At 44.7% G+C, this 144,179-nt stretch overlaps 1 protein-coding gene across 1 annotated transcript; it reads right to left on the bottom strand.

The window, feature by feature from the left end:
* Nucleotides 1-64,693: 64,693 nt before the first annotated feature.
* Nucleotides 64,694-128,264, bottom strand: DUSP9 (dual specificity phosphatase 9). Its single transcript, XM_073590912.1, has 5 exons — nt 128,081-128,264; nt 101,705-102,229; nt 86,570-87,049; nt 68,953-69,396; nt 64,694-65,916 (listed from the first exon to the last, which is right to left on the bottom strand). Exons 3-5 carry the CDS (start codon nt 86,925-86,927, stop codon nt 65,612-65,614), a joined length of 1,107 nt encoding a protein of 368 aa, XP_073447013.1. The 5' UTR covers nt 86,928-87,049; nt 101,705-102,229; nt 128,081-128,264; the 3' UTR covers nt 64,694-65,611.
* Between the last annotated feature and the right edge of the window lie 15,915 nt (nt 128,265-144,179).

Below are 144,179 nucleotides of genomic sequence, written 5' to 3'. Positions count from 1 at the left end.
CAGATTTTCAATTATGTTGAAATCAGGGGACTGTGAGGGCCATTGTACTGTTAGCACCACGGCGGTCCCTGCTCTGACAGGCAGGGTCTCCGGTGTCTCTGTTCACTCAACCGCACTGCAGTTGGTTCCTCTCTTCCTCATGCTCCACATGCTCCCAGCAGCGCTTCCAGACGGATCTCTAGCCATATCCTAAGGGCACGCACACACTCCCGCCCTCTTAAAGGGCCTGTGCGTGCACTTGCTGTTTCCTCCCCAGCCAATGGTTATGAGGAATTATGTATATATTGCTTCCTCTCCATGTGAAAGGTCACATACCAGTGCAAGTCCTGTTTACTGTGCTCTAAGTACAAATCCTGATTACTGCACAAAGATGCAAATCCTGCCTGCTGCACTATAAGTATTAATCCTGCTAGTTGCACTCAGATACAAATCCTATTTGCTGCACTCGGATGTAAGTCCTGCTTGCTGCACTCTAGTGTAATTCCTGCCTGCTGCACTCAGCTACAAACTTGGTCAGTTGCACTCGAATACAAGCTCTACCTGTTGCTCCGTCCAGTCGGTGCTTTTGGGTCAAGCTGCTGCGTGATCATTGGTCTGTCCTGGAGAGGCACCTGAAATGCATTGGGAGCCAAGTCTAACCTCACCATCAGAGGCTCTAGTGAACTGTCCGTTGGTCGCCTAGTCATGCCCCTCCAGGCTCTCCGTGGCACAGTGGTTCCACAAACCACGTCTGTGACATGCACAACCTTCAGCTTGCACCTTATGAGGTTGTCTATTGTGGACTTTGACGTGTATTTAGGATCATTATCCATTTGTAGAAGCCATCCTCTTTTCAACTTCAGCTCTTTTACAGATGGTGTTATGATTGCATCAAAAATTTGATGAAATTGCATTGAATCCATTCTTCCCTCTACCCGTGAAATGCTTTCCTCACCATTGGCTTCAACACAACCCCAAAGTATGATTGATCCACCCCTTGCTTAATGGTTGGCGAGATGTTTTTTTCCTGAAATTCTGTGCCCTTTTTTCCCTCCACACATACCTTTGATCATTGTTGCCAAAGACTTCTATTTTAACCTCATTGGTCCGCACAACTTTTTTCCACGCTTCACTCTTGTTTACATGTTCTTTTGCATACTTCTGATGTTGAATTTTATGCTGAGAATGCAGGAGAGGTTTTCTTCTGATGACCCTTCCATACGGCTGAAACCTTGGTCAAAGTTATCTAAGTATTCAACTCTCCAAAGGTGCCCAAACTTTTGCATCAGCCATTTTTCCTTTTTGTAATTAATTAAAAAGAAAAATTGACTAATATATCTATTATATATGTGTGTATTCGCCTAAAATACAAAGGAAATGTGTCATCTTTGACTTTAGGCCTTTTAGAGGTCATTTCATCTTAAACATGCTTAACGGTTCACAATAACAGAAATTTTGACCACGGGTGCCCAAACTTTTGAATGCCACTGTAGCAATGTTTCTTATTGCATAGTTTGCTTTCTTGTTGTACAGTGGGTACAGAAAGTATTCAGACCCCTTTAAATTTTTCACTGTTTCATTGCAGCCATTTGGTAAATTCAAAAAAGTTCATTTTTTGTCTCATTATTGTACACTCTGCACCCCATCTTGACTGAAAAAAACCAGAAATGTAGAAATTTGTGCAAATTTATTAAAAAAGAAAAACTGAAATATCACATGGTCATACGTATTCAGACCCTTTGCTCAGTATTGAGTAGAAACACCCTCCTTTTGAGCTAGTACAGCCATGAGTCATTTGGGAATGATGCAACAAGTTTTTCACACCTGGATTTGGGGATCCTCTGCCATTCTTCCTTGCAGATCCTCTCCAGTTCTGTCAGGTTGGATGGTGAACGTTGGTGGACAGCCATTTTCAGGTCTCTCCAGAGATGTTCAGTTGGGTTTAGGTCAGGCCTCTGGCTGGGCCAGTCAAGAATGGTCACATAGTTATTCTGAAGCCAATCATCTGTTATTTTAGCTGTGTGCTTAGGGTCATTGTCTTGTTGGATCGTGAACCTTTGGCCAAGTCTGAGGTCCAGAGCACTCTGGAAGAGGTTTTCATCCAGGATATCTCTGTACTTGGCCGCATTCATGTTTCCTTCAATTGCAACCAGTCGTCATGTCCCTGCAGCTGAAAAACCCCCATAGCATAATGCTGCCAACACCATGTTTCACTGTTGGGATTGCATTGGGTAGGTGATGATCAGTGCCTGGTTTTCTCCACACATACCGCTTAGAATTATCATTAAAAAGTTATATCTTTGTCTCATGAGACCAGAGAATCTTATTTCTCATAGTCTTGGAGTCCTCCATGTGTTTTTTAGCAAACTTTATGCGAGCTTTTATATGTCTCACACTGAGGAGAGGCTTCCTTCAGGCCACTCTGCCATAAAGACCCTACTGGTGAAGGGCTGCAGTGATAGTTTACTTTGTGGAACTTTCTGACATCTCCTTACTGCATCTGTGGAGCTCAGCCACAGTGATCTTGTGGTTCTTCAATCCTCTCTCACCAAGGCGATTCTCCCATGATTGCTCAGATAGGAACCTTGAATACTGCAGAAATTGTTTTGTAACCTTGGCCAGATCTGTGCCTTGCCACAATTCTGTCTCTGAGCTCCTTGGCCAGTTCCTTTGACCTCATGATTCTCACTTGATCTGACATGCACTGTGAGCTGTGAGGTCTTATATAGACAGGTGTGTGCCTTTACAAATCAAGTCCTATCAGATTAATTAAACACAGCTGGACTCCAATGAAGGAGTAGAACCATCTCAAGTAGGATCATAAGGAAATAGCATGTGACTTAAATATGAGTGTCTGAGCAAAGGGTCTGAATACTCATGACCATGTGATATTTCAGTTTTTCTTTTTGAATAAATTTGCAAAAATTTCTACATTTATGTGTTTTTCAGTCAAGATGGGGTGCAGAGAGTACATTAATGAGAAAAAATGAACTTTTTTGAATTTATCAAATGGCTGCAATGAAACAAAGAGTGAACAATTTAAATTGATCTGAATACTTTCCGTACCCACTGTATATAGGGCCATAACGTAGTTTACAGCATCCTCTCTTGTTAAACATAGCATCATTGTGTTATTACATAGTGTTGCCTCAACTATAGTGGCATTTTTATTACATGGTATCCTCTCTTGTTATGTATAGTACCTTCTCTTATTATATAGTGTTTTTTCTTGTTATATATAGCTATGTCCTGTTATTACATCATGTCCTCTCTTTTCTCTGTATACCACCATCAGTTATTACATAGCATCTTTTCTCATTAAGTATAGGTGTTGTGAGTTCATTTTCCCCTTCACCATTGAGGTCTGATGAACTCCCTCTTCTGGTGAAGGAAGGTAGTGAGGCTGATTACAAAGCACCTGGGTATGATGATGATGACTGGGTGACGGGAATTGCTGACTGGATATAAGCCAGCCGACGCCCTTCTATCTTGCTGGTGATCTCTCTGAAGGATTCTAGGAGACCAGTCTGATTCCTGCTCCTCAAAAGCTAAGTTTTTTTGCTCTGCTTTTTGCATTTGTGTTCTGTTTTGCTTTGCCTTGTTTTTTCTGGATTTCTGCCATTCCTTTTTGCTCTGTCTTCAGAAAATACCTGAGTGCTGATATAGTCTTTTTGAAGCCTAGCGTCTTCAGGGCCTTTTTCCCTATCAGCCTGTTGGTCCTTGTTTTGATAGGGTTTTTGGCGGATTGCAGACAGCAGCTTTTCTATCCTGTCCTATCTAGTTAGCTTGGGCCCCATCATTTGCTCAGCCTATCTTTCTATCTGTGTAAGTGTTTTTTCATCTTCCTTCACTGTCATTATATGTTGGGGGCTGCCTATTGCTTTGGGGTCTGCTCTGGGCAGTTTAGATTTCCCTTTCTGTCTTTAGGCTATGTAGTTCTCAGGCTGTGATCGAGGGGTCTAGGGAACCGTAGGAACCCCCCACGGCTACCGCTAGTTGTTGTTGATAGGTTCAGGGGTCTGCAATCCGATAGCTGCCAACTTCTCTTGTTTTCTGGACTTAGCTAGTATTTCTGTTTTTGCCTCCTACGGTGACTCATCCATAACAGAATCACCAGCCATACCGCAGATCCTAGGGTACTCAATAGCAGGAAAGAATTGTAAAAAAAAAAAAAAAAAAAAAGGTGTGTATATTTTTTCCTCTATATCTCTGAGGCCGTAGGGGGAATTTTTTTTTCTCTCATTGGAGATAAAGCAATTGTCTGATCGTGTGGAGTAGCTCGCTGCGGAAGTTTCCACCTGCCTTGCTCATTCACATGCTGCTGAGCCAAAGATCCCTACTCCTGATGTGTTTTTTGGGGATCGGTCTAAATTTTTGAATTTCAAAATAATTGTAAATTATTTTTTGCCTTGAAGCCTAACTCGTCAGGGAGCTCCGCGCAGCGGGTTAAAATTGTCATCTCTTTGCTGCGTGGCGATCCCCAGGATTGTGCGTTTTCTTTGAAACCAGATGATCCTATCTGACTAATGTGAACGCATTTTTTCAAGCCTTTGGGTTGTTGTATGACGAACCTAATGCTATTGATCAGGCTGAAAAGACCCTGTTGGCATTAAGCCAGGGTCGAGATTCTGCAGAATTGTACTGTCAAAAATTCCGAAAGTGGGCGGTCCTTACTACCTGGAATGATAATGCCTTGGCAGCTCTCTTTCGGAAGGGTTTGTCTGAAGCCGTAAAAGATACTATGGTGGGATTTCCTGTTCCCTCTGGTCTTGACGATTCTATGTCATTAGCCATTCAGGTTGATCGGCGTTTACGTGAACGCAGGACTGCACGAGAGGTGTGGCCACCTGTTGAACAAGTGTCTGAACCTATGCTGTTATGAATGAGTCACCATAGGAGGCAAAAGCAGAAATACAAGCTAAGTCCAGAAAATCAGCACTCAGGTATTTTCAGAAGACAGAGCTAAATGAATTCAGCACACCCCAGCAGGGAATGGCAGAAATCCAGAAAAACAAAGCAAAACAAAGTCAAAGCACCAAAGCAAAAGGCCGAGCAGCAAACTTAGCTTTAGAGGAGCAGGAATTCAGACTGGTCTCCAAGGATCCCACAGAGAAATCACCCGGAGGGTAGAAGGGCGTCGGCAGCCTTATATCCAGTCAGTAACTCCACTCAGCCAGTCATCATCATCAGCCTCAGGTGTTTGATAGTCAGGCTCACTACCTTTCTTTACCAGAAGAGGGAGTTCCTCGGGCCTCAGTAATGAAGGGGAAAATGAACTCACAACAGTACCTCCCCCTTGAGGAGGGGTCACCGAACCCTCAACTACGCCACCAGGGCGATCAGGGTGAGCCCGATGAAAGGCACGCACCAATCTTTTGGCATGAATATCAGAGGCAGAGACCCAGGAATTATCCTCCTGACCATAACCCTTCCATTTAACCAAATACTGGAGTCTCCGTCTAGCCAGACAGGAATCCAGTACTTTCTCTACCTCATATTCCATGTTACCTTCAACCAATACAGGGTCTGGAGGTGCCACCCCCGGAACAACAGGTTCAACAAACCTCTTCAACAAAGATTTATGGAACACATTATGGATTTTAAATGTGACAGGAAGAGCCAAACGAAAAGAGACCGGATTAATAATCTCCACAATCTTGTAAGGTCCAATAAATCTAGGCTTAAACTTAGGAGAAGCCACCTTCATAGCAATATTTTTTGATGATAACCACACCATATCACCAACCTTAAACTGGGGACCAATGGTCCTATGTCGGTTGGAAAACCGCTGGGCCTTTTCCTGGGAGAGAGATAACTTATCCACCACTTGGTCCCAGATCTGGTGCATTCTCTCCACCACAGTGTCAACACCTGGGCAGGCAGAGGGCTCCACCTGCCCTGAAGAAAATCGAGGATGAAACCCAAAGTTACAAAAAAAAGGTGACATCAAAGTGGCAGAACTAGCTATATTATTTAAAGCAAATTCGGCCAAGGGCAAAAATGAAACCCAATCATCCTGATCAGCAGAAATAAAACATCTCAAATATGACTCCAAGGTCTGGTTTGTTCTCTCTGTCTGCCCATTGGTCTGAGGGTGAAAAGCAGAGGAGAAGGACAACTGAATTCCCAGCCTGGAACAGAAAGTTCTCCAAAATCTAGACACAAACTGGACTCCTCTGTCAGATACAATGTTCTCAGGAATCCCGTGCAAACGAACCACCTGTTGTAAAAACAGGGGCACCAACTCAGAGGAAGACGGTAACTTAGGGAGTGGTACAAGATGAACCATCTTAGAAAACCTATCACAAATCACCCAAATAACAGTCATCCTCTGAGAGACAGGCATATCAGAGATGAAATCCATAGAAATATGGGTCCATGGCCTCTTGGGGACAGGCAAAGGCATCAACAACCCACTAGAGCGAGAACACGATTTAGACCGGGAGCACGTCCCACAGGACTGCACAAAATTCCTGACATCACGAGACAAGGAGGGACACCAAAAAAAACGACTCACCAGATCTCTAGTACCAAAAATACCTGGATGACCAGCCAAAGCAGAGCAATGAACTTCAGACATCACTCTCTTCTTCCACTGGTCAGGAACATACAACTTTCCACTGGGACAACGCTCAGGTTTGTCCTCCTGGAACTCTTCCAGAGCACGTCTCAAATCGGGCGAGATGGCAGAAAAAACTACCCCTTCGCCTAAGATGGTAGCAGGCTTGGTCACCACAGGAGAATCAGCAAAGAAGCTCCTAGAGAGGGCGTCTGCCTTGACATTCTTTGTTCCAGGAAGAAAAAAAACCACAAAATCAAAACGTGTAAAAAACAAGGCCCACCTAGCCTGTCTAGGGTTCAAGCGCTTAGCCGACTCTAGGTAAATCAAATTCTTGTGGTCAGTGAGGACCACGACTTGATGCTTAGCTCCCTCCAACCAATGTCTCCACTCCTCAAATGCCCATTTCATGGCCAACAGTTCCCTATTCCCCACATCATAGTTACGTTCAGATGGAGAGAACTTTCGGGAAAAGAAAGCACAGGGATTCATTTTAGATGTTACAGGATCCTTTTGGGACAAACCAGCTCCTGCACCAATCTCAGAAGCATCCACCTCTACCTGGAATGGAAGTGAGACATCAGGTTGCCGCAAAACCGGGGCGGAGGTGAATCTTCGCTTCAGCTCCTGAAAGGAAGAAACAGCCTCCGGAGACCAATTTAACACATCAGCACCCTTCTTAGTCAAATCAGTCAATGGCTTGGCAATACTAGAAAATTTTGCTATAAATTTCCGATAAAAATTAGCAAAACCCAAAAACTTCTGGAGGGCCTTCAAAGAAGTGGGCTGAACCCAATCGTGAATAGGCTGTACCTTGGCCGGGTCCATTTCAATAGTTGACGGGGACAAAATAAATCCCAAAAAAGAAATCCTCTGTACTCCAAAAAGGCATTTAGATCCTTTGACATACAGGGAATTCTCCCTCAAGATCCGGAACACAGTCCGAATATGTTTCACATGAGAATCCCAATCCTTGGAGAAGATCAAAATATCATCCAGATAGATAATCAAAAATTTATCGACAAAATCTCGGAAAATATCGTTCATGAAGCACTGGAAGACAGAAGGGGCATTAGTGAGCCCAAAAGGCATCACCAGGTACTCAAAATGTCCCTCCGGAGTATTAAACGCCGTCTTCCATTCATCCCCATGCTTAATGCGAATAAGATTATACGCCCCCTGAGGTCAAGCTTGGTAAACCAGCAAGCACCTTTAACTCTGGAGAATAGATCAGAAATCAGGGGTAACGGATACTGATATTTAACAGTAATTTTGCTGAGGGCACAATAATCAATACAAGGTCTTAATGATCCATCCTTTTTGGCTACAAAAAAAAACCCGGCACCTAAGGGTGATGAGGATGGTCTAATATGACCCTTCTCCAACGCCTCCTTAATATAGGATCGCATAGCCTCGTGCTCGGGTACAGATAAATTGAAGAGCCGACCCTTGGGAAATTTACACCCCGGGCTCAGTTCAATTGCACAGTCATAACTCCTATGAGGAGGCAGAGACGCAGACTCATTCTCACTAAATACATCATAAAAGTCCGCCAAATAATCAGGAACATCATGCGACTGAGGAGAGGTGGAAAACACCGGAGCCTCACTAAAGGCACACCGACAACCCCAACTCACCACAGACACAGATTTCCAATCCAAAACTGGATTATGAATCTGTAACCAGGGAAACCCCAGAACAATAGTATCATGCAGATTATGCAACACCAAAAATCTGCAATTTTCTTGATGGTCTGGGGCGACCCGCATTACCACCTGGGTCCAAAACTGGGGTTTATTTTTAGCCAAAGGAGTAGCATCAATCCCCCTCAAAGGGATAGGCGTCTGCAGAGGTGTCATCGGAAATCCACAACGTTTAGCAAAATCCAAGTCCATTAGGTTTAGGGCTGCTCCTGAATCCACAAAAGCCTTGGCGGAAAATGTGGACAGGGAGCAGATCAGAGTAATAGCCAGAAGAAACTTAGGTTGAACACCCCCAACAGAAAACGTGTGTGCAAAGCGTTTCTCTTGTTTAGGACAGACAGAAATAATATGCGAGGCATCTCCACAGAAAAAACACAACTTATTACGCCTTCTGAACTCCTGACGCTGCTCTCTGGAAAAAACTCTATCACATTGCATAGGTTCAGATATTTGTTCAACAGGTGGCAACACCTCTCGTGCAGCTTTGCGTTCGCGCAAACGCCGATCAACCTGAATGGCTAATGACATAGTCGTCAAGACCAGAGGGAACAGGAAATCCCACCATAGTATCTTTTACGGCTTCTGACAACCCCTTCCGAAAGAGAGCAGCCAAGGCATTATCATTCCAGGTAGTAAGTACTGCCCACTTTCGGAATTTTTGACAGTACAATTCTGCAGAATCACGACCCTGGCTCAATGCCAGCAGGGTCTTTACAGCCGGATCAATGGCATTAGGTTCGTCATACAACAACCCCAAAGCTTGAAAGAATGCGTTCACATTAGTCAGAATAGGATTATCTGGTTTCAAAGAAAACGCCCAATCCTGGGATCGCCACGCAGCAAAGAGATGACAATTTTAACCTGCTGCGCGGAGCTCCCTGATGAGTTAGGCTTCAAGGCAAAAAATAATTTACAATTATTTTTGAAATTCAAAAATTTAGACCGATCCCCAAAAAATACATCAGGTGTAGGAATTTTTGGTTCAGCAGCCTGTGAATGAGCAAGGTAGGCGGAAATTCCCCGCACTTCCGCAGCGAGCTGCTCCACACGATCAGACAATTGCTTTATCTCCATTGAGAGAAAAAAAATTCCCCCTACGGCCTCAGAGCTATAGAGGAAAAAATATACACATTTTTTTTTTTTTTTTTTTTACAATTCTTTCCTGCTATTGAGTACCCTAAGATCTGCGGTATGGCGGGTGATTCTGTTATGAATGAGTCACCGTAGGAGGCAAAAGCAGAAATACAAGCTAAGTCCAGAAAACCAGAGAAGTTGGCAACTATCAGATTGCAGACCCCTGAACCTATCAACACAACTAGCAGTAGCCGTGGGGGGTTCCTACGATGCCCTAGACCCCTCGATCACAGCCGGAGAATTACATAGGCCTAAAGAAAGAAAGGGGAAATCTAAACTGCCCCAGAGCAGACCCCAAAGCAATAGGCAGCCCCAACATATAATGACGGTGAAGCAAGATGAAAATACTAACACAGACAGAAAGATAGACTGAGCAAAGACGGGGCCCAAAACTACCTAGATAGGAAAGGACAGGAAGGCTGCTGTCTGCAATCTGCCAAAACCCTATCAAAAACATAAGCCAACAAGCTGATATGAAAAAGGCCCTGAAGCAGCTAGGCTTCAAAAACTAAATCAGCACTCAGGTATTTTCAGAAGACAGAGCTAAATGAATTCAGCACACCCCAGCAGGGAATGGCAGAAATCCAGAAAAACAAAGCAAAACAAAGTCAAAGCACCAAAGCAAAAGGCCGAGCAGCAAACTTAGCTTTAGAGGAGCAGGAATTCAGACTGGTCTCCAAGGATCCCACAGAGAAATCACCCACAGGGCAGAAGGGCGTCGGCAGCCTTATATCCAGTCAGTAACTCCACTTAGCCAGTCATCATCATCAGCCTCAGGTGTTTGATAATCAGGCTCACTACCTTTCTTTACCAGAAGAGGGAGTTCCTCGGGCCTCAGTAATGAAGGGGAAAATGAACTCACAACACTATGCAATGTGATAGAGTTTTGTCCAGGGAGCAACGTCAGGAGTTCAGAAGGCGTAATAAGCTGTGTTTTTTTTGTGGAGATGCCTCGCATATTATTTCTGTCTGTCCTAAACGAAACGTTTTGCACACACGTTTTCTGTGGGTGGTGTTCAACCTAAGTTTCTTCTGGCAATTACTCTGATCTGCTCCCTGTCCACATTTTCCGCCAAGGCTTTTGTGGATTCGGGAGCAGCCCTAAACCTAATGGACTTGGATTTTGCTAAACGTTGTGGATTTCCGATGACACCTCTGTGGACGCCTATCCCTTTGAGAGGGATTGATGCCACTCCTTTGGCGAAAAATAAACCTCAGTTTTGGATCCAGGTGGTAATGCGGGTCACCCCAGACCATCAAGAAAATTGCAGATTTTTGGTGTTGCATAATCTGCATGATACTATTGTTCTGGGGTTTCCCTGGTTACAGATTCATAATCCAGTTTTGGATTGGAAATCTGTGTCTGTGGTGAGTTGGGGTTGTCGGTGTGCCTTTAGTGAGGCTCCGGTGTTTTCCACCTCTCCTCAGTCGCATGATGTTCCTGATTATTTGGCGGACTTTTATGATGTATTTAGTGAGAATGAGTCTACGTCTCTGCCTCCTCATAGGAGTTATGACTGTGCAATTGAACTGAGCCCGGGGTGTAAATTTCCCAAGGGTCGGCTCTTCAATTTATCTGTACCCGAGCAGGAGGCTATGCGATCCTATATTAAGGAGGCGTTGGAGAAGGGTCATATTAGACCATCCTCTTCACCCTTAGGTGCTGGGTTTTTTTTCGTGGCCAAAAAGGATGGTTCATTAAGGCCTTGTATTGATTATCGTGCCCTCAACAAAATTACTATTAAATATCAGTATCTGTTACCCCTGATTTCGGATCTATTCTCCAGAGTTAAAGGTGCTTGCTGGTTTACCAAGCTTGACCTCAGGGGGGCGTATAATCTTATCCGCATTAAGCATGGGGGTGAATGGAAGACGGCGTTTAATACCCCGGAGGGACATTTTGAATACCTGGTGATGCCTTATAGAATCATAGAATCGTAGAGTTGGAAGGGACCTCCTGGGCCATCTGGTCCAACCCCCTGCTCAAAGCAGGATTCGCTAAATCATCCCAGTCAGATGTCTGTCCAGCCTCTGTTTGAAGACTTCCATTGAAGGAGAACTCACCACTTCTCGTGGCAGCCTGTTCCACTCATTGATCACTCTAACTGTCAAAAAGTTTTTTCTAATATCTAATCTGTGTCTCTTCCCATTCAGTTTCATCCCATTGCTTCTAGTCTTTCCTTGTGCAAATGAGAATAAAGTTGATCCTTCTACAATGTGACAGCCCTTTAGATATTTGTAGACAGCTATTAAGTCTTTTGGGCTCACTAATGCCCCTTCTGTCTTCCAGTGCTTCATGAACGACATTTTCCGAGACTTTGTGGATAATTTTTGATTATCTATCTGGATGATATTTTGATCTTCTCCAAGGATTGGGATTCTCATGTGGAACATGTTCGGACTGTGTTCCGGATCTTGAGGGAGAATTCCCTGTTTGTCAAAGGATCGAAATGCCTTTTTGGGGTACAGAGGATTTCTTTTTTGGGATTTATTTTGTCTCCGTCAACTATTGAAATGGACCCGGCCAAGGTACAGGCCATTTATGATTGGGTTTAGCCCACTTCTTTGAAGGCCCTCCAGAAGTTTTTGGGTTTTGCTAATTTTTATCGGAAATTTATAGCAAAATTTTCTAGTATTGCGAAGCCATTGACTGATTTGACTAAGAAGGGTGCTGATGTGTTAAATTGGTCTCCGGAGGCTGTTTCTTCCTTTCAGGAGCTGAAGCGAAGATTCACCTCCGCCCCGGTTTTGCGGCAACCTGATGTCTCACTTCCATTCCAGGTAGAGGTGGATGCTTCTGAGATTGGTGCAGGAGCTGTTTTGTCCCAAAAGGATCCTGTAACATCTAAAATGAATCCCTGTGCTTTCTTTTCCCGAAAGTTCTCTCCATCTGAACGTAACTATGATGTGGGGAATAGGGAACTGTTGGCCATGAAATGGGCATTTGAGGAGTGGAGACATTGGTTGGAGGGAGCTCTAGTGGGTTGTTGATGCCTTTGCCGGTCCCCAGGAGGCCATGGACCCATATTTCAATGGATTTCATCTCTGATATGCCTGTCTCTCAGACAATGACTGTTATTTGGGTGATTTGTGATAGGTTCTCTAAGATGGTTCATCTTGTACCACTCCCTAAGTTGCCTTCTTCCTCTGAGTTGGTGCCCCTGTTTTTGCAACAGGTGGTTCGCTTGCACGGGATTCCTGAGAACATTGTATCCGACAGAGGAGTTCAGTTTGTGTCTAGATTTTGGAGGACTTTCTGTTCCAAGCTGGGAATTCAGTTGTCCTTCTCCTCTGCTTTTCACCCTCAGACCAATGGGCAGACGGAGAGAACAATCCAGACCTTGGAGTCATATTTGAGATGTTTTATTTCCGCTGATCAGGATGATTGGGTTTCATTTTTGCCCTTGGCTGAATTTGCTTTAAATAATAGAGCTAGTTCTGCCACTTTGATGTCACCTTTTTTTTGTAACTTTGGGTTTCATCCTCGATTTTCTTCAGGGCAGGTGGAGCCTTCTGCCTGCCCAGGTGTTGACACTGTGGTGGAGAGAATGCACCAGATCTGGGACCAAGTGGTGGATAAGTTGTCTCTCTCCCAGGAAAAGGCCCAGCGGTTTTCCAACGGACATAGGACCATTGGTCCCCAGTTTAAGATTGGTGATATGGTTTGGTTATCATCAAAAAATATCGCTATGAAGGTGGCTTCTCCTAAGTTTAAGCCTAGATTTTTTGGACCTTACAATATTTTGGAGATTATTAATCCGGTCTCTTTTCGTTTGGCTCTTCCTGTCACATTTAAAATCCATAATGTGTTTCATAAGTCCTTGTTGAAGAGGTTTGTTGAACCAGTAGTTCCTGGGGTGGCACCTCCAGACCCTGTATTGGTTGAACGTAACATGGAATATGAGGTAGAGAAGATACTGGTTCCCGTCTGGCTAGACGGAGACTCCAGTATTTGGTTAAGTGGAAGGGTTATGGTCAGGAGGATAATTCCTGCGTCTCTGCCTCTGATATTCATGCCAAAAGATTGGTGCGTGCCTTTCATCGGGCTCACCCTGATCGCCCTGGTGGCGTGGATGAGGGTTCGGTGACCCCTCCTCAAGGGGGAGGTACTGTTGTGAGTTCATTTTTCCCTTCACCATTGAGGTCTGATGAACTCCCTCTTCTGGTGAAGGAAGGTAGTGAGGCTGATTACAAAGCACCTGGGTATGATGATGATGACTGGGTGACGGGAATTGCTGACTGGATATAAGCCAGCCGACGCCCTTCTGCCTTGCTGGTGATCTCTCTGAAGGATTCTAGGAGACCAGTCTGATTCCTGCTCCTCAAAAGCTAAGTTTTTCTGCTCTGCTTTTTGCATTTGTGTTCTGTTTTGCTTTGCCTTGTTTTTTCTGGATTTCTGCAATTCCCTGCTGGCGTGAGCTGAATTCCTTTTTGCTCTGTCTTCAGAAAATACCTGAGTGCTGATGTAGTCTTTTTGAAGCCTAGCGTCTTCAGGGCCTTTTTCCCCATCAGCCTGTTGGCCCTTGTTTTGATAGAGGTTTTGGCGGATTGCAGACAGCAGCTTTTCTATCCTGTCCTATCTAGTTAGCTTGGGCCCCATCATTTGCTCAGCCTATCTTTCTATCTGTGTAAGTGTTTTTTCATCTTGCTTCACCGTCATTATATGTTGGGGGCTGCCTATTGCTTTGGGGTCTGCTCTGGGGCAGTTTAGATTTCCCTTTCTGTCTTTAGGCTATGTAGTTCTCAGGCTGTGATCGAGGGGTCTAGGGAACCGTAGGAACCCCCCACGGCTACTGCTAGTTGTTGTTGATAGGTTCAGGGGTCTGCAATCTGATAGCTGCCAACTTCTCTTGTTTTCTGGACTTAGCTAGTATTTCTGTTTTTGCCTCCTACGGTGACTCATTCATAACATATAGCGATGTTTTAATACATAGTATTCTTTCTTGTTATGCACAGTGCCATCCCTTATTACTTAGTTTTTCTCTCCTGTTTTGTACAGCGCAGTCCGTTGCGTGGTTCACTGCCCAGTATAATCTGCCAAATGAGCACCAGAGAAACTTTTCAGTTTATCACATGATCTATCGCATGCCCCCCCACCCACTATCATCCTGTAAGATATCAAATAACACATCAGGTGACTTGGGGCCCTGACTACCCTTAATTCACCCGTTTACAACATTTCAAATTTTATCTGTGAAACTCTGAGCAACACTGAGCTACACCATAACGTTTCTGGCCAAGTGAACGCCTAGGACTTCCATTTGCACTAGGATTGCGTCAGACAACAGAGTAGTGCTGATCTCGTTTTTTTATATGGCACAAATAGGGGAAATTACTATTCTATGGGATCAAAAATGGTGGACATTACTGTTTGATGACACAATTGGCTGACATTATAGATAGGTACACCATTATGTAGGGCCCAAAGGGCATTACTGTATAGAGGCAGGAAAGGGGCACTATTAACTTGTGGAGGCACAGACTGGACACTATTACCATGTGGAGCCATAGAGGGCCCAGAGGGGGCACTATTATTGTGTGAAGGCACTGCTAAGTTTTACATTGTTGCCATCTCATACCTTGGCCCGGCCCTCTTGGCATGGCCACCTGTGTCCAGCTATACTTACCTGGGGATAGAGCTTGTCCTAACTATTTACATTAGTTCCTATGGGGAACCTATTTTAGCATCTATGGAGCTAAACGTTTTAATAGTTGAAAAACTCAATTCCCGACTGCTGCTGTAGAATTGCACCTGCGGGGGGCGATGTTTGCTTACAAATGCAGAACCCTGCGGATGGTATAAGTATATAGATCTCTATGGACAATAATATAACAATAAATACCCCAAATTTTCCCTGTGCAGTCGCAGTCACCTAGATCAGTCCTAAAAATTGAGTTACCAGAGTATATATTACATAGTCGGAGTACAGAGATTCCATTACCTAATGCTCATTAGTTGTCAGTTACCCAATCAATTGGGTTCTGGATTTTTTTGGAGGGGTGACCTGGGTAAGGAGAAATTACTGAGCAATGAGGAAGAATCATCAGGAACACAAATGCCAGTCTGGGGTATGAGAAGCACCTTAATTGGCTTTTGTATATTAAATCTCATTTTCCCTCTAATGCACGGAGATGATAATCTGGAACATTCACCAGCGTTGTGCACGTTCTTCTCCCAGGGGTGATGCTGGCTGGTGAGATCACCAGAACACATGCAGGATGGACTCATCTGAAACATGCATTTACAGTCATTCCCCGCACGCCCACTCACCCCCTCCTCAATAATCCCCCCCCATCCCCGCAGCCACAGTCACTGTTGCTCCTGCTGTTATGGGCTGGGTACTTGTTGGGAGCACTTAACAATGTACTTGCACCCACAAGGAAGCTATGTATAATCCAGCCCTCACACATCTATAACCCTGTGAGTGCCGGAAAGGAATGCCAAGATTTATGACTGATTATGTATAAACAGTGCCTTGAAAAAGTATTCATACTCTGTGAAATTTTTCACATTTTTTCACATTACCCCCACAAACTTAAATGTATTTTATTGGGATTTTATGTCATATACCAACACAAAGTAGAAAGTATTTGTGAAGTATAAAGTAAAAGATAGATGATTTTTCTAATTACTTTAAAAATATAAATCTGAGAATTTTGACGTGCATTTATATCACTCGCCGTGAGTCTTTTACCCGTAAATAAAATCTTAAGTGGCCAATCGCCTCCAGAAGTCACATAATGTCATGCTCGCCATGTCCGCCATGTCTATTTTGCCTCATGACCCCTGGAGCGGTGTGCATGCGCATCTCATGTCTGCTATCCTGCATGTTCCCTAGAGCAGTGTGCACACTCACCTCATGACTGTTTGGCTGCAAGATGCCTACGTTTCTGCTCTGCCTTCTGTGATCATCTCTGTGTTCCAAGAACTCCTGATCATGTGATCTTTCCTAGGTTCCAGCACTGGCTGGTTCTGAAATCATCTCTGCATGTCTGGAACCCCTGATCATGTGACCTTTCCTAGGATCCAGCACTGTCTGGTTCTGCAATCATCTCTGCATGTCTGGAATCCCTGATCATGTGACTGCTCTCTGTGATCCTGGAGGACTGAACTGGAAGTTCTCCCCTGGTCCTGACCCGGAAGTACTGGTGCTATGGTGCTATATCAGACCGCCCCTCCCTATGGTCAGGGCCTGAGTATCGTGTTGCTTCTCTGCATGGCTGCTTGGTCTGCTCGATCGCTCTCTGTATTCTGTGCCCCTGCACTTTGCTCTGTAGTGCGTCTCTGCACACGCTCTGTGCTTGTACTCTGCCTCTTGTCTCGTGCCATGTCTTGTGTTGTCTCTCGTGCCATGATTGTCCTTGCCTTGCTTTGCCTTGTAGTACTTCTGCTGTTCTCTGCCTTAGCCAGTTTTGCCATGTCTGGTCTTTGCTATTCTGAGCCTTGTAGTACTTCTCATGTTTCTTGTCTCTGCCTGGTTTTCCGTATCTTTGCTTGTTCTGCTTCGCTCTCTCCTATGGTGCTCTGTAGTGTTCTCTGGCACACGCACCATTCCTCCTCTCTTACTTTTGTGCTCTTTTCCATGTCTAGTCCCAAGGCTCTGCCTTGGCCTGGCTCTGGGCTTCGGCCTACGCTCCGCTACTAGACTCTGTCCTATCATGCTCTCTTGCACATTTCCACGCTAGTCCCAAGGCTCTGCTTTGGCCCGGCTCTGGGCTTCGGCCTACGCTCCGCTGCTAGCTCTGTTCTCTCTCTGACCTGGCTCTGTGTTTCTGTCTACTTTCCGCTCCGTGTTCCGTACCTAGTCTTGCCTTGTTTCTCGCCTAGCTTTGCCTTGATTCTTCGTGTGCCCTTTGCATGCGCCTGGCCTTCCTAGCCTCCTGCTTGTGCCTCAGCCGTGCCCGCCTGCTTGTGCCTCAGCCGTGCTCGTCAGTCAGTGACAGCTGTGTCGCCTGCTATGCCCCAGTCGGGTTCGCTGGAGTCTTACCCGCCTGTTTGTGCTGCAGCCCGTCCAGCTAGCCAGTGCCCCAGCCGTGCTCTCTGTGCTTCCTTGCACTCACGCTGTCTCTGCACTGTGCTCTCCGTGCTTCTCTTAGCACGCGCAGGCCCTCACCTGCCCCGTGGCATACCTCCCTGTGCTTCTGTAAAAGTACGCACAGGTCTTGCCATGCCCCCTGTCATGCCCTCTCGCACGCACAGGTCCTAGCCTGTACTCTGTCCCTGGCGTGTCCTCTGCACGCGCAGGACTCTGCTTTTAACCCTGACCCTGGTGTGTCTCTCTGCACACGCAGGGCTCTGCTTTGTACCCTGGCGTGTCTCTCTGCACGCGCAGGACCCTGCCTTGTACCTTGTGCCTTGGCATGTCTCTACACACGCACCCTGTATTGTTTGTTGAACGTTGAACCCTGACGTGTCCCCCACACACGCACCTTGCCTTGCACCTTGCTTTGAACCCTGGCGTGTCCCCTTCACACGCACCCTGCCTTGCACCTTGCCCTGGACCCTGGTGTGCCCCTAGCACGCACCCTGCCTGGAATCCTGCCTTGGACCTCGGCATGTTCCCTAACACGCACCATGCCTGGAGATCTGTCGTGCCTCCTTGCCTGAACCCTGGTTTGCCTGCCGGATGCCCGGAACCTGCCAGAGATCATAAGCCTGATGACTGTGGCCTGATGTCCGGAGCTGATGTCCGCAGCCTGATGCCCTGATCATGTCAATCGTTGCCAGCCGTCCGGAGTCCGATGCCATTGTGCCTTTACCTGTACCCAGGCGTGCCACCTGGCACGTACCATGCTATGGACCTTGGCGTGCCCATGCACGCACCTTGCCGTGTTTGCTTGTTATCACATTTTTGCACTGAGTGTTTTCCTGAAGTTGTCTTAATGAAGATACCTTGAACTTACGTTTTGTCTTGTCTTGCTTCTTGCTTGTCCCTGGTCATCAGACACTCACATAGTGTCCCCCTGGTGCCAGCAGTCGTGGTGGCTCACCCCCTTGGTCTGGCTCCTGACACTCCCTGTATAGGGGGTGGTTTCTCACAAGGTCAGCTCGCCCTAGGTGGGTGGGTGCCACGACCCAGAGGGTCCACTCTAAAGAAAAACGACTCAGCGTAAGCTGACGCTCGTCACACAAAATTATTAAATGGAGTCCACCTGTGTGTAATTCATTCTCAGTATAACTACAGCCTATCTGTGAAGATCACAGAGCTTTGTTTCAGAACATTAGGAATCAAACTGCATCATGAAAACCAAGGAACACACTAGACAGGTCAGGGATAATGTTGTCGAGAGGAGTAAAGCAGGGTTAGATTACAAAAACAATAGTTAAAGCTCTGAACATCTCCAAAAATGGAAGGGGTATGACACAAGTGCAAACCTACCAAAACATGGCCGTCCACCTAAACTGACATCCCAAGCAAGAAGAAGACTAATTAGAGAAGCAGCCAAGAGACTCATGGTCAGTTTGGAGGAGCTGCAGAGATCCACAGCTCAGGTGAGAGAATCTTTCCACAGGCAGGGCCAGTTTTAGACAAAGTAGTGCCCGGGGCAAAAGTTTACAGTGGGGCCACAAATGCTAGCATATTGCACCATCACATTGAAACATTTCAGTTGTATTTTCATACACTGAGTTCAGGCCATTAAACGAGCGTGATTGAAAATATTGAAGTCATTTGACGCTTGTTTCCCAGCCTCTTTACACTAGCTGAGGAACAATGATTTGCACGGAATGATCACTATTAGACCAATCTGTCTCCATTCAGTATCATGTTATCAGCAGTTTGCACTGGGTGATGTGCTGCTGGGAAAAATTATTTTTGTTACGCCATAAACAGCATTTTGCTTGTTTAGTATAGTGCACACCCCAGTCCTCCATATAGTATAATGTGCACCCATAGTCCTCCATATAGTATAATGTGCCCCTCAGTCCTCCATCTAGTATAATGTGCCCCCATAGTCCTCCATATAGTATAATGCACTCCTCATAGTCCTCCATATAGTATAATGCACATCCCATAGTCCTCCATACAGTATAATGCACCCCAAAGTCAAAGTCCGCCATATAGTATAATGTGCCCTCTGTCATGAACTCATTTTCTGCTCCACCAGTTGAGAGTTCCCCTTCTGTTCTCCCTCTGGTGGTGACAGGAGGTAGTGCGGTTGGTTTAAGTGGTAGTGATCTGCCACCTGATGAGGAAGATAACGATTGGATCTCTGGAGTATCAGACTGGATATAAGACAGCCGACACCCTATCTGGGTGCTGGTGATTCAGTCTGCTTCTCAGGTCCTGTACTTCAGCTCTCTTCCAGTCTTCTCAAGTTAAGTTTGTTTTTTGCTAATGTTCACACTTGCGCTTGTTGGTCAATTCAGTTTTTTGTGTATTCAGCCTGCCCCTGCTGGGGCTATGCTGAAATTCCACTCCTATTAATCAGTATTTGCCAGTCTGCTTTTTGTCCCTTATTAGATTGGCCTCTTTTTTGCTCTGTCTCAGAATATTTCAGAGTGCTGATATAGGTTTAGAAGTCTAGTGACTTCAGGGTTAATTTTGCTATCAGAAGTGTTGGACAATATTTTTGTAGGTTTTTTTGGCAGATGTGCCCTGCATAGGCCTCCATATAGTATAATGTGCCTCATAGTTCTACATATAGTATAATACAATCCCCATAGTCCTCCATATAGTATAATGCACACCCCATAGTCCTCCATACGGTATAATGCACCTCATAGTCCTGCATATAGTATAATGCATACCCCATAGTCCACCATACAGTATAATGCACCCCATAGTCCTCCATATAGTATAATGTGCCCCCATAGTCCTCCATATAGTATAATGCACACCCCATAGACCTCTATACAGTACAATGCACCCTGTAGTCCTCCATATAGTACAATACACTCCCCATAGTCCTCCACATAATATAATGCACATCCCATAGTCCTCCACGTACTCACTGATTTAAAAATAAATATAATACTCACCTCTTCCCGTTCCCTCGCTACTCCAGTCTCTGAAGCATGTCTCCTCAGCAGCTCCCCTGCTGGCACAATGTGGCTCATGATGAAGTGATGTAATCATGACCGCTGTGTAAGATGTCATACTCAAAGAGGGAATGATGGGAGAGGGCGCATCACCTGACACTCTCTCTAGCATCATTGCTTTCAACTGTCTTGGCATCTATAAGGGATCCTGGAGGATGAGGGCCCTAGGCAAATGCCAAGTTTGACTGTACCCTAATGATGGCCCTGTTCACAGGACAACTATTAGTTGTATACTCCACAAATCTGGCCTTTATGGAAGAGTGGTAAGAAAAAAGGCATTTTTGACAGCCATAAAAAGTCCTATTTGCAGTTTGTAAAAAGCCATGTAGGGAACACAGCAAGAATGTGGAAGAATGTGCTGTGGTCAGATGAGACCAGGAGAGAACTTTTTGAACTAAATGAAAAATACTATATATGGTAAAAAACTAACACTGCCCATTACCCTGAAAACACCATCCACGCCATCAAACATGGTGGTGGCAGCATCATGCTATGGAGAGGCTTTTCTTTAGCAGGGAAAGGGAAGCTGTTCAGAGTTTATGGGAAGATGGATGGAGCCAAATACAGGGAAATCATGGAGGAAAACCTGTTAGAGGATGCAAAACACTTGAAACTGCAGTGTAGGCAGGCTTGGACTGACCTACAGGAGAATCCTCAGGTGGGCCCCTGTGCAAAAGTGGGCCATAATGCTCTTATATGAGCAGTACTTGGCACAATATACATGAATCACTATGTACAAAGGCGGCATCTTATTCATTTAACAATCTACCCAGTTTATTGTGATATAAATTTGTGATTGAGGAAGTCACATACAGTATGTATGTAGCTGAAAAGTGGGGTCCTGGAGTTGGTTATTGGTGGGCCCTCGGCACCACAGTCTGACACTGGGCCAGGGCCGTCATTAGGGGCAGGCAGACCAGGCAGTTGCCTAAAGCCACCGCTTCCCCAGGGGCCCCCAGCTAGCGGCACATCATGCAGCCGCTGTGGGACCCCTGTGAGGCAGGGGGACCCGCCTGCCCCCAGCGCCGACTCCCCCACTGCCATATTGAACTGTACCGACGTCATAGACATGGGTAGAGTTCACAGCAATGATGGAGGAGAGAGCATCAGCTGACGCTCCCTCTCCCATCATTCCCCGCTCCGCCTCTGACAGCGCTCTGCCTCTGACCCTGTGTACCAGGCAGAGCAGGAGACAGGAGCCGGGAGCAGCGCGGGCACGAGGAGAAGGTGAGGAGTGTTTTTTTTAATGCAACAGTGAGTACTGTACCATAGTGCTGTGCTGGAGGAGAGGCTGTATGCCATGGTGCTGTGCTGGGGTGGGCTGTATACCATGGTTCTGTGCTGTGCTGGGGGGGAGGGGGGCTGTATACCATGGTGCTGTTCTGTGCTGGGGGGAGGGGGGCTGTATACCATGGTGCTGTGCTGGGGGGAGGGGGACTGTATACCATGGTGCTGTGCTGGGGGGGCTGTATACCATGGTGCTGTGCTGAGGGGGGCTGTATACCATTGTGCTGTGCAGTGCTGGGGGGGCTGTATACCATGGAATGGTGCTGCGCTGTCCTGGGGGCTGTATACCATGGTTTGGTGCGGTGCTGTTCTGGGGGAGGGGGACTGTATACCATGGTGCTGTGCTGGGCTGGGGGGCTGTATACATGGTGCGGTGCTGTGCTGGAGGGAGGGGGGCTGTATACCATGGTGCTGTGCTGTGCTGGGGGGCTGTATACCATGGTGCTGTGCTGGGGGGAGGGGTGGTTGTATACCATGGTGCTGTGCTGGGGGGAGTGGTGGCTGTATACCATGGTGTGGTGCTGGGGGGAGGGGGGCTCTATACCATGGTGCTGTGCTGGATGGGGGCTGTATACCATGGTGCTATGCTGGGGGGCTTTATACCATGGTGCTGTGCTGGGGGGCTGTGCTGGGGGGTTGTGCTGTATACCATGGTGCTGTGCTGTGGGGCTGTGCTGTATACCATGGTGCTGTGCTGTATACCATGGTGCTGTGCTGGGGGAGGGGGGCTGTGCTGTATACCATGTGGGGCTATGCTGGGGAAGAGGGTGAGTTGTGCTGTATACCATGTGGGGCTGTGCTGTATACCATGTGGGGTTGTGCTGTATACCATGTGGGGCTGTGCTGTATACCATGTGGGGCTGTGCTGTATACCATGTGGTGCTGTGCTATATACCATGTGATGCTGTGCTATATACCATGTGATGCTGTGCTATCTATCATGTGGTGCTGTGCTATATACTATGTGGCTGTGCTATATACTATGTGTGCTGTACAATATACTATGTGGCTGTGTTATATACCATGGGGGGTCTGTGCTGTATACCATGGTGCTGTGCTGTATACCATGGTGCTGTGCTGGGGGAGGGGGGCTGTGCTGTGTACCATGTGAGGCTGTGTGGTATACCATGGTGCTGTGCTGGGGGGGTGGCTGTGTTGTATACCATGTGGGGCTGTGCTGGGGGAGGGATGGGCTGTGCTGTATACCATGTGGGGCTGTGCTGTATACCATGTGGGGCTGTGCTTTATACCATGTGGGGTTGTGCTGTATACCATGTGGGGCTGTGCTGTATACCATGTGGGGCTGTGCTGTATACTATGTGGTACTGTGCTATATACCATGTGATGCTGTGCTATATACCATGTGATGCTGTGCTATCTACCATGTGGTGCTGTGCTATATACTATGCGGCTGTGCTATATACTATCCGGGCTGTACTGTATACTATGTGGCTGTGTTATATACCATGGGGGTACATTATATTCTATAGGGGAGGCTGTGTTATATAATATGGGGGGCTACATTATATTCTATGGGGAGGTGGGCTGTATTATATTCTATTTGGGGCTACATTATATTCAATGGGGACTGTATTATATTATATTCCATGGGGGGTTATTGCATCATACTCTATGAGGGGGCCACATTATGCTATATGAGGAGGCTACATTGTATTCTATGGGGGGCTAGATTATATTGTATGGGGGCTTCATTATACTTTGAGGGGGCTACATTATATTCTATTAGGGCTGCATTATACTATTTGAGGAGGGCTACATTTTATTCTATGGAGGGGCTACATAATACTATATAAGGGGCTGCATTATGTTCTATGGGGGGCTGCATTATACTCTGTGAGGGGGCTGCCATATATTCTATGGAGGGGCTGCATTATATTCTATGGGGGGATTACATTATATTCTGTGGGGTGGCTGCATTATGCTCTAAGGGGTGGCTGCATTATACTATAAGAGGGGGGCTGCATTATATTCTATGGGGGGGTTACATTATATTGTATGGCGGGGCTGCATTATACTCTGTGGGGTGGTTGCATTATGCTCTATGGGGAGGCTGCATTATACTATCTGTGGGCTGCATTATACTGTATTGAGGACTATGGGGAATACATTATACTTTGTGAAGAACTAGTGGGTGCATTATACTATGGGAAGTGAATTGTACTACATGGATGACTGATAGCGTATTATACTATATGGAGCACTATGAGGAGTGTATTATATTGTATTATATATGGAGGACTGAGCAGTGTATTTTAATATATGGAGGACTATGACGAGTGTATTATGCTATATGGAGCACTATGGGGAGTGTATTATACTATATGGAGGACTGAGGAGTGTATTATATTATATGGAGGACTATGGGGGATATTATATTATATGGAGGACTATGGGGTGTAAACTGCAGATATGCTGCTGCTAACATGATACTGTATGGTGACAGATTGATCCATTAGTGATAGTTCTGTCCCCATCATTCTTTCTCAGACCGTGGAACGAGGCCGGGAAACAAGTGTTGAACAACATAAATATTGTCGATCACACTCATTTAGCGGCCTGAACTCAGCGCATGTAAATACAATCGAAATGCTTCTGTGTGATGTGCAATATGTTAGCATTTGGGGCCCCATTTTAAACTTTGCCTAGGGCCCCACTTTGCCTAAAACCGGCCCTGAACTCGGCATGGTTTCACCTTCCAGCAGGACAACGACCCTACACATCCTGTCAGAGCTACAATGCATGGTTTAGATCAAAGAATATTGATGTGTGTGAACGGTCCAATCACCGTCATAGAATTGTTCATCACAGATGTCTCCGTCCAATCTCACTAAGCAAAAGTGGGTCGCCCTCCCAGGGCTGTGGGGTATTCGGTACCGGGCCGGTGTCAGGGGGATGCGTGTCACAGCGGCGGTGACCCGGTACGTGGCCCTGGGTGTCCAAATCAATGGTGGTTTGTGATATAGTTTATGTGATAGTTCGTGACGCCACCTGTGGTGTTTCGCAAACAAGATGTTAAGCCAACGCTGCGTGCAGATCCTCTGGGGCTGATGGTGTGTTGCAGCATAGATGGTCTAGCTCCCCACAGGTGAAGCTGTAACCCCAGGGCAGTGTAATGGCAATAGGTGAGAATAGGCGAAGGCGGTTTGAGGAATGCTGATACCCAGATGTAACGGTGCTGACGGTGTTAGCGCACAAATGAATGGAAGACACCAGGGCTCGCAGTTCCAAAGCTTTACTCACAGTCCGTGGTACACACTGGTGCCTGCCTCCATGCCATGTCCTCCTGGGTAGAGACTCAATCAACCTCCCGGGCAAGTCAGGATTCTCCTCTCTAACACTCCGCCAACATGTACCTCTCCTGAACGACTCCTCTATTGCGCCTTAAGGTGTGAAGAGCTCCAGTACTGTAGTACTTCTGGAGTTCCTCCTGTCAGATGTTCCTAACAACTCTACTTGTATGGCCAGCGTCGGACTGGAACACCTTGGGCCCACCAGAGAAAATCATTCTTGGGGCCCACTATGTAGCTGCATAGAGTTAAATACCAGACCACCAATTGTGCGGTAAAACACACTAATATCCGGGTATAATATAAGGTTGTACATGTCTTAATTATGTAGCAGGAGTTGGGGTAGCCCCCTCATAGACTATAAAGCAGCCCCCTCATAGAATATAATGTAGACCCCTCATAGAATATAATGCAGCCATCTCATAGAATATAATGCAGCCATCTCATAGAATATAATACTGCCCCCCTCATAGGGTATAATGATAGTGTATAATGCACCCCCTCATAGGGTATAATGCACCCCCTCATAGGGTATAATACTGCCCCCCTCATAGGGTATAATGATAGGGTATAATGCACCCCCTCATAGGGTATAATGCACCCCCTCATAGGGTATAATACTGCCCCCCTCATAGGGTATAATGATAGGGTATAATGCACCCCCTCATAAGGTATAATGCACCCCCTCATAGGGTATAATACTGCCCCCCTCATAGGGAATAATGCACCCCCTCATAGGGTATAATGCACCCCCTCATAGGGTATAATACTGCCCCCCTCATAGGGTATAATGATAGGGAATAATGCACCCCCTCATAGGGTATAATGCACCCCCTCATAGGGTATAATACTGCCCCCCTCATAGGGTATAATACTGCCCCCCTCATAGGGTATATTACTGCCCCCCTCATAGGGAATTATGCACCCCCTCATAGGGAATAATGCACCCCCTCATAGGGTATAATGCTGCCCCCCTCATAGGGTATAATACTGCCCCCCTCATAGGTAAAAAAAGAAAATTTTTTCAGCTCACCCCAAAGAAGACAGCTATAAGTCCGATCGGTGCACGGAATGTGGAAACAGGATCCCTCTGCAGCAGTATGTGGGAAATACTTCACGCACCTTGAGACGTCGTATTTCCGAGCACGTTTATGACGTAGGTCACACTACCACACGCAGTTTGTCTGCTGCTTCTCGACATTTTTTGCATATACATAAAGGAGATCTCAGCAACTTTAGGGTTAATGCCATAGAGAAGGTGCAGACAAAAAGGGTAGGTGGAAATTTAAATGATTTATTATTACGCCGAGAGGCAAAATGGATGTTATTGTTACAAAGCAGAGTTCCAACGGGTATGAATATTAGGAGTGAGATTTTGAGTGTTTTGTAAGTGTGATTTTGACTTACTACCTTCTATTAATCAGCTGGCTATGTTTAGTCTTGATTGTTCCTTGACTTCCTTTGTTTCCCTTTATAAGCATGTGTTCAGATGTATTATGTGTTGTCTTAGAATAAGGACTGTTTTTTTGTCCGAAACGCGTCCAACTACACGTCCTGATGCGTCTCTTATCATGATGGAGAATCTTATGATTTTTTTAAATTTTGGAATAAAGGAATAAAAAAATTTTTTTAATCTAATTACTGATCTGGATGCTGGAATTTTTTTCCATATTATGCCCCCCTCATAGGGTATAATGCACCCCGTCATAGGGAATAATGCACCCCCTCATAGGGTATAATGCTATATAGATATATAGATATAGAGTTAGATAGATATAGATAGAAAGATAGATGTAGAAATAGATAGATATAGAGATAGATAGTAGATAATGGATAGAAAGTAGATAATGGATAGATATAGATAGAAAGATTCATAGAGATAGATAGAGATAGATATAAAGATAGATATAGAAAGAAAGAAAGATAGATAGATAGATAGATAGATAGATAGGTAGATAGATATAGAGATAGATAGAAAATAGATAATGGATAGATAGATAGATAGATAGATAGATAGATAGCTATAGATAGAAAGATATAGAGATATATAGATAGAGATAGATAATAGATAGAGATAGATAATAGACAGAGATATACAGATATAATAATAATAATATAGACATATATAGATAGATATAGAGATAAATATATATAGATAGATGGCTATAAATAAAAATAGATATAGAGATATATATAGAGATAGATAGATATAGAGATAATAGATATAGAGATAGATAGATAGATATAGAGACAGATAGATATAGAAAGATAGATATAGAGATATATATAGAGATAATAGCTAGATATAGAGATATGTATAGAGATAGATAGATATAGTTAGAAAGATAGATAGATATAGAGAGATATAGAGATAGAGATAGCTAGATAGATAGATGGATAGATAGATATAGATAATAGAGATAATAGATAGATATAATAGATAGATATAGAGATAGATATAGAGATAGATGGATAGATCAATAGATAGATAAAGAGAGAGCGATAGAGATAGATAGATAATGAGATATATAGATAGATATAGAGATATGGTGTTAGATAGAAAGATAGATATAGAGATAGATAGATATAGAGATAGATATGGATATAGAGATAGATATGGATAGAGATAACAGATAGATATAGAGATAGATAGATATAGAGATAATATATAGATAGATAGATAGATAGATAGATAGATAGATATAGAGATAATATATAGATAGCTATAGAGAGAGATATAGAGATAGATATAGAGAGAAACAGATATAGAGATAGATATAGAGATAGATAGGTAGATAGATATAGAGATAATAGATAGATATAGAGATAGATAGATAGATATAGATATAAAGATAGATAGAGATAGAGAGAGCGGTAGATATAGAGAGAGATAGATATAGAGAGAGATAGATACAGAGATCGATAAATAGAGAGCTAGATATAGATATAGATAATAGATAGAGATAGATAGATAAAGATAGATAATAAATATAGAGATAACAGATAGATATAGAGATAGAGTAAGACAGAAAGATTTAGAGATAGGTAGATATAGATAACAGAGATAGCTAGATAGATAGACATAATAGATAGATATAGATATAGAGATAGATAGAAAGACAGATATAGAGATAGATGTAGAGATAGAAAGATAGATATAGAGATAGAGCGATAGATAGATAGATAGATAGAGATAGATATAGAGATAGATAGAGATATATAGATAGAGAAAGATAGATATAGAGATAGAAAGATAGATAGATATACAGAGAGATAGATATAGAGATAGAGATAAATAGATAGATAGATATAGAGAGAGATATAGAGAGAAATAGATATAGAGATAATAGATATATATAGAGATAGATAGATATAGATATGGAGAGAGATAGATACAGAGAAAAGATATAGAGATAAATAGATAGAGAAAGATAGATAGATAGATAGATATATAGATATAGAGATAGAGCGATAGATAGATATACAGAGAGATAGATATAGAGATAGATAGAGATATATAGATAGATAGCTATAGAGATAGATATAGAGAGAAATAGATATAGATATATAGAGATAGATATATAAAGATAGATATAGAGATAGATATAGAGATAGAGCGATAGATAGCGAGAGAAATAGATATAGAGATAGATAGATACAGAGAAAAGATATAGAGATAGATAACGGATAGATAAATAGATAGATAGGTATAGAGATAGATAGATATAGATATTAGATAGAGATATATATAGATAAAGATAGATAGATATAGATGGTAGCTAGATAGATAATAAATATAGAGATAATAGATATAGAGATAGATAGAGTAAGATAGATAGATATAGAGATGGATAGATAGATAGATAGATGTAGAGATAGAAAGATAGATATAAAGATAGAGCGATAGAGATAGATATAGAAATAGATAGATATAGATAATAGATAGAGATAGATAGATATAGATAGAGATAGAAAGATAGATATAAGAGAGATAGAGAGAGATATATAGAGATATAGAGATCGATAGATAGAGAGAGAGAGACAGATAGAGAGAGCGAGAGAGATATAAAAAACAAAACAAAACACAATACTCACCTCTCCTCCTGCTCCCACGCTGATCCCGGCTTCAGTGTCAGGAGCTGCCCCCTCTGCCAGACACACAGCGGGTGCGCGATGTAGTGACGTCATCGCCCACTGGCTGTGAGCCAGGAGCAGAGAGGACTGAGGGCGGCGCGGGCCCTGATGCAGAGCGGCTTACTGGGCTGGGGGCGGGGCCTCTGGGGGGTGGAACCCTGAAATGAGATTCACTGCTTCGCAGTGAATATTCATTTCTCTTTAGCAGCGGGGACAGGGGCTCCTGCCTCCTGACACCCGCTGCTGCTCCGCTGGCAGGGGCCCCCATAGCAGCTGCATGGTGTGCGACACACCACTGGCTGGGGGCCCCTGGAGCAGCGGGGGGCCCTAGGCAACTGCTGGCCCTGTATGCCTGCAGGTGCCAGGGCCCACCAGATGCCAGGGCCCACCGGAGAATCCACCGATTCTCCGGTGGGCCAGTCCGACGCTGTGTATGGCAGACAGCTGTAGCCTTTCTCGGGGACTCCCTTCTCTGGAGTCCTGGCTCTCTATTCAGTTGCTGTTGTGCCCCAAGTCTTAGATGGGAGTAGTGCATTTACAGCTTCCTACTCCACCGGCGTCTGCTGCAGAACCATAAGCATCCATACAACCTCGTGGACCGGGCCCCGGCCTTGCGCTGAGAACCTATAGGCAGGGTTCCTCTTCCGACCCACAACTCCTCTCTGTTCTCCTACTCCTTCATTCCGCACTGTTCCTTCTCTCTCTTATGGAAGCTTAGGTTGCAGTTCTACGTCTTTCTGCTTCTGTTCTTTTCCCATGCCAGCGGGCTCAGATCACTGAGGCAGCTGCAGCACTCCTTCCTCCATCCCTTCTTCCAGGGATCCTCACTCCTGTCTGAGTGACTTCCTACCCGAGTGACCTTCTGTCAGACTGACCTGTCATTCTAAACCTTCCCAACCTTTTATATGGATCTCAACTCCACCCACCTCCCAGCACATCCAGTGTTCCATGCAGGGAACCACCAGGGCACTCCTAATGTCTAGGAGGAACGAGAACCCTCACCGTGGTTGTGCTGAACTACCCTGTCGTGTGGGATGCGAGTGTTGGAGTGTGGAAAGGAGCCCCCAACTTACTCAGGTGGTGGGGCACTACACCTTAGGAGAAGGTGCAGTACCTCTGTGGCGACTGAGCCTCAGGGGCGCCACATACCTCCCCGTTAAACACAGCACGTCCGCGGACTGCAAGACAACAAAGTTGACAGTACAGAAACATACAAAAAAATTTTTTAATGCTGCATAAACAATTCTTATACTAAACTTCCTAGTATAGGAGGTACTTATTCTTGAACGTTACAAACAATTCTTAATTAACTATCTAAATGTCAAGTCAAAAAGTGCAATTTTTTAATTCTAAGTGCCATTATCTGTGACTCACTATCACTTCAGCATTGATCAGCTTTCCTTCCCTAGTACACGTTTCTTTATCATTTTTCTCTCTTCTAGATGCAAGACGCTGACCGCAAGTACCTGGTCCGTCACCTGTCTAACTTCAACTCTTTACTCTTAATTCTGTATCAAAACATTCTCAATTCTCTATCTAAAAGACATTTCTCAGTTACTAATACTCTTATAAAACACATTATCAAATACTTCACAGTAAAACATTCAACAATTATTCTTGTAAGTGCAGGACACCGCTCCCAGCCGGGATTTCTTGAAGTGTCCTTTGAGGTAGACATCATCTTCGAAAAGTGTCCATGCAAAACATCATCTTCGCAAAGTGTCTTTTATGTAAAACCAAGAGAGAGCACCTAAAGAGGTGCAAACTATTTACAAGAGAGTTTGTGATACACTCCAAGTTCATGATCACTGTAGTTCAAAATCGAAGAATGCTGCCACTGCAAAAACTAGGCAACAAAAGTGCTACCAAAAAAACAAAAACATGATGAACAAAAGGGCACAACTGGTGCAATCAAACCCTCCTGTGTAACAAGATTTGCAAATTTCTTAATGCTGGTCCCCTCCAGGGGTTCTGGAAGCCTGGGTACCACTACCAGATGTGGTATCTTCTTGGGGGTCTGCAGGGGTTGCAGCTGGTATTTCTGCCGTTAGTGATTCGGCCAGAGCGGCAGCGGGTACCGATAGGTGTTGTTCCGCACCTGAAGGGGGTATCACAGCAAATGATACTACGGCCGGCGGCTGCGGGTATAAGGCAATTTGGTGGCCACCCACGGATGTCGGCGCAATCACTGGACCGTTTATGTCTGCGGGCGCGGCTCCTAATACTAGGATCATGGTAGGGGCAGTCATCATACCTGCTACCTCCCAGTGATGTTCCGGCTCCTGCGGGGCACTGGATGGCGAATGATGGCAGTCGCAACCCCCTGTGATGTCTGTCATGCAGCCGGTAGCTGTATCCGTCCCAGCTCAGGACCAGGACAGGCAGGCAGGAGCCTGCGCGGCCGCGCTGGCTTCGGGCTGGGACTCCGCTCCCGTCCCACAATCTCCGGGACTCCCATGTATCTCCTCCTGGCAGGCCGCATCCAATGACAGCACCGGCCTGATGGCAGCGGCGGGCGCTGTAAAGGGTGTCGGAGCAGTGGTACGCTCCGCGAGCGCTGCCTGGGGAGGGTGGCTTCCCCCCGTCATTTTCTTTTGGCCTCCGCGCTCCTGCCATCATGGCGTTCTTCTTCCTGCCTCGGCCCCTTTCCCGCCACTGGCTTCTTCTGCCCCTCCTTCCGGGGGCGGCGTCTTCTTCCAGCGCCTCCATACCAAGCCAGTATACGAACCCCTCGGGGGGTGGGCCATGTATCTGTCACATAGTAATTCAGGAAGGGAAGGCCCAATACTCTTCGCGGTCTTTTCCTAGGACCTCCCATCTCTTCACGCCCTTTTTCTCCGCGCCAGCGGCCATTTCCAATATCCATTTTACAGTCCATCAAATCAGGTCCTCTGCACATTTTCAAAAGTATAAAGTCTCACAAATTTCAGGCGCTGAGAACCCAATGGTATCGGGTCTCGTCATCCTGTTTGTGACGCCAAAATTGGGTCGCCCTCCCAGGGCTGTGGGGTACTCGGTACCGGGCCGGTGTCAGGGGGATGCGTGTCACAGCGGCGGTGACCCGGTCCGTGGCCCTGGGCGCCCAAATCAATGGTGGTTTGTGATATAGTTTATGTGATAGTTCGTGATGCCACCTGTGGTGTTTGGCAAGCAAGATGTTAAGCCAACGCTGCGTGCAGATCCTCTGGGGCTGATGGTGTGTTGCAGCATAGATGGTCCAGCTCCCCACAGGTGAAGCTGTAACCCCAGGACAGTGTAATGGCAATAGGTGAGAATAGGCGCAGGCGGTGTGAGGAATGCTGGTACCCAGATGTAACGGTGCTGACGGTGTTAGAGCACAAATGAATGGAAGACACCAGGGCTTGCAGTTCCAAAGCTTTACTCACAGTCCGTGGTACACAGTGGTGCCTGCCTCCGTGCCGTGTCCTCGGGGGCAGAGACTCTATTAACCTCCCGAGCAAGTCAGGATTCTCCTCTCCAACACTCCGCCAACATGTACCTCTCCTGAACGACTCCTCTATTGCGCCTTAAGGTGTGAAGAGCTCCAGTACCGTAGTACTCTGGAGTTCCTCCTGTCAGATGTTCCTAACAACTCTACTTGTATGGCAGACAGCTGTAGCCTCTCTCGGGGACTCCCTTCTCCGGAGTCCTGGCTCTCTATTCAGTTGCTGTTGTGCCCCAAGTCTTAGATGGGAGTAGTGCATTTACAGCCTCCTACTCCACAGGTGTCTGCTGCAGAACCATAAGCATCCATACAACCTCGTGGACCGGACCCCGGCCTTGCGCTGAGAACCTATCGGCAGGGTTCCTCTTCCGACCCACAACTTCTCTCTGTTCTCCTACTCCTTCGTTCCGCACTGTTCCTTCTCTCTCTTATGGAAGCTTAGGATGCAGTTCTATGTCTTTCTCCTTTTGTTCCTTTCCCGTGCCAGCGGGCTCAGATCACTGAGACAGCTGCAGCACTCCTTCCTCCATCCCTTCTTCCAGGGATCCTCACTCCTGTCTGAGTGACTTCCTACCCGAGTGACCTTCTGTCAGACTGACCTGTCATTCTAAACCTTCCCAACCTTTTATATGGATCTCAACTCCACACACCTCCCAGCACATCCAGTGTTCCATGCAGGGAACCACCAGGGCACTCCTAATGTCTAGGAGGAGCGAGAACCCTCACCGTGGTTGTGCTGAACTACCCTGTCGTGTGGGATGCGAGTCTTGGAGTGTGGAAAGGAGCCCCCAATTTACCCAGATGGTGGGGAATTACACCTTAGGAGAAGGTGCAGTACCTCTGTGGCGACTGAGCCCAGGGGCGCCACAAAAGCGCACGTGCAAAGAAGAAGGGGCAAAATGTCACCTCTAGATGTGCAAATCTGGTAGAGACAGACCCTAAAAGACTGCAGCAGTAATACCAGTGAAAGGTGGGCCTACAGAGGAGGTTGAATACAAATGCACAGCACAATTTTCAGATTTATATTTGTAAAATAATTAGCAACCCATGTATCATTCCCTTAAACTTTACAAACATTTGCTATTTTATGTTGGCGTCTCATAAAATCCCAATAAACTATAATTAAGTTTGTGGGTATAATGTAAAAATGTGGAAAAGTTCATGGAATATGAATACTTTCAAGGAATTATGAAAATCACAGGATGGATAGACATTATTAACCTGCAAATGCAGAAAAAATTGAAACATTTTCATAACCTCTGGATTTTTTCATTTTGAAGTATGAGTGTCATGCACAGAAGTCCGGTGTGACAGATTCACTGGCATACTATGTGACGGGAAATACGTGTCGCTGCGCCCACTGCGGTCAGGTGATGTAAAACTAGAGTGTTTTTTTTCCTCCAGAACACTAAGTGCTGAGAGGGTTAATAGAAACGTTTGTTTTGGGTTTCTTTTAGTGGACCTTCATAGAGCTAAGGTAGAAAGAGTGCGAAGCTGCAGAGAGGCCCCTGCCCTCAGCGTGCAAGCAGCAGGGAAGACAGCGCAATCCGCACCCAACCCCCTGGCACTGTGACGGATTGCAGCAGACAGACCCAGTGGGGTGGCCTAGAGAGAGACTTGGCAGGAACAGACAGCACGCAGCAGGGACCAATGAGTGCTCCAGCCCCGAAACATCCGTACAGCGTAGGCCCATGCACAAGCACCGCCACCACTGACAGAGACTGTGAGGCGAGACGTATAGTCTGCCCGTTGGTCACCACGGAGCAAGGTGTTGAACATTGCGGGCTAGTGAGTACTGCCAGAGAGAGACTGGGCGCAGGACTACCATCTGTGCCCTAATTCACCGACCACTGCCACCAGAAGACAGACCACCGTTACCATCAGGACCTTCTTGAACAAGCACCGCGCCAGCTGTTGTCAGCACTACTGACTTTCAAGGAGCAGCTACAGCTGGAGAAACTTCTGACACGATAAGTGTACAACAGAACTGCCGCTACCTTGTTCATTATCTCTGCATATTAGTTACACCTGAACTGTTTATTCCTGCATTTAACCTTTTATCTTCTTATGAGGAGTAAAGCCCCTGTTTAATTAAAACTGTTAAAATTGTTAACCCTTGCTCTGCCTCCTGTCTGTCACTGCATCCCGCAACCTGATCACACTTGGCGTAGTCAGCAGGATGCAGTCCACAGGCACAGGGGTGGCCTGAAACTCCAGAGTTAGCTGCTCCATTGAACCCGGACATACGTCCTCTACGACCCAACCTGACTCTACGACTCAACCTGAATTTCTGAGTACTCCTAACGAGCAAATTCAAGAGGAGCCTCAAATTACTCAGTGTGACCACGCTGGTGTTCCACCTCTTCGGTATGTGCAGAACAATCTTCTTTTGGAAAATGTAGCGCAACAAATGCAGAAATGGGTGCAAAAATTGTGGGCATCTGACCCTCCTCTGAAGAACATAAAGGAGCACAAAGAGGTCTTGCCCATGGAATGGCGAGCTAAAGGAGAGGGGCAGTGTAAGGAGGAAGAGCGGGCAGTGGGTACCTGTGTGGAGCCGGGTCCGGAACTGTTGAGGCTGCATCCCTTGTTTCCTGGGGGAAGGTAAAAAGGACCAGACCGGAGCTCTGACCCGGAAACTAGGGCGCGTTTAGTGTTAGAACCTGGGCGGAAGCTGAGGTAGAAAGCTCCGCACCCAACCCACCGACGCTGCGACGGACTGCAGCAGACAGACCCGGTGGCATAGAGAGAGACTTGCCGGGAACAGACAGCGCACAGCAGGGACCAGTGAGTGCTCTGACCCCGGAACATCCGTACAGCGCAGGCCCGTGCACAAGGACCGCCACCGCTGACAGATACTGTGAGGAGACGTACAGTGTGCCCGTTCGTCACCACGGAGCGAGGTGTTGAACGTTGCAGGCTAGTGAGTACTGCATGCATGCTGCCAGAGAGAGATAGGGTGTAGGACTGCCATCTGCACCCTGATTCACCAGGGTATATCTGTAGGGCCACGTTGGGCTCAGACAGTGCCGTGGCCCATGCTCCTCCAGCGATATTAGTATATGGACTAGGGGCCCAATGGAAAGTACCGGACACCGACCACTGCCGCCAGAAGACAGACCACCATTACCAGGCAGGACCTTCTTGGACAAGCACTGCGCCAGCTGTTGTCGAAGCTACTGACTTCCAAGGAGCAGCTACAGTTGGAGAAACTTCTGACATGATAAGTGTACAACAGAACTGCCATTACCTTTTCCATTATCTCTGCATATTAGTTACACCTGAACTGTTTATTCCCGCGTTTAACCATTTATCTCCCTGCTAGGAGTAAATCCCCTGTTTAATTAAAACTTTTAAAATGGTTAACCCTTGCTCTGCCTCCTGTCTGTCACTGCATCCCACAACATGCTCACACTAGGACGTTTGCAAGATATTGGGCTATGAGTCAGACGGCTGGCTACAGGTTCCAGGCACCACCTCTCTGAAAGGCCAGGATAGTACAGAGCAAGATGGCAATGGATGCTGGAATTGTGATCTATCCCTTATCAGCTGTGTATAGAGGTGATGTCAGATCCTTTATTATCTACTGTATATAGAGATGTTATCAGTCATTGTATAGGAGGAGGTGAGCTATGAGATCACTTATTGTGAATGGTGGATCCTGTGTAATTTACTACAGTTGTGCTAAAAAATTTACATGCCCCGGCAGAATTTTTGTTTTCTTGGCCTTTTTTCAGAGACTATTAATGATAACATCAAAACTTTTTCTCCACTCATGGTTAGTGGTTGGGTGAAGCCATTTATTGTCAAATAACTGTGTTTTCTCTTCTTAAATCATAATGACAACCCAAAGCATCCAAATGACCCTGATCAAAAGTCCACATTCCCCATTTGTTAATACCATGTATACCATGTATTGCCCCCAATAACATAAATGAAGCTTGAGCTGTCACATCACCTATTGTGAAAGGTGGATCATGCGTTATGTACTGTATATATTGGTGTTATCAGTCATCGCACATGAGGTGGAGGAGGTGAGCTGTGACATCACCTATTGTGTATGGTGGATTTGGCGTTATCTACTGTGTATAGAGGTGTTATCAGTCATTGTACATGAGGAGGTGAGCTATGACATCACCTATTGTGAATGGTGGATCCTGTGTCATCTACTGTATATAGAGGTGTTATCAGTCATTGTACAGGTAGAGGAGGTGAGCTGTGACATCACCTGTTGTGAATGGTGGATCCTGTGTTAACTACTGTATATAGAGGTGCTATCAGTCATTGTACAGGTGGGGTAGGTGGTGAGCTGTGACATCTCCTATGGTGAATAGTGGATCCTGAGTTATATATTCTATACAGTGATGTTGCATGTTTTGTAATTCTGTCTGTGATAATGAGACTGCTGAAAAGTCTTCTGTACAGAACAGGAAGTATACCTGGTGGTCAGTGTTTAAACATATATTTTTAATTATTTTCCATATGTAACTTGAAAAAAATATTTAGGTCATTTTCTGATGAAACAATCATTGATTGTAGAAACAATGCTATATTTACCATTAGCATGTACAATATTTGAATTTACATAGGACTGCATGTACATAAAAGATTATTTAGTCTAGAAAATTATTTTGATGCCCGAAACAATGTATCTCTAAGGTGACATGATGACCCTGGCTCTGCTGCACCTCTCTGTATTCCATTTAATACATTGCGGCTTTATCTCCCTCATTCGTATTCTGCTGACAAGGGCTCCTGTGCCAAGTTTGGAAAGATTAATGCTTTGATAAGTGCATGTTTGCCAGTTAGCAGATTGACTGATGTCCAAAAGGAGATGACACAAATAAATGATCACATTTGGCTATGAATTTTGAGTCACAGAAATGGGAGCGCTAAAGCCTTTTTAAAGGGGTTTCCTTGCTGAGTAAATGAGGGCAGAGGATTTGGAATCATTTTATGGCAGATCCTTTAATGTTGAGTTTGAGCATATGGGTGTTATGTAAGATGGATGGATGCTATCCGCCCTCAGATTGAAAAGACTTGTGTTCTGTTCCCACTAATTGTTGCTGGATCTGTGTATATTATAATTGTATAGCTGTCAGTGTTTTTCTCTATTGGCTTTATGTGATCCTATGCATTAAACGCATGCTTGCAATATTAACTGCTGTCACTAGAGGCCTCTGTAGCACTTTAGCCCAGGTTATATAAAGAGCTGAAAGCAGGAAGTATGTTAGTGTGTGGCTGAGACCACATAGAGTCATGTTACTAAAAAAGACATTGAACGTGAGCAAAAAAAAGGACTCGACAGAGGGAAGATTTCAAAGGAGCCTAAAGAGGGAGATGTGTTATGAATGAGTCACTGTAGGAGGCAAAAGCAGAAATACAAGCTAAGTCCGGAAAACCAGAGAAGTTGGCAACTATCAGATTGCAGACCCCTGAACCTATCAACACAACTAGCAGTAGCCGTGGGGGGTTCCTACAATGCCCTAGACCCCTCGATCACAGCCGGAGAATTAAATAGGCCTAAAGAAAGAAAGGGGAAATCTAAACTGCCCCAGAGCAGACCCCAAAGCAATAGGCAGCCCCCAACATATAATGACGGTGAAGCAAGATGAAAATACTAACACAGACAGAAAGATAGACTGAGCAAAGACGGGGCCCAAAACTACCTAGATAGGAAAGGACAGGAAGGCTGCTGTCTGCAATCTGCCAAAACCCTATCAAAGACATAAGCCAACAAGCTGATATGAAAAAGGCCCTGAAGCAGCTAGGCTTCAAAAACTAAATCAGCACTCAGGTATTTTCAGAAGACAGAGCTAAATGAATTCAGCACACCCCAGCAGGGAATGGCAGAAATCCAGAAAAACAAAGCAAAACAAAGACAAAGCACAAAAGCAAAAGGCCGAGCAGCAAACTTAGCTTTAGAGGAGCAGGAATTCAGACTGGTCTCCAAGGATCCCACAGAGAAATCACCCGCAGGGCAGAAGGGCGTCGGCAGCCTTATATCCAGTCAGTAACTCCACTCAGCCAGTCATCATCATCAGCCTCAGGTGTTTGATAATCAGGCTCACTATCTTTCTTTACCAGAAGAGGGAGTTCCTCGGGCCTCAGTAATGAAGGGGAAAATGAACTCACAACAGAGATGCAGCTGCAATAAGATGTTATAGCAGTGGAGTAATTACAATCATCAGTTCCACCCCTGGTAGATGCATCTGAGAAGATTGCAAACTTGACCCAAGAGGACAAAGTGCAAAGCAAGCAGGCTGCAGTATGTGAGACTGTGAATGTAAGACTATGGTTCATAAACTATGACGACTTTTGGGTGGATTAGCAAGTATCTGTTTCTGGAGTCCCAGTTTCGGTAGAGTGTGCATTGGGTGAGTATATGTAGTGTCTGGGAAATTTGTGTAGTTCATGAAGTCAAGATACTGGAAGATCTACTATACATGATCAAGTAATGCAAGTCAGAGCCTTTTAGTGTGCAGTGAGGCCCCACAAGGTATCAGAGAAGTCTACATTAGTACTGTGTAAAGAGGAGGTCTGGAGTCCAACCCCTGAGGATCAAGTTGAATATTTGGCAGTGACCCTTCTACTACATGGAACATCAGATATCAAGTAATCTTCTGTAAGTAAGTCTTGTGAAGACAAATGGAGTTTCTGTGTCGAGTTAAGTAAATCACAGTGAAGGAGAGCTGTGCTAACCTCAAAGAAACTCAGTGTCACAGACGATTTGGACAAGAGATGGTTACTATTTTGGCTGGAACCTGATCCACTGGGAGATAAGTTGTAATTTTCACAGTCCTTTAGGTTCTGGTACAAGATTGCTGCATTCACAGCGAAGATGATGTTGTACAACTGCTCAAGTGCAAGATCCCATCAAGTGTAATAGTAACCACCAAGTATTAAAGCAACTGTACCCATCAAGCTAGCTTTACTTCTACCAAATAATTGATCAGCCTATTCATTAGACAAATCTATCAATCAATTGATGTCATTCTAGCTACATATCGATCTTTTTACCTGTCTGAGCATGCCACTTCTACTCCTGCATCTGCTGTATCTTCATGGCGAACGATGGCGGGGCGATACTAGTATAGTTCTGTCCAGAAAGCAGCTTCTGTGTTATTACCTGAGCATTGTTATCCTACTAGCTCCTTGCTGTGAGAATTTGGCAAGTAAATGCTCTATTTAAGATCCTTAGCAGTCTGTTTCCAGTTGCCTGTTACAGGTTACACTTACTCTGGTTCACTCCTGCTTCTCAGCTATGACTCAGCCTATTAAGAGCTGCCAGCTTTCCATTGACAGAGCTCTGTTACAATTCTTTAGAGTTAATTGGTCAATTAATGCCATTCAATACCCAGATAAGTACCAAAGAGTGTCCAGATAAATTGTCAGGAACACCACACTGCACTTGCTCACTGAGCCAGTGTGCGTGTCCTGAGTAGAACAAACTATGCTAAAAGATACCTATGGAGCTGGGCATCAGCGGTGGAGATGCGTGCTTCAGGCAAACAGGACCTGAAGCATGTGACTGCCAAGGGGCGGAGCCAGCTGCAGGTCTCCCAGAGGGAGCAGAAGCAGAGAGAGATGCCGGCCAGAAATAAAGATCCTACCAGCAGGTATAGCACAAACAGAAGCGCCGATGAGCGCTAGACAGGAGGGATGTCAGGTACAGGCTAAGGGTCATACCATATGGACAGCAGAAGTACCAGGGGCGTAGACAGGAGAATCACCAGAGACGTAGCCGAAGTCAGAAACCAGGAAAATAGACACACAGTACCGAATCAGCAGGCAGAACGGATAGTCAGGACTTAGCAAGAGATCAGTAAACCAGAACGGGCAATAAATGGTACAGAAATGGCAGGTAAGCGCACAACAGAGACAGACCGGGTCAGAAGCCAAGATATCAAACACAGAAGCATGCACACTGCACAAGGCACAAAGGCACAGGGGTCACTTAAACTAAGCCAAGGGCAAAAGTATAGCTGACCGAGAACCCTGGTAAAGAGTGAGTATAAATACCCCCCCCAGATCCAGAAAGAGGCCACATACACTTAACCCTGTGAGTGCAGGGCAAGAACCCTGTCCAAACCATGACATAAATGCAGCAATATCGTACCCAGATAAATAACATGATGACATCACACATGGGTTAAATTAACAATTCAAGAAGTGGCCAATTAAATGTCAAATCATCCTGATATACTGTATGTATTGCCTTACAGTGTCCATGAAAACAGTGTTATTTAGTGCTACAAATCAGTTCTTTAGTGCTGACCATTTGCTTACCTTTCGTCTACTATTTTCCATCTGGATAAGCAGGACCCCATTAAACTGCAGTTTGCACACTTTTCATACATAAAGAGCTTGGTCAGAAGACCTCATCATGCAAAATAAGTCACAAAAGACACCTTGTTTTTTGTATTTTTTGGAGGGGGGAGCCAGTTCATTTTTTCATTGCTTATAATACTGCCAGGAAAGGAAATCAGAGCAGGGTTCCCATATCTATCTTCTCCAGTACAGTAATAAGACTTTTCTAATAGATATAAGTGAGAACTATCTATTTATAACTTCTAGTTTCCGAGTTTCTTCTATACAGAGGTCTTTTTTATGGGTAGTCTTGTATTTTCCAAAACGCCCATTGCAAAATTTATGATGGTAATAACTAGTTCCCAGATTTCTATTTGGGTGGAGGTCATGGTGCACCAATGATGGCTGCTTCCCTATCCAATAAGTCAAAGTTCTCTTTGGCATCGAAAGGAGGAAAGGATGCAAGTCGGACTTGTCAATCTCATACCGGAAAGCTCCAAGTGCTGTTGCCATTGATACCATGTTCAACTATAGCAAAATAAATCATACAGGAGGATACGCCAGAGCTCGATGTACGGCAGGGTCAGCCAGTTATACTAGACTAGGAAACAATGATTGTTAACCCCAGTCATCTGGACACATGGCGTCAAGTGATGAGGGACCGTAATAATTGTGTTGCTTTCACTGCAAAAAATATATTGAGGGAAGGAAATGTGCATATCATTTCCCGTTAACCCATTTCAGTGTTTTAAGGACAACTAAACCATACTTTACAAGACCAAAATATTACATGATCATAGAAGATTTCTAAAGCCCCCCAACATTGACAAGCTCAGCTGGCATACTAATGTGTATGGGGGCCCACACAATTGATTGTCTAGGAGTTTAGGATCCAGCATGTCCGATTTCGTATTGTCTATCCCTTTGTTATCCCGGACATAAGCTGTTGGGCAGAGGCTCTCTCATAGAGAACATGTATATGTATGGGAGAGCTGACTGAGATGGCTGCCGGCAAATCGACTGGCCAAACCAATGTGTATGGCAGGCTTAAGTTTTAAGTCATCTGGAAATAAAACCAGCACATGGACAAAATTATATGACTTACTTTGCCCATCTCTGCACATTACAAACACATTGGGTCTTCAGACTTTAGAGGTTTCCTTCATTGGAAGGCATGATTTTAGCAAGTCAAGTTATTGATTCTCTGCCATGCTGGAGCCATTCTGATTAAGTAAGATTGCCATAAACAAAGGAAGGTCAACTATGATGATGGCTATTTTGCAGCACAGATTATGTCTTGAAGCATCATTAGTACAAGAATTAGACTTTGGAGTCTCATGGATTGGGTCTTCATGGTCAATAAGCCATACATAACCCTGGGGTCACCATGCACAAAGGCAGGCATTAGATTTATTGGTCTGAGCTTCACTGCCATGTTCATAAACCCCAACACAATACCCAGACTTGTCACCCCTCAGTAGCCAATTCCATTAATGCTCTTGTCTCTGAATGGGTGTAAATATCTGTCGCCATGTTATAAAATCTAATTGCAAGTCTTTACATTGGAGGCTCCTAGAGCAGCTAAGGGGAAGTAACATTATAATTACGGAAAGCAAACATGGATTCGCTTCAGAGCCATCAATAAATCTGTTTTGAATTTGCAATAAATAGTTGTTGTAGATGGTAGGGAATTGGACTGGCCACTTGGATAGTCCTCTTGAACTTTGGTCGGCCAGTCTGACCCAGTGAGACTCCAATACAAGAACAGTTCCTAACACAACAAGGTTCAGCAAAAGACAACAAACATTTGGAGCTGGCTTTGAATCAAGTAGGACATTTGTCTAATGTTGTTTTGCCTGAAAAGAGTTAATATTTCAGGTCCTGTCACTCAATATACTAGGAGCGGTTATCAGTATCATATCAGGAAGCTACACTTCCCCTTTATGTGCAGGAAAGCGCCTGCCCCGGAAGCAGCTTGCAGGATGCTGGTGAGGGCTGAGGGAAAGAAGACCATGGGAACGGAAGCCAAAAGAGCCTACAGCTCTGCTCCCTATGTGAAAGCTGAGATTTTGTTTCTCATGTTTACAGATATAGAAGGATGAAGTCATCCCACCCAGTTCCACAGACCTCATCACTCTACATTATGCCAGTATAATAATGCAGAAGACACTGGGTGAAGTCTCTTTCAATACGTCCTGTCTTGGCTGAGGTTTTCACATCATTTTGACTGAGCTTTCAAAAAGTATAGTTGGAAAAAGACATCGGTCCACCAAGTTCTACCTGTTGTATTGTATGGCTACATTGATAAGTAGTGGGTCACATCTACAGTAACATTATCGCCTACGATAACCCATTTCCTTTTAAAAAAAATGGCTACAGGGTACTGCAGCTGACATCTATCACGGCTGAGCAACCAAAATCAATCAAAATGGAATCATTTACATTTTGTGACTGGTCTTGTAAAGATGTCCCAAATCCATGGCTATGTGGATAGCACTGTTGTCTTGCATTAACGTCAGTCTGCCAACAGATCCATGTCTTGACGTAGAATCTCTATTGCTCCTTCTGCTGCTCTTCTATAATCTATTGTACATAAAAGTTAGACAACCTAATGCCAAAGTAAAATGAACCTCCATGTTTCATAAATTTCAGTGGTGCCTCTATCAGAATTAAGTGACATATTTGTTTTATGGTATTATGTTGTACATATTTGATTCTCGGGTTCAGTTCCGGTAATGCTTACAGTGTTCATGGAGAGGGTTATTAAACATTTGGACTACCTTTTTACATTGTTCACATCTCGGCGGGCAACAAAGGGCATTAGATACATTCAAATACAGAAATCGGATAAAATTGTAGGATTCAGGATACATACTTTGGTTTTGGCGTTCAGGATTGGTGGCTCAAGAACAAACGCCAGGATGATGACCAAGCAATCCACGTTCTAACATGTGGTCTCAGCAGGTTCGTAATGGAGCTCCAGGTAAAATCACAGAATGTGGTGTACAGGTTACATATCCAGATTCCAGGGTACAGTATCAGGATCAGATGTGGGGTTCAATGTACAAGTACAATTTAACAGGTTTATAACAAAATGGCCTCTTATCTGTAAAGCTAAACCCAAGCAGTTTAAGGGTCCAAATTCAGGTTTAGGCATAGTCCAGAGAAAGTGCCGTAGGTAAGTCTAGCACAGGTGGCTTAAAATCTCACACACACACACCTTCAATACTTGGACAAGGTCCATGGCATACATAGAATATGGGAACCTATTAGTCCAAATAAAATAAAGTCTAAACTCAGGTGCAACTTTGACGCTTTTGAGTCCTAACCATCAAGGTCTCTAGGAGCCCCCATCTTATTTTCAGGACTTTACTACTCGTGGAGACGACATGTATATATAAATTTTCAACACCAACTAAAATAGAGATGAGGCCATCTTTTTCTAGAGACCCCTTTCTCTGCTTTTGTGGGCATACACATTGAACAAGGCAATGCAAATAAAAATGTCTACAACGGATTAACCTGATCATTTTGAGGGTCAAGTAAATTAAGAAGGTCCAATAAATGAGAAGCATGAAGATCAAGTTGTAGGTTGATATATGCTGACAAATCGGTTCAATTTTTATCTTTCCTGGCTGATATCTGTTGTTCGCTGACTTATAGATATGACTACTTTTTGCCGACAGGTCTATTCTGTACTGTTGCTATTTTGGAGAAAGCAAGGATTGCTAATCATCCGGAGGTATAAATCAAGAAAATGCTAATGTGCTTTATCGTCAGAGATTAGAATCACATTAGAAACAGATGGAACTGAACTGAGGAAAAAATTAAACAGAACGCAAAATGTTTGCAAGTAGAAATGGTGTTGTTGGAAATGGAAAAAAAGAGAGCCGATTCCTTTTCTTATTGTTAAGAGCACAGTGACTGGTGGACCATGGTGTCACCATTTCTGAAAAGTTGACATTGACTATAAATATTATGATAGTGTAAGTCATATAAAACTAATTATCCTCCCCGTCAAAAAAACATTATGGTCGACTGTAGAAAATCAGTTCTGTTGGATATTTTAACAAAAAGTATGGGGGTATTTGTGCCCCTTTTATTCTTCCTAGTTCAGTCTTCCTTTGGTGCCCAGCCTATGCCAGGCATTTATAATCATTTGTAGTTTGTCCCAATAATGCTTGCACCTGGTGCTCACTTTATTGTTTTTCCTGGGTGATCCTACACCTAGTGTATTCCATCAGAGTCCTCCCGAGGCGGACTAGTAAGTATCTCTGATACTTCCTTTGGTGTATTCCCTGTGTATTTTACTTTAATGTCTTCTCAACATACTTCCTTCAACGTTTCCACCAGTTACCCCATTCAATGTCCTTGGCAAAGGTGTACCCTTTGATGCCTACACTTCATTGAACTTTTAGGTCCTCCTTTCAGAGTCTTCCCCATGTGACCCATTTAATATTTAATCTTTGAGTTTTGTAGTTCTTTTTATATCTTCCCTATGTGCTTTCTTCAGAATCTTTCTTCAGTATCTCTATTGGATGCATAATTAAGTTTATATGGCTCAGTTGCCCCCTTTCATGTCTATACTGTCTTTCCGAGGTCCTCCCTTGCAGAGTTCTCCCCAGGTGTGCAATTTGTCTTTGATCCATATACTTCCTTTTATGTCTTCCTCATGTATTTTGCTTCAATGTCTTCCCCAGGAGCTCTCTTCAGTGTCACCATAAGGTGTCCTAACTAGTGACTCTGGCTCAGGTGCCCTTTTGGTGCCTAAACTGCAATGTCTTCCCAAGGTCCTCCCTTCAGGATCTTCCCAGGTGCTCCTGTCAATGCCTATACCAGGTGTTTCCTCTAGTGTTCCCCAGGTCCTCTCATCGGTCTCTTCACCAGCTGCCCTAATATTTGTCTCTGGCTCAGGAGTCCCCTTTACTTTCTAAACCTCACAGTCTTCCCAATGCTTCCCTGTCACAGGGTTACTGCGACAGAGAGGAGTCAGAAGAATGCAGCTCCTACTCCTGCACTGTATAGAAGCACTTCACCTGCATATTAAATGGTGTAAATTTCTTTTGACAGTGCAGGGATTAATCTGCCCCTTTGAGAGCTCTTGGAGCATTAAGGCTCTCAGCTGTTCACTGTTAACCATTCCCATCTCCTACATAATCTGGGCCCTGGCTAGCACTCATTGTCAGAGAAGCTTATGCTGTATTCCTTGAGATTGTAGTTGGTGGTTATTTGAGAAGCCGGGTGGTGGATTTATCTGTGAATGTTGCTTGGTTTTGAGTGTGTGATAATTCCCTTTCTTCTCTTACTTTGGTTTAACACCATCCTCCACTCCCCGATGCATACCTCTGTTATATGTGAGTGCATATTTGTATGTTTGGTATTTTCCTTTACTCCTGTTTGTATTACCTTGTTAGTCTGGATAGTGTATTATGATAAACTACTACTCTCCTCTTCCCTAGGTGGGGGAAGGGTACATACTGATGGCGGATTCAGGAGCTAAGGCAAGGTAGGTGACCCCGGCGTCGTCACCATTAAAAGTAATACGAAGAGCAGGGATAGCTAGGATGCCCCCTAGTGGTAGGGACAGGGAAGGAGCCCCTGGTCCCGGGACACCCGACAACAGAGTCGTGACACTCCCCTTCAGTGTCTTACCCTGGTGCTCCTTTCAAAGCCTTATACTAGGTGTTTCCTTTAATGTTCCCAAGTTGTTTCTTCCATGTCTACCACAAATGGCACCTTTGAGCCAATTGAATGGACCCTAATATTCACAGCTAGTTGCTTACCTTGGCTCAGATCGCTCTACTGGACTATTGATATGTACGGACATCCCACTGTTTTCATGTCGCCTACTAGACGAAGACTTCTTCTTTCAGCCATCAGGTTGGGACCTCCCAAAAATAGAAACTTGTGTCTACCAACCGATAGCAGTCTGTCATAAAACAGCCTATACCTGTTATTCTTTCCTCACTCCTTACAGAACGCCCCACTATTTTAACCGCCGATACGCCTTTTAACAGCGGTAGTTAAGGGTACTTAAACCACAGCACCGTTAATTAAAAGTGTATAGCGCCCCCCAGAATCGGATTTTCTCCGGGGTGTCGGCTGCCGGGTCTTGGATTCGGGTCGGTTTTTACCGACTCTGGTTTTGCGATCGCTGTTATTGACTGTATAACAGAGACCGCAAAAAAAAAAACAAAGTCCGATGTGCCATTTAATTTCTCTCTCCTCTGATGTGATCGCACATCAGAGGAGAAATAGGGTCCACGATCCCCCCAGTACGTCTCGGTGGTCCGCGGTCCGCTGCTTCTCCCCATGGGCGCCGCCATCTTCTTCTGGGGAAAAAATGGCGGGCGCACATGTAGTGCGCCCGCCAAGATCTGCTGTCCGGCACCCGGCAACAAAAGGAAGATTTTTCCTATTCCAAAATCATGATTAAGGCTTAATTGCTGAAATGCATTGGTCATATTTCTGCCTCTTGACCCACATTGTTTTTTCATGTTTTTCAAAAGCATATAAAAAACTGTTTTTAATACATCAGTGGATTGTTTCATCGCTGGAGCACATCTCTTCTTTTTTTCTGCTGATTTTTCCTATTGGTTTATTTTGGTCACTGTAATAGACCCTATCGCAGTGACCAAAATAAAAAAAAATAGTAAGTAAACCCCCCTTTTATCACCCCCATAGTTAGGGAAAAATAATGAAATAAAGAAAATATATTTATTTTCATTTTTCCATTAGGGTTAGGGTTGGAATTAGGGTTAGGTTTGGAATTAGAGTTAAGGGGGTTTTACACATAGCGATATCGCTAGCAATATCACTATAACGTCACCGATTTTGTGACGTTATAGCGATTTTGCTAGCGATATCGCTATGTGTGATACTTACCTCCGACCGGCTCCCCCGCTGTCTGTCGCTGATCGCGCGAGATCGGCCGGCTCCATTTCTCGTCGGGCGCTTCCTGCTGGGCTTCCTGCTGGCGCCGACGAGCGACGCGTGGAGGCGGGCAGGAGGACGTCAGGATCGCCGTGCCTGAAAGGTAAGCATCGTCCGCTGTATCGCTGCTGCATCGCTGTGAGATCTGCCTGTGTGGCAGCTCACTAGCGATCATTTAGCGATGCACCAGCGATCCTGACCGGGTCGTATCGTGGTCGCGATCGCTGGTGCATCGCTAAATGTAACAGGGCCTTAAGGGTTAGAATTAGGTTTAGAGTTGGGATTAGGGTTAGGGTTGGGATTAGAGTTAGGGTTGGGATTATGGTTAGGATTAGGGTTGGGATTAGGGATAGGTGTTATGAATGAGTCACCGTAGGAGGCAAAAGCAGAAATACAAGCTAAGTCCAGAAAACCAGAGAAGTTGGCAACTATCAGATTGCAGACCCTGAACCTATCAACACAACTAGCAGTAGCCGTGGGGGGTTCCTACGATGCCCTAGACCCCTCGATCACAGCCGGAGAATTACATAGGCCTAAAGAAAGAAAGGGGAAATCTAAACTGCCCCAGAGCAGACCCCAAAGCAATAGGCAGCCCCCAACATATGACGGTGAAGCAAGATGAAAATACTAACACAGACAGAAAGATAGACTGAGCAAAGACGGGGCCCGAAACTACCTAGATAGGAAAGGACAGGAAGGCTGCTGTCTGCAATCTGCCAAAACCCTATCAAAGACATAAGCCAACAAGCTGATATGAAAAAGGCCCTGAAGCAGCTAGGCTTCAAAAACTAAATCAGCACTCAGGTATTTTCAGAAAACAGAGCTAAATGAATTCAGCACACCCCAGCAGGGAATGGCAGAAATCCAGAAAAACAAAGCAAAACAAAGTCAAAGCACAAAGCAAAAGGCCGAGCAGCAAACTTAGCTTTAGAGGAGCAGGAATTCAGACTAGTCTCAAAGGATCCCACAGAGAAATCACCCACAGGGCAGAAGGGCGTCGGCAGCCTTATATCCAGTCAGCAACTCCACTCAGCCAGTCATCATCATCAGCCTCAGGTGTTTGATAATCAGGCTCACTACCTTTCTTTACCAGAAGAGGGAGTTCCTCAGGCCTCAGTAATGAAGGGGAAAATGAACTCACAACAGTACCTCCCCCTTGAGGAGGGGTCACCGAACCCTCATCCACGCCACCAGGGCGATCAGGGTGAGCCCGATGAAAGGCACGCACCAATCTTTTGGCATGAATATCAGAGGCAGAGACCCAGGAATTATCCTCCTGACCATAACCCTTCCACTTAACCAAATACTGGAGTCTCCGTCTAGCCAGACGGGAATCCAGTACTTTCTCTACCTCATATTCCATGTTACCTTCAACCAATACAGGGTCTGGAGGTGCCACCCCCGGAACAACAGGTTCAACAAACCTCTTCAACAAAGATTTATGGAACACATTATGGATTTTAAATGTGACAGGAAGAGCCAAACGAAAAGAGAACGGATTAATAATCTCCACAATCTTGTAAGGTCCAATAAATCTAGGTTTAAACTTAGGAGAAGCCACCTTCATAGCAATATTTTTTGATGATAACCACACCATATCACCAACCTTAAACTGGGGAACAATGGTCCTATGTCGGTTGGAAAACCGCTGGGCCTTTTCCTGGGAGAGAGATAACTTATCCACCACTTGGTCCCAGATCTGGTGCATTCTCTCCACCACAGTGTCAATACCTGGGCAGGCAGAGGGCTTCACCTGCCCTGAAGAAAATCGAGGATGAAACCCAAAGTTACAAAAAAAAGGTGACATCAAAGTGGCAGAACTAGCTCTATTATTTAAAGCAAATTCGGCCAAGGGCAAAAATGAAACCCAATCATCCTGATCAGCAGAAATAAAACATCTCAAATATGACTCCAAGGTCTGGTTTGTTCTCTCTGTCTGCCCATTGGTCTGAGGGTGAAAAGCAGAGGAGAAGGACAACTGAATTCCCAGCCTGGAACAGAAAGTTCTCCAAAATCTAGACACAAACTGGACTCCTCTGTCAGATACAATGTTCTCAGGAATCCCGTGCAAACGAACCACCTGTTGTAAAAACAGGGGCACCAACTCAGAGGAAGATGGCAACTTAGGGAGTGGTACAAGATGAACCATCTTAGAGAACCTATCACAAATCACCCAAATAACAGTCATCCTCTGAGAGACAGGCATATCAGAGATGAAATCCATTGAAATATGGGTCCATGGCCTCTTGGGGACAGGCAAAGGCATCAACAACCCACTAGAGCGAGAACACGATTTAGACCGGGAGCACGTCCCACAGGACTGCACAAAATTCCTGACATCACGAGACAAGGAGGGCCACCAAAAAAACCGACTCACCAGATCTCTAGTACCAAAAATACCTGGATGACCAGCCAAAGCAGAGCAATGAACTTCAGACATCACTCTCTTCTTCCACTGGTCAGGAACATACAACTTTCCACTGGGACAACGCTCAAGTTTGTCCTCCTGGAACTCTTCCAGAGCACGTCTCAAATCGGGCGAGATGGCAGAAAGAACTACCCCTTTACCTAAGATGGTAGCAGGCTTGGTCACCACAGGAGAATCAGCAAAGAAGCTCCTAGAGAGGGTGTCTGCCTTGACATTCTTTGTTCCAGGAAGAAAAGAAACCACAAAATCAAAACGTGTAAAAAACAAGGCCCACCTAGCCTGTCTAGGGTTCAAGCGCTTAGCCGACTCTAGGAATATCAAATTCTTGTGGTCAGTGAGGACCACGACTTGATGCTTAGCTCCCTCCAACCAATGTCTCCACTCCTCAAATGCCCATTTCATGGCCAACAGTTCCCTATTCCCCACATCATAGTTACGTTCAGATGGAGAGAACTTTCAGGAAAAGAAAGCACAGGGATTCATTTTAGATGTTACAGGATCCTTTTGGGACAAAACAGCTCCTGCACCAATCTCAGAAGCATCCACCTCTACCTGGAATGGAAGTGAGACATCAGGTTGCCGCAAAACCGGGGCGGAGGTGAATCTTCGCTTCAGCTCCTGAAAGGACGTAACAGCCTCCGGAGACCAATTTAACACATCAGCACCCTTTTTAGTCAAATCCGTCAATGGCTTGGCAATACTAGAAAATTTTGCTATAAATTTCCGATAAAAATTAGCAAAACCCAAAAACTTCTGGAGGGCCTTCAAAGAAGTGGGCTGAACCCAATCGTGAATGGCCTGTACCTTGGCCGGGTCCATTTCAATAGTTGACGGGGACAAAATAAATCCCAAAAAAGAAATCCTCTGTACTCCAAAAAGGCATTTAGATCCTTTGACATACAGGGAATTCTCCCTCAAGATCCGGAACACAGTCCGAATATGTTCCACATGAGAATCCCAATCCTTGGAGAAGATCAAAATATCATCCAGATAGATAATCAAAAATTTATCGACAAAATCTCGGAAAATATCGTTCATGAAGCACTGGAAGACAGAAGGGGCATTAGTGAGCCCAAAAGGCATCACCATTATTCAAAATGTCCCTCCGGAGTATTAAACGCCATCTTCCATTCATCCCCATGCTTAATGCGAATAAGATTATACGCCCCCCTGAGGTCAAGCTTGGTAAACCAGCAAGCACCTTTAACTCTGGAGAATAGATCCGAAATCAGGGGTAACGAATACTGATATTTAACAGTAATTTTGTTGAGGGCACGATAATCAATACAAGGTCTTAATGATCCATCCTTTTTGGCTACAAAAAAAAAACGGCACCTAAGGGTGACGAGGATGGTCTAATATGACCCTTCTCCAACGCCTCCTTAATATAGGATCGCATAGCCTCGTGCTCGGGTACAGATAAATTGAAGAGCCGACCCTTGGGAAATTTACACCCCGGGCTCAGTTCAATTGCACAGTCATAACTCCTATGAGGAGGCAGGGACGCAGACTCATTCTCACTAAATACATCATAAAAGTCCGCCAAATAATCAGGAACATCATGCGACTGAGGAGAGGTGGAAAACACCGGAGCCTCACTAAAGGCACACCGACAACCCCAACTCACCACAGACACAGATTTCCAATCCAAAACTGGATTATGAATCTGTAACCAGGGAAACCCCAGAACAATAGTATCATGCTGATTATGTAACACTAAAAATCTGCAATTTTCTTGATGGTCTGGGGCGACTCGCATTACCACCTGGGTCCAAAACTGGGGTTTATTTTTAGCCAAAGGAGTAGCATCAATCCCCCTCAAAGGGATAGGCATCTGCAGAGGTGTCATCGGAAATCCACAACGTTTAGCAAAATCCAAGTCCATTAGGATTAGGGCTGCTCCCGAATCCACAAAAGCCTTGGCGGAAAATGTGGACAGGGAGCAGATCAGAGTAATAGCCAGAAGAAACTTAGGTTGAACACCCCCAACAGAAAACGTGTGTGCAAAGCGTTTCTCTCGTTTAGGACAGACAGAAATAATATGCGAGGCATCTCCACAGAAAAAACACAACTTATTACGCCTTCTGAACTCCTGACGCTGCTCTCTGGAAAAAACTCTATCACATTGCATAGGTTCAGACATTTGTTCAACAGGTGGCAACACTTCTCGTGCAGCTTTGCGTTCGCGCAAACGCCGATCAACCTGAATGGCTAATGACATAGAATCGTCAAGACCAGAGGGAACAGGAAATCCCACCATAGTACCTTTTACGGCTTCTGACAACCCCTTCCAAAAGAGAGCAGCCAAGGCATTATCATTCCAGGTAGTAAGTACTGCCCACTTTCGGAATTTTTGACAGTACAATTCTGCAGAATCACGACCCTGGCTCAATGCCAGCAGGGTCTTTTCAGCCTGATCAATGGCATTAGGTTCGTCATGCAACAACCCCAAAGCTTGAAAGAATGCGTTCACATTAGTCAGAATAGGATCATCTGGTTTCAAAGAAAACGCCCAATCCTGGGGATCGCCACGCAGCAAAGAGATGATAATTTTTACCTGCTGCGCGGAGCTCCCTGACGAGTTAGGCTTCAAGGCAAAAAATAATTTACAATTATTTTTGAAATTCAAAAATTTAGACCGATCCCCAAAAAATACATCAGGTGTAGGAATCTTTGGTTCAGCAGCCTGTGAATGAGCAAGGTAGGCGGAAATTCCCCGCACTTCCACAGCGAGCTGCTCCACACGATCAGACAATTGCTTTATCTCCATTGAGAGAAAAAAAAAAAAATTCCCCCTACGGCCTCAGAGATATAGAGGAAAAAATATACACTTTTTTTTACAATTCTTTCCTGCTATTGAGTACCCTAGAATCTGCGGTATGGCGGGTGATTATGTTATGAATGAGTCACCGTAGGAGGCAAAAGCAGAAATAAAAGCTAAGTCCAGAAAACCAGAGAAGTTGGCAACTTTCAGATTGCAGACCCCTGAACCTATCAACACAACTAGCAGTAGCCGTGGGGGGTTCCTACGATGCCCTAGACCCCTCGATCACAGCCGGAAAATTACATAGGCCTAAAGAAAGAAAGGGGAAATCTAAACTGCCCCAGAGCAGACCCCAAAGCAATAGGCAGCCCCCAACATATAATGACGGTGAAGCAAGATGAAAATACTAACACAGACAGAAAGATAGACTGAGCAAAGACGGGGCCCGAAACTACCTAGATAGGAAAGGACAGGAAGGCTGCTGTCTGCAATCTGCCAAAACCCTATCAAAGACATAAGCCAACAAGCTGATATGAAAAAGGCCCTGAAGCAGCTAGGCTTCAAAAACTAAATCAGCACTCAGGTATTTTCAGAAGACAGAGCTAAATGAATTCAGCACACCCCAGCAGGAAATGGCAGAAATCCAGAAAAACAAAGCAAAACAAAGTCAAAGCACAAAGCAAAAGGCCAAGCAGCAAACTTAGCTTTAGAGGAGCAGGAATTCAGACTGGTCTCCAAGGATCCCACAGAGAAATCACCCGCAGGGCAGAAGGGCGTCGGCAGCCTTATATCCAGTCAGCAACTCCACTCAGCCAGTCATCATCATCAGCCTCAGGTGTTTGATAATCAGGCTCACTACCTTTCTTTACCAGAAGAGGGAGTTCCTCAGGCCTCAGTAATGAAGGGGAAAATGAACTCACAACAGATAGGGATGTGTTGGGGCCAGGTTTGTGGTTAGGGTTATGGCTAGGGTTGGGATCAGGGTTAGAGTTGTGATTAGGGTTGGGATTAAGGTTGTGGTTAGGGTTATGGTAAGGGTTGGGATTAGGGTTAGGAGTGTGTTGTGGTTAGGGTTGGAGTTAGAATTGGGGGGTTTCCACTGTTTAGGCACATCAGGGGGTCTCCAAACGCGACATGGCGCCACCATTCATTCCAGCAATGTGTTCTAAAGTCAAACGGTGCTCCCTCTCTTCCAAGCCCCGAAGTGTACCCAAACAGTGGTTTACCCCCACATATGGGGCATCAGCGTACTCAGGACAAATTGCACAACAACTTTGGGGGTCTAATTTCTCCTTTTACCCTTGAGAAAATAAAAAATTGGGGCTAAAAAATCATTTTTGTGGAAAAAAAGATTTTTTATTTTCACGGCTCTGCGTTATAAACTTCTGTGAAGCACTTAGGGGTTAAAAGTGCTCACCACACATCTAGATAAGCTCATTAGGGGGCTAGTTTCCAAAATGGTGTCACTTGTTGGGGGTTTCCACTTTTTAGACACATCAGAGGCTCTCCAAATGCAACATGGCGTCCGATCTCAATTCCAGCCAATTCTGCATTGAAAAAGTCAAACGGCGCTCCTTCCATTCCAAGCCCTGCTGTGCGCCCAAACAGTGATTTACCCCCAAATATGGGGTATTGGCGTATTCAGGAGAAATTACACAACAAATTTTATGGTTCATTTTCTCTTTTTACACTTGTGAAAATAAACAAAATTGGTTCTGAATTAAAATGTTTGTAAAAAAAAGTTAAATGTTAATTTTTTCCTTCCACATTGCTTTCAGTTCCTGTGAAGCACGTAAAGAGTTAATAAACTTCTAGAATGTGGTTTTGAGCACCTTGAGGGGTGCAGGTTTTAGAATGGTGTCACTTTGGGGTATTTTCTGTCATATTGACCCCTCAAAGTGACTTCAAATGTGAGATGGTCCCTAAAAAAATGGTTTCGTAAATTTTGTTGTAAAAATGAGAAATCGCTGGTCAACTTTTAACCCTTATAACTTCCTAACAAAAAAATTTGGTTCCAAAATTGTGCTGATGTAAAGTAGACATGTGGAAAATGTTATCTATTAAGTATTTTGTGTGAGATACCTCTCTGATTTAAGGGCATAAAAATGAAAAGTTTGAAAATTGCTAAATTTAAATTTTTTTTGCCATATTTCCGTTTTTTTCATAAATAAACACAAGACATAGCGTAGAAATTTTACCACTAACATGAAGTACAATATGTCACTAACAATATCAGAATCATCGGGATCTGTTAAAGCGTTGCAGAGTTATAACCTCATAAAGTGACAGTGGTCAGAATTGTAAATATTGGCCTGGTCATTAAGTTGCAAATTGGCTCCATCAATAAGGGGTTAAGAAAGACTAGGAGTTAACAGGAGTGTTTTTGGAGTTATTATATAATAAAAAACAATGCATCATTTGTAAAAAGGTGCAATTTATTTTACTGAAAAATCGTACAACAAATGATGGATATACAATTCATTAATTAAAAAGACATTTCACCGTACTTGCATAATACATTGCTTTATCTTCCCTCCTAGACAGTTATTGTGATAGGTCAAAGAAGGGACTTCTTCTGTTTCTCACCTCCTCATGGTCAGCTTGACATTTTTTGGAACAATCAAGCAGGTGGTGGAATGAAAATTGCAGAGTACAGCAACCTCTTCCTTGCAGACTACCTGATGGAAGGTCTAATACTGAGAACTCTACATTTTACACCAGACTCTTTCATCTCCTAGAAAAAGTCCACCATTTATCATCATAGAAAATACTGCTTGAAAAATAGACACTGAAATACCATAATACTCTGGGAGGTCATGCTCGTACAGACAGGTGCCACAGGTCTGGTTATCTGCAAACATCCACCAACCTCCATTAGTATTTGATCATTTGCTACAATAAGTTGTTGGTCATATTGGGCGTACTCTACAATTTCGGGCCACTCCAAAAGGCTAAAAACTGACCACAGTTACTGCCGAAAGTTGTCTTAACATCACCATTAGTTTGCAAATTCCTTGTGTCCAAACATATACAATCCATTAGGGGAGGAAAGGTTGGGGGTTGATGTCCACTCTTGGATGGTTGACCACATTTTCTCAACATAAGGATTTCCACAATTTATGGTTCACCTCAAGGTATACTGAGTTAACTGCTCATAATCTAGCACTGATTTTCCTTTGTTATCGAACTATATGTTGTAAAGATCAAAGTTTCTTTGACCACCAACCAAGAGTAGACACCCAAGAAGGTCTGCCAGCCGCAACCAAACATCCTAAACCCTCATTAGATTTTTATTTTGTATATATTGTGAGGCAGTGACTAGTGTCACAGGTAGGGGTCACTGTGTGTTCTCCCCATGATACGCATGGAGGCGTATTGAGGTCATAAGGTGGCACTGTAGTCGCAGGTGTAGCTGTGATTGCAATGGTGAAGCAGTGACTGATGTCAAAGGTAGGAGTCACTGTGTGTTCTCCTCAGGATGTGTACGGAGGCGTATGAAGGTCATAGGAGTGCATGGCAGTCACGGTTGTAGCTGTGACTGCAATGCAGACTAAAAATTAAATAAGTGCTAGCCTTGGACATTCTAGTGTCCAAGGCGGATGTAGGGAAAATCTGCTCTGGGATGTTATGTTTGAAACAGACTGCAGGATAGTAGTCGTGCAGTCCATTTCACTCCAGGCCCAGGTTTTCCATGTGGCTAAAGGGTATGTGTGTGTCAGGTCCAGTGTCAGGGCCAGAGTGAGTTGGTGTCCGTTACTGTGCAGAGCAGTTGCTGTTGCAGAGCACAGCCTGTGAGCGGAGCCAATAGGTCTGGCACTCACAGCGTACACAGTGGTGCTGCCGTCCATGTTGACTGGTCTCGGAGGTGAATGTCCTGTGCCCGGAGGTGGATGTCCTGTGCCCAAAGGAAGGACTAGCGTGTTTAACGGCTGCAAACAGGAGGATATGGTTCCCGGCTGCGATCCAGAGATATCAAGGACTGTGTACGACTGTGAGTAAAGAGACATTAACAGGGTGGTGTAGTCGCCCACAGAAACTGGTCAGAGGAAGACAGGCGTGTTTAGGGACTACAATATAAAGTATATAGTGTATGGGGCAAACTAAACGAGTAAAGCTGTGAGGAAAGAAACTTTAATACGGCGCTGCAGTCACCCACAGTTATTGGACAAAGGAAGGTTCAGCGTGTTTAGGAACTGCAATCTAAAGCTGTGTAGTATGTAGTGCTATGAAATGGACACTAATATTATATGCACTTGTGTGAAGCAGACACTGAGTTGATATGCACTTGTGTGAATTGGACTTTAATTATGTGAAGTAACACATTAAAAAGACTTTGTGGTTGAATTTTGTGGGTCACTGTCTCTTCACTGCACAAGTGTGCTACCACTGCACTACAATATACCGAGAAGAGTCTTAATTTCTTGTAGGAGTATCGAACAGGTCAACATCCTGCTCTATGACCAAAAATCCAAGTGATATAGTAACAATTGTCCAATTTTACCAAGCACTTCATTGATCAATCCATTCATGGTGAATAGTCAACTTTAGCGGGGCTTCTTGAGTTTGACACCAAATACATTAGAGAAATATTGTCCAAACCTGTCAGTGGGACCTCCTGAACATCTAATGTGTGTTGGTGCTCCCAGGTCTCGCTTGACAGTAGATGTTGGGGAAATTTATAAAACTAAATTGGATTTCAATTTGCTTGATCTTTTTTATTCTTACATCACCTACTTAACTCAGTCAAGCTTTCCGATGGCTGATCTTCCAAATATATCCATCTTATTATATTATGACATTGATCTTCCTATTTTTTGTACTGTCATATTGGTTTCTCAAATTCTTTAGCAAACATTATGAAGCTAAAGTGGAACTTCTTGGCTGCCTTCATGAATAGGTTTAGGTTGTCCTTTCTTGATATGGTCTAAAGATAAGATAGGTGCGCAAATGGATCAAGAAATTATCTAAATGCCCCTCCATGCACATTAGAAGAGAGTTGGCCGAACCCGCAAATTTTTGCAAGACCGGCCGACCATCTTATGCGCATGGGGGCCTCCCGATCATCATCTGTTAGGGGAGAGAAGGATCGGGCAGTTGACAGTTCAACGCCCCCGGTTTTGTTTTCTGATAGTTGCTTTCTCTCCTCTTTCCATTGAAAACACGAGCAGCACTTGACCGAGCCGCGCGTTCATGTGTATGGTGGAGCAGGGCGAGATAGCAGTTTGCCAAACGAACGTTGAGTAATGCCAACTTTAGTGTGTTAACAGGTCCTTTATCCCATAAAAGGAACTTGCTAAAAAAGATTCTACAATCCCTTTCTTTGCCTAAAAGGACAAATTAGTGAAACCAGGTCTGGTCTATAGTTAAAACGTTTTATCTTTGGTTATTGCCTACAATGCACAGAGGTTTTAATAAGGGAATGTTTCATAGTTGTGACTCATTGAGGACATCTGCAGTGCTGTCAGGTGACTCCGCAGCGTCGTGCCATCACTGACTGTAGCCGTCTCACTTTTTTTTCGGCATGGGATTAGAACATGAAGTCTTTGTACTACGCTATTTTTTCAAGTACATGGAATTCAATGAACCAATAATTATCTATGATGTCCATGTGCTAGCGAGCGGTTTTATAATTAAAGCTTTATTTATTTAAAAGTGGATTCTTAAAGGAATAGCCACATGATTAAAGAGGACTTGTGACTTGCAATAAAAATGTAATTTTTTTTTTAATAAATCTGGTCTAATTGCTGATGTTCTCCTGAATCCGGCGATGTTTCTCTTTTCTTCCTGCGCCTCTCCATTCATAAGATATGGTCCCCCCTTTCCCCGTATATAAACCTAGTCTTTTATAAGCAAGTGGGCGTGGTCCTCATGGTTTTGGGGTTTTTTAGCACTACGCCCAGTTGGCTAAAAAGTCTAGATTTTCAGACAACGAAAATAGTTCCGTATCTTAGGAATGGAGAGGTACAGGAACAAAAGAAGGACATCACCAGATTGAGGAGAACAGCTGGGTTTATACTGTACCACATAAAATATTACATATTTTTGGTAAGTGACGGGTCATTTTTAAAGGTACGGTCCAAGAAACCATGTACTGAATTCTGTGAGGTCTTTGTGCCATGCTTTGCCCATTCACACCTTGCATTAGCTATCGGGTATTGAGGTATCACCATTAAGCTCCAATGAAAGGAATGAGGCTACACTGCAAGACCACACACAACCTATGGATAGGAGTGGCGCTGTTTTTCGAAAAAGGCAGCCATGTTCTGCTAATTATGGACCACCCCATTGTTAAAGCAAGAAATGTATTACTTAGGATCTGATGACATCATGAAGGCATGTTTACTGCGGTGCCTCAGTATATACATTGTTCTAAGCTCTGTAATCCGGTACTCTACCGAGGCGCCGTGCAACAGCATTCAGAGTAGCTGTGGCACCATAATACGCTCATACTGGCTCCATGTGAATGAAGCCTAGTGATGTAGACTGGTAACTCCAAAGATTCCATATATAGCTGGGAAATTCTACTAAATCCATTCATGCTGGTCTAACTATTTTCATAAAAAATGTGAATAAAGTTATTAATACTGCTGAATTTTGTGTAGCTTACATGTGTATTCCCACTGCTCCCTTGAATATTCCGTTTTCTGGTGGGTTTTTTTAAATCCGCCATATGGTTTCAGAGATATGAATCTTTTTATTTAATGCACACGTTTATGTTCTTGACAATGGGGCGGTGCTTACAAGGTAGTTATGCAGAGCAGCCTAAAGACACGCCCCAGAGGGGAGTAAGGAAGCTTAATAAAAAGGCTCATATATCTGGAACCTTATGATGGATTTAAGAAAAATTAAAAATGGAATATTCAGGGGAAATAAGAACAAAAACTGCAGACTTTTGACCTAAGACAGGTCCTCTTACATAACTCCTGACCTAGCTGCCCTTTGATGACATGCATGTAGCTGTCAGAGAGGGTCCCTTAAGTAGAAAACCCTCTATTGGCTAAATGTGAGAGTCGCTAGCAGTGTTTTTTACTGTAGCAGAGCTGAACTCATTGTGCTGTTTGTGCTTTCCATAAGTCTGTAGTTAGATTTACTGAGTTGGTTTCAGCAAAAAAGACAACTCGGTTACAACATATAGTCAGAAGTGGGCACCACTGATACCAGCTGATTGCAGGACAGTCAAGCAGCAGGATCAACTTTTCAGGTAGAAAAAAACACCTGCAGTACCATACATGGCCCATGGACAAGAGTGGCGCTGTTACTGAAAAAAAGTCCTTTTTTTCGAAACCGGTCAACTCCCTTGACAGGCCCTCCATCATATGGCTTGGACAGTAGCATTAAACTTAACTCTTTGTCACCTATCTGATGTTACAAACCCTGTTGCTGATAAAGTAGTATATAGGGCAATATTACTCACTGAGCTCAAGTCCTAAGATCGCACGACATCTAATGTGACAGAAGAGACGGTGACACTTACTGTTACTAAAGGTCTAAACGGCTATTATAACAGTCATTTTAATACTGAGTACTGTGGCTGCTACAGACTTTCTCTTTACCACAAACCATGTATTTGTTAAAGGGGTTCATCAATACTTATTAAAAGGGTCCCATGACAATAATAAGGAGATAAAAAAAAGTCCCCCTGTTGAGAACCCCAGACATCTGCTATAATATCTATAAATGTTCAATTTCCCTGCAGCTCCCCTACAGGAGAAATAAAGTATTACACAATTCCCAATACAAGAAATGGGCTGCAGGATAAGACACATCCTCCAGAGTTTGAGACGCTCTTTGCAATTGCTAACTTAATTGACGTAGAGATGAGGACCCTGAACAGTGACCGCCCCCCCTCTATTAACATTAATTTTAGAGGGAACCCGTCACCAGAAAAAACGCTATTAACCTGCAGATATGAGGTATACAGAGCGACGTCTGTTACTGCGCCCCCGGCCCTGACTGGCAGCCGGTACTAATGCTGGGGACGCGAATACAGCTTCCACTCTGTATTCTCAGAGCAGCGACTGAACTAGCGCCAGCGCCGTTCCCGTGACTGAAACTGAGCCCCCGCCCATACAGACACCGGCTCTGCCTTAGGACCGACTGTCAGTCAGGATCGGCTGTCAGTTAAAGCCAGGGGTGCAGTTACACGCATCGCTCTGTATTCTCAGACCGGTGACTGAACCAGCGATGGCGCCACCCCCGTGACTGAAACAGGAATGCTGTCGGGAATAATAAAAGTTAATTTTCTCCCTGCAGTGTTCGGCTAAGTAATGCTGTTACCCTGCAGATTAACCTCATATTTGCAGGTTAATAGAGGTTTTTTTCTGGTGACAGGATCCCTTTTTAAGGAAATCTTTCACTCCCGGGACGTATATGACCTATTATTATGGGCATACAGGTAATAGAAATGTTACACTGGTCCTACCTGTATGCCTCATATTAACGGTCTTGTTGCTGAGAAGTGTTATATTTTGTCTTTATGCTAATGATTTTTTCCAAGCTTCGGGGTTTGCGGTGCTGTAAGAAATCCCTGCCTCCTCTTCTCATTGTAATACTACCCCTCCCATCATCGTCAGTTATGGCCCCGAAATCCTGCCCCTGCGCTCCCTTAAAAATATGTACGGTACGTCATCCTCCCTTCTGCGGGCATTGCATTCAGGGATGTTCTGCGCAGGCGCCGCTCCAGTGACCTCTGGTGTGTGCACCGATAATATGCTCTCCCCACTTCCTCCCTGCAGTACATGGCAATGACTATGCAGGGAGGAAGTGGGGAGAGCATATTATTGGCGCACACAACAGAGGTCACTGGAGTGGAAGTCGCTGAATACAGTGCCCACAGATGGGAGGACAAGGTATGCATTTCTGAGGGAGTGCAGGGCGCGGGATTCCGGGGTCATAACTGATGCTGATGGGAGGGGGTAGTATTGTAATGAGGAGAGGAAGCAGGGAGCTCTTACAAGCACTGCACGCCACAGAGCCTGGAAGAAATTAACATAAAAACAGAATATAAAAGTTCTCAGCAACAAGACCATTAATACGAGGCAGACAGGTAGGACCAGTGTAACATTTCTATTACCTGTATGCCCATATTAATAGGTCATAAAATAAACGTCCGGGGGGGGGTGACAAATTCCCTTTAAATTTCTTAGAATGAGGTTGATGACAATGGAATTTCTAATACGGAAAATCTCTTTTAATTAAATGCTGCTTGTAAAACTTACAGAGCAACTAAATTTTTATATTTTAATATTCTCCAGCAAAGAAAATTATGAAGCTTTGCAAATTGCTTTATTAGGGGATTTGGCTTAAATTTGTAAAAATTTTGTATGTAAGTTCACTTGCCTTCAGGTGCATTGATATCAGAACATACTCTTGGAGTACAGATGATGGCAGTGATGAGTCAGCTCAGCATTAGTGATGAGCGAGTATACTCGTTGCTTGGGTGTCCTCCGAGTATTTTGGCATGCTCGGAGATTTAGTTTTCGTCGTCTCAGCCGCATGATTTGTGGATGCTGGACAGCCTGAATACATGTGGGAATTCTCTAACAAACAGGCATTCTTCACATGTAATCAGGCTGTCTAGCAGCTATAAATCATGCAACTAACTACGTGGACAGAGACTAAATCTCCGAGCACGCCAAAATACTCGGAGGACACCCGAGCATGCTCAGAAAAACCCGAGCAACGAATATACTCGCTCATCACTACTCAGCATCAGTGTCACTAACTCTGGGGATGAGCTGCAGTAGATTGTTCTGATAAGCAGAACACCGGAGGAGACAGGGGATGATCCATCACTGCCATCAGCTGTACTCCTTATAAGTATGTCTTGGTATCAATACAGCTGAAGGCAGGAAAATAGATTGGGAATAACCTGGGGTGTGGAGGCGACATGCATGCAATTTTTTTTACAGGAATGAAGACAAATCCCGTAATAAAAAGATTTTCAAACATTCATAGATTTCCATGCTGGACAAAATTATATAAAAAATTTTTTTAAAAGTTTAATAAGGGAGAAGTTAAACATTTCGGACCACAGAAGGCGATAGCAGAAGTAAAGAAGTACAATTTGCTATATCCTTTGCTATATTCTAGATTTGCTTATATCCTTTGGTCACTGCACCTTGTGCCTCGCATTTGCAAACCATCTCAGAAAAACAAGCTTTTCGACACGCAGCAACCAATCAGGTTCCGTTGTATCGGAAAAGTGAAATGTGATTGATTGCTATAACCTTTTCCCCAAAGATTGCTTTGCTGTATGGGACCTTTGCTTTGAACAATGGGAAATACAAAATAGTTTTAAAGTAATAGTTCCCTTTAAGAAGTGCTAAGTTCTGCTGGATACCATGTATGTTTAAGGTATTCCTGTTCCCCGTATATGATGGAATTAAATGAAGTATATACAGTTAAATGGAATATGTCAGCAGGTATTTGATATGTAATCTGAGAGCAGCATGATGTAGGGTCTGAGACCATGATTCCAGCAATGTCACTTACTAGACTTTATGCTGTTGTTTCAATACAATCAGTGTATCGTGCCTACTAGTCCAACCATGTCCCCACCACTGATTGGCAGCTTCCTGTGCACTGACTGCTAATCAGTGGAGTGGGCAAGGATAAACAGGGCTCAACATTCAGAGTTTTGCTAGAGCTGCAGCAGAGAAAACAGCGATTCTATCACCCAGTAAACTAAATGGCACATCGCTGGAATCAGGGTCTCTGCCCCTACATCATGCCGCTGTCAGATTACATAACAAAAACCTGCTGACAGATTCCCTTTAAGTTAAATGCCCACACTTGAAATCATTCATATGTATATATTTTTTTCAATCTAAACAGGTCAAAAATATTGGACCGATTAAACTTCTTCTTATATATTTTTAGCAGTTCTTGTCTGTCCAAATCTTCTTGGTAAACAAGAATGTTAAATGTTAAAATTCTCACTGCCAGAAGCCACCATTAGGGGGCGCTTTAGAGCTTACTGCATACTGAGAACTCAATAATAACCCAGTATGCAGTAGGCTACTGAGTTTCCTCTAGTAGCGCTTGCAGACTGTAAAAAAAAAAGCTAATCAGAACAGAAAATTGGACCTATATTCAACATGGTAGAAACTAATTTAAAAAAATACAACTTTTTTTTAAACCTGGTGGTGTTACATTAATACATTCCCATCTGCTATACAATGTATAATAATGCATACTGGCCAGCTATGACACATCAGGAGTCACTCACAAGAGATTTCCACTCCTGTGTTAAGGCAGTTGAGAGAACTGGTCACTTTATTTCTGTTCTCTGCAATAGTAAACTTATAAATATTCTACGAGAAAAGGCAAAATAATAAAAAGTCCCTGTTAATTAAAAAAAAAATCACCCAAAAATATAAAGTTATCAGTTTCTCTTGTTCAATATGGTCAAATCTCTTAAAAGGTGATTACTTTGGACCTTACTGAACTCCATGACAAGTGACCATGCCCATCCTGCACTGCAGGGCTATGGAGCATATGTAATAATACGAGCTTTATGGAAACAGTGCGCTTCCCTTCCACGTCAGTCCACGTCAGATCTTGAAATGCCAGAAGTAATCCTGAGTTCTTTTTCTACATATATATATATATATATATATATATATATGTATTGTATATATATTTTTTTATATATTTGTTAACATATAATAAGCCAGGGGCCTGAGAAGAGTGGCATTATTATAAAAGTTGCCTATGGCGATCTGCCATGGAATAACGCGTAGAATAGAAATACTGTACAAAAGTCAAGAAAGAAACACATGGCTTTGCATGTTTAAACCCAACCTAGGTTGGCCTGGACCCATTCTGTGCGGCGAAGCAGAGCCTGATCGTTGTATATGGGTTCCAGATGGAACATGAATATTCACCACCTGCTCCTTCACTTTGTAAACTCGATTTCCGCTCACAGGATTTTATCATTCCAATCAAGCAAGCAAAAAAAAACACCAAGTGAGTCAGTCCTTGTCGTGATCCATTTCGAAGAGGACGAAGATAATGTTCCCGATCGGAGATTCTATTCCCGGTTGTGTAGACTTCATTTAGAACATCTGATGCCTCTGCTCTAAAATTCGGCAATTTTTTTTTTTTTTTTTAAAACGTGAATACTGTAAGTTCATAGAAAGATACTAACCCATATGATGCTGGAAGGGAAAGTATAGTATTGATAGTCTACTGGCTGACCTCCTCGGGTGTGAAGGCTACAATGTTTTGACGCTGATCCTTGTTGGAAAGAGTCAACAAGAGTCTACTGTAAGGTCATCTTTCGGTTTATATGCTTTGGTTCTTATTTGCCATCCTACATCTCATCATCTTCCTTCAAGGACTTATCTCCTTCATACCAGACTTGCCCTCATGAGATGTAGGACTTTTAGAAATACTCTTAAGTACGTTTGTATCGCCTTCCAGTTTTATATCCATTGATACAGACTGGAAAGGTTAGATATTAAACTAAGTACTTTCATGTTGGTCTTCAGCCCAACTGCAACAAATCGGCAGACGGTCCACTATATCTGAGCTGCTCAAGCCCATCAAAAAATGGTCATATTAAAGCACTCCAACAACTTTCCTACGTGGAGTCCAAAGAGTCCAGTTCAAACACATCATCGCTGGACGGACTGGTGAAGAAGGAATGGCCAGGCGGCCGATTGTCATCGGGGCTAGTAAGTCCTAAGCTTTTCTCAAAATCCAGCAGCTGACCCATAAAGTTGAAATTGGGAGAGATGTTGGTTTTCTTGCGCTTGACAAAATCGTAGGCATCGTTGAGAGATAAGTTTAGCTTCTGCATGAGGTAGGCAACGGTGACAGTGACCGAACGACTAATACCGGCCAGACAATGCACGAGTACTCCACAGTTGTGGGAAGCTGCCTCATCTGTGAAAAGAAATGGGTATTAAAAAATGGAACATAAGTGGATTCGTTTCAAGATAATTGTTGGGTTACTCTTCAGAAATCCACTTTGAGAACCTATGTATGTTGAAATAGTGATTGTCCTCGTCCCTTTCATCTACTGCTGCTTTCATTTGTATCCTCATAGACTAGAGATGATTGTGTCTCCTAGATTATATCTCATAATTATTGATGTTCAATGTCTGCAGGACATCTACTGATATTCACCAAAGAGTTCTTCTCTATCATCTAAAGAACATTTCGAATTCAAGAACAATTGTGTCAATTTCTGACCTTGATCGAAAATTCAGAAAAATACAAAATGTACAGTTATCGAAGAATTAACCTATATAGTATGTTCTCAGCCCTGGCGTTGTTCCTTAGACAATATTATCATAGCTGTTTATTACAAGGAGAATAGATACTATACAGAAGGAAGGGTAGACAAGATGCCACCAGAAAACCATTCATCATTATCAAGTAATCCGTGTGTCTTCATCGAGCAAAACACTCCCAATATCAGCTGAGAGAGAAGTGATGTAAAAATAGCTCGGAGACAAAAGCAATAAGTGGTGAAGAAAATGGGAGGAGGGATATCCATTAAGGTAACCCTATCCGGGAGGCAGAGAGGAGCCAGACAAGGTCAGTCTCAAGGACATGCACAGACAAACATGTCCTCAAGATGCCCTGATAGAGACACAGCAGGGATCTCATCACAAGCAATATCTTATGTAAATATTATTTTACGCCTCCGCTATATAAAATATTGTAGGAATATATAATAAGTTGAAATGCTAATTATTGGGTTCCTACATTTTAGAAGAGACCATCTGGTGGTCCGAATTTTATTACAGTAAAAGCAAAGTGGATGAGCTATGAGTCTTACCAAATTGTCAGCATAAATTGACCTGCGACACTGTGTTTATTTCCGCAGCAGGTCAATGTATGTTGCGGTATTTTGTAATACAAACAGTGAAAATTGCGCAAATAACCAACAAAATTTCCAACAAAAACTGCACAATTTGGTGTTTTTTTTTTCTGTTTCCGAATTTATGGTTTAGAAAATCTGCAGCGTATTAGTCTTATATGGACACACTCACAAAGGGTTATTCTCAAGTTTTCTAATAGGTAAAATTGCAAAGTCTTTGTAAAAACAAGTAAATTTTCAATATATGTGCTTGGGAACGGGGACAGCATGGGCCTGTGTGATTTCAAATTCCACGGCTGAATTACAGCCCCAGAGTCCATACCTAGTCAATGCTGATTCCATCATAGATAGGTAGGAGGCTTCAGATCTACTATACATTTATGGCATCTCCTTAGATGTATTTTATAGGAATACCCCTTTAAGGCAAAGGACTGTTAGCTCAAAATGTTGGATCTAGAGATGAGCGAATCGATTTGCAAGACCCTGGCCAGTATTTCATGACCCCTTGATGGAAGCCATGCAACAGGCATTTCACAGGGCTCTGGTCCAGTGACCACAGAGTACTGATGTGGTCATTAGACCAGGGTCCTGCAAATTAAATTTCTCATCTCTGCTTGGATCTTATTTGCTTCATACTTTTCCTTATGGTCAAATGAAGAGTAATATATTAGTTTTAGTTTTGAAAACTAAATTACTTTAACCGATTCTACAAAACATCTTAAAGCGAGGTCTTCACATCAGGGACAGTTGTGGAAAATCCTATGGTTACACAAAAAAAAGTCCCAGACAGTACAGACCATTTAGGATATTTAACACCAAAAACCAATGACATAATATATAGAGAAATATTCTCAACCTGTGCAAGTGTAAGGAGGAAGGGTACCTGTACTGAGCCAGGTCAGGAACTGTCGAGGTTACGTCCCAGTTGCCCGGGGGAAGGAATAGGGGACCAGACAGGTGTCATGACCCGGAAGGAGGGGTGAGCCTGGGTGAGCCAGAAACTGGGGATAAAGCGTGCAAAAAGAGGCAGAGTTTCTCAATGTCAGAGAGAGGGCAGCAGGGTGAGCAGCGCACTCCGCACCCCGAGCGTCGGCGCTGTGTCGGACTGCAGATGTCAGCTCCCGGTAACGCTGACGGGACAGTGAGAGTAGAGAGTGCTGCACGTGCAGTGACAATGCTGCGAACGTGCAGAAGAGTGAGGGCCGTGTGAAAGACAGTCGTTTGCAGTCCTCTTTGCCACAAGGTACACATCACCCCACGTTTAACCCCGCCATTGCTGAGGCCCTCTGTTTTGGCAGCACAGGCTCATGGACTTGGGGCTCAGTGGATATAACCGGATACCGCCCGTTGCCGCCAGAAGACGGATCATCATTCAAGGGACCTCATCTGTGGACATCACCCCGGCCGTTGCCGGTGCTACAACCTCCAAATAGTGATGAGCGAGTATGCTCGTTGCTTGAGTTTCCCCGAGCATGTTCGGTGGTCTCCGAGTGTTTGGAAGTGCTCGGAGATTTAGTTTTTGTTTCCACAGCTGCATGATTTGCGGCTACTTGAGAGCCTGAATACATGTGGAGATTGCCTGTTTGTTAGGGAATTCCCACATGTATTCAGGCTGTCATGCAGCTGCGGCAATACAAACTAAATTTCCAAGTACTTCCAAATACTCGGAGATCACCCGAGCAACGAGCATACTGGCTCATCACTACCTCCAAAGGATCATCTGTGCTGGAGGAACATAAAGGACACGATAAGTTTGATAATTGGACTGTTATTGTTTTGCACCTGCTTTTCACCATTTAACCCTTTATCTCCCTGCGAGTTTATCTTCTCTGTTAAGTAAATTGTTAAACTTGTTAACCCTTACTCTGCCTCCTTTGCAACACTGCATCCCGCAACCTGCATACACATCTTTAGTCATGTCCATGTCCATGAATATAAATCAGTGGACGAGGTCAGACTCAATTCGATCGTTTGTTTTTGGAGCTAGCGAAGCTTTAGATTCTGATGACTTTTAGTAAAGCTGTCAAGATCTACTGTAGTCTGTACTACCTCTTTTGGTTGATGATGATTGATGATAACAACTTCATACTCACCGATGAACTCAATGGCTTCTGGGAAAAACTGAGACAAGTTCTGACTCCAATGGTCCGATATGGGAATCTGCTTGTAATGGAAGTCTCCGTCCTTCTCAAAAATATTGGGAAGATTTGGGGTGACATTCAGGATATAGCGAATACCAAGCTTGGCCAGAGTATCCATGTTCCCAGAATCTCTAGCACTGCCCAAGTACAAATGGGGCAGAATTTGCACTGGAAAGGACGGGGGCTGGTTGCGTGGACTCATGCCTTCGGAGTCTATCCCACTTAATGGTTCTCGGTCAAGATCAGATTCAACGTCGGAGCAGTCAGAAGCAATGCACAGGCCTCCGAGTCCTAGAACTGGAGTTGGTGGCAAAGGTGAGCTACTGGCACAACTGGTAGAGTCTAGGTTGGTTTCACAATGATGAGGAAATTCAGCCTGGAACTTACTGAAGCCACCTGCAAATGAGAACCATAGGTAAATCATTAAAAAGAAATAGCAATTGTCTACAGAAAATAATATAAAACAAAGACAACTCAATCTGTTACTAAAACTCCAACATTCTCCGAACATAGCTAGGATCTTCAGGTTGACATCTTTGTCATGTCTTTGAGGTGTTTTTTGAGGTACTCCCTAAGGCTATGTGCACACAAAGTATTTTTGTCTAGTTTTTAAAGCAGAAACCCAATGATTTTAAGGTTATCTGAGATTTGGATGAATATTTGGATCGCTCCAAAATGCTCCAAAAATTCCTTTAAAGAGCCAGTGTGTACATAGCTCAACAGATATCATCAGAGACTGGTTAACCAAAACGGAGAATGAATCCCAACGAGAGTTTACATACATACAGTTGTTGCCAAAAGTATTGACACCCCTGCAATTCTGTCAGATAATACTCAGTTTCTTCCTGAAAATGATTGCAAACACAAATTCTTTGTTATTATTATCTTCATTTAATTTGTCTTAAATGAAAAAACACAAAAAGAATTGTCCTAAAGCCAAATTGGATATAATTCCACACCAAACATAAAAAAGAGGGTGGACAAAAGTATTGGCACTGTTCAAAAAATCATGTGATGCTTCTCTAATTTGTGTAATTAACAGCACCTGTAACTTACCTGTGGCACCTAACAGGTGTTGGTAATAACTAAATCACACTTGCAGCCAGTTGACATGGATTAAAGTTGACTCAACCTCTGTCCTCTGTCCTTGTGTGTACCACATTGAGCATGGAGAAAAGAAAGAAGACCAAAGAACTGTCTGAGGACTTGAGAAACCAAATTGTGAGGAAGCATGAGCAATCTCAAGGCTACAAGTCCATCTCCAAAGACCTGAATGTTCCTGTGTCTACCGTGCGCAGTGTCATCAAGACGTTTAAAACCCATGGCACTGTGGCTAACCTCCCTAGATGTGGACGGAAAAGAAAAATTGACAAGAGATTTCAACGCAATATTGTGCGGATGTTGAATAAAGAATCTCGACTAACATCCAACCAAGTTCAAGCTGTCCTGCAGTCCAAGGGTACAACAGTGTCAACCCATACTATCCGTCGGCGTCTGAATGAAAAGGGACTGTATGGTAGGAAACCCAGGAAGACCCCACTTCTTACCCCGAGACATAAAAAAGCCAGGCTGGAGTTTGCCAAAACTTACCTGAAAAAGCCTAAAACGTTTTGGAAGAATGTTCTCTGGTCAGATGAGACAAAAGTAGAGCTTTTTGGGCAAAGGCATCAACATAAGAGTTTACAGGAGAAAAATTGAGGCATTCAAAGAAAAGAACACGGTCCCTACAGTCAAACATGGCGGAGGTTCCCTGATTTTTTTGGGTTGCTTTGCTGCCTCTGGCACTGGACTGCTTGACCGTGTGTATGGCATTATGAAGTCTGAAGACTACCAACAAATTTTGCAGCATAATGTAAGGCCCAGTGTGAGAAAGCTGGGTCTCCCTCAGAGGTCATGGGTCTTCCAGCAGAACAATGACCCAAAACACACTTCAAAAAGCACTAGAAAATGGTTTGAGAGAAAGCACTGGAGACTTCTAAGGTGGCCAGCAATGAGTCCAGACCTGAATCCCATAGAACACCTGGGGAGAGATCTAAAAATGGCAGTTTGGAGAAGGCACCCTTCAAATATCAGGGACCTGGAGCAGTTTGCCAAAGAAGAATGGCCTAAAATTCCAGCAGAGCATTGTAAGAAACTTATTGATGGTTACCGGAAGCGGTTGGTCGCAGTTATTTTGGCTAAAGGTTGTGCAACCAAGTATTAGGCTGAGGGTGCCAATACTTTTGTCTGGCCCATTTTTGGAGTTTTATGTGAAATGATCAATGTTTTGCTTTTTGCTTCATTCTCTTTTGTGTTTTTTCATTGAAGACAAATTAAATGAAGATAATAATACCAAAGAATTTGTGTTTGCAATCATTTTCAGGAAGAAACTGAGTATTATCTGACAGAATTGCAGGGGTGTCAATACTTTTGGCCACAACTGTACATACATATTCCGAATAATGCCCCACATAAACCACTCACTCACTGCTACATCTGTGTAATGATTTTCCCTATAAATAACCCAATCGCTATGTAAAATAGTTCTACAATATATGTTAGAGGAAATAATAAATAATTACTTGTAGACACTCATTTATTGTATTTGGCTTGTTGCATTACATACAGTTGGCACAGAAAGTATTCAGACCCCTTTACATTTTTCACTCTTTATTTCATTGCAGCCATTTGGTAAATTCAAAAAAGTTCTTTTTTTTTCTCAGTAATGTACACTCTGCACCCCATCTTGACTGAAAAAAAACAGAACTGTAGAATTTTTAGCAAATTTATTAAAAAAGAAAAACTTAAATATCACATGGTCATAAGTATTCAGACCCTTTGCCCAGTATTGAGTAGAAGCACCCTTTTGAGCTAGTACAGCCATGAGTCTTCTTGGAATGATGCAACAAGTTTTTCACACCTGGATTTGGGGATCCTCTGCCATTCTTCCTTGCAGATCCTCTCCCGTTCCGTCAGGTTGGATGGTGAACGTTGGTGGACAGCCATTTTCAGGTTTCTCCAGAGATGTTCTATTGGGTTTAGGTCAGGGCTCTGGCTGGGCCAGTGAAGAATGGTCACAGAGTTGTTCTGAAGCCACTCCCTTGTTATTTTAGCTGTGTGCTTAGGGTCATTGTCTTCTTGGAAGGTGAACCTTCAGCCAAGTCTGAGGTCCAGAGTACTCTGGAAGAGGTTTTCATCCATGATGTCTCTGTACTTGGCCACATTCATGTTTCCTTCAATTGCAACCAGTCGTCCTGTCCATGCAGCTGAAAAACACCCCCATAGCATGATGCTGCTACCACCATGTTTCACTGTTGGGATTGTATTGGGTAGGTGATGAACAGTGCCTGGTTTTCTCCACACATACCGCTTAGAATTATCACCAAAAAGTTCTGTCTTCGTCTCATCAGACCAGAGAATCTTATTTCTCATAGTCTGGGAGTCCTTCATGTGTTTTTAGCAAACTCTATGCAGGCTTCCATATGTCTGGCACTGAGGAGAGGCTTCCGTCGGGCCACTCTGCCATAAAGGCACAACTAATGAAGGGCTGCAGTGATTGATGACTTTGTGGAACTTTCTCCCACGTCCCTGCTGCATCTGTGGAGCTCAGCCACAGTGATCTTGGGGTTCTTCTTTACCTCTATCTCCAAGGCTCTTCTCCCACGATTGCTCAGTTTGGCTGGATGGACAGGTCCAGGAAGACTTCTGGTGGTCCCAAACTTCTTCCATTTAAATATGAGTGTCTGAGCAAAGGGTCTGAATACTTATGACCATGTGATATTTCAGTTTTTCTTTTTTAATACATTTGCAAAAATGTCTACATTTCTGTTTTTTTCAGTCAAGATGGGGTGCAGAGTGTACATTAATGAGAAAAAAATGAACTTTTTTGAATTTACCAAATGGCTGCAACGAAACAAAGAGTGAAAAATTTAAAGGGGTCTGAATACTTTCCGTACCACTGCAGATTTTCAAACAATCTAAATCCCAATCCCAATATAATCTAAAGGTATTTGCAATGTATCTCCTGGGATTTCCGACTGGTCGCAAGTTTTGCCCACAGATCAGCAACATCCAGCTTTATCATTATGTAATAACACTCCTTTTGTCAGTAAATGGAGAGTAATACTGTGCCTAAAAACTGCCACCATACGGTGCCAAATAACAGTGCCATGTGTGTCTATTTCGTTATTGCCATTTAAGAAATACATACTAGTGTAAGAATAAATACACAATAGTACCATACAATAGACGCATACTAGTATCATGCAATAAACACATAACAGTATCACAGGCAGAATATATAACATTGCTATACAATTAACAGATACCAATATCACATGAAGTATATATAACAATACAATAAACACATACCAGTATCACAAGCAGAATATATAAGAATAGCATATAATAAACACATACCAGTATCACAAGCAGAATATATAAGAATAGCATATAATAAACACATACCAGTATCACAAGCAGAAAATATAAAAATGCCATAAAATAAACACATACCAGTTTTGCAAGCAGAATATATAACAGTGCCATACAATAAACACATACCAGTGTCACATGAACAATATATAACAGTGCCATACAATAAATACATATCAGTATCAGATACACGATATATAACAGTACCCTACAATAATCCCATACTGGTGTAATGCACTGAACACATAATAGTGTCATACAATGGGTATATAAATGGTACCTAGTGCTCATAGTATATTGTCATACTCTCATGCACAGCACCATGGAATCAATGGTGCTATATAAATAAATAATAATAATACTGTAACTAATTAGTATAATCTTACAATGCAGCCATAAAGGGGTTGCATAATTGGAGCCATACTAAGAAATGGCATCTGGGGGAATTTATGGGAATCTATATGTGCCTTTTTGACTCTTGCACCAGGTGGTAGAGAATAATTTACCCACTGGTGGGGAAAGTTAGGATTATAGACCAGTGGTAATAAAAAGGGTAGCACGCTCTACGTCCACATTTTTGACCTTCCACTTTTTCACAAGTTTTTGTTTTCATGTCACTTCTAGATTAAGACATTTAAGAATTTAATGTCATGCTATAAATTCCCATAATTTGTTTCAGGGTTAATTGGATACATTTATTATATAGGATCCATTGCTAGAACACATGTCCATATTCTATAATTAGATCTAATTGCTTATATTTCTGCATTTCCCGTCTCTTTCCACTCCCCAGACCGGACCGTTTCCTGGTAACTGGAAGGAGCGCTTACCATTTTGTATATAGAGTCGCACACTGAGCATGAATGGGCTGAAATTGGAATATCTGCATTTTTTTAGTTTCCACATTTTGCAGCTTGTTATGTAAAACCGCCGAAAAAAATAAACAAGTGAAGTTGACTAGTTGTAAGGCTTAAGTAGTACTACATTAGTAAATCAGTGAGTGGCTCTTTAAACTGACAATGACCCAATCGAGTGTTCATCAGTAGTGATTAGTGATAATCACCATGGAATGCTGCAGTGGCCACTAGAGGGGAGGTCTAGTATTACATGAAGCACACATGCAAAGCTAGAAGCACAATTCACCCCTGCTCTGGCTAACAAAGGAAGGATTCCAGGTAAGGCCCCGTTCACACATCAGTTTTTTGCCATCAGTCACAATCTGTTGAATTTTGAAAAAAAACGGATCCAGCGACTGATGCCGCTGGATCAGTTTTTTTCTCACTGACTTCTATTAGCGACGGATGGATTGCTACGGATGGCCGCACGTGTCATCCGTCGTTCGACGCGGAAATTCTTTGTCCATCGGCCGGAGACGACGCACAAAGGAACGTTTTTTGTCTCCATTGAAAAGTCAGACAGCGCCGTCCATCGTCTGCTAGAGTGGACGCCTATGGGCAATGGATCCGTCGTAGTCCGTCACATGACGGATTCCGTTTTTTTAACTGAGCATGCTCAGTTTACCTCTGGTCACTGGTGTCAGCTGATGGGACAACTTATCCCATCATCCGACACCTACTACCACGAATTGCAGTGAAAGCATCACTGCAGGAGCGGCGGATGGGAGGGGAGGCGGCGGTGAGGAATGAGATGATGGGAGGGGAGGTTCAGTGACTAGCGCTGACATCACTGAAACTCACAGCCTGACCTGGAGTGAACTCTGAAGCGTGGGAAAATCCAAGGGAAGAAGTTACCGCAGGTAATGTATCTATTCTATTCTTTCTTATCTATCTATCTATCTATCTATCTATCTATCTATCTATCTATCTATCTATCTATTATTTCTATCTATTCTTTCTATCTATCTATCTATCTATCTATCTATTCTTTCTATATCTATCTATTCTTTCTATCTATCTATTCTATCTATTCTTTCTATCTATCTATTCTTCCTTTCTATCTATTCTTTCTATCTCTATTTTAAAAAACGGATCTGTCAAAAAACGGACGAAACGGATGAAAAAACAGACGCGAGGGATCCATTTATTTGACGGATCCGTCAGTCGGATCCGTTGCATCAGTTTTTCCCAATCTGCGACGGATCCGTCGAGCCGATGGATTGTGACTTACGCCAAAAAACTGATGTGTGAAAGGTGCCTGAGAGACCTCCTCTATCATGTCTATGTGCACAGACAGGGGATTTGGAAAAGGATATTCTTTAAAAATCATCTGTTATGGTTTGCCCATTCCTTTCTTGTGAGTGGTGTGAGTCATGGAATATTATTACTCCACATTTTCAGCAATATTGTGCTTGTCTCCGGCATGGGAAAAAAGCAAGCCATGTGCCCTTTTTTGTGGTGGTTTTCTATATTACTATCTATTTCTAAACAAAAAAAATCATCTTGCAGATTTCACACTGGCATAGACTGATACTTCCTGCTCTTCTCAGCAGTCTCATTATCATGGCAATAAACAAAAAAAAGTTGCACTGTAGAGTTAAAGCATGTAAATGTGAAATACATGAAATATCAATGTGGCGCCCCTGAGGGTTCAGTTGCCACAGAGGCACTGCACCTTCTCCTGAGGTGTGGTACCCCACCATTCAGGTAAGGTGGAGACACCTGACCACACTCCAACACCTGCATCCCACACAACATAGTAGTGTAGCAAAGCACCTTTGGTGGCTCCGTTCTTGGAACATGAAGAGTGCTGGGAGGTGGGTGGAGCTTAGTTGCATAAGTGATCGGGAGATGATTAGGACTAGGTCAGTCTGTGAGAGGAGATCCCCTGAGTGGGATGGATGGAAGGAGGTGCTGCAGCAGACTCCTGTGACCTGGAGCTGCTGGCACGGGAAAGAGATATAGAAAGCCTGATTCTCCAAAAGGAAGATAGTTTGGTGCGGAACGTAAGGAGAAGAAGAGAACTAAGGACTAGGGTCGGAGTGGAACCCTTCCTCAAGTTCTAAGCGCATGGCCGGGGTCCGGTCCCCGAGGATGTCTGGATACTAATGGTCCTGCAGCAGACACCGGAGGAATAGAAGTTGTCACCACTTTATTCCCATACAAGACTTGGGGGCACAACAGCAACGAGAGTGAGCCGAGACTTAGTAGCGAGGAGTCCCCGAAGCAGGCTACAGCTGTCTGACGTACAAGTAGAGTTCAAAGGAACATCTTAAAGGAGGAACTTGGGTTTAAGACACAACCACAAGAACTTCATTACAAGCGCTAGAAAGGAGACGTTCAGGAAAGGCATATGTTGGCGGAGTGTTGGAACGGAGTACTTCATCTTGCCTGGAGGTTGGCTGAGCCCCTGACCTGGAGGACACAGCACCGAGGCGGGCACCTGTATGCACAACAGACTGTGAGTAAAGCTTTGGAACTACATGCCCTGGTGTCATCCGCTTATTCCTGCGCCAACCCACTCAGCACTGCTACATCTCTGTGCTTAACACTGCACCATTACGCTCTCCTCACTATCTCTCCATCTACACTGCCCTGGGACTACAGCCCTACCTGTGGAGGGCTACACCATCATTGCTGCACCACACCATCTGTCCCAGAGAAGCAACCCTGCAGCGCTGGTCAAACTGACCAGAAACCACAGGTGGCGTCACGAATCATCTCAATAACTTTATCCCCATTACTCTACCCCTTTTTACATGGACGCCCAGCAGTGGCGGATTATAATGAGGTCAATTTGGGCAGTTGCCCCGGGCCCAGTGGGGTTAAGGGGCCCACAGCCCAGGCCAGTAAATTGCCCCATTATAATCCGCCACCGCGCAGGGCCGGATTATAGGCAGGGCAGGCGGGGCTTCAGCCCCGGGGCCCCCACCACAAGAGCTTCTAAGGGGGCCCCCACCACATTCCTGCTGGCTGCTGCAATGGCACTCCATCTTCTCCCCACCTAAAAGTGAGTGACCGTGGGGGCGGCATTATGTGCTCTGCTACCAGCAGCATCTACAAGTAGCGTGAACGCTGATACTGCTGGTAGCGTGCAAAGGCTTGTGATGAGATCACAGGAGGTAAGGTGTCAGGGCCCCCGATCATGTGACCCCTGTCTCCTCCCCTCCTGTGACCTCATCACAGGTCCTGTGCGCACAGCACTGAGCACTGAGAGCAGCCATGTATGTGGAGTGCGGCTCTGCGGGTGGAGGTCGGTGCTGGAGGCTCCATTATTCTCTATGTGGAGTGCGGCTCTGCGGGTGGAGGTCGGTGCTGGAGGCCCCATTATTCTCTATGTGGAGTGCGGCTCTGCGGGTGGAGGTCGGTGCTGGAGGCTCCATTATTCTCTATGTGGAGTGCGGCTCTGCGGGTGGAGGTCGTGCTGGAGGCTCCATTATTCTCTATGTGGAGTGCGGCTCTGCGGGTGGAGGTCGGTGCTGGAGGCTCCATTATTCTCTATGTGGAGTGCGGCTCTGCGGGTGGAGGTCGGTGCTGGAGGCTCCATTATTCTCTATGTGGAGTGCGGCTCTGCGGGTGGAGGTCGGTGCTGGAGGCCCCATTATTCTCTATGTGGAGTGCGGCTCTGCGGGTGGAGGTCGGTGCTGGAGGCTCCATTATCCTCTATGTGGAGTGCGGCTCTGCGGGTGGAGGTCGGTGCTGGAGGCTCCATTATTCTCTATGTGGAGTGCGGGTGGAGGTCGGTGCTGGAGGCCCCATTATTCTCTATGTGGAGTGTGGCTCTGCGGGTGGAGGTCGGTGCTGGAGGCCCCATTATTCTCTATGTGGAGTGTGGCTCTGCGGGTGGAGGTCGGTGCTGGAGGCCCCATTATTCTCTATGTGGAGTGTGGCTCTGCGGGTGGAGGTCGGTGCTGGAGGCTCCATTATTCTCTATGTGGAGTGCGGGTGGAGGTCGGTGCTGGAGGCCCCATTATTCTCTATGACTAAACCAAAAAAAGGTGAACACAAGGCCATAATAATGTATAAAAAATACAATTTTATTAAAGATCTAATAAAACCAATCGACAGGTATGTATGGGAACGATGTAGGAAAACGTACACATAATGGTGGTACATAGGCACATACAAAGGGACGTACACATCCAGATTAATACATATCAACCATAAGTATAGTAATCACACAATTGTGATTTAGCCCACATGGGAAAAACACTACAATAATAGTATCAAAAGGGAAAATGATGGACACATAAATGCACAGCCAGGGTATATACCACAATTGTTTCCCTTAGCTATATCCATAAAGATCCCACCCTGCTGATAGCCAGTGACCACATATATAAATCACTACCCCAAAGACACCATACAATGAAGGGGTTAAATTACCGGCAGGTTAGAGCAACAGCAGGGACTGCGATGTATACTGGATGAGCACGTCAGCCCCATTATTCTCTATGTGGAGTGCGGCTCTGCGGGTGGAGGTCGGTGCTGGAGGCCCCATTATTCTCTATGTGGAGTGCGGGTGGAGGTCGGTGCTGGAGGCTCCATTATTCTCTATGTGGAGTGCGGCTCTGCGGGTGGAGGTCGGTGCTGGAGGCCCCATTATTCTCTATGTGGAGTGCGGGTGGAGGTCGGTGCTGGAGGCTCCATTATTCTCTATGTGGAGTGCGGCTCTGCGGGTGGAGGTCGGTGCTGGAGGCCCCATTATTCTCTATGTGGAGTGCGGGTGGAGGTCGGTGCTGGAGGCTCCATTATTCTCTATGTGGAGTGCGGGTGGAGGTCGGTGCTGGAGGCTCCATTATTCTCTATGTGGAGTGCGGCTCTGCGGGTGGAGGTCGGTGCTGGAGGCCCCATTATTCTCTATGTGGAGTGCGGGTGGAGGTCGGTGCTGGAGGCCCCATTATTCTCTATGTGGAGTGCGGCTCTGCGGGTGGAGGTCGGTGCTGGAGGCCCCATTATTCTCTATGTGGAGTGCGGGTGGAGGTCGGTGCTGGAGGCTCCATTATTCTCTATGTGGAGTGCGGGTGGAGGTCGGTGCTGGAGGCTCCATTATTCTCTATGTGGAGTGCGGCTCTGCGGGTGGAGGTCGGTGCTGGAGGCTCCATTATTCTCTATGTGGAGTGTGGCTCTGCGGGTGGAGGTCGGTGCTGGAGGCTCCATTATTCTCTATGTGGAGTGTGGGTGGAGGTCAGTGCTGGAGGCTCCATTATTCTCTATGTGGAGTGCGGCTCTGCGGGTGGAGGTCGGTGCTGGAGGCTCCATTATTCTCTATGTGGAGTGCGGCTCTGCGGGTGGAGGTCGGTGCTGGAGGCCCCATTATTCTCTATGTGGAGTGTGGCTCTGCGGGTGGAGGTCGGTGCTGGAGGCCCCATTATTCTCTATGTGGAGTGAGGCTCTGCGGGTGGAGGTCGGTGCTGGAGGCTCCATTATTCTCTATGTGGAGTGTGGCTCTGCGGGTGGAGGTCGGTGCTGGAGGCTCCATTATTCTCTATGTGGAGTGCGACTCTGCGGGTGGAGGTCGGTGCTGGAGGCCCCATTATTCTCTATGTGGAGTGTGGCTCTGCGGGTGGAGGTCGGTGCTGGAGGCCCCATTATTCTCTATGTGGAGTGGGGCTCTGCGGGTGGAGGTCGGTGCTGGAGGCCCCATTATTCTCTATGTGGAGTGGGGCTCTGCAGGTGGAGGTCGGTGCTGGAGGCTCCATTATTCTCTATGTGGAGTGGGGCTCTGCTGGTGGAGGTCGGTGCTGGATGCTCCATTATTCTCTATGTGGAGTGCGGCTCTGCGGGTGGAGGTCGGTGCTGGAGGCCCCATTATTCTCTATGTGGAGTGCGGCTCTGCGGGTGGAGGTCGGTGCTGGAGGCTCCATTATTCTCTATGTGGAGTGCGGCTCTGCGGGTGGAGGTCGGTGCCGGAGGCTCCATTATCCTCTATGTGGAGTGCGGCTCTGCGGGTGGAGGTCGGTGCTGGAGGCTCCATTATTCTCTATGTGGAGTGCGGCTCTGTGGGTGGAGGTCGGTGCCGGAGGCTCCATTATCCTCTATGTGGAGTGCGGCTCTGCGGGTGGAGGTCGGTGCTGGAGGCTCCATTATTCTCTATGTGGAGTGCGGGTGGAGGTCGGTGCTGGAGGCTCCATTATTCTCTATGCGGAGTGCGGGTGGAGGTCGGTGCTGGAGGCTCCATTATTCTCTATGTGGAGTGCGGGTGGAGGTCGGTGCTGGAGGCCCCATTATTCTCTATGTGGAGTGTGGCTCTGCGGGTGGAGGTCGGTGCTGGAGGCTCCATTATTCTCTATGTGGAGTGTGGCTCTGCGGGTGGAGGTCGGTGCTGGAGGCCCCATTATTCTCTATGTGGAGTGCGGCTCTGCGGGTGGAGGTCGGTGCTGGATGCTCCATTATTCTCTATGTGGATTGTGGCTCTGCGGGTGGAGGTAGGTGCTGGAGGCTCCATTATTCTCTATGTGGAGTGCGGCTCTGCGGGTGGAGGTCGGTGCTGGAGGCCCCATTATTCTCTATGTGGAGTGCGACTCTGCGGGTGGAGGTCGGTGCTGGAGGCTCCATTATTCTCTATGTGGAGTGCGGCTCTGCGGGTGGAGGTCGGTGCTGAAGGCTCCATTATTCTCTATGTGGAGGGCGGCTCTGCGGGTGGAGGTCGGTGCTGGAGGCTCCATTATTCTCTATGTGGAGTGCGGCTCTGCGGGTGGAGGTCGGTGCTGGAGGCTCCATTATTCTCTATGTGGAGTGCGGCTCTGCGGGTGGAGGTCGGTGCTGGAGGCTCCATTATTCTCTATGTGGAGTGCGGCTCTGCGGGTGGAGGTCGGTGCTGGAGGCTCCATTATTCTCTATGTGGAGTGTGGCTCTGCGGGTGGAGGTCTGTGCTGGAGGCTCCATTATTCTCTATGTGGAGTGCGGCTCTGCGGGTGGAGGTCGGTGCTGGAGGCTCCATTATTCTCTATGTGGAGTGCGGCTCTGCGGGTGGAGGTCGTGCTGGAGGCTCCATTATTCTCTATGTGGAGTGCGGCTCTGCGGGTGGAGGTCGGTGCTGGAGGCTCCATTATTCTCTATGTGGAGTGTGGCTCTGCGGGTGGAGGTCTGTGCTGGAGGCTCCATTATTCTCTATGTGGAGTGCGGCTCTGCGGGTGGAGGTCGGTGCTGGAGGCTCCATTATTCTCTATGTGGAGTGCGGCTCTGCGGGTGGAGGTCGTGCTGGAGGCTCCATTATTCTCTATGTGGAGTGCGGCTCTGCGGGTGGAGGTCGGTGCTGGAGGCTCCATTATTCTCTATGTGGAGTGTGGCTCTGCGGGTGGAGGTCTGTGCTGGAGGCTCCATTATTCTCTATGTGGAGTGTGGCTCTGCGGGTGGAGGTCGGTGCTGGAGGCTCCATTATTCTCTATGTGGTGTGCGGCTCTGCGGGTGGAGGTCGGTGCTGGAGGCTCCATTATTCTCTGTGTGGAGTGGGGCTCTGCGGGTGGAGGTCGGTGCTGGAGGCTCCATTATTCTCTATGTGGAATGCGGCTCTACGGGTGGAGGTCGGTGCTGGAGGCTCCATTATTCTCTATGTGGTGTGTGGCTCTGCGGGTGGAGGTCAGTGCTGGAGGCCCCATTATTCTCTATGTGGAGTGCGGCTCTGCGGGTGGAGTTCGGTGCAGGAGGCTCCATTATTCTCTATGTGGAGTGCGGCTCTGCGGGTGGAGGTCGGTGCTGGAGGCCCCATTATTCTCTATGTGGAGTGCGGCTCTACGGGTGGAGGTCGGTGCTGGAGGCTCCATTATTCTCTATGTGGAGTGCGGCTCTGCGGGTGGAGGTCGGTGCTGGAGGCTCCATTATTCTCTATGTGGAGTGCGGCTCTGCGGGTGGAGGTCGGTGCTGGAGGCTCCATTATTCTCTATGTGGAGTGTGGCTCTGCGGGTGGAGGTCGGTGCTGGAGGCTCCATTATTCTCTATGTAGAGTGCGGCTCTGCGGGTGGAGGTCGGTGCTGGAGGCTCCATTATTCTCTATGTGGAGTGGGGCTCTGCGGGTGGAGGTCGGTGCTGGAGGCCCCATTATTCTCTATGTAGAGTGTGGCTCTGCGGGTGGAGGTCGGTGCTGGAGGCTCCATTATTCTCTATGTGGAGTGCGGCTCTGCGGGTGGAGGTCGGTGCTGGAGGCTCCATTATTCTCTATGTGGAGTGTGGCTCTGTGGGTGGAGGTCGGTGCTGGAGGCTCCATTATTCTCTATGTGGAGGTCGGTGCTGGAGGCTCCATTATTCTCTATGTGGAGTGCGGCTCTGTGGGTGGAGGTCGGTGCCGGAGGCTCCATTATCCTCTATGTGGAGTGCGGCTCTGCGGGTGGAGGTCGGTGCTGGAGGCTCCATTATTCTCTATGTGGAGTGCGGGTGGAGGTCGGTGCTGGAGGCTCCATTATTCTCTATGCGGAGTGCGGGTGGAGGTCGGTGCTGGAGGCTCCATTCTCTATGTGGAGTGCGGGTGGAGGTCGGTGCTGGAGGCCCCATTATTCTCTATGTGGAGTGTGGCTCTGCGGGTGGAGGTCGGTGCTGGAGGCTCCATTATTCTCTATGTGGAGTGTGGCTCTGCGGGTGGAGGTCGGTGCTGGAGGCCCCATTATTCTCTATGTGGAGTGCGGCTCTGCGGGTGGAGGTCGGTGCTGGATGCTCCATTATTCTCTATGTGGATTGTGGCTCTGCGGGTGGAGGTAGGTGCTGGAGGCTCCATTATTCTCTATGTGGAGTGCGGCTCTGCGGGTGGAGGTCGGTGCTGGAGGCCCCATTATTCTCTATGTGGAGTGCGACTCTGCGGGTGGAGGTCGGTGCTGGAGGCTCCATTATTCTCTATGTGGAGTGCGGCTCTGCGGGTGGAGGTCGGTGCTGGAGGCTCCATTATTCTCTATGTGGAGGGCGGCTCTGCGGGTGGAGGTCGGTGCTGGAGGCTCCATTATTCTCTATGTGGAGTGCGGCTCTGCGGGTGGAGGTCGGTGCTGGAGGCTCCATTATTCTCTATGTGGAGTGCGGCTCTGCGGGTGGAGGTCGTGCTGGAGGCTCCATTATTCTCTATGTGGAGTGCTGCTCTGCGGGTGGAGGTCGGTGCTGGAGGCTCCATTATTCTCTATGTGGAGTGTGGCTCTGCGGGTGGAGGTCTGTGCTGGAGGCTCCATTATTCTCTATGTGGAGTGCGGCTCTGCGGGTGGAGGTCGGTGCTGGAGGCTCCATTATTCTCTATGTGGAGTGCGGCTCTGCGGGTGGAGGTCGTGCTGGAGGCTCCATTATTCTCTATGTGGAGTGCGGCTCTGCGGGTGGAGGTCGGTGCTGGAGGCTCCATTATTCTCTATGTGGAGTGTGGCTCTGCGGGTGGAGGTCTGTGCTGGAGGCTCCATTATTCTCTATGTGGAGTGCGGCTCTGCGGGTGGAGGTCGGTGCTGGAGGCTCCATTATTCTCTATGTGAAGTGCGGCTCTGCGGGTGGAGGTCGTGCTGGAGGCTCCATTATTCTCTATGTGGAGTGCGGCTCTGCGGGTGGAGGTCGGTGCTGGAGGCTCCATTATTCTCTATGTGGAGTGTGGCTCTGCGGGTGGAGGTCTGTGCTGGAGGCTCCATTATTCTCTATGTGGAGTGTGGCTCTGCGGGTGGAGGTCGGTGCTGGAGGCTCCATTATTCTCTATGTGGTGTGCGGCTCTGCGGGTGGAGGTCAGTGCTGGAGGCCCCATTATTCTCTATGTGGAGTGCGGCTCTGCGGGTGGAGGTCGGTGCTGGAGGCTCCATTATTCTCTATGTGGAGTGCGGCTCTGCGGGTGGAGGTCGGTGCTGAAGGCCCCATTATTCTCTATGTGGAGTGCGGCTCTACGGGTGGAGGTCGGTGCTGGAGGCTCCATTATTCTCTATGTGGAGTGCGGCTCTGCGGGTGGAGGTCGGTGCTGGAGGCTCCATTATTCTCTATGTGGAGTGCGGCTCTGCGGGTGGAGGTCGGTGCTGGAGGCTCCATTATTCTCTATGTGGAGTGTGGCTCTGCGGGTGGAGGTCGGTGCTGGAGGCTCCATTATTCTCTATGTGGAGTGGGGCTCTGCAGGTGGAGGTCGGTGCTGGAGGCTCCATTATTCTCTATGTGGAGTGCGGGTGGAGGTCGGTGCTGGAGGCTCCATTATTCTCTATGTAGAGTGCGGCTCTGCGGGTGGAGGTCGGTGCTGGAGGCTCCATTATTCTCTATGTGGAGTGCGGCTCTGCGGGTGGAGGTCGGTGCTGGAGGCTCCATTATTCTCTATGTGGAGTGGGGCTCTGCGGGTGGAGGTCGGTGCTGGAGGCCCCATTATTCTCTATGTAGAGTGTGGCTCTGCGGGTGGAGGTCGGTGCTGGAGGCCCCATTATTCTCTATGTAGAGTGTGGCTCTACGATTCGTGACCCCCGTCACGTGACGAGGGGGGCCCACAGAGTCTGAACTGCCCCGGGCCGTGGCTACCCTTAATCCACCCCTGACGCCCAGGGCCACGGACCGGGTTATCGCTACTGTGACACTTCCCTCTGAGATACCGGCCCGGCACCGAGTACCCCACGGCCCTGGCGGGCGAACCATCAATAGCAATACTGCTTCTGGATACTGGCACATAATTTGGCCAATTCATGCATGCCCAGCAGCGACAAGGTGGTCTCAAAACTGATGGGTCCTAACAAGTCTAATGTGAATACCTTTCTAAGGGCTCTACTCACTTGCGAGAGACTTGCACCATTCTTGTGTGAGTCTCGCATGAAAACCTGGCACAGCAGCCGGCACTCGGACCGGAGCATGTGGCTACATGTATTACTATGCCGCCGCACTCTCCGATCCAAGTGCCAGCGGCAGTGCCAGGTTTTCAAGCGAGAGACTCACACGAGAATCGTGCAAATCTCTCGCAAGTGAGTATGAGCCCTAAGACTGAAGTCTGAATTCCTGGATAGATGTGGATACCTCCCTTCCAAGTCTGATTTTATGGGTAGGTAGGACCTTGCTGCAACTAAAATCCACTACATGCAGAAGGGCGGAGTGCTCGGTCAGAAAGCTAATATACAATGACAAAAAACTGACTGACACTTCCAAGCTAATGTGAATAGGTGCCAGGTTTAGTGGAACAGGGTCCTCAATACCCATAAAATCAGACTTTGAAGAAAGGTATTCACATCTACCCAGGAATTCAGACTTCAGTCTTAGAAAGGTAATCACATTAGACACGTTAGGACCCATCAGTTTTGAGACCACTTTGTCGTTGGTTGACGGGCATTTATGAATTGGCCAAATTATGTGCTAAGCGTCTCATTTTTTCCCACTGACTGTAATGTAGAGACCACAATTAGAGGCTGGCGTAACCCTTAGAGCTCTGCCTTTTGGGCCACTGTTCACTGTCCCCTATACTCAACCATTTCCAGTGACTGCAGGACTCCACCAATGAATTACAACACATCCTCACCCAGAGAAGCGAGGCAACAAATGGACTATTGACTTTGAGATGGGCTATAAATAGTGGTCGTCTCCTCTGAAGGTCTCGCTATCGGCAGACTGGTTCTATAAATGCTTTGAGGTTGTTTTATACTGCAATCATCTAACATGGATGTCACTTACTTGACAGGAAAAGTAAAGAATGTAATTCACAGTAAAAGCTTTACATTTTCAATATCAAATAGTAAAATCCCCGGAAGTTCCTGCAGTTCCTTAGTTCCAAGCAGTGAATCAAGGTTTCAAGATTATCCCTGCATTAACTCTGTTAGTTAAAGGGGTTATTCAATGAACAACATTTATCACCTATCCAGAGGACCTCCATCGATCACAAGAACAAGGTAGCATGGTCTCCTGCATAAATAGAGTACTACTGCCCTCTCAAGTGCCAGGACCCCATTTTCACGGCTTCTTCAACCGAATTTATTATAGCCATGATAGTGTTCTTCATTATACTGATTATATCATAGTTTATAGTTATATTTTCCAATCAATTTATCTAGTCCTACATAAAATATGTTCTCACAACAGCCATGGTGGGCTCTCGATTTGATTTCCCCATCATAATTACAGACATATATACAAAATGGCTTTCTTTAAAATTAAGCTAATCAACCTAAAGCTAATTTTACACAGTTTACTTCTGTAGCTCTATATCACCACATAACCCTGCATTGACCTCATTCCAATTTAGTGGAACCTCATGGGTGGGGTCTAGGTTCATGAATTAGACTGCAGACTGACACCATGATTATAGAAAATTTTGGTGCGTTCATCATAATTTTTGTCACAAAATATGTGTTTCTTACCTTGTAAGTAGTAGGCTTGACATCCTTCCTTTCTAAGCTTATGGAGAAGGGTCACTAGAACTGGTTCCTGCTCCTCCAACTGGACACCCATTCTCCCTGGGAGGCTGGCAGTGCACTCATCATACAAAAGTGCCACTTCCCTTACGGCAGGAGGAGATCCAGGAAGGAGGGAATGGGCAGAAAGGTTGCCTTTACGTAGTCGTCGTAACATCAGCCCGGGGAGCGCTACATGCAAGGCTTTCTCCACGTGTGAGGAGTCATAGAGCTCCCTGCTACGACAGTCCAAGATACGTACATTCTGAGCAGGAGAGTCCAGCTCATCCCGCAGCCATGTTGTACATTTACACAAGGACTCCATCTCTTCCACTCACATGGAAAGGATCATGGAAAAGCGATGGAGAGGATGATCTATTCTCTTAGACAGGAATATGGTACTTGCCAATAATCCTATGGACTTGCTTAAGTATTTCAGGGCATTTCCTAAAAATTAAAGAGACGAGAAAAGTGAAAATAATGAAGAAACAAGTTATTAAAACTGATTAAATGGGTTGTCAGCTTTAGAAACACTCGGTAATCATCTTATTGTCCAAGAACTCTTTTAACAAAAAGTAGACAAATCCCTTAGAAGATTTTTCCCAATATTTAAAGTTTTCACCATTCCACAGGATTGCAGATTGGTGGGTGTGTGAACACTAAAACAACCACCAATCCTGAGAATGGGACTCTGAAATGCCTTGTTGGATTCGAGAAGTGGCCACAGGAGCTGGAAATGCACTCCAGTGTTGACCCCCAACAATCTGCTATTAGTGACCTGTCTTGAAACATTGGCGGTTAGGTTGAGACACATCTACTTGTAACAAATCTGTGGCTTTGACTGGAGAAGGAGCAGGAAAAGGGGGGTTACCACTGACTAAGTCACCTGGTTGGTAAGCCCACCTTGTATAGTAAATTAAAAGTTATAGAGTGCAGTCCAGGAGGGCCACAGTGGTTGTACCTTAGGTGAGTACAGCAGGGCCATGCACCAGTGGATGTATACATGAAGGCAAGTCCCCATTAGATGGTCATGGAAAGTCATGGTAGGTGGACAAGTGATTGTATGTTCTCCCCGTGTTTGCGTGGGTTTCCTCCGGGTACTTCGGTTTCCTCCCACATTCCAAAGACATACTGATAGGGAATTTAGATTGCGAGCCCCATCGGGGACAGCGATGATAATGTGTGCAAACTGTAAAGCGCTGCGGAATATGTTAGCGCTATATCAAAATAAAGATTATTATTTACTATTATTATTGTCCCTGGACACAGAGGGGTCAGCTTAGTGCAAGCCAAACTGGTCTTTGGAAGGTGGTCAGTGAGTTTTTTGGGCTTAGGAGGCAGTTGCACTCTTGGCTAATGGGTATATTGTTGCTATGTGATTTGTTAAACATGAGTATCTGGGTTTATTGTTGGGTGGAGGGTTAAAGCACTGCCATCGCACTGTATGCCCTTTGTTAAAGGTGAACTTAATAAAATATTCAAAGTCTTGTACATTGCTTTTCCTGATGGTACTGCAGTATGTAGCTGATGATTTGGCATGGGCAGACATCTGTCTTTTGGCAATGTTACTCTATTCTGGTATAGTGACAACCTGCGCAGTACCCAGGAGAGAAACATGTCTGCTAGGACCTTTGTCATAAAAATCGCAGTTGCAGAGGATGTGACCGTGACATGGTCTGTGAGGGAGGGATGCCTGCCGATGCCAGCGCATATTTCAGCTGGATGTAAGTCTGAGGTCGCACATTCAGCTGAAATGAATTGCGGTACAGAGACCCCCTGGGTTCCTGCACCACAATACCAGCTGGCAGCCATTCAGAGGCCAGCAGCTGATGTCAGCATGCAAGTTACTGGTGGCACATGGCAATTATGTAAAGCGCCTGTTGCTTGCACGCTGAAGTCAGCTGCCGATACAGTAGAGGACACCACACATTGATAGAGCAGAAAAAGTGACTTGAATTGTTTATATTTTTTATGCGCTAAAGAACAACATCAGAACGGGGGACATATACCAGGATGGGAATATGTATACCAGGATGGAGAACATATATACCAGGATAAGGGACATGTATACCAGGATGGGGGACATATATACCAGGACGGTGGGTGAATATACCAGGATGGAGAACATATGTACCAGGATGGGGGCATATATACCAAGATGGGGTATATATATATCATAATGGGCTCAGGATGACATATGTCCTTATAGGATTTAGAATGCTTCAAGAGCCCATATATCTGACCAACATTCGGGAAGGGAGGGAAGGTCAAAATTTTGCACCGAGGCCCATCGGACTCTAACTACGGCAGTGGCCAGAGCAGGAAATGACTTGTCTCTGGGTTATTGAAACTAAAAAGTCTACCATTAGGCACAATTCAAGGGTATTTACCAACAGTCTTTTGCCAACATGGTAGGATAAATACAACTCAAAACGTTTGGGTACCACCAAAGAGGAATATGGCAACACATTAGCTAAAAGGGTCTTATTACAACCTCAAAAATTAATATGAAAAGTAATTTATACCCTTCCTCAGTGCTGAGATATCCCATAGTAATAGGTGCACTCATGTGAAAGTGGTGAAGAGGTGCTAGGTGGGACTAGAAAGTATACTCCTCAAATGTCCACATTTGTTCCTGACGAATCCAAAAAAAAAATAATTTCACCCATAGGCTTGTAGATGGAGAAGCTGATCATCCCCTTTAAAAAAAACTACCTGTTTAGGGTTACTTTTCCTTTAATAAGAACACTTGTCATCTTTTGCTTAATGCACAATACTTTGTGTATTAAGAAAAGCGCATTGATAGCCTAATGAAAGGTTCTCTCCGAAGAGCCGGTGTAGAACTGCTGAAGAGAGTGATCTTGTGACAGCCACGATACTTATCTGCAGCATTAATGAATAGCGTAGTATAGGGGAAAAATGTGAACGGACTAATTAGCATCTCTATAACACAATGTATGCATGTTGTTCATGATGCGTCGTGCCGCCGCGTCTGTATTGTGGAGCGGATAACAGATAATTAGATGAGCCATGAACCTTGATGCAGTAGTTAAGGGACTTTGTATATCTACCAAAAATACTACAAAGGTTGATAAGGTCTAAATGAAATAACAGGTAATATCCAATAAACAATACATAAACCGTGAGTTCAGATAGGTAATTTAGAACTTGGTTAACAACAAGGTTCCACAAATTTGTCTGATGGTTCTACAGATATGGAAGCCACGTTTAGTATTCAATTCCCCCAAAAGACTGTACTCATGCATTTCAAAAACATTTGGGATATCTCCGATAGTCCCATCAAAAAATAAACAGAGTGATGGTGTGCATGGGTGGCTATTGCTCCACTCAAATGAGACACTTCATTGGAATGCTTGTGGGGTCTGTGGGGGTCCCAGAAAGTAATCACTTATCCTCTGGGTAAGTTACTTAGCCTGGATGGGGAAAAACTTTTAAGGATTTATACCAGAAAATACTATCATGAATTGCAATAAAAAGTGCATAAATTGTTAAATAGATCTTGCACCTGATGAGGTTGGGAGCTATGCTTTAAGAATTCCCATCAGAAAAAATGTGTAATTTTTTTAATGAAAGTGTGAGGGGGTGGTCAAGCTTTCATACCCCTAAAATGAAGGCATCATTGAGATAATGTTAAAAATATGCTTGGATATATTCACAGTTATTATAAAAGTATTTATCCCTGTTGGCCATGGTCTGTGTCAAGCTCCAGCAGGGTTAACTGCAAGGCTGGCCCCTGGACAAACAGGGATTTCTATGGGGGGACCGGTGGGAGAGATTAGTCCATGTTGGAAAGGAGAGTACAGGTGTACCAGTGGTGGGATACACAAGGCTCAGCATGAACAGGGATTAGTTATAGAGGTTGCAGGACATCACAGGCAAGTGGGAACCCGCTGCCAGGAAAAAGGCTTACAAGTCCGTAAATCTAACTCTGCAGAGGAAAATTGGACCTTTAAGGGAAAAAAGGAAGCACTCTGTGGGTATTATACGGGGAGCATTGACTTTAAGAACAGCCCCTAGAACTAGATTAAGCAAAGAAACTGGGTATCTGGGTCAGTGTGCTTCCTCCCTACTGCTGAATCTCTGTCCATCCATACTAAATGACAGCTCCTCAGTGTCCCTCCTCTCTGATGCTGCTGAGTCTCCATCCATCTAGCCTGAATGACAGCTCCTCAGTGTCCCTCCTCCCTGATGATGCTGAATCTCCATCCATCTAGCCTGAATCACAGCTCCTCAGTGTCCCTCCTCCCTGCTGCTGCTGAATCTCCATCCATCTAGCCTGAATCACAGCTCCTCAGTGTCCCTCCTCCCTGCTGCTGGAAATCTCACACTGTTCAGTAGAAGCTGCGGCAGGCAGGCTGGGTGGGTGGAGATTGAATACACTTGAGCTTCTATATGGGAACTGATAAAATACTCATATAAGTATCCCAGCTGAGTCGACATGGATTTTTAAAAGTAATTACACCAGTGTCATCTATTTGTAGAGTAACTAAACATTTGTTGTTATATTCCCTATATAAATTCCCTATAATGAGGCAGATGGAGGCACTGTGGACGCCATCTGACCTGTGATTCGGTGGTGTCCGTCTTTTTAGACATGCATAAACGTGCAGTCGGCCACAGTTTTGTGCTCTCCTGGAAAGAAGGATAACACTGAATAGAAGCTAGACAGAGTCCAGAGTAACTCTGCTGCCTCATTACAGTGAGTGGTTCCCTCGGGGGGGGGTTTATCTGTCATGTCACTCAAAGATTTAGATGAAAACTCCAAAGTAAGAGCTCAGCGTAGAGGGCAGGATAACTGTAATCCAAACATTATGTGAAATGTTCCTAACAAAAGCTTCAACTCAATCCACAAAAAAAGCAAGTCCCCACACAGGTCTGTAATGTGTTAATGGAAATATAGGGGGCTTCCACGTTACTGGTAGTACAAATGCTCTTTTAAAGTAAAATGGCTCCTCATCCTCCAAGAGAAATTCAACAAATTCTAAGCTCCCAAATTCAAATGTCCCCCTCCCTCTGAGCCCCACAGTGTACCTAAACAACATATAGCCTTCACATGTTTGTCATTTCTGAAGCGATGACAGCCCACCTAAGTGAATATGTGTCTACAAAAGCATGAGCTGGGCATAATGTACTGGTCACTACAATGGCAGTTTGCAATTTTCACTCAGAAACATCCACTGCCGCTTGTTTCTGGAAAACACCCATGGAGTCAAAATCGTCACTATACCTGTAGATAAGGTTCCAAAGGGGAAGAGATTCTGCTCCTCTAGAAATTAGGGGCTCTGTATATGGAGTCTGCAAACTATTCTAGGAAAATCTGTGCTCCAGGAGGCAAATAGCACTCCATCCCTCCCGAGTCTCTCCACATGGCTAAGTAATACTGTACAGTCAGATATGGGGTATTGCCTCGTTCAGTAGAAATTGTGTGACAAATTTTAGTGCCGTTTGTGCCTATTTCTGCCTATTTCCCCTTGTGAAAGTGTAAAATCTGGGGCTAAAACAAAATTGTGGTGGTAAAAATGTAATTTTTTTTTTCACTGCACAATGGTATAAAATTCTGTGACACAACCATGGTGTCAATATGATCACTGCACCCCTAGATGAATTTTTTGAGAGGTGTAGTTTGTAAAATGAGTTCACATATGCTGGTTTTCTGTTGTTCTGACACCTCAGGGTGTTAGGAGTCAGATTTCTTCCTCTGCTATGATGAAATCTAGACTCTTACATTCTGCAGTCTCCTGTGCTTCTTCTGCTGCAGAGGAGATTGCAGAGGAGAGTGCCTTGTGGCAACTCTCTCCAGAGGCTAAGTTCTCTGTTCCCTCTACTGAGCATGCTCATGGGACGAACTCCCATTGGAGTTCGGGAGTCAGGTGCTCAGGTCCTGTGTCGAATCCAATTGGCTCCTTCTGGAGCCTTGGAGATTTCCGGAAGGTCCCGTTTGGTATAAAAAGCGCGCATGGCTGTTCCGCCATGCGCTAGTATTTTTCATACTTGCTGCTGTATGTATGGTGATGGATGCTTGGACTGGTGACTGACTTATTAAGAAACCCCTTCCCTCAGATAATACGTCTGTGTGAGTGTTTGGGCAGCTACCATTAGCAGCGCTAGCGCCAGCTCGCCTAGGTCCATCTTGCTCAGCAGCTTAGCGTCTGTATTGCGCCAGCGTTAATGCAGCGCCTTGCCAGCGGCTCTGTCCTTGCCGTGCTGCAGTTGCAGCCTAACTTTGCGTTCGCAGTTGCGATGCATTGCACCTTACTTTACGGTAGGTCTAGAAGGTGTAGTACTGCTGTTTAAGGCTACTCCTGTGACCCCTAATACCGTGTTTGGTTCGCTGATAGTCTGTGACCCAGAACAGACTCAGCGTTTTTCTGTATAATTTATGCCTGCAGCTCTGTGAATATAACAGAGCTTGCTCCAGTGCACAGTTGGTGCAGTTTAACCCTGTGCACATTACCGCCATAGTGCTCTGCTTCTTCTAGCAGCGGTTTTTCCATCCACCGCACGGTGGACCCCGAGTGGCGAAGGCACTTTATTTATATTTTTTATTTAGTGTCTTCCGCCACTCCTAACATAATACTAGCGCCAGGGTCTGGCTAGAGATGGCAGAACAGCAGCAACTTCTGCAGTGTGTACGTCAGCTCGAGACTCGCTTGGTCACCCTTGAGAGGTCTCTTGCAGCTGCGCAAGCCACAGACGCTGCTGATCAGGCACTCACAGATGCGGTAGGCCGTATGTCCATGTCCTCCCTTGTACCGACAGTTACCCGCCTCCGTTGCCCGAAAAATTCTCTGGGGATGGCGCCTCCTGCAGGGGTTTCATCAGCCAGTGCTCAATACACCTGGAGCTGCTGGCTGCGCAATTCCCTACAGAGTGGGCTAAGGTGGCGTTTATTATCTCCCTACTGTCGGGCAAGGCTTTGGAATGGGCTACGCCTTTATGGGAACGTGGTGACCTCGAGATTCGGACCGCTGCCAACTTGCTAACAGCCATCAAGCAAGTATTTCTCGGTCCCCGGGTCATGCACGATACATCTCTGCAATTACTCGCCCTTACTCAGGGGTCACTCTCAGTTAGCCAGTATGCCGTTCGTTTTCGGACACTGGTGTCCGAGTTGGAATGGTCCGACAAAGCTCTTATCCCCGTTTTCTGGCGAGGTTTAGCAGAGCACGTGAAGGATGCTCTCTCCACTAGAGAGATCCCCACCAGCTTGGAGGAGCTAATTTCCGTCTCCTCACGTATCGATCTCCGTTTTTCGGAGTGTGGTATGGAGCGGGCTCACTCCAAGCGACGAGCTGTCTCGGCTCCTAAATTTTTTGTACCTCTCGAGCTGTCTGAGCCAGAGGTTCTACCCCCTGAGCCCATGGAGGTGTCTCGTACCAATCTCAATACAGACTCAGAATCCATTTGCGGTTGTCACCATGTATGTGCGGTTTCTCCGGAAGCCAGCTCCCCGCAATGGTCAGAGTCTGAACCGGTTAACGAGACCTTTGTCCCTCCTCATCTTAGGGCTCAGGTTCTCGCATGGGCGCATGCATCCCAAGCACCTCACCATCGAGGCTACATGCAAATCTCGATGCTCTTGGCCGGAGCGTACTGGTGGCCTCATAGAGCTCGGGACATCAAAAAATTAATCCAGGCTTGCACGTCATATGCTCAGGACAGTCTTCCTAGGCGGAGAGTGGTGGGTGGCGGTCGCTGATTCGCGGCGGCGTTCTGTTACCTCGCCTGCTCCTGCCATCTCCCAGGTGTCTCTTTTGAAACCTGGTGATCTTGCTCCCACTGATGCCGTCCAGGTGTCCCGATTTACTGTAACACCTACCATGACACCAAGCTTGCCTTCGGTCGAGTTTGAGGGAGGAGGGGGCCCTAGGAGGGGGGGTAATGTTAGGAGTCAGATTTCTTCCTCTGCTATGATGAAATCTAGACCTTTACATTCTGCAGTCTCCTGTGCTTCTTCTGCTGCAGAGGAGAGTGCCTTGTGGCAACGCTCTCCAGAGGCTAAGTTCTCTGTTCCCTCTACTGAGCATGCTCATGGGACGAACTCCCATTGGAGTTCGGGAGTCAGGTGCTCAGGTCCTGTGTCGAATCCAATTGGCTCCTCCTGGAGCCTTGGAGATTTCCGGAAGGTCCCGTTTGGTATAAAAAGCGCGCATGGCTGTTCCGCCATGCGCTAGTATTTTTCATACTTGCTGCTGTATGTATGGTGATGGATGCTTGGACTGGTGACTGACTTATTAAGAAACCCCTTCCCTCTAATAATACGTCTGTGTGAGTGTTTGGGCAGCTACCAGTAGCTGCGCGAGCGTCAGCGCGCCTAGGTCCATCTTGCTCAGTAGCTTAGCGTCTGTATTGCGCCAGCGTTATTGCAGCGCCTTGCCAGCGGCTCTGTCCTTGCCGCGCTGCAGTTGCAGCTTAACTTTGCATTCGCAGTTGCGACGCATTGCACCTTACTTTACGGTAGGTCTAGAAGGTGTAGTACTGCTGTTTAAGGCTAATCCTGTGACCGCTAATACCGTGTTTGGTTCGCTGATAGTCTGTGACCCAGAACAGACTCAGCGTTTTTCTGTATAATTTATGCCTGCAGCTCTGTGAATATAACAGAGCTTGCTCCAGTGCACAGTTGGTGCAGTTTAACCCTGTGCACATTTCCGCCATAGTGCTCTGCTTCTTCTAGCAGCGGTTTTTCCATCCACCGCACGGTGGACCCCGAGTGGCGAAGGCACTTTATTTATATTTTTTATTTAGTGTCTTCCGCCACTCCTAACACAGGGGCTCTGCCAATGTGACATGGCAGCCTCCAACCATTCCAACAAAATCTGTACTCCAATATGGCACTTCTTGCCTTTTAAGCTGTGCACTGTGCCTCAAAAGTAGTATTCCCCTACATATGGGGTATCGGCGTACTCAGGGGAAATTGCACAACAAATTGTATGGTGCAATTTTTCCTGTTACCTTTATGAAAATACAAAATCTGTGGCTAAAAAAACATTTGGGGGGAAAAATGTGTTGTTTTTTTTATGTGCACGGCACAGCGTTATAAACTTCTGTGAAACACCTGAGGGTTCAAAGTGCTCACCACACACCTAGAAAAATTCCTTGAGGGGGTCTAGTTTTCAAAATGGTGTCACTTGTGGGGGATTTTCGCAGTTTAAACACATCAGAGGCTCCCCAAACATGACATGGTGTTCGCTAATTGTTCTAGCAAATTTTGCATTTAAAAGGTCAAATGGTGCTCCTTCCCTTCCGAGCCTTGCCGTTCGCCCAGTGATTTTCCCCCACATACTGGGCATCGGCATGCTCAGGAGAAATTGCTCAACAAATTGTTGGGTCCACTTTTTCCTGTTACCCTTGCAGAAATAAAAAAAAATTGTGTCAAAAGTAAAAAATTTTCGAAAAAAAGATATGTTCATTTTTTTCCCACATTCCAAAAATTCCAGTGAAACACCTGAGGGGTTAATAAGCTTTATGAATATGGTTTTGAGCACCTTGAGGGGTTCAATTTTTAGAATAGCGTCACTTTTGGATATATCCTGTCATGTAGACCCTTCAAAGTCACTTCATGTGTGATGTGATCCTTAAAAAAATGGTTTTGTAAATTTTATTGGAAAAATGAGAAATCACTGGTCAATTTTTAACCCTGATAGCGTCCCAACAAAAATGACATTTGTTTCAAAAATTGTGCTGATGCAAAGAAGAGATGTGGGAAATGTTATTTATTAACTATTTTGTGTGACATAACTCTCTGACTTAAGGGCATAAGAATTAAAAGTTTAAAAATTGCTAAATTTACCAAATTTTTGCCAAATTTCCATTTTTATTCACAAATCAACACAAGTCATATCAAAGAAATTTTACCACTATGTTGAAGTACAATACATCACGAGAAAACAGTCTCAGAATCAGTGGGATCTATTGAAGCGTTCCAGAGTTATTACCATATAAATTGACAGTGGTCAGAATTGTAAATATTGGCTTGGACATTAATGTATAAACCACCTTGGGGTAAAGGGGGTTAATTCGCCTGTTAGGGTTATGGTTTGTACACCATCATCGTTAGGAAAGGCCAGGTGATGCAAAGTTCCCAGCTTTATAAATACCCAGCCTCCTCTAGCCTTGTGCCAAAAACAGCAGCCATGGTTTCTTCTAAGCAGCTGCAGCTGCCTAGCACTCTGAAAATGGTGGAGGCCCACAAAGCAGGAGAAGGCTATAAGAAGATAGCAAAGCATTTTCAAGTTGCCGTTTCCTCAGTTTGAAATGTAATTAAGAAATGGCAGCTAACAGGAACAGTGGAGGTCAAGATAAGGTCTGGAAGACCAAGCAAAATTTCAGTGAGAGCTGCTCCTAGGATTGCTAGACAGGCAAATCAGTACCCCAACTTGACTGCAAAAACCTTCAGAAAGATTTATCAGACACTGGAGTTGCGGTACATTGTTCTACTGTTCAGAGACACCTGCACAAATGTGGCCTTCATGGAAGAGTCATCAGAAGACAACCTTTCCTGCATCCCCACCATAAAATTTAGCATCAGAAGTTTGCAAAGGAACATCTAAACAAGCCTGATGCATTTTGGAAACAAGTCTTGTGAATCGATGATGTTAAAATAGAACTCTGTGGCCACAATGATCAAAGGTATGTGTGGAGAGTAAAGGGCACAGGAAAAGAACATCCCGCCAACCATTAAGCATGGGGGTGGATCCATTATACTTTGGGGTTGTGTTGCAGCCAATGGCACAGGGAACATTTCATGGGTAGAGGGAAGAATGGATTCAATGAAATTTCAACAAATTCTTGATGCAAACATAACAGCATCTGTAAAAAAGCTGAAGTAGAAAAGAGGATGGCTTCTACAAATGGATAATGATCCTAAACACAAGCCAAAATCCACAATAGACAACCTCAAAATGCGCAAGCTGAAGGTTTTACAATTGCCCTCACAGTCCCCTGATCTGAACATCATTGAAAATCTCAAGTTAAACCTCAAAGTAGCAGAGGATGCAAGATGACCCAGGAATCTCACAGAACTGGAAGAATTCTCCAAGAAAGAAGCAATGAAAATTTCTCAAACAATAATTGAAAGACTTTTGGCTGGCTACCAAAAAGCATTTACAAGCTGTGACGCTTGCAACAGGGGGTACTACTGGGTACTAACCATGCAAGGTACCCAAACTTTTGCATCGGCCCATTTTTCTTTTTGTAATTTTTAAAATGTAAAAAAAGATAGAAAAAATGTTATTGCCCAAGATACAAAGGAAATGTTTAATCTTTAACTTTAGGCCTTCTAGAGATCGTTTCATCTTCAACTTTGCTTAACTGTTCACAATAACAGTAATTTGACCAGGGGTGCAAAAACTTTTACATGCCACTGTAAATTACTGCTGATCCTTGAGTAACACAACCTGTGAGCATCTTATTTTTTAGGCAAACCCTTCCAACAACAAAAAAAAAAGATTGCCCAAAGTGGACAAAGATTTTAATACCACCTTCGCTGATGTATTAGGACATGGAACACTCTGCACGCTTTATGGATGTGTATTGAAAAACTGGACAAATGAACTTATCATCAGTCACCAGATTTAACAGGCGTCTAATAAATCACATCCGAACACGAAGGGACGAGATGATAAGCTGACAAGGACTCATAAAGCACATGGAAATAAAAGAACATTCTGCAGCCTTCTGGACCACAAAGACCAGTGCAGTATAGAACAATGTTAAAAAAAGCAAAAAAAAAACAGCATCATTGTAATCCCACTGATAATCCATCCTAGGACAAGTTCTTGTTCAGAATCTGTTATCATGGAGGGCTTTTATTGTTAGAATATCCATGATCTAGTTTCTATACGTGCGATACTCGTGAAGAGCCCTTGTAGCCAATCAGAAGTGCCAACAGCCAAGATGTGATTTCACTTAGCACTTCTGATTGGCTACAAGGGCTCCTCATGAGAATAGCAGGTACCGAAATCCCCCCCACATCTCCCTTAGAATATGGGACTGTTTAGTGGATTTATAAGAACCCCTAACATTAGATGGACTAACCTCTTCGCAAAAGCTAATTTAAAAGTGACATTAATATGAATGCACTTCCTGATGTCACCTTTGCAAAAAATGGCCACCACAATAACTCAGAAAAATTACAATATCTTCGTAAGGAAATAAAGTAGAACAACCAAACTTTGTCCATCCCTCTAATTTATGATTTACTAACATTTGAGCAATTTTTCTTTTAGGGTGAAAATCCACTTTAAATGAAAGTCCCTTGACTCTCTGAGTTGGATTTATTTGCTCATTGAGGACACTACCTGGCAGCTGTCATTCAAATTGGGCTTGTTCTGTGAGAACTGGCACAAGTGCTTCAATTAGAATCTAGCTGTCATTTTTTTAGCTTTGGGCAATTCCTACACTTTTTGTGATCGGTTTCATACTGTAAAGTCACGGAGAATAAGATGAGTAGAAAATGCCAAAAAACCTGAAATGATAAAGGTGAGGCCAGAGCAGTAGGTAGGCTTGTCTTCACCTGAGGAACATATTCAGATTGCAGCACTAGTCCTGTGTCTAAATAAACTGGCCAACGCAGAGTGGCTGATGAGTTCCACAGCAGGACATGAAGAGATCCCAAACTGTGATCAACTGCCAAGTAGACCCAAGAGAAAAAAGGAAAAGCAACTGAGTCACTTAAAGGGAATCTGTCACCCTTTTTTTTGACTATCAGCTGCCGCCACTGACATCAGGGGCTTATCTACAGCATTCTGTAATGCTGTAGATAAGCCCCCGATGTATCTTGAAAGATAAGAAAAACGAGTTATATTATACTCACCCAGGGGCGGTCCAGGTCCGGTCTTGGTCCGATGGGTGTCACGGTCCGGCGCCTCCCATCTTCATACGATGACGTCCTCTTCTTCCCTTCCTGTAGTGACTCCGGCGCAGGCGCACTGCTCTGCCCTGTTGAGGGCAGAACAGAATACTGCAGTGCGCAGGCGCTTACCTCTCCCGACGCCTGCGCACTGCAGGACTCTGCTTTGCCCTCAACAGGGCAGAGCAGTGCGCCTGCGCCAGAGCCACTACAGGAAGGGAAGAGGACGGCATTGTATGAAGATGGGAGGCGTCGGACCAGACCGCGACACCCATCGGACCGCACCGCCCTCTGCGGTGAGTATAATCTAACTTGTTTTTCTTCTCTTTCAGGTTACATCAGGGGCTTATCTACAGCATTACAGAATGCTGTAGATAAGCCCCTGATGTCAGTGGCGGCAGTCAAAAAAAAAGGGTGACAGATTCCCTTTAAGGTCAAATAAAGATGTCCCAATGGTGTAAAAATATGGCTAATAATCTGGAAAAAAAGGATTTGTGAACATTCCGATTGGAGGTATGTGAACTTCAGAGATCTGGAGCACATGCTGGGACTGGTACCCTCCTCAGGGCACTTGTCAGCACATCTACTTTACCGAGCAAAGTTGACTTTCCTTATGTTTCTAAATTAATATTCGACCTCAAAGGAAAGTTTCAATATGGCCTTAAAAGTCCTATGTCTGTAGCTGCAGATGGTTTAGCAGCCATAAAACTCTAAGTAATGCTGCCTGAAATTAAAGATGTAGGTCTTTTTTTTTATCATCGCGCTACTCCTGTACAAGGGCTGTGTCTTGCTTGCCTTATGTCACGATTCCACCCCTCAGTGTGTCTGGGATGCAGTTACTGACAGTTCAGCCGTCCAATCTGGTGCAGGCATGTGCTGAAGCTGTCAGTACGTTAACTGACAACTCAGTCATCAAGTCTGGTGCAGGGGTGTGCTGAGCTGTCGGTGTTTTGATTGACCGCTCAGCTGTCCAATCTGAGTTTGGGTGGTGCTGGGCTGCCTTCAGGTGTTCCCTGTCCAAGCTAATTGCCCAGCTACTTACTGTAGCTGGGCTGTCAATCCCAGACCTCTGTCAGACATAGCTTCAGCTAAGTGTGGTTGGTTTTCTCTGTGCCTAGTGTTTTGCTTGATGATCTTTCGCTGCCTGATCTTGGACCTCGTTCTGACACTCCATCTGTTTAACACTTTTGCCTGATCTGCTATACTTTGACCTTGGACCGTTACCTGACTACACCTTTATCTCTTCCCTCTTTTTATGATGTACTTTCTTGGCTTTTGACCTCGGTTTCCTTGACTATCCCATCTCAGTCATGGCTTGTCCGTGAGAAGTGACTCAACATCACACCATGTTCTTGAATGATGATTAAAAGAAGGTTTACGGTAATTATTATCACAGATGGTGATTCTTTACTGTAAGAACAGTGAGACTGTGAATTATATACTGTATGAACAGAGACTATAGATTCTTTAATGTACTAGTAGTGAGACTAGTATGGATTTTTTACTGTACGAGATGGATTCTTTACTGTATAAACAATGAGACTGGATTCTTTGTTGTACTAGTCGTGAGATTATGGATTCTTTACTATACGAGCAGTGAGACTAGGGATTCTTTACTGTATTAGTAGTGAGATTAGGAACTCCTTACTGTACTAGTAGTGAGACTATGGATTCTTTACTGTACTAGTAGTGGGACTAGGGATGTTCTACTGTACTAGTAGTGAAGCTAGAGCTTCTTTACTGTACGAGCAGTGAGACAATAGATTCTTTAATGTACTAGAAGTCAGACTAGGGACTCTTTACTGTACTAGTAGTGAGACTAGGGATTCTTTGTTGTATATGTTGTAATAGATGATTCAACAAATTCAATGATGAATAAAATTACACAGGTTTGAATATTAAATTCTGGACACCGGATATTAATGCAGGAAACTAATCTGATTGCCATATGTGGAATCGGGTAGGAATTTTTTCTCCTAATATGGAGCAATGAGCTTTTACTTCATGGGGGGTTTTGCCTTCCTCTGGATCAACATGATAGGCTATAGGTTCAACTTGATGAATTTACTTCAACTTTAAAACTTTGAGTTTCCAAACTATGAATGGAGCTGAATCACAGGACCTCTCACAGTCTATGGCTAAGAATGGAGCTGGCAGTGGGGAAAAAATAAACACTTCTCTACTAACTTGGCACCTCTGTATCTCCACACATCTTGAAGGTTAACACTTACCTTGCTCATATATGTTCCACTCTTGTTTAGGTCATTCAAAGCAAGAATTATTACGACAATGTAAAAAAGAACGTGGGCTGGATTCTCCAGGCAATCATTATGGGATTTACCAGGATTGAAGAAGTGGTGTGAGATTACTAATCCAGCTCAATAACGCCAATGTTCCATCTACAGGACTATCTATGGGATTCTTCCGGATTAATGTTCCTTTCTACTCATTCATAAATTCTGTTTTCTCTTTCTGTCCTATATTTTTTTGTGTTTGGCATTTCTCTCGTGCAATAGTTCTGGATATGGTCCTCTCAAACTGAAATGTCTACAGGCGTCTTCAGCATCCTATCCAAAACCACAAGACATTCCAAGCTGCAATTCAGATACCACAGCCGCCTTCCTTCTGGTCATGCGTCTTTGGCGAGAAGGCATCCAGGTGTCTTCCAGTATGAGAAGTCAGATAACTGGACTTCTTGTTTTTCAGGGATCCAATGACGAATGGTCCAGTGTGTCCCACTTTGACGTTTTTTAGATCTGCAAAGGCAAAAAAAAAAACACAGTAAGACTGACAGGAGTCATTGAAAACCAAACTGAGAGGATCTCTCTACCCATTTTCCTGGAAGTTCACCCCCTCAATTTCCTCCCCAAGCCCTGGGTTGGTCTACATGCTGTTAGCAGGCTTCCTACTGACATAACCTCAGCTTGTAGAGAGGATGTGACACAATCGTTCCATGTGCTGAGTGAGCTCCTTCATCACCACTGGTCATACAGCAGAGGTCATCACTGCGAAAATCAGCATTAAGCTCCTTTCCTATGCCTGGGTTGAAGACTCCACCTCTAGTTTACATTCAGTCTTTATGCAAATCACAATATTATATATTGCCTAGATATGAGGCACTTCCAATTATCAACAAATCATACAAAAAGGAATGGAAGCTATATACCATAAAATCAGTAAAGTTTTATTAGGAATAAATTAAAAATGCCTTATAGCACAATACAATACATATGGGGGCAAAAAAATGCAAAAAGAAATAGGCCTTAAACACCAGTATATGAGGTTCAAAGAGATATATACATATACATGTATTCTATTATTGATCCATAAAGGTGTCCCAAAAAATAGTACATAATTAATGGAGCAAATAATATAACGCTTCCAAAAGGAATAACTCCTAAAAAAGGTTAATATATGAATAAATAACAATTGATCTTATGTAAAAAACCCCATTGAAATCAGCTGAATCCTAATCCTGAAATGGCTATGATAGCCATATGCCGTTTAAGTGCAAAGTGCAATATATAGACAGACACACTATACAGGGTGGTGCATAAGGCAATGAATAAACATGCTGGCTAGATAAGGCAAAGTATATAGACTGCCAAAAGGAAAAGGAAAGGGTTACTGCTGATAAATGTTATACCTGGAAGGCCGTGGCACCCCGACGTGCGTTTCGCGGCTAAGCTTCTTTTTAAGGGAGTGTGATTTTCCCCCATATGTATTGTATTGTGCTATAAGGCATTTTTAATTTATTCCTAATAAAACTTTACTGATTTTATGGTATACAGCTTCCATTCCTTTCTGTATGATTTGTACACCCAGTCTTTGCCTAGGACTAGCATTACTATTGGTTATCCTCCAATGTCATGGAGTTTAATCCCTAAAAAAAGAGTTGCCCAAACTTTGAAATGAGCTTCTATTATCGTGGGTCCCAAATGAGTTGTCTACACGGAATTGAATCACTCAGAGGCGCAGATTGGACTTCACAGGCCTCAGTGCAAAACCTCTACCAGTGTCAACAAACATCATGTGACCTTCAATAGTATTGATGTTCACTGATAGGTATTGGGCTTTATCAGGTGCTAGGGCTGGTGATCAAATTCTACCCCTACACCCTCCTTTACCCATATTTTTCTACACATGGAGTACTAAGATTTAGTTGACCCATCATGGCCTACCTAAAGAGCTGAAATACTTGATAGATGGACCCAGAACAGCAACTAAGCTGTCTTTCTCCCTCACCCTGCACCTAAATACTTTGACCCAGGCAAAGTGGTTGTTGGTGCCCACCTGGAACCCATCACCGAGGAACCTGATCAAGTTGTCGCCTACTAAGCCACCCCCCCAATAATCAAGCAAATTGTGTGAAAATGTTTGCCCTCTAATGATGTCAGACCACACGACGACTATGTGCTCTTCATCTGTCTAGTGTCAGCCCACTTTTCCCAAAATCCACTGTAACTATACTACATTAGTACAATACGGGAGGATTTCTTGGAGTGGGTTCAGGCACTAAATGCACTCTATACCCAGCGATTGATGATTATTTTGCACAGCAGACACTCCTCTTATAACTTCTGCGATTGGTGCTAGCTCTGAAGGCTGAAGTTTAACCCCTTAGACGACATGTTTAACAGTGACTATGGCATCTATGCGGTTAGATGGAGGGTTGCTGTCTGTCACTCCAATTTTGCCCCAATGGTACAAATGTATATAGTCGAGGGGTTGATTAAGGGCAGCAAGGGGTCCACGGCTTAGGACCCAATTTGGAGGTCAGCTACAGGGACCTCTGATATCTATGGACGCCACTGACTCTCTCAACCAGCCAACAAGAAGACAGAACAGAATAAATCTGCCACTTACCTGGCATTGACGGTTACACTAAGCAGATTGCAGAAGTTAAACCCACTTAGATAATCTGGTAGACAGCTACCATGGTATCTAAGCGGTTAGATGGGAGGATGCCCTCTGTCACCCCCATGTTTCCCCCAATGGCGCAAGTGTATGAACTCAATGGGTTGTTTAAATCAGCAGCTTTTACTATGTAATCTGATATAAACATGATGTAGGGGCTGAGACCCTGATCCCAGCAATGTATTTCTTTCTAGGCTGTGTGCTGCTGCTTCAATAAAATCATTGCTTTATCAGCAGATTATCACTACAGGACTAGGTGTCTTGTGCCTCCTGGTCCAACCACGCCCCCACCACTGATTGGAAGCTTTCTGTGTATGCACGGTGTACAGAGAAAGCAGCCAATCAGTGGTGTGGGTGGGGCTATACACAGCTCAGCATTTATCAAAACTGCAGCACCTAGTAAATTAAGTGATACATAGCTGGAGTCAGTGTCTTTGCCCCTATATTATGCAGCTCTCAGATGAAGTAGCAAAAATATGGTGACAGATTTCTTTTAATGGCAGCCAGGGGCCCATGGCTTAAGGTACGAATTTGGACTTTAGCAATAGGGACCCCTGATTTTTCTGTATGTCACTGGCCCCCTCAACCAACAAACAAGCAGACAGAACTGGATAAATCTGCCGCTTGCCTGGCATTGACTATTACACTGAGCTATGCATAACTAAGTTGTATTTTTAGCATATTTCACATCAATATTGAGACGTGTGAAGCCTTTTTCTGCGTTATCCTGTTTATGTGTTTTTATGTTTAGCTCTAAAAGTTATGGAAGCAATAAAAATGTTTTAAAGAGAATTTTCTTTTTACCGATAGGTCTTTTGCGGCGTATTTTTCAAAATGGCGCATGTCAGCAACACATTTTTGCACAAAATCAAAACTGCCTTGTTTTTATCTTTTACCTATTTTTTTGCACAAAAAAAGTCTCACATTCCTCTAAAAATTATGCAAAATTTGAGCAAAAATTTGAGATCCACATAAAATTATTCCTGGGGGTTATGGGAAGAAAACTGTATATTAGTGTAAGGAAAAAAAATCGCAATTGATTGGCTGCAAACATCTAGAAAAAAAACAAAAGCTACAAAAATAATACAATAAAAACCAAGCGGAAAAATATAAAATAAATTAGTAAAAAAAAACTGAATTTGTTGTGAATCAAAAATAGGCTTTAAAAAAAAGCGCAAATGCGATAATGAATGGTGACCTTTTGTGTTTTCAATTCTTCACTGCTAAGATCTCTGCTTAATGCAGTGAATGGAATGAGATTTAAAAAATCCACAGGAGATTGTGGTAAAATGCTCAAAAATTAGGAATATTGTTACGTGACATATAAAGAAGCAGGTTACAATAGTATAGCTATTCTCTGGATGGGAACGCTGGCTTTATAGTTTAGTTTTGTTTTGGGGGGCCGCTAAGTTCCTTATGTATGCGGAATAGTGACTAAGGAGTAGGCGAGATCCGCTATATAAAAGAATATTGATTTACACCGGCATTCATGGAGCATGTAATATACGCAGCCTCTTTATATTTCCATGAATAGGGACATAAGGACTTTCCAGGAAATGTACATGACTTGAAAACAACTGGTAATTATCTTTTTTTCCTATCTGTAAATTGAAGCAATTCTATCTCTAGTGGTCCTCAATGCACATATAGAATATTATGGCCAAAGTGCCTAATTACCGGAAGTCTCCCGCCACATCCAGTATTTGGAGAGATTTTTACCCCAGTATTCATAAGCCAAAACCAGGAGTGGGTGATAAATGCAGAAGGGGTGCAAATGTTTCTATTATGCTTTTCCTCTGACCGTTCCCCCTCCTGGTTTTGGCTTACAAATACTGGGGTGAAAAACTCACCAAATACTGGATGTGAGCATGTGGCCTTAGGGTGTGTGCACACGTTGCGGATTCTGCTGCAGATTTTTCCGAACGGATTTGTCAAAAACCGCAGGTAAATCCGTAGGTCAAAAGACCTGCGGTTTATCTGCAGATTTTCTGCAGTTTAGCCTCTGGGTTTCCCCTGCGGTTTGACACCTGCCATGGAGCAAGTGCCAAACTGCAGCGGAATCCGCACAAAGAATTGACATGCTGCGGTTTTGAAACCGCAGCAAATCTGCACGGAAAAATCCGCACTGTCTGCACAGCGGTTTTCATTTTTCATTGATTTTAATGGTGCTGTACACCGCAGCAGAAACTGCTGAGGATCTGCAGGACCAAAACCGCTGCGAATCCGCAGCAGAATCCGCAATGTGTGCACACCCTTATAGTGCTTTCCTGCAGTATTTGCCTCTTGCTTCTCGTTACCCTGACAGGTGTACGTCAGTAAAAAAGTAAGGACTGATGACTGTGTAAGGAGGTGGCGGGAAACCTCACGTGCCTCCTCTTCCCCCGAAGCTGTTCACACAATTACATGCGGCACCTCACTGTTTGTTATTGTGAAATGTAACATTTATACACTGTAATGTCATGTACTATGCTTAGGATTAGGGATAGAAGTTAGCATAGAGTAACAGTGGGATTAGAATAAAGGGGGGCACATTAGAGATATAGACTAGAATAGACAGGATTGTAAGTTAGATACAGACAGCATAGGGGATAAGCAAATGGGAGGGTTCATAGAACAGAGCAGCACAGAGCAGGGAGGTATAGGATGCGCACTTCCTGATTAGAGGGAGAAGCCCGGGCATCCTTGCCCAGGGCAGGGTGCATGCCGTATTGAGTCCAGACAGATTGCTGGCCGTTGGGATAAAGCTGCGATGGCAGTAAGGGGCACTAGGCGAAGGATAGTGCAGTCGGGCACCAGCTCAACGGGACCATTCCCAAGACGGATTCGGGGTCTAAGACCGGGGCTGGAGCAGCTGAGATGGCGTTTCCAGCACCTTTCCCAATTGGAACCGGACGAGGGGCTGACAGGGAGTTGGTATCATGGAAGGCACAGATGTGACATGGACTGTCCAAAGATACGGCCCGGATGGCAGGGAAAGGGAAGGCACAGACAGAACAGAGTTTGATACAGGTACGGCAGCAAATGCCGGGAGGAGAGAGATTATTGAAAGAATAGTGTCTGCCCGGAAGGCAGGGAAAGTGCAAAATACACGGCTTTGTGGGAATTGTGCTGCCTGTGTGATGAATATGCCGCTGTCCAGTAAAGCTAAGCTGTTGGAAAAAGACCTCGTCTCTGAAGTGAAGCGTGGAGCTCATGGATGAGGAGCAGACATGACAGCAGCTGAGGGGAATCTGACAGAGCCTGTAAGTGTGCTGTGGCATATGCTGCACATGCAGCAGAAAGGACTTTGCATTTCCTCTGTGGGGCGTCAGGGTGTGGGAACTCTACAGTTCGTTGCCATGCCTACCACCTCTGGCCGCCTACAGAGTCAGGGTTTGTTTGTAGTCTGTTACCATGGAGACACATAAAGGTGCATAGGAGATGTAGACACAGAATGGTAGGATAATATAGCTATTTTCTACCTAGTAGAGGAATCTGGCCAATATTATAAGATGATCTATTGGTCTTCATGGCACATGCCCAGTGGTTCCTGCCAGATCGGGTTATCTTCACATGTAACATATTAATAATCACCCTAGAACAGGGGTGGGCAATTAATTTTACCAAGGAGCCACATGAGAAACTGGCACTGCTGTGGAGGGGACCAAAGGTGAATTTCATATTAAATGTATATCTTATTCAGTGTAATAATCTAATCTTGTTTTCTAATATACTTCAATGAAAAATTCCCCAACGTTCCCCTCTATATTCTGACTTCCTGTGTTTTTTTTTAACATCCCATGACATTTTGTTTGAGATTCACCAGTGCATGCTGGGATACTCGATTGAGCCGCCATCAGGGGGATGAAGCTGAGGTCACTGCCGCAGCCTCTGCGCCCCTCTCTGAAATGAGGCACCATCAGTGATGTCTGTTTTGGAGGCTCAGCTAGTCTGCTCACCTGATAAAGTGTTGTTTGTAAATTTTGACACATACTCAGTATGAGCTCCCTGTGCTATATTCCTTTGAATGCACAGTGACAGTGCGCTCCCTTGCTAGTTCTAATGAGAAGAGATGCCCCGGCAGGGACCAGTCCAGTCTCTGAAACAGATGACGCTTTATTTCACGGTGGGGAAAGCAGCTGGGGCAGTGATTGCAGTCTCTGCCCCCTGATGATGTCCCATGTGAATACCCCAAAATGCACTGGGATTCTCAAACAAAATGTCATTGGAAGTAAAAAAAAAAAAAAAAAAAAAAAACACAAGCAGACAGGAAGTTAGACTAGAGAGGGAATGGTAGAAATTTTTTAACTGAAATATATTAGAAAAGTGATTAGATTATTGACTTTAGTATGAAAGTCACCTTTGGTTTCAGATCACCCTTTAATTCTGCATAATTTTAATTTTATCACTTTATAAAAAGCAGTTGCTGAAGTGATGAAGTTTACATGAGTGTATAAAAAAAATCATGATTTTCATCCGGAATAAGACGATTTTCAGTCTGTATTGTCACCCGGATGGCATCCATTTTTAGATATCAGAAATGAATAAAATTTAAAAGAAGAAATAGTGTCCTGTGTTAGTAATGGAAATGTATTCGTAAAAATCGGATGCTATACAGATGAGTCATATGGCATCCAATTTTTTTTATTTTTGCACACCCATAGACTTCAAGAGGCGGAACATTGGAAAAAACTTATTCTCCCACCTCTATTCCACATGCATAGATCCACATCACATATGGGGCAGGAGCTGACAGGAGGGGGTGGGAATCCTTACTGCAGTCTATGGAGTGGATTTGATAAGTCACAGATCACAGGGGGGAGCACTATAGGGGGACTTAGCCCTTACCTCTCCTGCACAGGACATAAAACTGCACAAGCTGGGTTAACTCTCACATACAGAGGTGAGAAGGCAGCAGAGGGGCAGAAGAGCAGTTTGGGAAGCACACAGAATATCCCATCTGCAGACTGCATGTAGTGGAGGTGAGAGGACACTTCACTGCTGGACCCCATATTCAGTTGGAATACTCAGCCCCAGTGTTTTACCTCCTATCAGCTGCCAGGAAGATCCAGGGAGATTTAGTGGCTACTAATAAGCTTCTCTCCCTGAACATAAACTGCAGTCCCACAACTTTCATTCAACAGTGTGAAAGGAGGCAATGCAGGTGCTGTGACCTACTCAGCACAGCAGACACACGATGCTGCCTCCCAGGTGGTATCTGGGCTCCTCTTAGAAGCTACTTGCCCATTATCTGCAGCAGATGGGTGTTGTAGTCCCTGCTTCCCTCCTCCTGTCCTGACTGCTCTGGCTCCTGCACAGGTTTCACCAGCTCTGCAAGCCAGGAACTGAGCAGCCCCGCATCTACCAATGAGAAGACGGGTGCGGGGCTACAATCACTTCTGAGAAAGATCAGAATCATAAATCGGTCCCTCTCGGTCTTTCTGGCTGTGAGAGTCAGCGGGCCACACAGAAACACTCAGGGGGCCGGATGTGACCTGCGGCCCGCAGTTTGCCCAGGTCTGCCCTAGAAGATATTGTGAAATAACTACATGGCAAATCCTATTAAGGGATTTTGCCCCAAAATTGTAAGTTATACCTTATCCTTACTATTGGGGGTCTGGCACCCTCAGTGATATTGAGAATTAGGTTCTGGATCCACAGAACCATCTTGAATGGAGTGGAGATGCACGTGCTCTACCTCACTTCCATTCCTTGTCTATGGGACTGCATGAAGGAAGCCCAGTACAGTGCTCCGCTATCTCCGACAGTCACGTAGGCAATGAATGGAGCAGAGATCGAGCATGTGCACATCCACACCATTCAAGACTGTAACAACCCTGCTGGCATCACTGCATGGCCTCCCATCTCCCGCACACCCACTTACTCACTGCTCCAGGTCAAGTTGTGATTTCTCTCTGCCGCCAGCTCCTTGCCTTGTCTCCTGTCTGCTGGGTTCATGTTTCCTGACTGTGTGTATAGGGGGGCGGCGCCTGAACTCTCTGCTTCTAATGGAGTCAGGGTGCACCTGGCTATTGTGTCCCTGACCAGTTACCTAGAGCCCTATACTATTTAAGGCTGCCTCACCCACTGGAACATTTCCTGAGCAATGTCTAAACTCAGTGTTTTTCTGCTGAGTAAGCCAGGCCCTGTTCTGTGTTTCTCCTTCTCTGGAGGCTACACTCCTAGCTTTGTCTTGTGCCTGTCTGTCTGCCTTCCAGGAGGCAGTATATCCTGGTCCTGGAGTCTTTGTCCTACCTTGTCTGTACTCTGTCCTACCCCTGCCTCCTTGCCTTTGGCTTCTTTCCCTGCTGTGTCTTTCCCTGTGTCCTCCCTGTCTGTGCTCTGCACCCTTGCAGCTCTGCCTGCTCGGCACCCTTGCAGCTCTGCCTGCTCGGCACCTTGCAGCTCCACCTGCTCGGCACCCTTGAAGCTCCGCCTGCTCCGTACCCCTGCGGCTCCGCCTGCTCTGTACCCCTGTGGCTCTGCCTGCTTTGCTCTCCTGTGGCTCTGCCTACTCTGCACTACTGCGGCTCCGCCTACTCCGCACTCCTGCCTGTTTTCATACCTGCTCCCCCATGTGAACAGGTCCAAACGAGTCCCGTCATATTCCACTCCCTCCTATCAGTACCCATACCTGCACCTCCTGTGTGAACAGGACCCTACCTGTTCCTCCATATTCCATTCCTTCCTCAAAGTACCCGTTCCTGCTGTGTGAACAGGTCCCTACCTGTCCCTTTGTACACCACACCTACCTGCCCTGTGTCTCAAGCTGTGCCTGCCTGCCCTGTGTCTCAAGCCTTGCCTGCCCTGTGTCTCAAGCCGTGCCTGCCTGCTCTGTGCCTCAAGCCGTGCCAGCCTGCCCTGTGTCTCAAGCCGTGCCTGCCCTGTGCCTCAAGCCGTGCCAGCCTGCCCTGTGTCTCGTCCATACCAACCTGCCCTGTGTCTTGTCCGTGCCAGCCTGCCCTGTGTCTCCAAACCGTGCCTGCCTGCCAGTGTATCAAGACGTGCCTGCTTGCCCTGTGTCTCAGCCGTGCCTGCTTGCCCTGTGTCTCAGCCGTGCCTGCTTGGGTACCAGCCGTGCCTACCTGCCTGCCTATTTGTAGCACCTGTCCAAGTGACTTGTCCCCAAGTGGGATCAGCAGCCACAGCCAGACACCACCCTGGAGTGGCACCCAGCAGCTACCTGCCGCACAAGCCTGACCTCACCATCAGAGGCTCCAACGAAGAACGAGGTAGCTGTCGTAGTCACACCCCTTCCAGGGTAGTATGGTTTGTGGCACAGTGGGGCCACAACCCCCCGGCTTGCGCCAATCAGCAAAGACACGAGCGTGACAAAGACAGTGCCAAGGATCCAAAGACTCATTCAAGGATCACTGAAGGTGCCAGCGGTTGGACCCCCAGCAATTAGTTATTAATCCCTATCTTTTGAGGCAAAACAGGAGACAATCAGCAGAAGGGCAACATGTAAGCAGGTGAAGGAGCTGCCATGAGTCACAACATCAAAGGATGCCCATTTCCTTAGACATAAGGTGCAGCTTGTGATGATTATGGAAGGGAGTGTGCTACATCGCTACCCGGCTGAGAGCCCTTCTCTGCGACATCATAGCTTACTGAACTTCCTGCTCATAGGGGTCATGGTGATCTGCGGACCCCTTTCCTGTTCTTGCCATAGGGCTCCAAGGTAACTTGCTATTCCCTTTACTGTCAGTGTTGTGCCTCCAATAAGCCACAACCAAAGCAGCATGCCATCTTAGAGCCTCTCTTCACAAAGCCAAAGATTGACATTATCAAACTCTCCTCACCTGTAGACTCCACAAGGGGGTGCTCAATGGGTACAGATGTATACAGACCAATCGGATCAACATAAATACAAGCTCCCTCTAGTGATGAATGGCTGAAGTGAATGGCTCCCTCTAGAGGTAAATGATTTCCATGGTGAATGGCTCCCTCTAACGTGAATGGCTGCACTGGATGAATGGTTCCCTCTAGAGGTGAATGGCTGCAGGGATGATTGGCTCCCTCTAGTGGCGAACGACTGCAGTGGTGAATAGCACCCTCTAGTGGTGAAGAGCAGTAGGGGATCTCCCAAATTTCTGGATTTTCCAAATTGGTGGCAGGCATAACCCAAATTATATTGGATATATATATTTAGGATATGCCGGCCACCTATTTGGAAAAATCTATTAATAGGACCTGTTGGGTGTATAATATATATGTACAATGATACTGAATACTCCAAGGTAGCCAGAAGACATTTATTTTTCCTTCCCCATAAGGACTAATATAATGTAACATTTTTGTGTTCATGGCAATCTCCCATATTCAGCTCATTATTTACCAAAAATCTCCTAATTTGTGTTTTGCAGCCTCAGGCATCTTCAGTGATGAAAGTGGTCCTCTAATGGAGGCTAAAGCTGACCCCATAAAAAGCCATTTAAACAATTAGTGATGTCACCGGAGTCTTCCTCTTACTTTTGGATGCTCTGGACGTTCTTACCCCATGAGAATTCACCATCTCTGTGTCATCCAGTACACTACTTAGCTCACACCATCCACTCAAGGGATAAAGAAAAAAACTGATTTTTTTTAATGCGGCTGCGACGCTCACGGTATAACAGTAGCTACAAAATGCACAAGAGTATGGAGGAGTCGAGAGGAACGGCTGTTGGCCGGACAAATAAATCTAAAGTCTTATGGCCAGATTGCTACAGGAGCGTAATTTGAGGTAAAGTTTCATGGCCTCAGTACCAAGTCTTTAATAGGGGCCCCCAATTATGGTGGTATGCTTTTATGGGGCAAAGGAAGCAATTTATCCATCTCGGGCACCTCCAAGATACAAGTGTGATCACAACCACTTCACTCCCTAGAGTTTGGACCCTGGATAGCCCCACTATGCACAGGCGTTACAATGGATGTAGAGTAAAGAGGGGTCCCAAAGGTGTTATATCACCCCTGGGAATACTTCTTTAAAGGCTTTGTACTACCAGATAAAAAGACCAATTCTGGACTCCCCTTTCAATGTTCGGCAACTTGCACCAAAATTACGAGGATTGTTTGCGAAAAATCGGGACATTGTCTGCAAATTTAGGAAATATGCGATAATGGGTAAAATCTGTATAGGGGGTTGCAGAATTATTTCACTCGCCCACCCTCAGTCACAATGGTAATATGGTAATAATAAGAGTCAGTGATAAGCGGTCATAAAGGAGCGCTGAGGAAGCAATCCAGTGGCAGACAAGGATGTCAGGTCTACACCGCAGCACCAGCCGAAAACCTCCAATAGAGGATAGGAGCAATGAAAAAATGGAAAATGGTCTTAGGACTTCCACCTGATGAAGACGGATCCTCCGTCGAAACGTGCTGTGGTTTACACCCATCTCTTGCTTGAGTCTCTTTCCTGCGCTCCTAAGACCGTTTTCCATTTACTCACAATGGTAATAATGGCAGCGATATCGGTTGCAGTCCAGCTTTTCTGGAATCCAGGAAGGTTGTTCAGTCTCGTTACCCGCTGCTGTGCTTCTGCTGCATTTGGTGCAGCCTATTGCTTTACCTTTTTGGACTCAAGGAACACCAGTCGTATAATATGATGTGCTATTTTACATATTTTTCTTTACGGTAAAAGTAAAAGAACTCCGATGGACCCCATTATGGTACATCGAGTCCACTGGGCGCTGTTGTTGCCTGTCCAGTGACCGATCCAAACTGTCGTAAATATAGTAAAATCTACAGTGATTTTTTTAGTAAATGCTCTTTAATGCACGCCCTCCAGTAATATAATGGATTAATGTGAGGGATACTAAGTCTCGCCATTTATCTTTCGGCACAAATGTTTTTCAAAATATTTCTCCATATCCCATCATACAGTAATGAGATTAGAACTATATGAAAGGCTTTTTTTGGGTACCTGGAGTTCATCACCTGGGCCTGGGAATTAGTACAAATTAGCCATCACTGATCATAGAGAACTGTCACTGTACTACACTCATTTATGCCTGCTATGCGATATAGTATGCGCCTAAAAAACATCGGTCACTTGCCATAAGTATGGGTTTTTTATACCTGATGTAAATGCCGCTATTCTCCTCAATCCAGCGTTGTTTTTCTATTGTTCCTGCGCCTCTCCGTTCATGAGATAAGGGCCTTTTTTCCCTAGATATAAATCTAGTCTGGTTAGACAAGTGGGTGAAGTCATCACCTCTTCTTAGTGGGTGTAAACCCAAGCACCATGCCCTGTTGGCTAAATAGACTAAATTTATATACAGGGAATAAATGGCCGTATCTCAGGAATGGAGAGGAGCAGGAATGGTGCGTTCGGCGGGCATGTAAAAACAATGCATCTGCATACATCTACATACATCCGCATGTCATGCGTACCCAATGTTAAAGATAGATAAGCAGGATGCATGCAGAAGTAGGTGGAGCAAAATGGAAGAAGTGTGAAAGTGGGCGGAGCTTAATGGAGGAAGTATGCAGCCCTCCGCAGCTCAGCCGAATGCTAATATGAAACCAGCCTAAATTTTGCATTTATTTTCAGAAAATGAGAAATGGTCAAAATAACAAAAAAATGCAGTGCTTGCAGACCTAACGCTAAGAAAACAAGTTCATAATCATTTAGAAACAACAATACTAATGTTTTAACTCAGGAAGAGTTCAGTAATCAATATTTTGTGGAATAACCATGATTTTTAATCACAGCTTTCATGGGTCTTGGCATGTTTTCCACCAGTCTTTCACACTGCTTTTGGGTGACCTTATGCCAATCCTGGTACAAAAATGTAAACAGTTCTTTGTTTGATGGCTTGTGACTATCCATCTTCCTCATGATTACATTCCAGTGGTTTTCAATAGGGTTCAGGTCTGGAGATTGGGCAGGCCATGACAGGGATTTGATGTGGTGGTCCTTCATCCACACATTGATTGACCTAGCTGTGTGGCCTGGCGCATTGTCCTGCTGGAAAAACCAGTCCTCAGAGTTGGGGAACATTGCCTGAGCAGAAGGAATCAACTGTTTCTCCAGGATAACCTTGTATGCAGCTTGAGTCATACGTCCTTCGCAAAGATTAGTCTGCCCAATTCCAGCCATGCTGAGGCATCCCCAGGTCATCACTGATCCTCCACAAAATTTCACAGTGAGTGCAAGACACTGTGGCTTGTACGCCTCTCCAGGTCTCCGTCTAACCATTAGACGACCAGGTGTTGGACAAAGCTAAAAATTAGACCCATCAGAGAAGAATAACTTACTCCAGTCCTCTATGGTCTAATCTAATCCTTATGGTCTTTGGCAAACTTCATCCTGGCTCTCCTTTGCTTCTCATTGATGAAAGGCTTTTTTCTAGCTTTACATAACTTGATCCATGCCTCTAGGAGCCTGTTACGAACTGTTCTTACCATGCATTTCACCCCAGCTGCCATTTGCCATTCTTTTTGTAGGTCACTTGATGTCATTCTGCTGTTGCTGGGTGACATTCGAATAAGATGATGGTCATCCCGGTCAGCGGAGAGTCGTTTTCGCCCTCTGCCTGTCCGTAGCTTTGTTGTCCCCAATGTCTGCTGCTTGACCTTGTTGTAATAGACTTAAAAATGTTAAGGATAGAAGCAACATGATGCTCACTGTATCCCTCTGCTAGTAAAGCCAGAATTGAGCCCTTCTTTTCCTCACTCAAGACTTTTCTTTTCAACTCCTTTGGCATGGTTAAAGTTATTTTTTTCATTCCTATTACTTTTGGGACATTACTAGCACTTGTTTTGCCATCCAGCTTGTCCTATTGCAAGAGGATTGTGAACACCACAGCTTTCCTTCGTTAAATAAGATTTGGTTCAGGTGATCACCTAATCAGATATATAAAGTGCTCTCAGTGAGAGAAACAAAATAGGAATCTTGTGGGTATTCCTATGTTGTTTCTCTCACTGAGAGCACTTTATTTATATATTTTTTCTACTGGCTAACACGGTATCAAACCACTTTTTTTCGTTTCACCTAATCAGAAGCACATTAAGTAGAATGAGGCGTATTCTGGTTGGAATTCAACTGATACTGGAATGGAATGGCTGTCAGAATGGCTGATTTTTATAGAACTGTGCAGTGGTCTCTTAATTTTTGGTCTGTAAATATATATATATATATATATATATATATACACAGTATATATACACACACACAGAGAGTGAGAGAGATACACACACACCACATATATACATATATTTGGCATATATACATATATATACAGTATATATATATATATATATAATTATGTGTTCACATCGGATTGGAACATAGACCCCTACGTGTAAAAAGTACCAGCTTGCTACAGCTCATCTTCAGCTTCTGCCATGGCCGGTACTGGATGGCATTGACATTAGCAGCAGCATCACATCATTGCATGTTGTTAATCATGTGACTTTGCTCTGTTCCTCCCCATCTCCCCATCTCCCCAACTCGTGACGGAGCCCACACCGCCACACTGTGCCTGCAGCTGCAAGCCTCCCCCCCAACAATGGCACCTCTATCAGGGGTGCTCAAGCTGTCGGCTTTAACCCCTTCCACTGCCAATTAAACCCTTACCAACAATCTTCTCTGCGCAAACAAGGTTTTATCAAACCAAACTGATGTGCACACCTGGCATCATAGCTGGCATTCCCCCTCTATCAATGGCAGTCATGGGGTTAATGTGCTCTGCTCCAAGAGAAACAGCCATGGAACATGCTCCCCATCACTCCTCATTTTCCTGGATGTGTAACTGCAGGTTCCTGGAACAGCCCGCGTCTCGTTTCCAAGGGTTGGCCTTTAAGAAAGACAAAAAAAGATTTGGCAGGGAGAACGTGTAGTGACTGGTTTGAGGGTTTTGGGATGGTTTGAGGTGAGGAGAGGCAGAAGGGTTTACTACCTGAGCAAGCAAGAACATGACGGGCACATGGCTACCCACCAGCGCCATGTTCTGTTAACCCCGTAAAGCCAGAAAAAAAGAAAACAAGGCACTCAATATACAAAAAAGACAAATGTGATAACCGAGGCTGCAACTGTGTGATAAACAGATACCGTGCCATTCATGTCTTCTACCCGGGTAAGACGGGAAACTATTATATTTATTGCCTGTGCAGAGCTGGGATGACGCGACACTGAAAAGCTGTAAGAGCAGTATCAATTATCCCAGTGCCTGAAGGAAACTATGAGCAAAATAAGATTTAGAAAAGTGTTCCAGCATGACCAGACTTTGGGATATTTATAGCAAAGCTCTGCATTTGGCCAACTTTTGGTGGAGGGGGGATTTTACGCCTTTCCATGTAACACAAGAAGATTAATCAAGCAACGCAACCCTTCTATTAAAAAGTAAAAGAGGGTGCACCACACATAGGGTGCAAACGAGAAGGGTCTGAAGTCTCCGCTATTCATTGACCTCAGGGATCAGGGATGGGGGAGAAATCTGGGCATATGGACCCGGATGACTGTACAAAGATATCCAGATCTTTCAATGGGTTCAAATCCAGGGGCAAAGATTATATTGAGGTGTCAAGGGGAAAAGATTTGGGGTTCTCTACAATTCTATTCTGCTTCCTATTTCATCGGACATGGCTAATAATGACTTAGAATTAGAGATGGTAAATGCAGGACCTGGTTCTGTGGCCATGTCAAAAAATCTGTGGTTACTGGATGGGAACTGTTATGAATGGGTCACCGAGGAGGATGGTAGGAACAGGCTAAGCCTCCAAAAGACCAGAGAGGTTGGTAACTAAGCGGATTGCAGACCCCTGATCCTATCCACACAACTAGCAGTAGCCGTGGAGCGTTCCTATTTCGTCCTAGACGCTTCGTCACAGCCGGAGGACTAACTAAGCCTAAAGACAGAAAGATGAAATCTAAACTGCCCCGGAGCAGATCCCCAAAGGAATAGGCAGCCCCCAAACATATATTGTCAGTGAGACAAGATGAGACACAAACACAGACAGAGAACAGACTGAGCAAACGGTGGGGCCCAAACTGTCTAGACAGGACAGGAGAGAAAAGATACTGTCTGCAATCATGCACAATACCCTGAAAAAGTCCAACCCGTCTGATATACAAAAAAACCTGAGATCACACGATCTCACCCCCGCTAGATCAGCACTCTGGTATAAACTGGCAGCAAAGAAAAGATACTAACATAACAGGGGACTGAACAAGCTGCAACATATGAAGCAGGGCCCAGCGCTGCCCCCAGCAGGGTGCTCACTGAACCCTAGCAGCAAAACAGAAAGCAAAAAAAAGACACAACAGCTTAGATGCAAAGAATTAGCAAATGAATCACTTAGCTGAACATGCAGATCAGGCAGGGGACAAAAGAGCTCCTAATGCACACTGAGGAAAAATCACCAGCAAACCTCAAGAGCAGCCAGCTCCATTATATGCTCCCAGCCAGCAATCCCAGATTCCCTATTATTATCGTCAGGTGGAGAACCTCCATCCACCTGGCCAGCAGAGGGAGCTTCTGCTCAGAAATCCGAGCAAGGGAGTTCACAACAGGGAACCCTGAGAACCACCTCCTACTCGACTACATAAGCGGCTCTTCTTTTGATTAGCTATTATGGCACAAGGTCCGATGCTCATCGTGCCACAACGATGATGTGGACAAAAGCCAGCTAATCAAAAGAAGAGCCGCGGGTGCCGTCAAGTAGGAGGCGGTTTTCAGGACGTCCTGCAAATTGATTTACACCAACTCTATGAATAATAAGTTACTATTCCACATGAATAAGTTGACTTATTTTGGGCACTATAAGGCAATAATATTTACTGTCCATTATGGTAGAATAATTTATAATTGCATGGTTTTATTTTGTATGCACTGGAAGGCATTTTTTGGGCACTGTATAGTAACATTACTAACAGTAGGTACTCCACTATATGGATCAGTGCAACATGGGGGGTCATAGGTGTGGTTGCCCTAGGCACAACATTTCAAAGGAGAAAAAAAAGGTAGTAGTGGTATCGTTAGGGTCAAAGATCCGGGGATAGGCACATACTCCGGACTTCTGGACGGATGCCCCCAGTTCTCTGAGTATTACTTTGAATTGTATCACCGTTGAATTTTGTAGTAGCGCAGGCATCGGGCCACAAGCTTCAAGTTATGCCACTGGTAGAACCTGTAGTCGACCAAGCCTTGTCCAAGATGTCAACACGTACTGCAAACAGCCAGGATATAAATGTAGTGGTGTGCCATGATACCTGACCACCCAAATTCTGGTACTACCAGGGCACTGACTAGGCTTCAAAGGCTGAAGCTTCATACGATATTCTTAATTTTTTTTTCTACTTAGCGGAATTTTGGGTTTTTGCTCATTTTATGATATTATGTAAGGAGGTAATGGATTACATATATGGGTGGCTTTTGGCAAGTCTGTTAGGAATTAATAAAAGAATTACGGTACAAGACGGAGTAAAAGCAGAGAGGGTGCTGTGTGTGGAAAATGATGTATAAAATTCCTATTTTAGCAAAAAATGTTTTCGAGACGCTGCCAAAGTTCCCTTATGGGTTTTAGAGAAAAGGCCGCTTGGTCATTGGGTGGTCATAACCTTCAGATATTCTGAAATCAAAAACACCCCGTGCCATATTTAATGGGGTCTGCACCAATCCCATTCTCTGCTTAAAGGGATTATGTGCATTGGATATCTTCCACTTGTTACATGGGTCCCTTGAAAACAAACTAATTATAAAAGATCCATTTAGACAAGCTGATAATAAAGTTGGTGTAAATTGATTCATGGGATCCTTTGATCACGTTAGTACTCTAAGGCTATGTGCACACGTTGCGGAACTCTCGCGGAAGTTACCGTGAGAATTCCGGAATTCCATTCCGCGAGAAAATCACATTTTAAATTCCCACGATTTTCCCGCGGAAAAACTAGCGTTCTGCAAGCGTAATTAGAACTGATTGACAGGTGACCAACTTTTTACTATTGAGGCTGCCTATGCAGCATCAGTAGTAAAAGATAAAATGTAAAAAATAATACAAAAATAAAAAATGTTATTCTCACCTTCCGACGGCCCGATCTTCTTCCCGCCTCTCTCCACGCTCCCGGCATCTTCCGGTCCCAGAAATCCTTAGCGCGAATCACCGCGATGACGTTGCGGCCTCGCGTGACCACGATGACGTCGCGTCTGATGACGTTGCTTCTCGCGATGCTGCGAGATCATCGCGGTCATTCGTGCAAAGGATTTCTGGGACTGGAAGATGCCGGGAGCGTGGAAAGAGGCGGGAAGAAGATCGGCAGCCGTCGGAAGGCGAATATAACCCGATTTTTTATTTTAATTCTTTTTTTTACAGGGATATGGTACCCACAGCCCAGAGAAGAATCTCCTCTCCTCCAGGCCCTGGGTACCATCCGCAAATGTTCTGCTTACTTTCTGCATGGTGGGCATAGCCACATGCGGAAAGTAAGCAGAACAATGCATTCCTATGAGGGCGGAATCGCCGTGATTCTGCAAAATTAATGAGCATGCAGCGTTTTTTACCGCAAAGTGATTCCGCCGTGGAAAAAAACGCAGCATTAGCACAGCATTGCGGAATCCCATAGGAATGCATGGGATGCTTATTTTTCGCGGCAAAATCGCGCGTTAAAAACCGCCGCGAAAACGCGAAAAAAACGCAACGTGTGAACGCTGCCTAACACTAAAAAATGTGACCATATGTCTAGGAGGTCCTCACTTTTTCTAGGAGCCTCCCATTGTGGGAGAGCTGTAAAGTATACCTACGAGAGACCAATTGATGCTATAGATTCAGGAGCATAGTTCACTTCTTACTTTTTGGCTTTAAAAAGGATCTGTTACCAGGTCAAAAGTAGCCAGATTTCGCTCCTATTTTACTCTCTGAACTCCCTTAAGTTTTTGACTTTTTTAGTAAATCAGGGCTTTTTTGTTTCATGCTAATTTGTATGGCCTTTGCTAAGGAGGCATGGCTCACATAGTAATTATACACAGCAGTCTAAAGACACGCTCCAGAGGATCCAGTGAGCCACTCCCATTTGATATTGATATCATGTGCACTAAATAAAACGGTCCATATCTCTGGAACCATATAGCTGATTTAAAAAGTCATCAAATTTAGGAAATAAAAGCAATATTAACCCGACAGTCATTTCAGTTGAATTGCATTTTAGATGACTTTGAAAAAAGTTCATGCTTACAGTGGGAGTCGCCAGTTTAGGTGATGTTTGCTTTTGGGATGTCCCCGATTACTCATGCCACAGAGCCTCTTAAAGACACAGCTACGGAAACTCAGACCTGGTTCCAATTTCTATAGTAAACAGATGTATTTCTTTAACTATTTAGGGGGTTGATTTTTCTTTAACAAAATGAGATTCTTCTAAGAACACATAATTTTGGACAATTTTCACAATTTAGTTTTGCTTTGATTTTTTGTTAGTTTCTTTTTTGTTTTCTTCTTGTGTTTTCTCATACAGCATGTCATGGCACATTATTAGCTTCATAACAATTCTCCTGTAAACGAGTGGAAGAGATTCACCTTCAGAAAATATATGGAGATGGGTGGCAAGGAACCAGGGTCATCATAGTAGCCGGAGGTCATGGGTTTGATTCTAGCAAGGGCAGCATTTGGATAACATCTGTACATTCTTCCTGCATCTGAGAAAATTTGTTTTTCTCTGCTTCTCTAGTAAAGAAATAAAACTTATTAGAAGAGCTTAAAGGGGTAGGACAACCTCATCTGTGATTGCTTGACCCCATCAATTTAGCTCTGTGTTTGCATAGGAGCATCACATTATTTGTACTTATTTTGAAACCAAAGGGATTCATGGGCATTCAGACCATATTATTCATCAACACTGCGTGCAGAATTATTAGGCAAATTGTATTTGAGAGGATTCTTTTTATTATTGAACAACAACTATGTTCTCAATCAACCCAAAAGACTCATAAATATCAAAGCTTCATATTTTTGGAAGTTGGAGTGTTTTTTTTTTTTGGATTTGGCTTTCTTTGGAGGATATCTGTTTTTTCAGGTAACTATTACTGTGCAGATTTATTAGGCAACTTAATAAAAACCAAATATATGCCCATCTCACTTGTTTATTTTCACCAGGTAAACCAATATAACACAAAATTTAGAAATAAACATTTCTGACATTCAAAAGCAAAAAAGAAAATCAGTGAGAAATATAGCCACCTTTCTTTAAGATGACACTCAAAAGCCTTCCATCCATACATTCTGTCAGTTGCTTGATCTGTTTACGATCAACATTGCGTGCCGCAGCCACCACAGCCTCCCTGACACTGTTCCCAGAGGTGTAATGTTTTCACTCCCTGTAGATCTCACATTTTATGAAGGACCACAGGTTCTCTATGGGGTTCAGATCAGGTGAACAAGGGGGCCATGTCATTATTTTTTCTTCTTTTAGACCTTTACTGGCCTGCCACGCTGTGGAGTATTTGGATGCATGTGATGGAGCATTTTCCTGCATGAAAATCATGTTTTTCTTGAACGATACCGACTTCTTCCTGTACCACTGCTTGAAGACGGTGTCTACCAGAAACTGGCAGTAGGTCTGGGAGTTGAGCTTCACTCCATCCACAACCCGAAAAGGTCCCACAAGTTCATCTTTGATGATACCAGCCCATACCAGTACCCCACCTCCACCTTGCTGGCGTCTGAGTCGGAGTGGAGCTCTCTGGCCTTTACTGATCCAGCCTCGGGCCCATCCATCTGGCCCATCAAGAGTCGCTCTCATTTCATCACTCCATAAAACCTTAGAAAAATCAGTCTTAAGATATTTCTTGGCCCAGTCTTGACGTTTTATCTTATGTTTCTTGTTGAAAGGTAGTCGTTTTTCAGCCTTTCTTACCTTGGCCATGTCCCTGAGTATGGCACACCTTGTGCTTTTTGATACTCCAGTAACGTTGCAGCTCTGAAATATGGCAAAACTGGTGGCAAATGGCATCTTGGCAGCTTCACGCTTGATTTTCCTAAATTCATGGGCCGTTATTTTGCGCCTTTTTTTATCAACACGCTTCTTGCGACCCTGTTGGATATTTGCCATGAAACGCTTGATTGTTCAGTAATCACGCTTCAAAAGTTTGGCAATTTCAAGACTGCTGCATCCCTCTGCAAGACATCTCACAATTTTTGACTTTTCAGAGTCCGTCAAATCTTTCTTCAGACCCATTTTGCCAAAGGAAAGGAAGTTGCCTAATAATTAAGCACACCTTATATAGGGTTTCGATGTCATTAGGCCACACCCCTTCTCATTACAGAGATGCAAATCACCTGATTTACATAATTGGCAGTTGGCTTTCAAGCCTATAGAGCTTGCAGTAGAACAACATGTATAAAAAGGATGATGTGATCAAAATAATTCTGCACACAGTGTATTGATATACCATGGAACAGCCCTGTTTTTTTTTTTACACAAGGGATAGATATACATAAGATATAAAATACATACGGTATATGGAGACCTGCCTCATATATATGTATATATATTCAAATCAATGATGAAGATTACATCTTTGCTAGAAAATACAGATTTTTCAATAACATCAAGAAGACTATCCTTTATTAAACACTACAATCTGGCATATGAACAACATAGAATGGAGTCTTCAGCACTGAATCCGACCTTGATGACAAAGTTTGGAGCCAGTTTATCTGTGTATTACATAGTCAGGGATTCATTTTAATGGTGCTTACATTAAACTGGTCATAGTACATTTTATTTTGGTGCATGGGAGCAGATCCCTAAAAAGTGTAACCTTGTATAAAACTATATGGATAAGCTACCATCTTTTTCCCTATCTTTGGACCATTTGTAGGAATGAAAGCGCCAATTTAGCAACTTTCTTCTACCATATATTTGCCTTCTCTTGGTGATAACACCTGGAGATGGACCAACGGCAATGAACCAACTAAATAGGGGCGATCATCATAAGACAATCTCTTAAATACTATCAGCAGTTGCTGTCTTCCAGTGTACTCCTAGACTTCCAAGCAAGACCCAAAAATCTGAATTTATAGCATTTCGGAGTAAAGGTTACGTATCCAACTCATTAACAGAGGGGAAACTACTGACCATGATTGCAAATTCATCAATACAAGAGATCTCCTTTCCAAGTCAGGAATGGCAGCTATGCTTGGGTGATCCTAGCCAAAATAGATCAGGGAGCTGACTTTCATGGATGACTGTCCAAAGAAAAGCTCATGCAGTAATTTAGGTCTGCCCACCAGTCACTCTTGGCATTACAGAGACAAGTGCAGGGTTGTAGTCCTAATTAATGAGAAACATATGCATGGTGGTGTTCACGAGAACGTTTCCTGTTGTCAGAAAGAAGAATACGAAAAGAAACAAACATCCACTGTCTTGCAGAATTCTGCGGGTCATAATTAGATTTTACCAGTGGTTATACTTCACTGCTGCAACCGTTGAAAGAGGACATCTTAAGCAAATCTTTTTAAGAAATCCATTCAATGCTTCTTAAAGGGAATCTGTCACCCCTTTTTTGAGATATCATATAATGATATCATTCAATTGAGTGTCACATAAGGATTCTCTTAGTACTTTTGCTTCCCCCTGACCCCGCACCTTTCATGCATAAATACCTTGTTTATATCGGTTCAGATGTATGTAAACTGCCACTGTTCGGTCAGATGGGCGGGGCTTATTCACCTGCCCCCCCCCCTGTCTTGCTCTACGCATTTCTTCTTGTGTAGAGCAAGACAGGGAGGGGGGAGCAGGTGAATAAGCCCCGCCCATTGGACCGGACCGTGGCAGTTTACACACATCTGAACCGATATAAAAAAGGTATTTATGCTTGAAAGGTGCGGGGTCAGGGGGAAGCAAAAGTACTAAGAGAATCCTTATGGGACACACAATTGAATGATATCATTATATGATATCTCAAAAAAGGGGTGTCAGATTCCCTTTAAAATCCCATCACAACTAATACAGGGGTGTTAGGCAGCCTTTTCCCTATGATAAATCTGCCTAATCATTCAGCAGTATGAGAGATGAAGCCACAAGATCTGTGGGAGCGGAAATGGTGACCTGCGTTATAGAAGAAGACATCTCAAGGACTTCATAACTTTTGTTTGAGGAATATACTCTGCGTAATAGAGGTCATTGAAGACTACAAAGAAAAGCGAAGTGGGTGACTAATTCCACCAGGGACTGAACGATTTATCAACACTATCCATTTAGTATAGTGATTTAAATATGTCACAGCCTAAGTGAATGGCTTGCCCACCTTCCTTGGACAATCCTTATTAGTTGTCTGTGGCCACTAACCATTTGCTGGATTTTTCAAAAGAGCATTAACAAATTGTTTAACATGATAGCCATTGGTGCACTGAGATGATCCCATGACTCTGGCTTCTGAGACGTAAAAATTGGTTGGGGGTCTCGCAAACTGGACCTTCAATGATCAGCTGAAGTTGCCTTTGGCTTATCTCTCCTGCACTGACTACTACAGTGCAATAGTAGAAGTTCATGCAGATTAAGTTCATTCATCTTTTACATGAACAAGCCACGTCTACAAGAGTCACTGTTTCTAAGAAACTCTCTTCTCTGGCTCAAAGTCTCTATGACCCTGTACCTGAATGATACAAACCCTTTACATTTTTCTACTTGCCTGAATCTACATCTTTCATGAGGCTAGCCACTAACCAGAACTGTTTATTGCAAAGAAACTTCCTCCTACACCTTCCCTTTAAACTGAACATATGGCAATCTCATTTCGAGCAGGGAATATCCAAAAAGTGTACACCCTCTTTAGCATATATTAAGTACAAAAGTATTTTTTTTATATAAAGAGTTGCTTTGGTAACCACTTTACAAAATGAAAACAAGACCTATGCAAAATGTTTGGACTGGGAATTCTCCGAGAATGAGTAGAACATTCGGTAGACAACACAATACGTCCCGTGTGTAATATGTCTTTAAGATGCCAAGAAAAAGGCATTGAGGAATTCATGAGACATTTAAGAATGAGGGAAGGACAAACCAACTCCAAGGAGGTTCCAATAGTCGTGTAACAGACCATGGCCTGTGATCTCTGTCTTAAAAATACAATGAGATTTCCTATTTATTGGGGTCTAAACTCTAAAGCAGCTTCCTCATGTAATTCTCTGAAGGCAATCGCCCTCCAGGCTATCCCCCCTAAAATTTCATTTAGTGGTTTTTCACCACTACATCACAGCTCGGCACAAAGTCTCCTTTATAACATCAGCCTGGAAGCAGCGACTGGGCAGGAATCTGCGTTTAGCTGTTACATCCCTACTTGTGAATCAAAAGCTTTAAAGAGCATGGAAAATGTGCTGATCGCCTCCGTACTGGAGAGAGGGTGGAAAATCAGAGACAGAGGGAAAAGAAAGAGAGGGAAGTGGGAGAGAGAAAAATGAGAGATGGGAAAGAATAAGGAGAAAAATAGGAAGGAGAAAGGGTGATCTTCAGGGCTTCCAACCCTTCTCTATGGTCCTACCGAAGAATTCTACTTGCATAGGTCAACCTTTTGTAGACCTAGAAACTACTAGTAGAAATTCCCAGTTGATGTGAATCAATTGACTCCAAAAAAGCTTGGCACCAATCACTGAACACCAAGATTGCCAAATAAGACCTGATGTGCCTATATTAGGGCACCAATGGACATCCCGAAATGCATGGAATAGGTTGCTATGAACACATTTTTTTACTAAGAAGAGATTCATTTTGTTGAAAGCTTTTTGATACTTGTCATGGATCCTTTGACTTTTATGGTCTACATTGCCATGCATATGACAGATCCAGGAAAGCATATTCCCAGCATCATCAACACCGCGTTTATGGAACTAATTTCATCCTCCTGGCAAGCACAGGAGACATATTTGGTCCGTTCTGCATGCATATTGTCATCATTTCCTTTGGATTCCTCGACTTGTATTAATTGTTTATCCCAAACCACATAATGTTTGCCCAAACACCCACATTGACAAACATCAACACATTTCCATTAGGTCTCCAACAATATCTTCTACTGGCCAAAACGACTTGACCCATATTTGTTCTGCTACATGGTTAATTAGGGGTTTCCGAGCGAGGGATTGGGAGAAGCCAAAAACTCCTACACTGTGTGTTGCCAGTTACATACTTAATATTTTTGAAAAAAAAAGACAAATGTCCATCAAATTTATGGACATTAATTATTTGGCATCACAAAAAGTACTGTTGACAGTTGGTGCCAACTATACTGTAACTTCTGCCTCTTTCTCTGTGGTGCGCCGCCTGCTTCAAATTAGCTGGAAAAATACTATGGAAGAAGTGACGGGGGAAGAGAAGAGTTAAAAAAATGCTGACGCTATGGTCATAATGGGCATCGTAGCAATTGGTCTCGGTTTCTTCTATCATCTGGTCAACGGGTGTCACTTTACTAATACCCAACCTAAGAACTTTTGGTACAATGGTCAAGTCTACACCAATCTTCCACGCCCCGAAAGAACAGAATCTTCTACTAAGTACGTATTGATGATGCAAGCAAATTTTTGATATCGGATTTTCCTGCTTGCTAGTACTTCCATCTATATTTTCAGTATAACCTGGCCACATCTGTACAGCCTTCTCCATTCCTCGTCTCCTCCTAACCTTGCTCTTTCCACAAATCCTCCAACCTTCCAGCAAAGGAGGACTTCCTTGCAGTTCCCCAGAGCCTTACCGCCCACTCCAGATGTAGACAGCATGTCCCACTATGGCAATATCTTACCTGGGAAGATGGGATAAAGTCCACCCTTGAACCCAGTTGTCCTGGTACATGCAAAGAACATTCAGGAAGACCAGAAAAGGGCGAGAGAACCTGCTTCAGTCTTTCGCCTCTTGTCTTTGCACGCTGGCAGGCAAGCAAGACTTTTAATGATTTCCAGCACAGCTTGGCTGCTGTGTTTCCTCTTGCAAAAAAAAAAAAGAAGCAAACCCTTATGCCTCCCTCCTCTTCTCCTTCCATCATTCCCCAGTATCCTCCTCCCAGTACACGTGCAAGCTGTGTACAACCTGAAGCCCAGCCTGCTGCTCCATACTGGATGATTTGGGATTCAGGGAGGGGTTTCATAGTACCAGAGGCCTGGGTTGATGTCAGGTTACACAGGAAAGTGGGGGCCTGGGGATTTCTGAGTCATTTTCAGGACTGAGCCTGTGTAATGATCATCTTCAGGAATGAGAGAGAATTAACTCCTGCATTACTGCTGAGGCCATTTGGGTAGGAGAGTAGAAGTGCCAATCAAGATCTTTTGGCACAGGCTTTGCAGTAAAAAAAAATAAAACGAGTGCATTCATTGAGGCCGATACAATTTTTTTTCTTTGAGCAGGGTATATAGAGAATAGAGCTGCTTATTTCTCATTGTCAGTGGCATCTGACCACAATTTGATGTGTATGGATGTTGCCAGATGCTGGTGGCCATCAGTTCTTGAGAGAAGTAGACAATCATCTGATGTGGTTTTGGACCTAACCATTAGGGCCCCATAAGAATAATGTCAATATCAGCTAATACTATAAAAGTACAGGAATAATACACAGTGTTGTCACAGTACAGAGGTAATGAACACAGTAATGTCACAGTACAGGAAAATGAACGCAGTGATTTCACAGTACAGAGATAATGAACACAGTAATGTCACAGAACAGGAAAATGAATGCAGTGATGTCACAGTATAGAGATAACACAGTAATGTCACAGTACAGGAAAATGAATGCAGTGATGTCACAGTACAGAGATAATGAACACAGTAATGCCACTGTACAGGAAAATGAATGCAGTGATGTCACAGTATAGAGATAACACAGTAATGTCACAGTACAGGAAAATGAATGCAGTGATGTCACAGTACAGAGATAATGAACACAGTAATGCCACTGTACAGGAAAATGAATGCAGTGATGTCACAGTACAGAGATAATGAACACAGTAATTTCACAGTACATGAACGCAGTGATATCACAGGACAAGGGTAATGAGCACAGTATTGTGACAGTACAGGGATAATGAATGCAGTGACGTCACAGTACAGGGATAATAATACACAGTGATGTCACAGTACAAGGATAATAATACACAGTGACGTCCCAACACAGGGATTATATACACAGTGATGTCACAGTACAGATATAATAAACAGTGATGCCACAGTACAGAGATAATAAACAATAATGTCACAGTACAGGGATAATAATACACAGTGATGTCACAGTACAAGGATAATAATACACAGTGACGTCCCAGCACAGGGATTATATGCACAGTGATGCCACAGTACAGAGATAATAAACAGTGATGCCACAGTACAGAGATAAACAATAATGTGACAGTACAGGGATAATGAATGCAGTGATGTTACAGTACAGAGATAATACACACAGTGATGTCATAGTACATCAATAATAAACACAGTGATGTCACAATACAGAGATAATATATACAGTAATATCACAGTACAGAGATAATATATACAGTAATATCACAGTACAGAGATAATAAACACAGTGATGTCACAGTACGGAGATAATGAATGCAGGGATGTCATAGGACAGGGATAATGAACGCAGTGGTGTCACAGGACTGGGATAATGAATGTAGTGATGTCACAGTATAGGAATAACATGCACAGTGATGTCATTGTACAGGGATAATGTACACAGTCATGTCACAGTACAGGGATAATATACACAGTGATGTCACCGTACAGAGATAATAAACACTGATGTTACAGTACAGGGATAATACACACAGTGATGTCACAGTACAGGGATAATACACACAGTGATGTAGCAGTACAGGAATAATAAACACAGTGATGTCACAGTACAGGGATAATGCACACTGTGATGATACAGTATAGCTATAATGCACACTGTAATGTCACAGTACAGAGATAATGCACACATTGATGATACAGTACAGCTGTAAGGAACATAGTTAAGTCACAGTAAAGAGATAATGCACACTATGTTGTCATGTTACAGAAATAATGTGCGCAGTGATGTGACATCTACACAGTTATGTCACAACAGCAGAATAATTGACAGTCATGTTTCTATACAATCTACCCAGTGAAGTTAGAACATCATATTCATGTAAATAATTATCTAGCACTACTCTAATAATACACATGATGATATCATTGCACAGGATCAACACATATAAAAAATGTTACTATACACACAGTGACATTACGAATGGAAAAAAACACAATGTCTCAGTGTAATAAAGCACCTTATGATATCACAGTAAAGGGGTATTGCATATAGTGTGACATGACATTTCAGAGACAATACAGAAACTGATGCTGAAGTAGAACGATGGAGTAAAATAAGCAACCGGGGAGGAGACAGGTGGCCCTATTGCAAACTCCAGGTTCCAGTCCAATTTTCTAAAGCCAGTTTGCACCATTTATAAACACTAGTCGCACCGTGCCTTTGAGTGGACATGGGCATCCACGGGGTATGGACTAATATCAGGGTATAATAAAAGGTAGTACACGTCTTAATGATATAGCACGGGTTGGGGTAACCCCCTCGTAGAATATAATGTAGTCCCCTCATAGGGTATAATGTAGCCCCCTCATAGGGTATAATGTAGCCTCCTCATAGGGTATAATGCAGCCCCCCTCATAGGGTATTATGCTGCCTCCATCATAGGGTATAATGCTGCCCCCCCATAGGGTATAATGCAGCCCCTTCATAGGTATAATGCAGCCCCCCTCATAGGGTATCATGCTGCCCCTCTTATAGGGTATAAGACTGCCCCCTCAGAGGAAAGTGCTGCCCCCCTCATAGGGTATAATGCTGCCCCCCTCATAGGGTATAATGCTGCCCCCTCATAGGGTATAAAGCTGCCCCCTCATACAGTAAAATGCTGCCCCCCTCAAAGAGTATAATGCTGCCCCCCTTATAAGGTATAATGCAGCCCCTCTCATAGGGTATAATGCTGCCCCCCCATAGGGTATAATGCAGCCCCTTCATAGGTATAATGCAGCCCCCCTCATAGGGTATCATGCTGCCCCTCTCATAGGGTATAAGACTGCCCCCCTCAGAGGAAAGTGCTGCCCCCCTCATAGGGTATAATGCTGCCCCCCTCATAGGGTATAAAGCTGCCCCCTCATACAGTAAAATGCTGCCCCCCTCAAAGAGTATAATGCTGCCCCCCTTATAAGGTATAATGCAGCCCCTCTCATAGGGTATAATGCTGCCCCCCCATAGGGTATAATGCAGCCCCTTCATAGGTATAATGCAGCCCCCCTCATAGGGTATCATGCTGCCCCTCTCATAGGGTATAAGTCTGCCCCCCTCAGAGGAAAGTGCTGCCCCCCTCATAGGGTATAATGCTGCCCCCCTCATAGGGTATAATGCTGCCCCCTCATACAGTAAAATGCTGCCCCCCTCAAAGAGTATAATGCTGCCCCCTTATAAGGTATAATGCTGCCCCTCTCATAGGGTATAATGCTGCCTCCCTCATAGGGTATAATGCTGCCTCCCTCATAGGGTATAATGCAGCCCCTCTCATAGGGTATAATGCTGCCTCCCTCATAGGGTATAATGCTGCCCCCCTCATAGGGTATAATGCAGCTCCCCTCATAGGGTATAATTCTGCCTGCCTCATAAGGGATAATGCAACCAGGACTCACATATACTGTATATACTGCTCTGGCAAAAATTAAGAGACCACTTCCAAATATTCAGTTTGTCTGATTTTTCTCTTTATAGGTATATTTTTTAGTAAAATGTAAATTGTTCTTTTAGTCGACAAACTTCTGACATGTCTCCAAATTTCCAAGCAATACATTTTGTTTTGTTTTTTTTCTGAAAATGAGAAATGGTCAAAATAAAAACAAACAAAACAGTGCTTTCAGACCTCAAATAATGCAAAGAAAACAAGTTCATAATCATTTACAAACCACAATACTAATGTTTTAACTCAGGAAGAGTTCAGAAATCAATATTTTGTGGAATAACCATGATTTTTATAAACAGCTTTCATGTGTCTTGGCATGCTTGCTACCAGTCTTCCACTCTGCTTCTGGTGCAAAAATTTAAGCAGTTCTTCTTTGTTTGATGGCTTGTGAATATCCATCATCCTATTAATTACATTCCAGAGGTTTTCAATGGGGTTCAGGTCTGGAGAATGGGCTGCCCATGACGGGGTTTTGATGTGGTCTCTTAGTTTTTGCCAGAGCTGTACGTATATATATATATATATATATATATATATATATATATATATATATATATAAAACAAATACAATACTCACCTCTCCTCCTTGTTCCCACGCTGATTCTGGCTCTGCTCTGGTATCAGACAGCAACTGCACTGCAGTCTGCCCTGCACACAGCGGGTACAAGATGAAGTGACGTCATTGCGCACCCGCTGTGTCAGAGGCAGAGGGGAAGGATGGGAGAGGGAGCATCAGATGCCGATACAGTTGAATGCGGCACGCACTGGGGGGAGGGGTGCTAGCATCGGGCCCCCCAACTTATGGCCCCATAATGGCCGTGTGGGCAAGGGGCCCCCTGGGGGAGTGGGGGCACTGGTCTGCCGGCCCTGATAGCCGGCAGTGTTAGCCGCTGTTAGCGGCTAACACTGCCCGCAATTAAAGTGAAAATTGCGTGGCAGTGGGGGCGTGGAGAAGAGTGAATATTCATTTCTCTTTAGCAGCGGGGACAGAATTTAGCCTCAGCATCCGGCTTCTGTCTCCTGTAACTCGCTGCTGCTCTGTTGTCACCTGGGGGCCCCCATAGCAGCTGCGTAGTGTGCCGATATTAAGCCAGGTTCACATAGCGTTAATGCAGTCTGTTTAACGCAGAGTGTTGACGGACTGCATTAACGCTACTCCCTAACACGATCGCGCTAGCGCAGATGCTCCATCTCCGCTAGCAGTGAGGGACTCTCGAAGCAGACCGCGTCCGAGGGTCCGTCGCAGAATGACTCCACATCGCTAACGCATGCCTCTTAGGACATGCGTTGGTGATGCGCCACGTTATGGCAGTCTATGGCAGCGTTAACGGATGCGTTACATCGCGTTAATGCCGTGGAGTAATGCAGTGCGTTAGATGGACTGCCATAACGCAATCTGAACCCTGCCTAAGCGTCACGCCACTGGCTGGGAGTCTCTGGGGCAGCGGGGGCCCTAGGCAGCTGCTGACCCTGTATGCCAGCATGTGTCAGTACCTGGGCCCACTGGAGAATCCGCTTCTCTGGTGGGCCAGTCCAACCCTGCCGGAAGCCAGTCCACATACACAATAGTCTGCAGTCAGAGAGTGAAAATGGATGTGTGAAACTGGCCTTAGATGTTGAGGCAGCTGTTATTCATGCTAACCTGGTAATTATGTCTATATTTTGGGGATATGAAGCATTAGCTGAGATACGGCGCTCCTTTATGGCTACTATATGAGGGTCATCAGCAGGTGCTTTTCTAAATTAACTTAGAATATCCCAACAGATCATAGGATGATCACTTTTTAACATAAAAATAATTCTATTTTGCTCCATAGATGATTTTAATAAAAAAAAAAAAAAATAGTACTTCCAAATAAAAAAAACTCTCAATAAGACTACAGTCCCCACCCCACCCCCTCAGTCATTACTACACTAAAATTGACTTCAGCCTTTGGTTTCACCTGGAAGATCCTCTCCTTGTTTTGTTTCACGTAGCCAATCTCCAGATTACTCACAGATGTAAAGACCACTAAAGTCATCTAAACTAACCAAATCCATCAAGCACCCGGGGTAATTACATACTGCCTTACTCCAAAAAGGCTTTATCTGGTTTTAATAGCAAACAACTGTCTGTGTATATGTAACATGGTGCGGGGTGGTAGCTGTGGGTGAGGTATTCATCTCTTACGCCCCGGCATGTTACATGAAGGTGGGGGTCCTGGCTGGGTGTTTGTACTTGTGCTATGGGAGCACTACGCCCTTACAGGTCGCATTTTACCAATGACTTTTGTTGGCCAGGACCAGATGTTAAACAGTTCAATGAGGGAGACCACCAATCAAAAATAAACTTTTTACTAAACGAAACTTGGTGGGGATTATATGCAGTAGAAAGTGAGTACACAGCTTTATGAACATTTCCTTCACAATACGAAGCATTTTTCACACACAGTTCCAATTCCTTTCCATTTACTTGTTTGTTCTCTATCTCCACTGTTTCACTTTCTTTCATTACAATCTAACTCAGCACTACAGTCCTGTTAGCAAGAGTCGTATTCCTATTCCCAACCCGTGGTTCCACGTCTTCTTTCCCCTCAAGTGAACTTTGTTGACAGCATGGTAGTTAACTTCTCTGTCACTGACTCCTCGAACTCCTGCCCAGGGCACTTTCTTTGTCTCATGTACTCTGTCCCATCTTGGCCCTTTGTAGGAGGGTGGACTGATATATGGACCTGTCTGTTGGAAAAGTGAATGGAAAATATGCAGTGTACAATGCTTTATTGTAATTTATATATATGTGTGGGACAACAACTAGAATTAGTGAGAGACAGTGTGGTATTGAGTTTTGGCCACTAGATGGAGACATAGGGGTAGTGAGGAGAGGAACCTAACAGCAGTTGAAGCTAGGAAACGCAAAGTCATGGTGGGCGGAGTTACAGGGACTATGGAGGGGAATTCCCAGGAAAGGGGATAAAAGGAAAGAGAGTCCCAGGGTTTGAGAGATCTCTCCCCGGAGGCGACAGGTGACAGAAGAGCTCAGGAGAAGATAGAAGAAAGCAGAGCTCAGGAAAAGACAGAGGAGAGAGACGGATAGTCTGGGGGTGGCCCTGACAGGACAGCTGCAGAACAAAGGATGCAGGACAAAGGAGTCCTGGGGTAGCGGACGGCTGGACACCGAAGGGGTAGTATGTGTCGCAGCGGGCAGACTCGGCTGGGGAAAGCGCTGTGGCCGTAGGCCTAACTGCAGCCACGGTGAAAGAACCTAGAGGGTCATCGCCAACAGGAGTAGGAGGAGGTGATAGGTACTCGGGCCAATGTGTAGAAGCTGTCGTATTGCTGTGGATGTCAAACAAGACACCCAATAGAGTGGATCTGATTGAACGGATTTCTGCATCTGTCTCCAGTCTGTTCCGCAGCCGAAAGGGACTGTTCTGCCTTCTTCCACGTATGACGGTGTGTGGATTCCAGCATACGGCTTAACCTTTCATCCACTCCCAGAAACAAGACTGTATGGGTGCTTAAGTCTATTATTTTTTGGGATGATATGGACAACGATGGGAGATAACAGATAATAATAATAATAAATTTTATTTCTATAGCATCGACATATTCCGCAGCACTTTACATTACAGAGGGGACTTGTACAGACAATAGACATTACATCATAACAATAATCACATACAGTAGATTATAACAAATACCAAGAAGAATGAGGGCCCTGCTCGCAAGCTTACAATCTGATGGATAACTCAGCAGATTGTTGTACAAAATGTGGATGATTCAGGTAAAAACTACAAAAGACAGACAATACAGCATGTCAGTACTTAGACAGTATACAATATACGAATACTGGCAGGTAATAGCAATGCAGGGTACTATCACAACAGTAGCAGTGACACAGGATGCTGTCATTATGCATCACACAAGAGCTGAGCAATAGAACATACACAGCAGCAAAGGAGAAAGAAATATCCAACACAACTAGTGGCTGCCAGCTTTACACCTACTGAACAGAGGATGCATACCTAGAGAATGCTTATAACCAACATGCAATGGTTTTGCAAAGAGCTGAGCTAAATGTGGGCTGCTCAGGAGATGCTGGAGAATGGTTACATGTTGTTGACCAAGGCTGGAAGAAGGGGCGGTTCTGAACAATTAACCATTCGGGGAACAGAAAATTCCAAACACAGGAATAAAAGGAGAAGGGCAACTTATGACACCTACTGGCGATAGCTGGAACAGCACTTAAAAATATCTAGCTGCACAAAATGGACAGAACAGGGACCAACCCCCAGTCGGCACACGTACTACACCTTTACCTCTCGGAGCTTTAAATTCTGGGCCATACAGCTAGGAGTCCTCTCCCAGGACCCGTTTCTGTTTGAACACTCTGTCCTTCTGTTGGTTTTCCTTTTCTCTTTACTCCAGTTCACAATACCCACTGTCTCGCTCTCTCCTCACTTCAGGGACACCCAGGTCATTCGGCACTGTTTACTGTCCAGACCTTAGGTCAACTTCAGATGCACACTGGTGCCTAAATGACTTCCTGACAGGAAACTGTATTTGTCCCTTCACCTTAGCCCTTCTCTCTAGGCTAGTCCAAATCATTAACCTTAACTCTCCCTTTTGTCGGGCATAAAACAATAACAACACTATTAACGCATGTCGCAGTCCACATTACACAATACAACAATACCCTTGTTCTTCAAGCTGAATCGTGGGCAGTATATACACATCCATATATTTTCCCCTTCTTTAAGAATGGCCATCTTCAGCCATCCAAAACCTTGAAGACAACAATACAGTCTCCTGCACAAAACTTATATTACACCAGTTCAAGTCCTTTTCTTTTCCCGAGAGCAACACAGACCTGTTCCTACTTAGTTATGACCCTGGAAACACAAACATCAGAGTCCTTTTTATCTTTCCTAACCCTACACCAGTCCTTTGGGTTAATTTTGCCCCTATAGACAAGGGCGCTCAAGCCAACACGGCACTGTCCTTCCTTTTAAAGGAACCCTCTTTCATCTAGGGCCCAGTCTATCATTTGTAGGATGGGGACACAGTTCTTTTACTCCACTCCCGTCCACAAAAGAGGAACACAGTCCCTTTATGGTAACGTTCAACCTGGATTAAATGTAGTCCTTGACTGAGGGTGTGGGACCCTCCAGTGGCTACAATGTTTTGTAGTCCAGCAGGGGAATGCGCAACAAGTGCAACAAAACTAGGAGGGGAAACACTCTTTGGCCATCAGTGACAATCAACGTGGGGAGTCCCAGATATATATGGGTCCTAGACCCACTGAACTGTGGCCTTCAGGAAATTATAACTGTACCAATTATAAGGTACAATGAGCACAATATGGCCTGTTTCAGCCTCTGATTCCATCCTCTTCTTACTCTTTACTGGTCCTCCTACTTTTCGGGGGAACTTAAAGGCAATCTCTCTCTCTTCTTCCTGCATCTTCAGGCTGACCTTTTCCTCTTCCCAGAACCACACAGCAGCACTATGCTAACTGCATACCATCGGCGGGGACCGTTCATTTAAAAAAAAAAAGGTTACTCGCATACCTAGTGTGAGGGTGTGAAACCTCTGGGACAAGTGTTCGATTTTCACCCTTTTCTTCTCTAAGTAGACATGATGACCGGTCCAGATCTCATAAATGAACCCGTACTTGTGCTGCAGGTCATAACTATAAATTTCCCCTCGGGAGGCTAACTCTCTGTAGCATTCAGCCAATGGGTCCACCAGGATTTCTCAGGCCCGGGTACAGGCCCATCTACTTTCCACCTCAAAGATCACCAACAAGCTGCCAGACCTTTGCTCTACCTTCTTCGGTCCTCATAAAGCTCAGAGGTAAAGAAGGTGTTCTACCCACAGCTCCCAGCAGGCAACATTAGCCATCCTGCTCTGCACCCCCAAAGAAGGCTCCCGCTTGTTTTGCAGCTGAGATAGCCAGTTCCAAATGATCTCCATCCCTCTTTGCTCCTTGATGTGAACAGCCTCACTCTCCAATTTACACTTATGCTATGAATGAGTCACCGTAGGAGGCAAAAACAGAAATACTAGCTAAGTCCAGAAAACCAGAGAAGTTGGCAGCTATCGGATTGCAGACCCCTGAACCTATCAACAACAACTAGCAGTAGCCGTGGGGGGTTCCTACGGTGCCCCTCGATCACAGCCAGAGAACTAAATAGCCTAAAGACAGAAAGGAAAATCCAAACTGCCCCAGAGCAGACCCCAAAGCAATAGGCAGCCCCCAACATATAATGACGGTGAAGCAAGATGGAAAAACACTCACACAGATAGAAAGATAGGCTGAGCAAATGATGGGGCCCAAGCTAACTAAATAGGACAGGATAGAAAAGCTGCTGTCTGCAATCCGCCAAAAACCCTATCAAAACAAGAGCCAACAGACTGATAGGGAAAAAAGTCCTGAAGACGCTAGGTTTCAAAAAGACTATATCAGTACTCAGGTATTTTCTGAAGACAAAGCAAAAAGGAATTCAGCTCACCCCAGCAGGGAATGGCAGAAATCCAGAAAAACAAGGCAAAACAAAACCAAAATACAAATGCAAAAAGCAGAGCAGAAAACTTAGCTTTTGAGGAGCAGGAATCAGACTGGTCTCCTAGAATCCCTCAGAGAAATCACCTGCAAGGCAGAAGGGCGTCGGCTGCCTTATATCCAGTCAGCAATTCCAGTCACCCAGTCATCATCATTCTGCTCAGGTGCTTGGTAATCAGCCTCACTACCTTCCTTCACCAGAAGAGGGAGTTCATCCGACCTCAATGGTGAAGGGGAAAATAAACTCACAACAGTACCTCACCCTTGAGGAGGGGTCACCGAACCCTCATCCACGCCACCAGGGCAATCAGGGTGAGCCCGATGAAAGGCACGCACCAATCTTTTGGCATGAATATCAGAGGCAGAGACCCAGGAATTATCCTCCTGACCATAACCCTTCCACTTAACCAAATACTGGAGTCTCCGTCTAGCCAGACAGGAACCAGTATCTTCTCTACCTCATATTCCATGTTACCTTCAACCAATACAGGGTCCGGAGGTGCCACCCCAGGAACAACTGGTTCAACAAACCTCTTCAACAAGGACTTATGAAACACATTATGGATTTTAAATGTGACAGGAAGAGCCAAACGAAAAGAGACTGGATTAATAATCTCCAAAATCTTGTAAGGTCCGATAAATCTAGGCTTAAACTTAGGTGAAGCCACCTTCATAGCAATATTTTTTGATGATAACCAAACCATATCACCAACCTTAAACTGGGGACCAATGGTCCTATGTCGGTTGGAAAACCGCTGGGCCTTTTCCTGCTGGGAGAGAGATAACTTATCCACCACTTGGTCCCAGATCTGGTGCATTCTCTCCACTACAGTGTCAACACCTGGGCAGACAGAAGGCTCCACCTGCCCTGAAGAAAATCGAGGATGAAACCCAAAGTTACAAAAAAAAGGTGACATCAAAGTGGCAGAACTAGTTCTATTATTTAAAGCAAATTCGGCCAAGGGAAAAAGTGAAACCCAATCATCCTGATCAGCGGAAATAAAACATCTCAAATACGACTCCAAGGTCTGGTTTGTTCTCTCCGTCTGCCCATTGGTCTGAGGGTGAAAAGCAGAGGAGAAGGACAACTGAATTCCCAGCTTGGAACAGAAAGTCCTCCAAAATCTAGACACAAACTGAACTCCTCTGTGAGATACAATGTTCTCAGGAATCCCGTGCAAGCGAACCACCTGTTGCAAAAACAGGGGCACCAACTCAGAGGAAGATGGCAACTTAGGGAGTGGTAAAAGATGAACCATCTTAGAGAACCTATCACAAATCACCCAAATAACAGTCATTCTCTGAGAGACAGGCATATCACAGATGAAATCCATTGAAATATGGGTCCAAGGCCTCCTGGGGACAGGCAAAGGCATCAACAACCCACTAGAGCGAGAACAAGGTTTAGACCGGGAGCAAGTCCCACAGGACTGCACAAAATTCCTGACATCACGAGACAAGGCGGGCCACCAAAAAGACCGACTCACCAGATCTCTATTACCAAAAATACCTGGATGACCAGCCAATGCAGAGCAATGAACTTCAGACATCACTCTCTTCTTCCACTGGTCAGGAACATACAACTTTCCACTGGGAACACGCTCAGGTTTGTCTTCCTGGAACTCTTCCAGAGTACGTCTCAAATCGGGCGAGATGGCAGAAAGAACTACCATTTCGCCTAAGATGGTAGCAGGCTTGGTCACCACAGGAGAATCAGCAAAGAAGCTCCTAGAGAGGGCGTCTGCCTTGACATTCTTAGTGCCAGGAAGAAAAGAGACCACAAAATCAAAACGTGTAAAAAACAAGGCCCACCTAGCCTGTCTAGGGTTTAAGCGTTTGGCCGACTCCAGGTAAATCAAATTCTTGTGGTCAGTGAGGACCACGACTTGATGTTTAGCTCCCTCCAACCAATGTCTCCACTCCTCAAATGCCCATTTCATAGCTAACAGTTCCCGATTCCCCACATCATAGTTACGTTCAGATGGAGAGAACTTTCGGGAAAAGAAAGCACAGGGATTCATTTTAGATGTTACAGGATCCTTTTGGGATAAAACAGCTCCTGCACCAAACTCAGAAGCGTCCACCTCTACCTGGAACGGGAGCGAGACATCAGGTTGCCGCAAAACCAGGGCAGAAGTGAATCTTCGCTTCAGCTCCTGAAAGGAAGAAACAGCCTCCGGAGACCAATTCAACACATCAGCACCCTTCTTAGTCAGATCAGTCAATGGCTTGGCAATACTAGAAAATTTTGCTATAAATTTCCGATAAAAATTAGCAAAACCCAAAAACTTCTGGAGGGCCTTCAAAGAAGTTGGCTGAACCCAATCATAAATGGCCTGTACCTTGGCCGGGTCCATTTCAATAGTTGACAGAGACAAAATAAATCCAAAAAATGAAATCCTCTGTACCCCAAAAAGGCATTTCAATCCTTTGACATACAGGGAATTCTTCCTCAAGATCCGGAACACAGTCCGAACATGTTCCACATGAGAATCCCAATCCTTGGAGAAGATCAAAATATCATCCAGATAGATAATCAAAAATTTATCCACAAAGTCTCGGAAAATGTCGTTCATGAAGCACTGGAAGACAGAAGGGGCATTAGTGAGCCCAAAAGGCATCACCAGGTACTCAAAATGTCCCTCCGGAGTATTAAACGCCATCTTCCATTCATCCCCATGCTTAATGCGGATAAGATTATACGCCCCCTGAGGTCAAGCTTGGTAAACCAGCAAGCACCTTTAACTCTGGAGAATAGATCCGAAATCAGGGGTAACGGATATTGATATTTAATAGTAATTTTGTTGAGGGCACGATAATCAATACAAGGCCTTAATGAACCATCCTTTTTGGCCACGAAAAAAAAAACGGCACCTAAGGGTGAAGAGGATGGTCTAATATGACCCTTCTCCAACGCCCCCTTAATATAGGATCGCATAGCCTCGTGCTCGGGTACAGATAAATTGAAGAGCCGACCCTTGGGAAATTTACACCCCGGGCTCAGTTCAATTGCACAGTCATAACTCCTATGAGGAGGCAAAGACGCAGACTCATTCTCACTAAATACATCATAAAAGTCCGCCAAATAGTCAGGAACATCATGCGACGGAGGAGAGGTGGAAAAAACCGGAGCCTCACTAAGGGCACACCGACAACCCCAACTCACCACAGACACAGATTTCCAATCCAAAACTGGATTATGAATTTGCAACCAGGGAAACCCCAGAACAAAGGTATCATGCAAATTATGCAACACCAAAAATCTGCAGTTTTCTTGATGGTCTGGGGCGACCCGCATTACCACCTGGGTCCAAAACTGAGGTTTATTTTTCGCCAAAGGAGTAGCATCAATCCCCCTCAAAGGGATAGGCGTCCGCAGAGGTGTCATCGGAAATCCACAACGTTTAGCAAAATCCAAGTCCATTAGGTTCAGGGCTGCTCCCGAATCCACAAAAGCCTTGGCGGAAAATGTGGACAGGGAGCAGATCAGAGTAATTGCCAGAAGAAACTTAGGTTGAACACCACCCATAGAAAACGTGTGTGCAAAACGTTTCTCTCGTTTAGGACAGGCAGAAATAATATGCGAGGCATCTCCACAAAAAAAACACAGCTTATTACGCCTTCTGAACTCCTGACGTTGCTCCCTGGACAAAACTCTATCACATTGCATAGGTTCAGACACTTGTTCAATAGGTGGCAACACCTCTCGTGCAGTCCTGCGTTCACGTAAACGCCGATCAACCTGAATGGCTAATGACATAGAATCATCAAGAACAGAGGGAACAGGAAATCTCACCATAGAATCTTTTACGGCTTCTGACAAACCCTTCCGAAAGAGAGCTGCCAAGGCATTATCATTCCAGGTAGTTAGGACCGCCCACTTTCGGAATTTTTGACACTACAATTCTGCAGAATCTCGACCCTGGCTCAATGCCAACAGGGTCTTTTCAGCCTGATCAATAGCATTAGGTTCGTCATACAACAACTCCAAGGCTTGAAAAAATGCATTCACATTAGTCAGAATAGGATCATCTGGTTTCAAAGAAAACGCCCAATCCTGGGGATCGCCACGCAGCAAAGAGATGACAATTTTAACCTGCTGCGTGGAGCTCCCTGACAAGTTAGGCTTCAAGGCAAAAAATAATTTACAATTATTTTTGAAATTCAAAAATTTAGACCGATCCCCAAAAAACGCATCAGGAGTAGCGATCTTTGGTTCAGCAGCATGTGAATGAGCAAGGTAGGCGGAAATTCCCCGCACTTCCGCAGCGAGCTACTCCACACGATCAGACAATTGCTTTATCTCCATTGAGAGAAAAAAAAATTCCCCCTACGGCCTCAGAGATATAGAGGAAAAAATATGCACACTTTTTTTTTTTTTTTTTACAATTCTTTCCTGCTATTGAGTACCCTAGGATCTGCGGTACGGCGGGTGATTCTGTTATGAATGAGTCACCGTAGGAGGCAAAAACAGAAATACTAGCTAAGTCCAGAAAACCAGAGAAGTTGGCAGCTATCGGATTGCAGACCCCTGAACCTATCAACAACAACTAGCAGTAGCCGTGGGGGGTTCCTACGGTGCCCTAGACCCCTCGATCACAGCCGGAGAACTAAATAGCCTAAAGACAGAAAGGGAAATCCAAACTGCCCCAGAGCAGACCCCAAAGCAATAGGCAGCCCCCAACATATAATGACGGTGAAGCAAGATGGAAAAACACTCACACAGATAGAAAGATAGGCTGAGAAAATGATGGGGCCCAAGCTAACTACATAGGACAGGATAGAAAAGCTGCTGTCTGCAATCCGCCAAAAACCCTATCAAAACAAGAGCCAACAGACTGATAGGGAAAAAAGCCCTGAAGACGCTAGGCTTCAAAAAGACTATATCAGTACTCAGGTATTTTCAGAAGACAGAGCAAAAAGGAATTCAGCTCACCCCAGCAGGGAATGGCAGAAATCCAGAAAAACAAGGCAAAACAAAACCAAAATACAAATGCAAAAAGCAGAGCAGAAAACTTAGCTTTTGAGGAGCAGGAATCAGACTGGTCTCCTAGAATCCCTCAGAGAAATCACCCGAAAGGCAGAAGGGCGTCGGCTGCCTTATATCCAGTCAGCAATTCCAGTCACCCAGTCATCATCATTCTGCTCAGGTGCTTGGTAATCAGCCTCACTACCTTCCTTCACCAGAAGAGGGAGTTCATCCGACCTCAATGGTGAAGGGGAAAATAAACTCACAACAGTACCTCACCCTTGAGGAGGGGTCACCGAACCCTCATCCACGCCACCAGGGCAATCAGGGTGAGCCCGATGAAAGGCACGCACCATCTTTTGGCATGAATATCAGAGGCAGAGACCCAGGATTTATCCTCCTGACCATAACCCTTCCACTTTACCAAATACTGGAGTCTCCGTCTAGCCAGACGGGAACCAGTATCTTCTCTACCTCATATTCCATGTTACCTTCAACCAATACAGGGTCCGGAGGTGCCACCCCAGGAACAACTGGTTCAACAAACCTCTTCAACAAGGACTTATGAAACACATTATGGATTTTAAATGTGACAGGAAGAGCCAAACGAAAAGAGACTGGTTAATAA

This window comes from Dendrobates tinctorius, unplaced genomic scaffold (assembly GCF_039654945.1).
Source record: "Dendrobates tinctorius isolate UK_male_01 unplaced genomic scaffold, ASM3965494v1 ptg000120l, whole genome shotgun sequence".
In the NCBI taxonomy this organism is placed as follows: Eukaryota; Metazoa; Chordata; class Amphibia; order Anura; family Dendrobatidae; genus Dendrobates; species Dendrobates tinctorius.
The sequence above is the reverse complement of the archived record's forward strand: the minus strand, read 5'-3'. Positions and strand labels throughout refer to the sequence as shown.

Excerpts from the sequence above, each read along its gene's own strand:
- DUSP9 (XM_073590912.1), bottom strand. The coding sequence starts at position 86,927 with ATGGAGTCCTTGTGTAAATGTACAACATGGCTGCGGGATGAGCTGGAC. Across the intron at positions 69,397-86,569 it reads TCAAGCCTACTACTTACAAG|GTGGCTTCAGTAAGTTCCAG; the intron begins GTAAGAAACACA and ends TCTCATTTGCAG. Across the intron at positions 65,917-68,952 it reads AGAAGCCATTGAGTTCATCG|ATGAGGCAGCTTCCCACAAC; the intron begins GTGAGTATGAAG and ends TTCTTTTCACAG.